The sequence below is a fragment of the Aquarana catesbeiana genome, linkage group LG01 (genome assembly GCF_042186555.1).
Source record: "Aquarana catesbeiana isolate 2022-GZ linkage group LG01, ASM4218655v1, whole genome shotgun sequence".
Taxonomy (NCBI): domain Eukaryota; kingdom Metazoa; phylum Chordata; class Amphibia; order Anura; family Ranidae; genus Aquarana; species Aquarana catesbeiana.
In genome coordinates this window covers 532525656-532669834 of record NC_133324.1, presented here as the reverse complement: position 1 = coordinate 532669834, position 144179 = coordinate 532525656, and positions in this window count along the sequence as shown.

Below are 144179 nucleotides of genomic sequence, written 5' to 3'. Positions count from 1 at the left end.
TAAATATACATAGGAACCTATTTAACCCATTTCTGATAAGAACATGCATATAATTATTTTTCTATCTGGGGTTATGGGTGTAATATTGTTTATAAATATAAATAGGAACCTAATTAAAGCATTTCTGATAAGACTATGCATATAGTTATTTTTCTACATGGGGATTATTGGTGGAATATTGTTTATAAATATACATAGGACCCTATTTAACCCATTTCTGATAAGAATATGCATATAATTATTTATTTATCAGGGGTTATGGGTGGAATATTGGTTATAAATATACATAGGAACCTAATTAAAGCATTTCTGATAAGAATCTGCATATAATTATTTTTCTACATGGGGATTATAGTGGAAAATTGTTTATAAATATACCTAGTAACATATTTAACCCATTTCTGATAAGAATATGCATAAAATTATTTTTCAAAATGGGGATTATAGGTGGAATATTGTTTGAAAATATACATAGTAACCTATTTAACCCATTTCTGATAAGAATATGCATAAAATTATTTTTCAAAATGGGGATTATAGGTGGAATATTGTTTATAAATATACATAGGAACCTATATAACCCATTTCTGATAAGAAAATACATATAATTATTTTTCTACATGGGCATTATGAATGGAATATTGTTTATAAATTTACATAGCAACATATTAAACTTATTTCTGACATGAATATGTATATAATTGTATTGCTATATGGGGATTATGGGTTGAATATTGTTTATAAATTGACATAGAAACATATAAAACCTATTTCTGATATGAATATGCATAAAATTATTTTCTTACATGGGGATTATGGGTGGAATATTGTTTGTAAATATAAATAGTAACCTATTTAACCCATTTCTGATAAGAATTTGCATAAAATTAGTTTTCAATATGGGGATTATAGGTGGAATATTGTTTATAAATATACATAGCAACATATGTAACCCATTTCTGATAAGAATATGCATATAATTATTTTTCTACATAGGAATTATGGGTGGAATATTGTTTATAAATATACCTATTTAACCCATTTCTGATAAGAATATGCATATGATTATTTTTCTACGTAGTGATTATGGGTAGAATATTGTTTTTAAATATACATAGTAACCTATTTAACCCATTAAATATACATAGGAAACTAATTAACCCATTTCTCATAAAAATATGCATATAATTATTTTTCTACATGGGGATTATTGGTGGAATATTGTTTATAAATATACATAGGAACCTATTTAACCAATTTCTGATAAGAATATGCATATAATTATTTTTCTACATGGGGATTATGGTGGAAAATTGTTTATAAATATACATAGGAACCTATTTAACCCATTTCTGATAAGAACATGCATATAATTATTTTTCTATCTGGGGTTATGGGTGTAATATTGTTTATAAATATAAATAGGAACCTAATTAAAGCATTTCTGATAAGACTATGCATATAGTTATTTTTCTACATGGGGATTATTGGTGGAATATTGTTTATAAATATACATAGGACCCTATTTAACCCATTTCTGATAAGAATATGCATATAATTATTTATTTATCAGGGGTTATGGGTGGAATATTGGTTATAAATATACATAGGAACCTAATTAAAGCATTTCTGATAAGAATCTGCATATAATTATTTTTCTACATGGGGATTATAGTGGAAAATTGTTTATAAATATACCTAGTAACATATTTAACCCATTTCTGATAAGAATATGCATAAAATTATTTTTCAAAATGGGGATTATAGGTGGAATATTGTTTGAAAATATACATAGTAACCTATTTAACCCATTTCTGATAAGAATATGCATAAAATTATTTTTCAAAATGGGGATTATAGGTGGAATATTGTTTATAAATATACATAGGAACCTATATAACCCATTTCTGATAAGAAAATACATATAATTATTTTTCTACATGGGCATTATGAATGGAATATTGTTTATAAATTTACATAGCAACATATTAAACTTATTTCTGACATGAATATGTATATAATTGTATTGCTATATGGGGATTATGGGTTGAATATTGTTTATAAATTGACATAGAAACATATAAAACCTATTTCTGATATGAATATGCATAAAATGATTTTCTTACATGGGGATTATGGGTGGAATATTGTTTGTAAATATAAATAGTAACCTATTTAACCCATTTCTGATAAGAATTTGCATAAAATTAGTTTTCAATATGGGGATTATAGGTGGAATATTGTTTATAAATATACATAGCAACATATGTAACCCATTTCTGATAAGAATATGCATATAATTATTTTTCTACATAGGAATTATGGGTGGAATATTGTTTATAAATATACCTATTTAACCCATTTCTGATAAGAATATGCATATGATTATTTTTCTACGTAGTGATTATGGGTAGAATACTGTTTTTAAATATACATAGTAACCTATTTAACCCATTAAATATACATAGGAAACTAATTAACCCATTTCTCATAAAAATATGCATATAATTATTTTTCTACATGGGGATTATTGGTGGAATATTGTTTATAAATATACATAGGAACCTATTTAACCAATTTCTGATAAGAATATGCATATAATTATTTTTCTACATGGGGATTATGGTGGAAAATTGTTTATAAATATACATAGGAACCTATTTAACCCATTTCTGATTAGAATAAGAATATTATTATTTGTCTTTATGGGGATTATGGGTGGAATATTGTTTATAAATATACATAGGAACCTATTTAACCCATTTCTGTTACGAATATGCATATACTTATTTTTCTATCTGGGGTTATGGGTGTAATATTGTTTATAAATATAAATAGGAACCTAATTAAAGCATTTCTGATAAGACTATGCATATAATTATTTTTCTACATGGGGATTATTGGTGGAATATTGTTTATAAATATACATAGGACCCTATTTCACCCATTTCTGATAAGAATATGCATATAAATATTTTTCTATCTGGGGTTATAGGTGTAATATTGTTTATAAATATAAATAGGAACCTAATTAAAGCATTTCTGATAAGACTATGCATATAGTTATTTTTCTACATGGGGATTATTGGTGGAATATTGTTTATAAATATACATAGGACCCTATTTAACCCATTTCTGATAAGAATATGCATATAATTATTTATTTATCAGGGGTTATGGGTGGAATATTGGTTATAAATATACATAGGAACCTAATTAAAGCATTTCTGATAAGAATCTGCATATAATTATTTTTCTACATGGGGATTATAGTGGAAAATTGTTTATAAATATACCTAGTAACATATTTAACCCATTTCTGATAAGAATATGCATAAAATTATTTTTCAAAATGAGGATTATAGGTGGAATATTGTTTATAAATATACATAGGAACATATGTAACCCATTTCTGATAAGAATATGCATATAATTATTTTTCTACATAGGGTTTATGGGTGGAATATTGTTTATAAATATACATAGGAACCTATATAACCCATTTCTGATAAGAAAATACATATAATTATTTTTCTACATGGGCATTATGAATGGAATATTGTTTATAAATTTACATAGCAACATATTAAACCTATTTCTGACATGAATATGTATATAATTGTATTGCTATATGGGGATTATGGGTTGAATATTGTTTATAAATTGACATAGAAACATATAAAACCTATTTCTGATATGAATATGCATAAAATTATTTTCTTACATGGGGATTATGGGTGGAATATTGTTTGTAAATATAAATAGTAACCTATTTAACCCATTTCTGATAAGAATTTGCATAAAATTAGTTTTCAATATGGGGATTATAGGTGGAATATTGTTTATAAATATACATAGCAACATATGTAACCCATTTCTGATAAGAATATGCATATAATTATTTTTCTACATAGGAATTATGGGTGGAATATTGTTTATAAATATACCTATTTAACCCATTTCTGATAAGAATATGCATATGATTATTTTTCTACGTAGTGATTATGGGTAGAATACTGTTTTTAAATATACATAGTAACCTATTTAACCCATTAAATATACATAGGAAACTAATTAACCCATTTCTCATAAAAATATGCATATAATTATTTTTCGACATGGGGATTATTGGTGGAATATTGTTTATAAATATACATAGGAACCTATTTAACCAATTTCTGATAAGAATATGCATATAATTATTTTTCTACATGGGGATTATGGTGGAAAATTGTTTATAAATATACATAGGAACCTATTTAACCCATTTCTGATTAGAATAAGAATATTATTATTTGTCTTTATGGGGATTATGGGTGGAATATTGTTTATAAATATACATAGGAACCTATTTAACCCATTTCTGTTACGAATATGCATATACTTATTTTTCTATCTGGAGTTATGGGTGTAATATTGTTTATAAATATAAATAGGAACCTAATTAAAGCATTTCTGATAAGACTATGCATATAATTATTTTTCTACATGGGGATTATTGGTGGAATATTGTTTATAAATATACATAGGACCCTATTTAACCCATTTCCGATAAGAATATGCATATAATTATTTTTCTATGAGGGGTTATGGGTGGAATGTTGGTTATAAATATACATAGGAACCTAATTAAAGCATTTCTGATAAGAATATGCATATAATTATTTTTCTACATGGGGAATATAGTGGGAAATTATTTATAAATATACATAGGAACCGATTTAACCTATTACTGATAACAATATGCATATAATTATTTTTCTACATAGGGATTATGAATGGAATATTCTAGTTAAACATACAAACCCATTTCTGATAAGAATATAAATATAATTTTTTTTTCTACATAGGGATTGTGGGTGGAATATTGTTTACAAACATACATAGGAACATAGTTAACCCATTTCTGATAAGAATATGTACATAAGTATTTTTCTAGGGATTATGGGTAAAATACTGTTTATTAATTTACATATGAACATATTAAACCTATTTCTGATATGAATATGCATACAATTATTTTTCTACATGGGGATTATGGGTGGAATATTTTTTTAAATATACATAGTAACCTATTCAACCCATTTCTGATAAGAATATGAATATTATTATTTGTCTATATGGGGATTATGGGTGGAATATTGTTTATAAATATACATAGGAACCTATTTCACCCATTTCTGATAAGAATATGCATATAAATATTTTTCTATCTGGGGTTATGGGTGTAATATTGTTTATAAATATTAACAGGAACCTAATTAAAGCATTTCTGATAAGACTATGCATATAATTGTATTTCTACATGGGGATTATTGGTGGAATATTGTTTATAAATATACATAGGACCCTATTTAATCCATTTCTGATAAGAATCTGCATATAATTATTTTTCTACATGGGGATTATAGTTGAAAAGTGTTTATAAATATACATAGGAACGTATTTAACCTATTTCTGATAAGAATATGCATATGATTTTTTTTCTACTTGGGGATTATGGGTGGAATATTGTTTATAAATTTACATAGGAACATATTAAACCTATTTCTGATAGGAATATGCATAAAATTATTTTTGTACATGGGGATTATGGGTGGAATATTGTTTATAAATATACATAGTAACCTATTTAACCCATTTCTGAAAAGAATGTTCATATAATTATTTTTCAATATGGGGATTATAGGTGGAATATTGTTTATAAATATACATAGGAACCTGTTTAACCCATTTCTGATAAGAATATGCATATATTTTTTTTTCTACATAGGGATTATGGGTGCAATACTGATTTTGAATATACATGGTAACCTATTTAATCCATTTCTCATAAGAATATGCATATAATTATTTTTCTACATGGGGATTATGGGTGGAATATTGTTTATAAATTGACATAGAAACATATTAAACCTATTTCTGATATGAATATGCATAAAAATATTTTTCTACATGGGGATTATGGGTGAAATATTGTTTATAAATATACCTAGTAACCTATTTAACCCATTTCTGATAAGAATATGCATAAAATTATTTTTCAATATGGGGATTATAGGTGGAATATTGTTTATAAATATACATAGGAACCTATTTCACCCATTTCTGATAAGAATATGCATATAAATATTTTTCTATCTGGGGTTATGGGTGTAATATTGTTTATAAATATAAATAGGAACCTAATTAAAGCATTTCTGATAAGACTATGCATATAATTATTTTTCTACATGGGGATTATTGGTGGAATATTGTTTATAAATATACATAGGACCCTATTTAACCCATTTCTGATAAGAATATGCATATAATTATTTTTTTATCAGGGGTTATGGGTGGAATATTGGTTATAAATATACATAGGAACCAAATTAAAGCATTTCTGATAAGATACTGCATATAATTATTTTTCTACATGGGGATTATAGTGGAATATTGTTTAAAAATATACATAGGAACGTATTTAACATTTTTCTGATAAGAATATGCATATAATTATTTTTCTAAATGGGGATTATGGGTGGAATATTGTTTATAAATTTACATAGAAACATATTAAACCAATTTCTGATATGAATATGCATAAAAATATTTTTCTACATGGGGATTATGGGTGAAATATTGTTTATAAATATACCTAGTAACCTATTTAACCCATTTCTGATAAGAATATGCATAAAATTATTTTTCAATATGGGGATTATAGGTGGAATATTGTTTATAAATATACATAGGAACATATGTAACCCATTTCTGATAAGAATATGCATAAAATCATTTTTTTATATGGGGATTATGTGTGGAATATTGTTTATGAATATAAATAGGAACCTATTTAACCCATTTCTGATAAGAATATGCATATAATTATTTTTCTATCTGTGGTTATGGGTGTAATATTGTTTATAAATATAAACAGGAACCTAATTAAAGCATTTCTGATAAGACTATGCATATAATTATTTTTCTACATGGGGATTATTGGTGGGATATTGTTTATAAATATACATTGGACCCTATTTAACCCATTTCCGATAAGAATATGCATATAATTATTTTTCTATGAGGGGTTATGGGTGGAATCAGTTATACATAGGAACCTAATTAGAGCATTTCTGATAAGAATATGCATATAATTATTTTTCTACATGGGAATATAGTGGAAATTTGTTTATAAATATACATAGGAACCTATATAACCCATTTCTGATAAGAAAATACATATAATTATTTTTCTACATGGGCATTATGAATGGAATATTGTTTATAAATTTACATAGCAACATATTAAACCTATTTCTGACATGAATATGCATATAATTGTATTGCTATATGGGGATTATGGGTTGAATATTGTTTATAAATTGACATAGAAACATATTAAACCTATTTCTGATATGAATATGCATAACATTATTTTCTTACATGGGGATTATGGGTAGAATATTGTTTGTAAATATACATAGTAACCTATTTAACCCATTTCTGATAAGAATATGCATAAAATTCGTTTTCAATATGGGGATTATAGGTGGAATATTGTTTATAAATATACATAGGAACATATGTAACCCATTTCTGATAAGAATATGCCTATAATTATTTTTTTACGTAGAGATTATGGGTGGAATATTGTTTATAAATATACATAGGAACCTATTTAACCCGTTTCTGATAAGAATATGCATATGATTATTTTTCTACGTACTGATTATGGGTAGAATACTGTTTTTAAATATACATAGGAACCTATTTAACCAATTTCTAATAAAAATATGCAAATAATTATTTTTCTATATGTGGATTATGGTGGAATATTGTTTATAAATATACATAGGAACCTATTTAACCCATTTCTGATTAGAATATGAATATTATTATTTGTTTTTAGGGGGATTATGGGTGGAATATTGTTTATAAATATACATAGGAACCTATTTATTCCATTTCTGACAAGAATATGCATATAATTATTTTTCTATCTGAGGTTATGGGTGTAATATTGTTTATAAATATAAATAGGAACCTAATTAAAGCATTTTTGATAAGACTATGCATATCATTATTTTTCTACATGGGGATTATGGGTGGAATATTGTTTATAAATATACATAGGAACGTATTTAAACCATTTCTGATAAGATTGTGCATATAATTATTTTTCTATATGGGGTTATGGGTGGAATATTGGTTATAAATATACATAGGAACCTAATTAAAGCATTTCTGATAAGAAAATGCATATAATTTTTTTTCTACATGGGAATTATTGGTGGAATATTGATTATATACATACATAGGACCCTATTATCCCATTTCTGTTAAGAATATGCATATAATTATTTTTTTACATGGTAATTATGGATGGAATATTGTTTATAAATTTACATAGCAACATGTTAAACCTATTTCTGATATGAATATGCATATAATTATATTGCTATATGGGGATTATGGGTTGAATATTGTTTATAAATTTACATAGGAACATATTAAACCTAATTCTGATATGAATATGCATAACATTATTTTTCTACATGGGGATTATATGTGGAATATTGTTTATAAATATACATAGTAAACTATTTAACCCATGTCTGATAAGAATATGCATATAATTATTTTCTACATAGGGATTATTAGTGGAATACTGTTTTTAAATATACATAGTAACCTATTTAACCCATTTCTCATAAGAATATGCATATAATTATTTTTCTACATGGGGATTATGGATGGAATATTGTTGTTAAACATACATAGGAATATATTTATCCAATTTCTTAAAAAAATACGCATATAATTATTTTTCTACATATGGATTATGGGTGGAATATTGTTTATAAATATACATAGGAACGTATTTAAACCATTTCTGATAAGATTGTGCATATAATTATTTTTCTATATGGGGTTATGGGTGGAATATTGTTTATAAATATACATAGGAACCTAATTAAAGCATTTCTGATAAGAATATGCATATAATTTTTTTTCTAAATGGGGATTATTGGTGGAATATTGTTTATATACATACATAGGACCCTATTTAACCAGTTTCTGATAAGAATATGCATATAAGTCTTTTTCTACGTAGGGATTATGGGTGAAATATTGTTTATAAATATACATAGGAACCTAATTAAAGCATTTCTGATAAGAATATGCATATAATATTTTTTCTATATGGGATTATAGTATAAAATTGTTTATAAATATACATAGGAACCTATTTAACCTATTTCTGATAAGAATCTGCATATAATTATTTTTCTACATAGGGATTATGAATAGAATATTCTAGTTAAACATACAAAGGAATATATTTAACCCATTTCTGATAAGAAAATGAATATAATTATTTTTCTACATGGGGATTATGGGTGGAATATTGTTTACAAATATACATAGGAACATAGTTAACCCATTTCTTATAAGAATATGTACATAAATATTTTTCTAGGGATTATGGGTGAAATAGTGTTTATTAATTTATCTGCATATAATTATTTTTCTACATGGGAATTATTGTTGGAATATTGTTTATAAATATACATGGGAACCTATTTAACCAATTTCTGATAAGAATATGCATATAATTATTTTTCTATATGGGGATTATGGTGGAAAATTGTTTACAAATATACATAGGAACCTATTTAATCCATTTCTGATAAGAATATGAATATTATTATTTGTCTATATCGGGATTATGGGTGGAATATTGTTTATAAATATACATAGGAACCTATTTAACCCATTTCTGATAAGAACCTGCATATAATTATTTTTCTATCTGGGGTTATGGGTGTAATATTGTTTATAAATATAAATAGGAACCTAATTAAAGCATTTCTGATAAGACTATGCATATAGTTATTTTTCTACATCTGGATTATTGGTGGAATATTGTTTATAAATATACATAGGACCCTATTTAACCCATTTCTGATAAGAATATGCATATAATTATTTATTTATCAGGGGTTATGGGTGGAATATTGGTTATAAATATACATAGGAACCTAATTAAAGCATTTCTGATAAGAATCTGCATATAATTATTTTTCTACATGGGGATTATAGTGGAAAATTGTTTATAAATATACCTAGTAACATATTTAACTCATTTCTGATAAGAATATGCATAAAATTATTTTTCAAAATGGGGATTATAGGTGGAATATTGTTTGAAAATATACATAGTAACCTATTTAACCCATTTCTGATAAGAATATGCATAAAATTATTTTTCAAAATGGGGATTATAGGTGGAATATTGTTTATAAATATACATAGGAACCTATATAACCCATTTCTGATAAGAAAATACATATAATTATTTTTCTACATGGGCATTATGAATGGAATATTGTTTATAAATTTACATAGCAACATATTAAACCTATTTCTGACATGAATATGTATATAATTGTATTGCTATATGGGGATTATGGGTTGAATATTGTTTATAAATTGACATAGAAACATATAAAACCTATTTCTGATATGAATATGCATAAAATTATTTTCTTACATGGGGATTATGGGTGGAATATTGTTTGTAAATATAAATAGTAACCTATTTAACCCATTTCTGATAAGAATTTGCATAAAATTAGTTTTCAATATGGGGATTATAGGTGGAATATTGTTTATAAATATACATAGCAACATATGTAACCCATTTCTGATAAGAATATGCATATAATTATTTTTCTACATAGGAATTATGGGTGGAATATTGTTTATAAATATACCTATTTAACCCATTTCTGATAAGAATATGCATATGATTATTTTTCTACGTAGTGATTATGGGTAGAATACTGTTTTTAAATATACATAGTAACCTATTTAACCCATTAAATATACATAGGAAACTAATTAACCCATTTCTCATAAAAATATGCATATAATTATTTTTCTACATGGGGATTATTGGTGGAATATTGTTTATAAATATACATAGGAACCTATTTAACCAATTTCTGATAAGAATATGCATATAATTATTTTTCTACATGGGGATTATGGTGGAAAAATGTTTATAAATATACATAAGGAACCTATTTAACCCATTTCTGATTAGAATAAGAATATTATTATTTGTCTTTATGGGTATTATGGGTGGAATATTGGTTATAAATATACATAGGAACCTATTTAACCCATTTCTGTTACGAATATGCATATACTTATTTTTCTATCTGGGGTTATGGGTGTAATATTGTTTATAAATATAAATAGGAACCTAATTAAAGCATTTCTGATAAGACTATGCATATAAATATTTTTCTACATGGGGATTATTGGTGGAATATTGTTTATAAATATACATAGGACCCTATTTAACCCATTTCCAATAAGAATATGCATATAATTATTTTTCTATGAGGGGTTATGGGTGGAATATTGGTTATAAATATACATAGGAACCTATTTAACCCATTTCTCATAAGAATATGCATATAATTATTTTTCTACATGGGGATTATGGATGGAATATTGTTGTTAAACATACATAGGAATATATTTATCCAATTTCTTAAAAAAATACGCATATAATTATTTTTCTACATATGGATTATGGGTGGAATATTGTTTATAAATATACATAGGAACGTATTTAAACCATTTCTGATAAGATTGTGCATATAATTATTTTTCTATATGGGGTTATGGGTGGAATATTGTTTATAAATATACATAGGAACCTAATTAAAGCATTTCTGATAAGAATATGCATATAATTTTTTTTCTAAATGGGGATTATTGGTGGAATATTGTTTATATACATACATAGGACCCTATTTAACCAGTTTCTGATAAGAATATGCATATAAGTCTTTTTCTACGTAGGGATTATGGGTGAAATATTGTTTATAAATATACATAGGAACCTAATTAAAGCATTTCTGATAAGAATATGCATATAATATTTTTTCTATATGGGATTATAGTATAAAATTGTTTATAAATATACATAGGAACCTATTTAACCTATTTCTGATAAGAATCTGCATATAATTATTTTTCTACATAGGGATTATGAATAGAATATTCTAGTTAAACATACAAAGGAATATATTTAACCCATTTCTGATAAGAAAATGAATATAATTATTTTTCTACATGGGGATTATGGGTGGAATATTGTTTACAAATATACATAGGAACATAGTTAACCCATTTCTTATAAGAATATGTACATAAATATTTTTCTAGGGATTATGGGTGAAATAGTGTTTATTAATTTATCTGCATATAATTATTTTTCTACATGGGAATTATTGTTGGAATATTGTTTATAAATATACATGGGAACCTATTTAACCAATTTCTGATAAGAATATGCATATAATTATTTTTCTATATGGGGATTATGGTGGAAAATTGTTTACAAATATACATAGGAACCTATTTAATCCATTTCTGATAAGAATATGAATATTATTATTTGTCTATATCGGGATTATGGGTGGAATATTGTTTATAAATATACATAGGAACCTATTTAACCCATTTCTGATAAGAACCTGCATATAATTATTTTTCTATCTGGGGTTATGGGTGTAATATTGTTTATAAATATAAATAGGAACCTAATTAAAGCATTTCTGATAAGACTATGCATATAGTTATTTTTCTACATCTGGATTATTGGTGGAATATTGTTTATAAATATACATAGGACCCTATTTAACCCATTTCTGATAAGAATATGCATATAATTATTTATTTATCAGGGGTTATGGGTGGAATATTGGTTATAAATATACATAGGAACCTAATTAAAGCATTTCTGATAAGAATCTGCATATAATTATTTTTCTACATGGGGATTATAGTGGAAAATTGTTTATAAATATACCTAGTAACATATTTAACTCATTTCTGATAAGAATATGCATAAAATTATTTTTCAAAATGGGGATTATAGGTGGAATATTGTTTGAAAATATACATAGTAACCTATTTAACCCATTTCTGATAAGAATATGCATAAAATTATTTTTCAAAATGGGGATTATAGGTGGAATATTGTTTATAAATATACATAGGAACCTATATAACCCATTTCTGATAAGAAAATACATATAATTATTTTTCTACATGGGCATTATGAATGGAATATTGTTTATAAATTTACATAGCAACATATTAAACCTATTTCTGACATGAATATGTATATAATTGTATTGCTATATGGGGATTATGGGTTGAATATTGTTTATAAATTGACATAGAAACATATAAAACCTATTTCTGATATGAATATGCATAAAATTATTTTCTTACATGGGGATTATGGGTGGAATATTGTTTGTAAATATAAATAGTAACCTATTTAACCCATTTCTGATAAGAATTTGCATAAAATTAGTTTTCAATATGGGGATTATAGGTGGAATATTGTTTATAAATATACATAGCAACATATGTAACCCATTTCTGATAAGAATATGCATATAATTATTTTTCTACATAGGAATTATGGGTGGAATATTGTTTATAAATATACCTATTTAACCCATTTCTGATAAGAATATGCATATGATTATTTTTCTACGTAGTGATTATGGGTAGAATACTGTTTTTAAATATACATAGTAACCTATTTAACCCATTAAATATACATAGGAAACTAATTAACCCATTTCTCATAAAAATATGCATATAATTATTTTTCTACATGGGGATTATTGGTGGAATATTGTTTATAAATATACATAGGAACCTATTTAACCAATTTCTGATAAGAATATGCATATAATTATTTTTCTACATGGGGATTATGGTGGAAAAATGTTTATAAATATACATAAGGAACCTATTTAACCCATTTCTGATTAGAATAAGAATATTATTATTTGTCTTTATGGGGATTATGGGTGGAATATTGTTTATAAATATACATAGGAACCTATTTAACCCATTTCTGTTACGAATATGCATATACTTATTTTTCTATCTGGGGTTATGGGTGTAATATTGTTTATAAATATAAATAGGAACCTAATTAAAGCATTTCTGATAAGACTATGCATATAAATATTTTTCTACATGGGGATTATTGGTGGAATATTGTTTATAAATATACATAGGACCCTATTTAACCCATTTCCAATAAGAATATGCATATAATTATTTTTCTATGAGGGGTTATGGGTGGAATATTGGTTATAAATATACATAGGAACCTAATTAAAGCATTTCTGATAAGAATATGCATATAATTATTTTTCTACATGGGGAATATAGTGGGAAATTATTTATAAATATACATAGGAACCTATTTAACCTATTTCTGATAACAATATGCATATAATTATTTTTCTACATAGGGATTATGAATGGAATATTCTAGTTAAACATACAAACCCATTTCTGATAAGAATATAAATATAATTTTTTTTTCTACATAGGGATTGTGGGTGGAATATTGTTTACAAACATACATAGGAACATAGTTAACCCATTTCTGATAAGAATATGTACATAAGTATTTTTCTAGGGATTATGGGTGAAATACTGTTTATTAATTTACATAGGAACATATTAAACCTATTTCTGATATGAATATGCATACAATTATTTTTCTACATGGGGATTATGGGTGGAATATTTTTTTTAAATATACATAGTAACCTATTCAACCCATTTCTGATAAGAATATGAATATTATTATTTGTCTATATGGGGATTATGGGTGGAATATTGTTTATAAATATACATAGGAACCTATTTCACCCATTTCTGATAAGAATATGCATATAAATATTTTTCTATCTGGGGTTATGGGTGTAATATTGTTTATAAATATTAACAGGAACCTAATTAAAGCATTTCTGATAAGACTATGCATATAATTGTATTTCTACATGGGGATTATTGGTGGAATATTGTTTATAAATATACATAGGACCCTATTTAATCCATTTCTGATAAGAATCTGCATATAATTATTTTTCTACATGGGGATTATAGTGGAAAAGTGTTTATAAATATACATAGGAACGTATTTAACCTATTTCTGATAAGAATATGCATATAATTTTTTTTCTACTTGGGGATTATGGGTGGAATATTGTTTATAAATTTACATAGGAACATATTAAACCTATTTCTGATATGAATATGCATAAAATTATTTTTGTACATGGGGATTATGGGTGGAATATTGTTTATAAATATACATAGTAACCTATTTAACCCATTTCTGAAAAGAATGTTCATATAATTATTTTTCAATATGGGGATTATAGGTGGAATATTGTTTATAAATATACATAGGAACCTGTTTAACCCATTTCTGATAAGAATATGCATATAATTTTTTTTCTACATAGGGATTATGGGTGCAATACTGATTTTGAATATACATGGTAACCTATTTAATCCATTTCTCATAAGAATATGCATATAATTATTTTTCTACATGGGGATTATGGGTGGAATATTGTTGATAAATTTACATCGAAACATATTAAACCTATTTCTGATATGAATATGCATAAAAATATTTTTCTACATGGGGATTATGGGTGAAATATTGTTTATAAATATACCTAGTAACCTATTTAACCCATTTCTGATAAGAATATGCATAAAATTATTTTTCAATATGGGGATTATAGGTGGAATATTGTTTATAAATATACATAGGAACCTATTTCACCCATTTCTGATAAGAATATGCATATAAATGTTTTTCTATCCGGGGTTATGGGTGTAATATTGTTTATAAATATAAATAGGAACCTAATTAAAGCATTTCTGATAAGACTATGCATATAATTATTTTTCTACATGGGGATTATTGGTGGAATATTGTTTATAAATATACATAGGACCCTATTTAACCCATTTCTGATAAGAATATGCATATAATTATTTTTTTATCAGGGGTTATGGGTGGAATATTGGTTATAAATATACATAGGAACCAAATTAAAGCATTTCTGATAAGATACTGCATATAATTATTTTTCTACATGGGGATTATAGTGGAATATTGTTTAAAAATATACATAGGAACGTATTTAACCTTTTTCTGATATGAATATGCATATAATTATTTTTCTAAATGGGGATTATGGGTGGAATATTGTTTATAAATTTACATAGAAACATATTAAACCAATTTCTGATATGAATATGCATAAAAATATTTTTCTACATGGGGATTATGGGTGAAATATTGTTTATAAATATACCTAGTAACCTATTTAACCCATTTCTGATAAGAATATGCATAAAATTATTTTTCAATATGGGGATTATAGGTGGAATATTGTTTATAAATATACATAGGAACATATGTAACCCATTTCTGATAAGAATATGCATATAATTATTTTTCTATCTGTGGTTATGGGTGTAATATTGTTTATAAATATAAACAGGAACCTAATTAAAGCATTTCTGATAAGACTATGCATATAATTATTTTTCTACATGGGGATTATTGGTGGGATATTGTTTATAAATATACATTGGACCCTATTTAACCCATTTCCGATAAGAATATGCATATAATTATTTTTCTATGAGGGGTTATGGGTGGAATCAGTTATACATAGGAACCTAATTAGAGCATTTCTGATAAGAATATGCATATAATTATTTTTCTACATGGGGAATATAGTGGAAATTTGTTTATAAATATACATAGGAACCTATATAACCCATTTCTGATAAGAAAATACATATAATTATTTTTCTACATGGGCATTATGAATGGAATATTGTTTATAAATTTACATAGCAACATATTAAACCTATTTCTGACATGAATATGCATATAATTGTATTGCTATATGGGGATTATGGGTTGAATATTGTTTATAAATTGACATAGAAACATATTAAACCTATTTCTGATATGAATATGCATAACATTATTTTCTTACATGGGGATTATGGGTGGAATATTGTTTGTAAATATACATAGTAACCTATTTAACCCATTTCTGATAAGAATATGCATAAAATTCGTTTTCAATATGGGGATTATAGGTGGAATATTGTTTATAAGTATACATAGGAACATATGTAACCTATTTCTGATAAGAATATGCCTATAATTATTTTTTTACATAGAGATTATGGGTGGAATATTGTTTATAAATATACATAGGAACATAGGAGATTATGGGTGGAATATTGTTTATAAATATACATAGGAACCTATTTAACCCGTTTCTGATAAGAATATGCATATGATTATTTTTCTACGTAGTGATTATGGGTAGAATACCGTTTTTAAATATACATAGGAACCTATTTAACCAATTTCTAATAAAAATATGCATATAATTATTTTTCTATATGGGGATTATGGTGGAAAATTGTTTATAAATATACATAGGAACCTATTTAACCCATTTCTGATTAGAATATGAATATTATTATTTGTTTTTAGGGGGATTATGGGTGGAATATTGTTTATAAATATACATAGGAACCTATTTATTCCATTTCTGACAAGAATATGCATATAATTATTTTTCTATCTGAGGTTATGGGTGTAATATTGTTTATAAATATAAATAGGAACCTAATTAAAGCATTTTTGATAAGACTATGCATATCATTATTTTTCTACATGGGGATTATGGGTGGAATATTGTTTATAAATATACATAGGAACGTATTTAAACCATTTCTGATAAAATTGTGCATATAATTATTTTTCTATATGGGGTTATGGGTGGAATATTGGTTATAAATATACATAGGAACCTAATTAAAGCATTTCTGATAAGAAAATGCATATAATTTTTTTTCTACATGGGAATTATTGGTGGAATATTGATTATATACATACATAGGACTCTATTATCCCATTTCTGTTAAGAATATGCATATAATTATTTTTTTACATGGTAATTATGGATGGAATATTGTTTATAAATTTACATAGCAACATATTAAACCTATTTCTGATATGAATATGCATATAATTATATTGCTATATGGGGATTATGGGTTGAATATTGTTTATAAATTTACATAGGAACATATTAAAACTAATTCTGATATGAATATGCATAACATTATTTTTCTACATGGGGATTATATGTGGAATATTGTTTATAAATATACATAGTAACCTATTTAACCCATGTCAGATAAGAATATGCATATAATTATTTTCTACATAGGGATTATTAGTGGAATACTGTTTTTAAATATACATAGGAACGTATTTAAACCATTTCTGATAAGATTGTGCATATAATTATTTTTCTATATGGGGTTATGGGTGGAATATTGTTTATAAATATACATAGGAACCTAATTAAACCATTTCTGATAAGAATTAATGGTGGAATATTGTTTATATACATACATAGGACCCTATTTAACCAGTTTCTGATAAGAATATGCATATAAGTATTTTTCTACGTAGGGATTATGGGTGAAATATTGTTTATAAATATACATAGGAACCTAACTAAAGCATTTCTGATAAGAATATGCATATAATATTTTTTCTATATGGGATTATAGTATAAAATTGTTTATAAATATACATAGGAACCTATTTAACCTATTTCTGATAAGAATCTGCATATAATTATTTTTCTACAAGGGGATTATTGGTGGAATATTGTTTATAAATATACATAGGACCCTATTTAACCCATTTCTGATAAGAATATGCATATAATTATTTTTTTATCAGGGGTTATGGGTGGAATATTGGTTATAAATATACATAGGAACCTATTTAACCAATTTCAGATAAGAATATGCATAAAATTATTTTTTTATATGGGGATTATGGTGGAAAATTGTTCATAAATATACATAGGAACCTATTTAACCCATTTCTGATAAGAATATGAATATTATTATTTGTCTATATGGGGATTATGGGTGGAATATTGTTTATAAATATAGATAGGAACCTATTTAACCCATTTCTGATAAGAATATGCATATAATTATTTTTTTATATGGGGATTATGGGTGGAATATTGTTTATAAATATACATAGGACCCATTTCCGATAAGAATATGCATATAATTATTTTTCTATGAGGGGTTATGGGTGGAATATTGGCTATAAATATACATGGGAACCTAATTAGAGCATTTCTGATAAGATAATGCATATAATTATTTTTCTACATGGGGATTATAGTGGAATGTTGTTTAAAAATATACATAGGAACGTATTTAACCTATTTCTGATAAGAATATGCATATAATTATTTTTCTACATGGGGATTATGGGTGGAATATTGTTTATAAATTTACATAGAAACATATTAAACCTATTTCTGATATGAATATGCATAAAAATATTTTTCTACATGGGGATTATGGGTGAAATATTGTTTATAAATATACCTAGTAACCTATTTAACCCATTTCTGATAAGAATATGCATAAAATTATTTTTCAATATGGGGATTATAGGTGGAATATTGTTTATAAATATACATAGGAACATATGTAACCCATTTCTGATAAGAATATGCATATGATTATTTTTCTATGTAGGGATTATGGGTAGAATACTGTTTTTAAATACACATAGTAACCTATTTAACCCATTAAATATACATAGGAAACTAATTAACCCATTTCTGATAAGAATATGCATATAATTATTTTTCTATGAGGGGTTATGGGTGGAATATTGGTTATAAATATACATAGGAACCTAATTAGAGCATTTCTGATAAGAATATGCATATAATTATTTTTCTACATGGGGAATATAGTGGGAAATTGTTTATAAATATACATAGGAACCTATATAACCCACTTCTGATAAGAAAATACATATATTTATTTTTCTACATGGGCATTATGAATGGAATATTGTTTATAAATTTACATAGCAACATATTAATCCTATTTCTGACATGAATATGCATATAATTGTATTGCTATATGGGGATTATGGGTTGAATATTGTTTATAAATTGACATAGAAACATATTAAACCTATTTCTGATATGAATATGCATAAAATTATTTTCTTACATGGGGATTATGAGTGGAATATTGTTTGTAAATATACATAGTAACCTATTTATCCCATTTCTGATAAGAATATGCATATAATTATTTTTCTATCGGGGTCATGGGTGTAATGTTGTTTATAAATATAAATTGGAACCTATTTAACCCATTTCTGATAAGAATATGCATATAAGTATTTTTCTACATGGGTATTATGGGTGGAATATTGTTTATATATATATACATAGGAACCTATTTAACCAACTTTTGATAAGAATATGCATATAATTATTTTTCTACATAGGAATTATGAATGGAATATTCTAGTTAAACATACATAGGAATATATTAAACCCATTTCTGATAAGAATATATATACAAGTATTTTTCTAGGAATTATGGGTGAAATATTGTTTATAAATATACATACGAACCTATTTAACCCATTTCTGATAAGAATATGCATATAATTATTTTTCTATATGGGGCTATTGATGGAATTTTGTTTATAAATATACATACGAACCTATTTACCCATTTCTGATACCAATGATCGTTCATTATTCATCCCACTGACACCAAAAATGTGGTTTCTTTCTCACACTGACACCAATGATGGGTCACTATTTCTTCAACTGACATCAATGATGGGTCCCTGTTCTTCCCACTGACACCAATGATTATTTCTCCATTGAGAACCAACAACGCTTGATGAGTCATTATTCCTTCCACAAATGATGATTTAAATAGTCCTTCCACTGACACGAACAACACACCACCAATCACACTGACACCTTTAGTTCCTTTACGAATGATGTCCTCCCCCCACTTACACCAACAATTGTGTACTATTTATCTCACTGGTCCTGATAAAAATGTGTAAAGATTGAGGTTTACATCGGTTAAGGAATAGTCGCATTAACGTAATTGCATACAACATAACGTAAAGTCAGGATAGCATTGAGCCAATATATATTCTTTGCGATAAAGTTAAAAGGCTCACGGTTTATACTGTTGGAGGCATAGTTGCCAATACTTAAAATTAGGACAGAATGTCGGAATTGCAAAGAGAAATAGAAAAACACAAATAGATAAAACACAATATCGGCATAAGCTTGAATCGGTTTCTATTCGTTTTTAATATCGTTACTCAGCCATTAAAATATGGCCCAATATTGATATTGGTATTTTGAACATAATTCAATTATATTAATTAAGCTATGAAAACTCTTAAGTAAGCTATGAAAATACTTAAAGTCTTCTATCTTCAAAGTAAGTAAAAAAATCGAATCCAATTCAAACCGTCTGACATACTATGTGGGGCTTGTCTCACTGCTGTTTTACTATGTGGGGCTTGTCTCACTGCTGTTTTTATTTAGGAATTACTCGAAACCAAATCAAACTGTCTGACAAAGCTATGCTATGCTTAAACTCCACAATGTCTAAGCTAAACCGTATTTCTGTTTTTTTTTACTCTTTTACTCTTTTTACCAAGATAGCTGATATAAATTGAGTGACTATTGCAATAAAATGCAATAGTCACTCAATTTATACGAGCTAACTCAGTGCTAATCCTGATCATGATTTCGATAGTGCAATATAACCTGAAATGACCGTGCAACAGCTATCTTCTCGTCTTTCTATATTTAGCATAAATGCAACCTTATCATATATTTAATGTAAGATATACTGAAAATTTGCTTAAAACAAAACCGACTCACGGTGTGCTAAAGTTTTCTCTATTTTTTGTTATGCAGGAATCATCTCATCACATTACCTTCTTTCTGTTGTAATAGTTTCTGAATTTATTTTGACAAATAACAACAGCGCAACTAACAACTTTGCGCTTAAACCTGTCTATCGGCAAGTGTTAATCCGTTTTACTGCTATAACTTGATATGTTTTATGCATCTATTTAACATCTACTTCAAATAATTCTAATGCCTACCGTCTCAACCTCCTTGACATGTCTCGCAAACCGCTCACTATTATAAAGACTTTTTCGCTATATATTTGTTTCTGATATTTTTGCTGATATAGCAAAACCAGGGAAAAGGGATAGTGTAATGCAAATTCACATTTAGGTGATATCAGTGCTATCTTGAGTAATGTTAAATTTACAGTATTTCAGCACTTCAGCACTTCCCCAGTCTTCGTTAACTGTCCAATTATACTCTGCTGCTTGCTTGAGTCTTACTGATAATGCACACAATTTGATCTCATTGCTATTCTTAAATCTATTTCTATAAGCTATCTCTCAAAAATATAAAAATGTGCACTGGTTTCTAAAGCCCTGCTAAATATTGTGTGACTTTATCATCACTATTTCTCCAAATGACACCAATGTTTGTTTACTGTGCCTTCCACTGACACCAATGATGTGTACTATTTTGCTCACTGGCTGAGAATTTGTTGCATTACTCTAAATCTGGCACATCTCCGGATACATCTTCTCCTTCTCTTATTACTAAAGTAATTAAGATTATTCTTATTAAATAAGATTATTCTTATTACTTTAATAAGATTAAGGAAGCATCCTTAATCTTATTAAAGTAATTCTAAATGCATTATTCATAAGTAAAGTCAGGATAACATCGAGCATTGAGATAAATTTTATATTGTAGGACAAATAGTTACCAATACCTTAATTAGGACGAAATGCTCACTCTGATAGTTGCAATTACAATACCATGTTCAACAGCTTAGCTTCTCTTATTGCTAAATTTAGCGTAAATGCAACATATCTTACATCTAAAAACAAATGCTTGTGAAATACAGATTGTAACGATCTCTATAAACCGACTCACGGCTTTGATTACAATTGATTACTATTTTGTGTTTAGCTTTATCTCAACAAATATCAATGTCTTTGTATATATCTACTCTAATGCAACTATCTCCAAAATACTGCCTATTAATTTGGTTAAAGATACCGATTTAAATTGTCAATGTGTTGTCTCACTGCCATATTTGATATGTTTAAAAGAAAATGCATCCTAATGTATATAATGTGATAACACTCTTAACATGTCTCGCTACCAACTCATTATCAGGGCTTTTATATATCTATAGTGTAATCTGACGTTTTTCTCAACCATGTAAAACGTCTCACTGATACGGATCGTGTAATACAAATTCACATTTAGATGATAGGAACTATCTTTACAAATGTTACATTTACAGTATTTAAGCAATTTCCCAGTCTTCAAACAGTTGTCCGAAAAAGGTGATGCATCAATTATCAAACCATCTGATCTTATGGTTATTACCAACATGCTACCTTAATTGCAATTACAACTATCTCTCAAAAATATAAACATGCGCACTGGTTTTCTACAGCTCGGCTAAATATTGTGTTACTTTATCTGACACCAAGCTCATACTATTAATTCATTCATCACTATTGCTCCAACTGACATTCATTATGTTTCAACTGTTCCTTCCACACATAGGCTCAGAATTTTTTGCATTAATCTAAATCTAGTAATTAATTAAGTGATCATTGCCAATAAAAGAGTAACAAAAAACAGAATATAATCAAATAACGGATTATTTTAGATGTCAGATACGGTGGAGTTCACATCTGTCAGACGGTTTGACTTGGATTCGAAATAGTTGAATAAATTTTACATAAGCACAGCAGTGATCGTTAGAATGCAAAATATCAGTATAGCCTTATTATTTACTTTTCCACTAACTGGCTCTTAGCCAGTGTAATCCATGCATCTAACAAATCCTAATGTTTACCGTGTCACACTCAACGTCTCATCTTAACGTCTCGTTGGTAAACTCACTATTTTAAGGGCTTTTTCCGCTACTCAAACCGTATTCCTCCCACTGACATAATGATGGCTCACTATGTCTCCCATTAATACACCAACGATATCCTTCCCACCGAAAACGAAGAAGGCAGTACTATTTTTCGAACTCATCCCAACAATGATCCTTATTTTTTCCACTGACACGTGGGTCACGATTTCTCCCACTAAAACCAATCATGGGTTACTATTCCTCCCACTGACACTAATGATGGGTCACTATTCTTCTTACTGACACCAAAAATGGGGTATTATTTCTCACACTGACACCAATGAAAGGTCAAAATTCATTAAAATTACACCAATAATGTGACTGACCAATAACGTGGCAGTATTTTCTCATACTGACACCAGTGATGTTCCTTCCACTGACACCATTGATTCCTCCCACCGATACCAAATGATAGGTGACTATTCCTCCCAATGATGGCTCACTATTCTTCCCACTGACACCAATAATGCAATACGATTTCTCCCAGTGACACCAATGATGGGACACTATTCTGTCCACTGACACAAATCATGGGTGACTATTTCTCCCACTAACACCAATAATATGGTACTATTTCTTCCACTTACACCAATGATGGGTCACTATTCTTTCAACTGACAACAATGTTGGGTCACTATTTCTCCAACGGATACCCATTTTTGGTAAAAATATGAATTAAATTAATTTTCTACATGGCCATTAAGGATGGATATTGTAGTTAAACATACATAGGAATATATTTAACCCATTTCTCATAAGAATATGCATATAATTATTTTTCTACATGGGGATTATGGCTGGAATAGTGTAATTAAACATACATAATAATATATTTAACCTCTTTCTGATAAGAATATGCATATCATTATTTTTCTACATGGGGATTATGGGGAAAATAATGTTTATAAATATACATAGGAACGTATTTAAACCATTTCTGATAAGATTGTGCATATAATTATTTTTCTATATGGGTTATGGGTGGAATATTGTTTATAAATATACATAGGAACCTAATTAAAGCATTTCTGATAAGAAAATGCATATAATTTTTTTTCCACATGGGAATTAGAGGTGGAATATTGTTTATATACATATATAGGACCCTATTTAACCCATTTCTGTTAAGAATATGCATATAATTATTTTTTTACATGGTAATTATGGATGGAATATTGTTTATAAATTTACATAGCAACATATTAAACCTATTTCTGATATGAATATGCATATAATTATATTGCTATATGGGGATTATGGGTTGAATATTGTTTATAAATTTACATAGGAACATATTAAACCTAATTCTGATATGAATATGCATAACATTATTTTTCTACATGGGGATTATATGTGGAATATTGTTTATAAATATACATAGTAACCTATTTAACCCATGTCTGATAAGAATATGCATATAAATTTTTTTTATATAATTATATAAAATTATATAAAATTATAAAAAATAATCATATAATTATATAATTATTTTCTACATAGGGATTATTAGTGGAATACTTTTTTTAAATATACATAGTAACCTATTTAACCCATTTCTCATAAGAATATGCATATAATTATTTTTCTACATGGGGATTATGGATGGAATATTGTTGTTAAACATACATATCCAATTTCTTAAAAAAAATGCATATAATTATTTTTCTACATATGGATTATGAGTGGAATATTGTTTATAAATATACATAGAAACGTATTTAAACCATTTCTGATAAGACTGTGCATATAATTATTTTTCTATATGGGGTTATGGGTGGAATATTGTTTATAAATATACATAGTAACCTAATTAAAGCATTTCTGATAAGAATATGTATATAATTATTTTTTCTAAATGGGGATTATTGGTGGAATATTGTTTATATACATACATAGGACCCTATTTAACCAATATCTGATAAGAATATGCACATAAGTCTTTTTCTACGTAGGGATTATGGGTGAAATATTGTTTATAAATATACATAGGAACCTAATTAAAGCATTTCTGATAAGAATATGCATATAATTATTTTTTTATCAGGGGTTATGGGTGGAATATTGGTTATAAATATACATAGGAACCAAATTAAAGCATTTCTGATAAGAATATGCATATAATTATTTTTCTACATGGGGATTATAGTGGAATATTGTTTAAAAATATACATAGGAACGTATTTAACCTATTTCTGATAAGAATATGCATATAATTATTTTTCTAAATGAGGATTATGGGTGGAATATTGTTTATAAATATACATATTAACCTAATTAAAGCATTTCTGATAAGAATATGCATATAACATTTTTTCTATATGGGGATTATAGTAGGAAATTGTTTATAAATATACATAGGAACCTATTTAACCTATTTCTGATAAGAATATGCATATAATTATTTTTCTACGTAGGGATTATGAATGGAATATTCTAGTTAAACATACAAAGGAATATATTTAACCCATTTCTGATAAGAAAATGAATATAATTATTTTTCTACATGGGGATTATGGGTGGAATATTGTTTACAAATATACATAGGACCATAGTTAACCCATTTCTGATAAGAATATGTACATAAGTATTTTTCTAGGGATTATGGGTGAAATAGTGTTTATTAATTTATCTGCATGTAATTATTTTCTACATGGGGATTATTGTTGGAATATTGTTTATTAACATACATGGGAACCTATTTAACCAATTTCTGATAAGAATATACATATAATTATTTTTCTATATGGGGATTAAGGTGGAAAATTGTTTACAAATATACATAGGAACCTATTTAACACATTTCTGATAAGAATATGAATATTATTATATGTCTATATCTGGATTATGGGTGGAATATTGTTTATAAATATACATAGGAACCTATTTAACCCATTTCTGATAAGAATATGCATATAATTATTTTACTATCTGGGGTCATGGGTGTAATATTGTTTATAAATATAAATAGAAACCTAATTAAAGCATTTCTGATAAGAATCTGCATATAATTATTTTTCTACATGGGGATTATTGGTGGAATATTGTTTATAAATATACATAGGACCCTATTTAACCCATTTCTGATAAGAATATGCATATAATTATTTTTTTATCAGGGGTTATGGGTGGAATATTGGTTATAAATATACATAGGAACCAAATTAAAGCATTTCTGACAAGAATCTGCATATAATTATTTTTCTACATGGGGATTATAGTGGAATATTGTTTAAAAATATACATAGGAACGTATTTAACCTTTTTCTGACATGAATATGCATATAATTGTATTGCTATATGGGGATTATGGGTTGAATATTGTTTATAAATTTACATAGAAACATATTAAACCAATATCTGATATGAATATGCATAAAAATATTTTCTTACATGGGGATTATGGGTGGAAAATTGTTTGTAAATATACATAGTAACCTATTTAACCCATTTCTGATAAGAATATGCATAAAATTCGTTTTCAATATGGGGATTATAAGTGGAATATTGTTTATAAATATACATAGGAACATATGTAACCCATTTCTGATAAGAATATGCCTATAATTATTTTTTTACATAGAGATTATGGGTGGAATATTGTTTATAAATATACATAGGAACCTATTTAACCCGTTTCTGATAATAATATGCATATGATTATTTTTCTACGTAGTGATTATGGGTAGAATACTGTTTTTAAATATACATAGGAACCTATTTAACCAATTTCTAATAAAAATATGCATATAATTTTCTATGTGGGGATTATGGTGGAAAATTGTTTATAAATATACATAGGAACCATTTAACCCATTTCTGATTAGAATATGAATATTATTATTTGTTTTTAGGGGGATTATGGGTGGAATATTGTTTATAAATATACATAGGAACCCATTTATTCCATTTCTGACAAGAATATGCATATAATTATTTTTCTATCTGAGGTTATGGGTGTAATATTGTTTATAAATATAAATAGGAACCTAATTAAAGCATTTTTGATAAGACTATGCATATCATTTTTTTTCTACATGGGGATTATGGGTGGAATATTGTTTATAAATATACATAGGAACGTATTTAAACCATTTCCGATAAGATTGTGCATATAATTATTTTTCTATATGGGGTTATGGGTGGAATATTGGTTATAAATATACATAGGAACCTAATTAAAGCATTTCTGATAAGAAAATGCATATAATTTTTTTCTACATGGGAATTATTGGTGGAATATTGATTATATACATACATAGGACCCTATTATCCCATTTCTGTTAAGAATATGCATATAATTATTTTTTTACATGGTAATTATGGATGGAATATTGTTTATAAATTTACATAGCAACATATTAAACCTATTTCTGATATGAATATGCATATAATTATATTGCTATATGGGGATTATGGGTTGAATATTGTTTATAAATTTACATAGGAACATATTAAACCTAATTCTGATATGAATATGCATAACATTATTTTTCTACATGGGGATTATATGTTGAATATTGTTTATAAATATACATAGTAACCTATTTAACCCATGTCTGATAAGAATATGCATATAATTATTTTCTACATAGGGATTATTAGTGGAATACTGTTTTTAAATATACATAGGAACGTATTTAAACCATTTCTGATAAGATTGTGCATATACTTATTTTTCTATCTGGGGTTATGGGTGGAATATTGTTTATAAATATACATAGGAACCTAATTAAAGCATTTCTGATAAGAATTAATGGTGGAATATTGTTTATATACATACATAGGACCCTATTTAACCAGTTTCTGATAAGAATATACATATAAGTCTTTTTCTACGTAGGGATTATGGGTGAAATATTGTTTATAAATATACATAGGAACCTAATTAAAGCATTTCTGATAAGAATATGCATATAATATTTTTTCTATATGGGATTATAGTATAAAATTGTTTATAAATATACATAGGAACCTATTTAACCTATTTCTGATAAGAATCTGCATATAATTATTTTTCTACAAGGGGATTATTGGTGGAATATTGTTTATAAATATACATAGGACCCTATTTAACCAATTTCTGATAAGAATATGCATATAATTATTTTTTTATCAGGGGTTATGGGTGGAATATTGGTTATAAATATACATAGGAACCTATTTAACCAATTTCTGATAAGAATATGCATATAATTATTTTTTTCTATGGGGATTATGGTGGAAAATTGTTTATAAATATACATAGGAACTTATTTAACCCATTTCTGATAAGAATATGAATATTATTATTTGTCTATATGGGGATTATGGGTGGAATATTGTTTATAAATATAGATAGGAACCTATTTAACCCATTTCTGATAAGAATATGCATATAATTATTTTTTTATATGGGGATTATGGGTGGAATATTGTTTATAAATATACATAGGACCCATTTCCGATAAGAATATGCATATAATTATTTTTCTATGAGGGGTTATGGGTGGAATATTGGTTATAAATATACATGGGAACCTAATTAGAGCATTTCTGATAAGAATATGCATATCATTATTTTTCTACATGGGGATTATGGGTGGAATATTGTTTATAAATTTACATAGAAACATATTAAACCTATTTCTGATATGAATATGCATAAAAATATTTTTCTACATGGGGATTATGGGTGAAATATTGTTTATAAATATACCTAGTAACCTATTTAACCCATTTCTGATAAGAATATGCATATAATTATTTTTTTATCAGGGGTTATGGGTGGAATATTGGTTATAAATATACATAGGAACCTATTTAACCAATTTCTGATAAGAATATGCATATAATTATTTTTTTATATGGGGATTATGGTGGAAAATTGTTTATAAATATATATAGGAACCTATTTAACCCATTTCTGATAAGAATATGAATATTATTATTTGTCTATATGGGGATTATGGGTGGAATATTGTTTATAAATATAGATAGGAACCTATTTAACCCATTTCTGATAAGAATATGCATATAATTATTTTTTTATATGGGGATTATGGGTGGAATATTGTTTATAAATATACATAGGACCCATTTCCGATAAGAATATGCATATAATTATTTTTCTATGAGGGGTTATGGGTGGAATATTGGCTATAAATATACATGGGAACCTAATTAGAGCATTTCTGATAAGAATATGCATATAATTATTTTTCTACATGGGGATTATAGTGGAATGTTGTTTAAAAATATACATAGGAACGTATTTAACCTATTTCTGATAAGAATATGCATATAATTATTTTTCTACATGGGGATTATGGGTGGAATATTGTTTATAAATTTACATAGAAACATATTAAACCTATTTCTGATATGAATATGCATTAAAATATTTTTCTACATGGGGATTATGGGTGAAATATTGTTTATAAATATACCTAGTAACCTATTTAACCCATTTCTGATAAGAATATGCATAAAATTATTTTTCAATATGGGGATTATAGGTGGAATATTGTTTATAAATATACATAGGAACATATGTAACCCATTTCTGATAAGAATATGCATATAATTATTTTTCTACATAGGGATTATGGGTGGAATATTGTTTATAAATATACATAGTAACCTATTTAACCCATTTCTGATAAGAATATGCATATGATTATTTTTCTATGTAGGGATTATGGGTAGAATACTGTTTTTAAATACACATAGTAACCTATTTAACCCATTAAATATACATAGGAAACTAATTAACCCATTTCTGATAAGAATATGCATATAATTATTTTTCTATGAGGGGTTATGGGTGGAATATTGGTTATAAATATACATAGGAACCTAATTAGAGCATTTCTGATAAGAATATGCATATAATTATTTTTCTACATGGGGAATATAGTGGGAAATTGTTTATAAATATACATAGGAACCTATATAACCCACTTCTGATAAGAAAATACATATATTTATTTTTCTACATGGGCATTATGAATGGAATATTGTTTATAAATTTACATAGCAACATATTAATCCTATTTCTGACATGAATATGCATATAATTGTATTGCTATATGGATATATATGGGGATTATGGGTTGAATATTGTTTATAAATTGACATAGAAACATATTAAACCTATTTCTGATATGAATATGCATAAAATTATTTTCTTACATGGGGATTATGAGTGGAATATTGTTTGTAAATATACATAGTAACCTATTTATCCCATTTCTGATAAGAATATGCATAAAATTCGTTTTCAATATGGGGATTATAGGTGGAATATTGTTTATAAATATACATAGTAACCTATTTAACCCATTTCTGATAAGAATATGCATACAATTCGTTTTCAATATGGGGATTATAGGTGGAATATTGTTTATAAATATACATAGGAACCTATTTAACCAATTTCTGATAAGAATATGCATATAATTATTTTTCTACATGGGGATTATGGTGGAAAATTGTTTATAAATATACATAGGAACCTATTCAACCCTTTTCTGATTAGAATATGAATATTATTATTTGTTTTTAGGGTGATTATGGGTGGAATATTGTTAATAAATATACATAGGAACCTATTTAACCCATTTCTGATAAGAATATGCATATCATTATTTTTCTATCTGGGGTTATGGGTGTAATATTGTTTATAAATATAAACAGGAACCTAAATTAAAGCATTTCTGATAAGACTATTCATATAATTATTTTTCTACATGGAGATTATTGGTGGGATATTGTTTATAAATATAAATAGGACCCTATTTAACCAATTTCTGATAAGAATATGCATATAATTATTTTTCTATAAGGGGTTATGGGTGAAATATTGGTTATAAATATACATAGGAACCTAATTATCCCATTAAATATTAACCCATTTCCGATAAAAATATGCATATAATTATTTTTCTACGTGGGGATTATTGTTGGAATATTGTTTATAAATATACATGGGACCCTATTTAACCAATTTCTGATAAGAATATACATATAATTATTTTTCTATATGGGGATTATGGTGGAAAATTGTTTATAAATATACATAGGAACCTATTTAACCCATTTTTGATTAGAATATGAATATTATTATTTGTCTTTATGGGGATTATGGGTGGAATATTGTTTATAAATATACATAGGAACCTATTTAACCCATTTCTGATAAGAATATGAATATTATTATTTGTCTATATGGGGATTATGGGGATTATATGGGGGATTATTGTTTATAAATATACATAGGAACCTATTTAACCCATTTTTGATAAGAATATGCATATTATTATTTTTCTATCGGGGTCATGGGTGTAATATTGTTTATAAATATAAATAGGAACCTAATTATCCCATTTCTGATAAGAATATGCATATAAGTATTTTTCTACATGGTTATTATGGGTGGAATATTGTTTATATATATACATAGGAACCTATTTAACCAACTTTTGATAAGAATATGCATATAATTATTTTTCTACATAGGAATTATGAATGGAATATTCTAGTTAAACATACATAGGAATATATTTAACCCATTTCTGATAAGAATATATATACAAGTATTTTTCTAGGAATTATGGGTGAAATATTGTTTATAAATATACATAGGATGCTATTTAACCCATTTCTGATAAGAATATGCATATAATTATTTTTCTATATGGGGCTATTGGTGGAATTTTGTTTATAAGTATACATACGAACCTATTTAACCCATTTCTGATACCAATGATCGTTCATTATTCATCCCACTGACACCAAAAATGTGGTTTCTTTCTCCAACTGACACCAATGATGGGTCCCTGTTCCTCCCATTGACACCAATGATTATTTCTTCATTGAGAACCAACAACGCTTGATGAGTCATTATTCCTTCCACAAATGATGATTTAAATAGTCCTTCCACTGACACGAACAACACACCACCAATCACACTGACACCTTTAGTTCCTTTACCAATGATGTCCTCCCCCCACTTACACCAACAATTGGGTACTATTTATCTCACTGGTCCTGATAAAAATGTGTAAAGATTGAGGTTTACATCGGTTATGGAATAGTCGCATTAACGTAATTGCATACAACATAACGTAAAGTCAGGATAGCATTGAGCCAGTATATATTCTTTGCGATAAAGTTACAGGGCTCACGGTTTATACTGTTGGAGGCATAGTTGCCAATACTTAAAATTAGGACAGAATGTCGGAATTGCAAAGAGAAATAGAAAAACACAAATAGAGCACAATATCGGCATAGGCTTGAGTCGGTTTCTATTCGTTTTTAATATTGTTACTCAGCCATTAAAATATGGCCCAATATTGATATTGGTATTTTGAACATAATTCAATTATATTAATTAAGCTATGAAAACTCTCAAGTAAGCTATGAAAATACTTAAAGTCTTCTATCTTCAAAGTAAGTAAAAAAATCGAATCCAATTCAAACCGTCTGACATACTATGTGGGGCTTGTCTCACTGCTGTTTTTATTTAGGAATTACTCGAAACCAAGTCAAACTGTCTGACAAAGCTATGCTATGCTTAAACTCCACAATGTCTAAGCTAAACCGTATTTCTGTTTTTTTTTACTCTTTTTACCAAGATAGCTGATATAAATTGAGTGACTATTGCAATGAAATGCAATAGTCACTCAATTTATACGAGCTATCTCAGTGCTAATCCTGATCATGATTTCGATAGTGCAATATAACCTGAAATTGCCGTGCAACAGCTATCTTCTCGTCTTTCTATATTTAGCATAAATGCAACCTTATCATATATTTAATGTAAGATATACTGAAAATTTGCTTAAAACAAGATCGACTCACGGTGTGCTAAAGTTTGCTCTATTTTTTGTTATGCAGGAATCATCTCATCACATTAGCGACTTTCTGTTGTAATAGTTTCTGAATTTATTTTGACAAATAACAACAGCGCAACTAACAACTTTGCGCTTAAACCTGTCTATCGGCAAGTGTTAATCCGTTTTACTGCTATAACTTGATATGTTTTATGCATCTATTTAACATCTACATCAAATAATCATAATGCCTACCGTCACAACCTCCTTGACATGTCTCGCAAACCGCTCACTATTATAAAGACTTTTTCGCTATATATTTGTTTCTGATATTTTTGCTGATATAGCAAAACCAGTGAAAAGGGACTGTCCAATTATACTCTGCTGCTTGCTTGAGTCTTACTGATAATGCACACAATTTGATCTCATTGCTATTCTTAAATCTATTTCTATAAGCTATCTCTCAAAAATATAAAAATGTGCACTGGTTTCTAAAGCCCTGCTAAATATTGTGTGACTTTATCATCACTATTTCTCCAAATGACACCAATGTTTGTTTACTGTGCCTTCCACTGACACCAATGATGTGTACTATTTTGCTCACTGGCTGAGAATTTGTTGCATTACTCTAAATCTGGCACATCTCCGGATACATCTTCTCCTTCTCTGATTACTTTAATAAGATTATTCTTATTAAATTAGATTATTCTTATTACTTTAATAAGATAAAGGAAGCATCCTTAATCTTAATAGGAACATATGTAACCCATTTCTGATAAGAATATGCCTATAATTATTTTTTTACGTAGATATTATGGGTGGAATATTGTTTATAAATATACATTGGAACCTATTTAACCCGTTTCTGATAAGAATATGCATATGATTATTTTTCTACGTACTGATTATGGGTAGAATACTGTTTTTAAATATACATAGGAACCTATTTAACCAATTTCTAATAAAAATATGCAAATAATTATTTTTCTATATGGGGATTATGGTGGAATATTGTTTATAAATATACATAGGAACCTATTTAACCCATTTCTGATTAGAATATGAATATTATTATTTGTTTTTAGGGGGATTATGGGTGGAATATTGTTTATAAATATACATAGGAACCTATTTATTCCATTTCTGACAAGAATATGCATTTAATTATTTTTCTATCTGAGGTTATGGGTGTAATATTGTTTATAAATATAAATAGGAACCTAATTAAAGCATTTTTGATAAGACTATGCATATCATTATTTTTCTACATGGGGATTATGGGTGGAATATTGTTTATAAATATACATAGGAACGTATTTAAACCATTTCTGATAAGATTGTGCATATAATTATTTTTCTATCTGGGGTTATGGGTGTAATATTGTTTTTAAATATAAATAGGAACCTAATTAAAGCATTTCTGATAAGACTATGCATATAGTTATTTTTCTACATGGGGATTATTGGTGGAATATTGTTTATAAATATACATAGGACCCTATTTAACCCATTTCTGATAAGAATATGCATATAATTATTTATTTATCAGGGGTTATGGGTGGAATATTGGTTATAAATATACATAGGAACCTAATTAAAGCATTTCTGATAAGAATCTGCATATAATTATTTTTCTACATGGGGATTATAGTGGAAAATTGTTTATAAATATACCTAGTAACATATTTAACCCATTTCTGATAAGAATATGCATAAAATTATTTTTCAAAATGGGGATTATAGGTGGAATATTGTTTGAAAATATACATAGTAACCTATTTAACCCATTTCTGATAAGAATATGCATAAAATTATTTTTCAAAATGGGGATTATAGGTGGAATATTGTTTATAAATATACATAGGAACCTATATAACCCATTTCTGATAAGAAAATACATATAATTATTTTTCTACATGGGCATTATGAATGGAATATTGTTTATAAATTTACATAGCAACATATTAAACCTATTTCTGACATGAATATGTATATAATTGTATTGCTATATGGGGATTATGGGTTGAATATTGTTTATAAATTGACATAGAAACATATAAAACCTATTTCTGATATGAATATGCATAAAATTATTTTCTTACATGGGGATTATGGGTGGAATATTGTTTGTAAATATAAATAGTAACCTATTTAACCCATTTCTGATAAGAATTTGCTTATATTTAGTTTTCAGTATGGGGATTATAGGTGGAATATTGTTTATAAATATACATAGCAACATATGTAACCCATTTCTGATAAGAATATGCATATAATTATTTTTCTACATAGGAATTATGGGTGGAATATTGTTTATAAATATACCTATTTAACCCATTTCTGATAAGAATATGCATATGATTATTTTTCTACGTAGTGATTATGGGTAGAATACTGTTTTTAAATATACATAGTAACCTATTTAACCCATTAAATATACATAGGAAACTAATTAACCCATTTCTCATAAAAATATGCATATAATTATTTTTCTACATGGGGATTATTGGTGGAATATTGTTTATAAATATACATAGGAACCTATTTAACCAATTTCTGATAAGAATATGCATATAATTATTTTTCTACATGGGGATTATGGTGGAAAATTGTTTATAAATATACATAGGAACCTATTTAACCCATTTCTGATTAGAATAAGAATATTATTATTTGTCTTTATGGGGATTATGGGTGGAATATTGTTTATAAATATACATAGGAACCTATTTAACCCATTTCTGTTACGAATATGCATATACTTATTTTTCTATCTGGGGTTATGGGTGTAATATTGTTTATAAATATAAATAGGAACCTAATTAAAGCATTTCTGATAAGACTATGCATATAATTATTTTTCTACATGGGGATTATTGTTGGAATATTGTTTATAAATATACATGGGAACCTATTTAACCAATTTCTGATAAGAATATGCATATAATTATTTTTCTATATGGGGATTATGGTGGAAAATTGTTTACAAATATACATAGGAACCTATTTAATCCATTTCTGATAAGAATATGAATATTATTATTTGTCTATATCGGGATTATGGGTGGAATATTGTTTATAAATATACATAGGAACCTATTTAACCCATTTCTGATAAGAACATGCATATAATTATTTTTCTATCTGGGGTTATGGGTGTAATATTGTTTATAAATATAAATAGGAACCTAATTAAAGCATTTCTGATAAGACTATGCATATAGTTATTTTTCTACATATGGATTATTGGTGGAATATTGTTTATAAATATACATAGGACCCTATTTAACCCATTTCTGATAAGAATATGCATATAATTATTTATTTATCAGGGGTTATGGGTGGAATATTGGTTATAAATATACATAGGAACCTAATTAAAGCATTTCTGATAAGAATCTGCATATAATTATTTTTCTACATGGGGATTATAGTGGAAAATTGTTTATAAATATACCTAGTAACATATTTAACCCATTTCTGATAAGAATATGCATAAAATTATTTTTCAAAATGGGGATTATAGGTGGAATATTGTTTGAAAATATACATAGTAACCTATTTAACCCATTTCTGATAAGAATATGCATAAAATTATTTTTCAAAATGGGGATTATAGGTGGAATGTTGTTTATAAATATACATAGGAACCTATATAACCCATTTCTGATAAGAAAATACATATATTTATTTTTCTACATGGGCATTATGAATGGAATATTGTTTATAAATTTACATAGCAACATATTAAACCTATTTCTGACATGAATATGTATATAATTGTATTGCTATATGGGGATTATGGGTTGAATATTGTTTATAAATTGACATAGAAACATATAAAACCTATTTCTGATATATATGCATAAAATTATTTTCTTACATGGGGATTATGGGTGGAATATTGTTTGTAAATATAAATAGTAACCTATTTAACCCATTTCTGATAAGAATTTGCATAAAATTAGTTTTCAATATGGGGATTATAGGTGGAATATTGTTTATAAATATACATAGCAACATATGTAACCGATTTCTGATAAGAATATGCATATAATTATTTTTCTACATAGGAATTATGGGTGGAATATTGTTTATAAATATACCTATTTAACCCATTTCTGATAAGAATATGCATATGATTATTTTTCTACGTAGTGATTATGGGTAGAATACTGTTTTTAAATATACATAGTAACCTATTTAACCCATTAAATATACATAGGAAACTAATTAACCCATTTCTCATAAAAATATGCATATAATTATTTTTCTACATGGGGATTATTGGTGGAATATTGTTTATAAATATACATAGGAACCTATTTAACCAATTTCTGATAAGAATATGCATATAATTATTTTTCTACATGGGGATTATGGTGGAAAATTGTTTATAAATATACATAGGAACCTATTTAACCCATTTCTGTTTAGAATAAGAATATTATTATTTGTCTTTATGGGGATTATGGGTGGAATATTGTTTATAAATATACATAGGAACCTATTTAACCCATTTCTGTTACGAATATGCATATACTTATTTTTCTATCTGGGGTTATGGGTGTAATATTGTTTTTAAATATAAATAGGAACCTAATTAAAGCATTTCTGATAAGACTATGCATATAATTATTTTTCTACATGGGGATTATTGTTGGAATATTGTTTATAAATATACATGGGAACCTATTTAACCAATTTCTGATAAGAATATGCATATAATTATTTTTCTATATGGGGATTATGGTGGAAAATTGTTTACAAATATACATAGGAACCTATTTAATCCATTTCTGATAAGAATATGAATATTATTATTTGTCTATATCGGGATTATGGGTGGAATATTGTTTATAAATATACATAGGAACCTATTTAACCCATTTCTGATAAGAACATGCATATAATTATTTTTCTATCTGGGGTTATGGGTGTAATATTGTTTTTAAATATAAATAGGAACCTAATTAAAGCATTTCTGATAAGACTATGCATATAGTTATTTTTCTACATGGGGATTATTGGTGGAATATTGTTTATAAATATACATAGGACCCTATTTAACCCATTTCTGATAAGAATATGCATATAATTATTTATTTATCAGGGGTTATGGGTGGAATATTGGTTATAAATATACATAGGAACCTAATTAAAGCATTTCTGATAAGAATCTGCATATAATTATTTTTCTACATGGGGATTATAGTGGAAAATTGTTTATAAATATACCTAGTAACATATTTAACCCATTTCTGATAAGAATATGCATAAAATTATTTTTCAAAATGGGGATTATAGGTGGAATATTGTTTGAAAATATACATAGTAACCTATTTAACCCATTTCTGATAAGAATATGCATAAAATTATTTTTCAAAATGGGGATTATAGGTGGAATATTGTTTATAAATATACATAGGAACCTATATAACCCATTTCTGATAAGAAAATACATATAATTATTTTTCTACATGGGCATTATGAATGGAATATTGTTTATAAATTTACATAGCAACATATTAAACCTATTTCTGACATGAATATGTATATAATTGTATTGCTATATGGGGATTATGGGTTGAATATTGTTTATAAATTGACATAGAAACATATAAAACCTATTTCTGATATATATGCATAAAATTATTTTCTTACATGGGGATTATGGGTGGAATATTGTTTGTAAATATAAATAGTAACCTATTTAACCCATTTCTGATAAGAATTTGCTTATATTTAGTTTTCAGTATGGGGATTATAGGTGGAATATTGTTTATAAATATACATAGCAACATATGTAACCCATTTCTGATAAGAATATGCATATAATTATTTTTCTACATAGGAATTATGGGTGGAATATTGTTTATAAATATACCTATTTAACCCATTTCTGATAAGAATATGCATATGATTATTTTTCTACGTAGTGATTATGGGTAGAATACTGTTTTTAAATATACATAGTAACCTATTTAACCCATTAAATATACATAGGAAACTAATTAACCCATTTCTCATAAAAATATGCATATAATTATTTTTCTACATGGGGATTATTGGTGGAATATTGTTTATAAATATACATAGGAACCTATTTAACCAATTTCTGATAAGAATATGCATATAATTATTTTTCTACATGGGGATTATGGTGGAAAATTGTTTATAAATATACATAGGAACCTATTTAACCCATTTCTGATTAGAATAAGAATATTATTATTTGTCTTTATGGGGATTATGGGTGGAATATTGTTTATAAATATACATAGGAACCTATTTAACCCATTTCTGTTACGAATATGCATATACTTATTTTTCTATCTGGGGTTATGGGTGTAATATTGTTTATAAATATAAATAGGAACCTAATTAAAGCATTTCTGATAAGACTATGCATATAATTATTTTTCTACATGGGGATTATTGTTGGAATATTGTTTATAAATATACATGGGAACCTATTTAACCAATTTCTGATAAGAATATGCATATAATTATTTTTCTATATGGGGATTATGGTGGAAAATTGTTTACAAATATACATAGGAACCTATTTAATCCATTTCTGATAAGAATATGAATATTATTACTTGTCTATATCGGGATTATGGGTGGAATATTGTTTATAAATATACATAGGAACCTATTTAACCCATTTCTGATAAGAACATGCATATAATTATTTTTCTATCTGGGGTTATGGGTGTAATATTGTTTATAAATATAAATAGGAACCTAATTAAAGCATTTCTGATAAGACTATGCATATAGTTATTTTTCTACATGGGGATTATTGGTGGAATATTGTTTATAAATATACATAGGACCCTATTTAACCCATTTCTGATAAGAATATGCATATAATTATTTATTTATCAGGGGTTATGGGTGGAATATTGGTTATAAATATACATAGGAACCAAATTAAAGCATTTCTGATAAGAATCTGCATATAATTATTTTTCTACATGGGGATTATAGTGGAATATTGTTTAAAAATATACATAGGAACGTATTTAACCTATTTCTGATAAGAATATGCATATAATTATTTTTCTACATGGGGATTATGGTGGAAAATTGTTTATAAATATACATAAAAACCTATTTAACCCTTTTCTGATTAGAATATGAATATTATTATTTGTTTTTAGGGTGATTATGGGTGGAATATTGTTAATAAATATACATAGGAACCTATTTAACCCATTTCTGATAAGAATATGCATATAATATTTTTTCTATATGGGATTATAGTATAAAATTGTTTATAAATATACATAGGAACCTATTTAACCTATTTCTGATAAGAATCTGCATATAATAATTTTTCTACAAGGGGATTATTGGTGGAATATTGTTTATAAATATACATAGGACCCTATTTAACCCATTTCTGATAAGAATATGCATATAATTATTTTTTTATCAGGGGTTATGGGTGGAATATTGGTTATAAATATACATAGGAACCTATTTAACCAATTTCTGATAAGAATATGCATATAATTATTTTTTTATATGGGGATTATGGTGGAAAATTGTTTATAAATATACATAGGAACCTATTTAACCCATTTCTGATAAGAATATGAATATTATTATTTGTCTATATGGGGATTATGGGTGGAATATTGTTTATAAATATAGATAGGAACCTATTTAACCCATTTCTGATAAGAATATGCATATAATTATTTTTTTATATGGGGATTATGGGTGGAATATTGTTTATAAATATACATAGGACCCATTTCCGATAAGAATATGCATATAATTATTTTTCTATGAGGGGTTATGGGTGGAATATTGGCTATAAATATACATGGGAACCTAATTAGAGCATTTCTGATAAGAATATGCATATAATTATTTTTCTACATGGGGATTATAGTGGAATGTTGTTTAAAAATATACATAGGAACGTATTTAACCTATTTCTGATAAGAATATGCATATAATTATTTTTCTACATGGGGATTATGGGTGGAATATTGTTTATAAATTTACATAGAAACATATTAAACCTATTTCTGATATGAATATGCATAAAAATATTTTTCTACATGGGGATTATGGGTGAAATATTGTTTATAAATATACCTAGTAACCTATTTAACCCATTTCTGATAAGAATATGCATAAAATTATTTTTCAATATGGGGATTATAGGTGGAATATTGTTTATAAATATACATAGGAACATATGTAACCCATTTCTGTTAAGAATATGCATATAATTATTTTTCTACATAGGGATTATGGGTGGAATATTGTTTATAAATATACATAGTAACCTATTTAACCCATTTCTGATAAGAATATGCATATGATTATTTTTCTATGTAGGGATTATGGGTAGAATACTGTTTTTAAATATACATAGTAACCTATTTAACCCATTAAATATACATAGGAAACTAATTAACCCATTTCTGATAAAAATATGCATATAACTATTTTTCTACATGGGGATTACTGGTGGAATATTGTTTATAAATATACATAGAAACCTATTGAACCTATTTCTGATAAGAATATGTATATAATTTTTTTTTTTATAATGGGATTATGGTGGAAAATTGTTTATAAATATACATAGGAACCTATTTAACCCATTTCTGATAAGAATATGAATATTATTATTTGTCTATATGGGGATTATGGGTGGAATATTGTTTATAAATATAGATAGGAACCTATTTAACCCATTTCTGATAAGAATATGCATATAATTATTTTTCAATCTGTGGTAATGGGTGTTATATTCTTTATAAATATAAACAGGAACCTAATTAAAGCATTTCTGATAAGACTTTGCATATAATTATTTTTCTACATGGGGATTATTGGTGGGATATTGTTTATAAATATACATAGGACCCTATTTAACCCATTTCTGATAAGAATATGCATATAATTATTTTTCTATGAGGAGTTATGGGTAGAATATTGGTTATAAATATACATAGGAACCTAATTAGAGCATTTCTGATAAGAATATGCATATAATTATTTTTCTACATGGGGAATATAGTGGGAAATTGTTTATAAATATACATAGGAACCTATATAACCCATTTCTGATAAGAAAATACATATAATTATTTTTCTACATGGGCATTATGAATGGAATATTGTTTATAAATTTACATAGCAACATATTAAACCTATTTCTGACTTTAATATGCATATAATTGTATTGCTATATGGGGATTATGGGTTGAATATTGTTTATAAATTGACATAGAAACATATTAAACCTATTTCTGATATAAATATGCATAAAATTATTTTCTTACATGGGGATTATGGGTGGAATATTGTTTGTAAATATACATAGTAACCTATATAACCCATTTCTGATAAGAATATATGCATAAAATTCGTTTTCAATATGGGGATTATAGGTTGAATATTGTTTATAAATATACACAGGAACCTATTTAACCCATTTCTGATTAGAATATGAATATTATTATTTGTTTTTAGGGGGATTATGGGTGGAATATTGTTTATAAATATACATAGGAACCTATTTAACCCATTTCTGATAAGAATATGCATATAATTATTTTTCTATGAGGGGTTATGGGTGGAATATTGGTTATAAATATACATAGGAACCTAATTAAAGCATTTCTGATAAGAATATGCATATAATTATTTTTCTACATGGGGAAAATAGTGGGAAATTGTTTATAAATATACATAGGAACCTATTTAACCTATTTCTGATAACAATATGCATATAATTATTTTTGTACATGGGGATTATTGTTGGAATATTGTTCATAAATATACATGGGAACCTATTTAACCAATTTCTGATAAGAATATGCATATAATTATTTTTCTATATGGGGATTATGGTGTAAATTGTTTATAAATATACATAGGAACCTATTTAACCCATTTCTGATAAGAATATGAAAATTATTATTTGTCTATATGGGGATTATGGGTGGAATACTGTTTATAAATATACAAAGGAACCTATTTAACCCATTTATGATAAGAATATGCATATAATTATTTTTTTATCTGGGGTTATGGGTGTAATATTGTTTATAAATATAAATAGGAACCTAATTAAAGCATTTCTGATAAGACTATGCATATAATTATTTTTCTACATGGGATTATTGGTGGAATATAGTTTATAAATATACATAGGATCCTATTTAACCCATTTCTGATAAGAATATGCATATAATTATTTTTTTATCAGGGGTTAAGGGTGGAATATTGGTTATAAATATACATAGGAACCTAATTAAAGAATTTCTGATAAGAATCTGCATATAATTATTTTTCTACATGGGGATTATAGTGGACAATTGTTTATAAATATACATAGGAACGTATTTAACCTATTTCTGATAAGAATATGCATATAATTATTTTTCTACATTGATATTATGAATGGAATATTGTTTATAAATTTACATAGCAACATATTAAACCTATTTCTGACATGAATATGCATATAATTGTATTGCTATATGGGGATTATGGTTTGAATATTGTTTATAAATTGACATAGAAACATATTAAACCTATTTCTGATATGAATATGCATAAAATTATTTTATTACATGGGGATTATGGGTGGAATATTGTTTGTAAATATACCTATTTAACCCATTTCTGATAAGAATATGCATACGATTATTTTTCTACGTAGTGATTATGGGTAGAATACTGTTTTTAAATATACATAGTAACCTATTTAACCCATTAAATATACATAGGAAACTAATTAACCCATTTCTGATAAAAATATGCATATAATTATTTTTCTACATGTGGATTATTGGTGGAATATTGTTTATAAATATACATAGGAACCTATTTAACCCATTTCTGATTAGAATATGAATATTATTATTTGTCTTTATGGAGATTATGGGTGGAATATTGTTTATAAATATACATAGGAATGTATTTAACCCATTTCTGATAAGAATATGCATATAATTATTTTTTCTATCAGGGGTTATGGGTGGAATATTGTTTATAAATATACATAGGAACCTATTTAACCCATTTCTGATAAGAATATGCATATATTTATTTTTCTATCTGGGGTTATGGGTGTAATATTGTTTATAAATATAAATAGGAACCTAATTAAAGCATTTCTGATAAGAATCTGCATATAATTATTTTTCTACATAGGGATTATAGTGGAATATTGTTTAAAAATATACATAGGAATGTATTTAACCTATTTCTGATAAGAATATGCATATAATTATTTTTCTAAATGGGGATTATGGGTGGAATATTGTTTATAAATTTACATAGAAACAAATTAAACCTATTTCTGATATGAATATGCATAAAAATATTTTTCTACATGGGGATTATGGGTGAAATATTGTTTATAAATATACCTAGTAACCTATTTAACCCATTTCTGATAAGAATATGCATAAAATTATTTTTCAATATGGGGATTATAGGTGGAATATTGTTTGTAAATATACATAGTAACCTATATAACCCATTTCTGATAAGAATATATGCATACAATTCGTTTTCAATATGGGGATTATAGGTTGAATATTGTTTATAAATATACATAGGAACCTATTTAACCAATTTCTGATAAGAATATGCATATAATTATTTTTCTAAATGGGGATTATGGTGGAAAATTGTTTATAAATATACATAGGAACCTATTTAACCCATTTCTGATTAGAATATGAATATTATTATTTGTTTTTAGGGGGATTATGGGTGGAATATTGTTTATAAATATACATAGGAACCTATTTAACCCATTTCTGATAAGAATATGCATATAATTATTTTTCTATCTGGGGTTATGGGTGTAATATTGTTTATAAATATAAATAGGAACCTAATTAAAGCATTTCTGATAAGACTATGCATATAATTATTGGGGATTATGGACGGAATATTGTTTATAAATTTACATAGCAACATATTAAACCTATTTCTGATATGAATATGCATATAATTATATTGCTATATGGGGATTATGGGTTGAATATTGTTTATAAACATACATAGGAACGTATTAAACCTAATTCTGATATGAATATGCATAACATTATTTTTCTACATGGGGATTATGGGTGGAATATTGTTTATAAATATACATAGTAACCTATTTAACCCATTTCTGATAAGAATATGCATATAATTATTTTTCTACATGGGGATTATGGGTGGAATATTGTTTATAAATATTCATAGTAACCTATTTCAGCCATTTCTGGTAAGAATATGCATATAATTATTTTTCTGTATGGGGATTATGGGTGAAATACTGTTTTAAAATATACATAGTAACCTATTTAACCCATTTCTCACAAGAATATGCATACAATTATTTTTCTAAATGGGGATTATGGATGAAATATGGAAGTTAAACATACATAGGAAACTAATTAACCCATTTCTGATAAAAATATGCAGATAACTATTTTTCTACATGGGGATTACTGGTGGAATATTGTTTATAAATATACATAGGAACCTATTTAACCAATTTCTGATAAGAATATGCATATAATTTTTTTTTTATATGGGGATTATGGTGGAAAATTGTTTATAAATATACATAGGAACCTATTTACCCATTTCTGATAAGAATATGCATATAATTATTTTTCTATCTGTGGTTATGGGTGTAATATTCTTTATAAATATAAACAGGAACCTAATTAAAGCATTTCTGATAAGACTATGCATATAATCATTTTTCTACTTGGGGATTATGGGTGGAATATTGTTTATAAATATAGATAGGAACCTATTTAACCCATTTCTGCTAAGAATATGCATATAATTATTTTTCTATCTGTGGTTATGGGTGTAATATTGTTTATAAATTGACATAGAAACATATTAAACCTATTTCTGATATGAATATGCATAAAATTATTTTCTTACATGGGGATTAAAGCATTTCTGATAAGACTATGCATATAATTATTTTTCTACATGGGGATTATTTGTGGGATATTGTTTATAAATATACATAGGACCATATTTAACCCATTTCCTATAAGAATATGCATATAATTATTTTTCTATGAGGGGTTATGGGTGGAATATTGGTTATAAATATACATAGGAACCTAATTAGAGCATTTCTGATAAGAATATGCATATAATTATTTTTCTACATGGGGAATATAGTGGGAAATTGTTTATAAATATACATAGGAATATACGTAAACCATTTCTGATAAGAATATGCATATAATTATTTTGCTACATAGGGATTATGGGAGGAATATTGTTTATAAATATACATAGTAACCTATTTAACCCATTTCTGATAAGAATATGCATATGATTATTTTTCTACGTAGGGATTATGGGTAGAATACTGTTTTTGTATATACATAGTAACCTATTTAACCCATTAAATATACATAGGAAACTAATTAACCCATTTCTGATAAAAATATGCATATAACTATTTTTCTTCATGGGGATTACTGGTGGAATATTGTTTATAAATATACATAGGAACCTATTTAACCAATTTCTGATAAGAATATGTATATAATTATTTTTTATATGGGGATTATGGTGGAAAATTGTTTATAAATATACATAGGAACCTATTTAACCCATTTCTGATATGAATATGAATATTATTATTTGTCTATATGGGGATTATGGGTGAAATATTGTTTATAAATATAGATAGGAACCTATTAACCCATTTCTGATAAGAATATGCATATAATTATTTTTCTATCTGTGGTTATGGGTGTAATATTCTTTATAAATATAAACAGGAACCTAATTAAAGCATTTCTGATAAGACTATGCATATAATTATTTTTCTACATGGGGATTATTGGTGGGATATTGTTTATAAATATACATAGGACCCGATTTAACCCATTTCCGATAAGAATATGCATATAATTATTTTTCTATGAGGAGTTATGGGTGGAATATTGGTTATAAATATACATAGGAACCTAATTAGAGCATTTCTGATAAGAATATGCATATAATTATTTTTCTACATGGGGAATATAGTGGGAAATTGTTTATAAATATACATAGGTACCTATATAACCCATTTTTGATAAGAAAATACATATAATTATTTTTCTACATGGGCATTATGAATGGAATATTGTTTATAAATTTACATAGCAACATATTAAACCTATTTCTGACAAGAATATGCATATAATTGTATTGCTATATGGGGATTATGGGTTGAATATTGTTTATAAATTGACATAGAAACATATTAAACCTATTTCTGATATGAATATGCATAAAATTATTTTCTTACATGGGGATTATGGGTGGAATATTGTTTGTAAATATACATAGTAACCTATTTAACCCATTTCTGATAAGAATATATGCATAAAATTCGTTTTCAATATGGGGATTATAGGTTGAATATTGTTTATAAATATACATAGGAACCTATTTAACCAATTTCTGATAAGAATATGCATATAATTATTTTTCTACATGGGGATTATGGTGGAAAATTGTTTATAAATATACATAGGAACCTATTTAACCCATTTCTGATTAGAATATGAATATTATTATTTGTTGTTAGGGGGATTATGGGTGGAATATTGTTTGTAAATATACATAATAACCTATTTAACCCATTTCTGATAACAATATATGCATAAAATTCGTTTTCAATATGGGGATTATAGGTTGAATATTGTTTATAAATATACATAGGAACCTATTTAACCCATTTCTGATAAAAATATGCATATAAATATTTTTCTATCTCGGGTTATGGGTGTAATATTGTTTATAAATATAAACAGGAACCTAATTAAAGCATTTCTGATAAGACTATGCATATAATTAGTTTTCTACATGGGGATTATATTGGAAAATTGTTTATAAATATACATAGGAAAGTATTTAACCTAATTCTGATAAGAATATGCATATAATCATTTTTCTACTTGGGGATTATGGGTGGAATATTGTTTATAAATATAGATAGGAACCTATTTAACCCATTTCTGCTAAGAATATGCATATAATTATTTTTCTATCTGTGGTTATGGGTGTAATATTGTTTATAAATTGACATAGAAACATATTAAACCTATTTCTGATATGAATATGCATAAAATAATTTTCTTACATGGGGATTAAAGCATTTCTGATAAGACTATGCATATAATTATTTTTCTACATGGGGATTATTTGTGGGATATTGTTTATAAATATACATAGGACCATATTTAACCCATTTCCTATAAGAATATGCATATAATTATTTTTCTATGAGGGGTTATGGGTGGAATATTGGTTATAAATATACATAGGAACCTAATTAGAGCATTTCTGATAAGAATATGCATATAATTATTTTTCTACATGGGGAATATAGTGGGAAATTGTTTATAAATATACATAGGAATATATGTAAACCATTTCTGATAAGAATATGCATATAATTATTTTGCTACATAGGGATTATGGGAGGAATATTGTTTATAAATATACATAGTAACCTATTTAACCCATTTCTGATAAGAATATGCATATGATTATTTTTCTACGTAGGGATTATGGGTAGAATACTGTTTTTATATATACATAGTAACCTATTTAACCCATTAAATATACATAGGAAACTAATTAACCCATTTCTGATAAAAATATGCATATAACTATTTTTCTACATGGGGATTACTGGTGGAATATTGTTTATAAATATACATAGAAACCTATTGAACCTATTTCTGATAAGAATATGTATATAATTTTTTTTTTTATAATGGGATTATGGTGGAAAATTGTTTATAAATATACATAGGAACCTATTTAACCCATTTCTGATATGAATATGAATATTATTATTTGTCTATATGGGGATTATGGGTGAAATATTGTTTATAAATATAGATAGGAACCTATTAACCCATTTCTGATAAGAATATGCATATAATTATTTTTCAATCTGTGGTAATGGGTGTTATATTCTTTATAAATATAAACAGGAACCTAATTAAAGCATTTCTGATAAGACTATGCATATAATTATTTTTCTACATGGGGATTATTGGTGGGATATTGTTTATAAATATACATAGGACCCTATTTAACCCATTTCCGATACGAATATGCATATAATTATTTTTCTATGAGGAGTTATGGGTAGAATATTGGTTATAAATATACATAGGAACCTAATTAGAGCATTTCTGATAAGAATATGCATATAATTATTTTTCTACATGGGGAATATAGTGGGAAATTGTTTATAAATATACATAGGAACCTATATAACCCATTTCTGATAAGAAAATACATATAATTATTTTTCTACATGGGCATTATGAATGGAATATTGTTTAGAAATTTACATAGCAACATATTAAACCTATTTCTGACTTTAATATGCATATAATTGTATTGCTATATGGGGATTATGGGTTGAATATTGTTTATAAATTGACATAGAAACATATTAAACCTATTTCTGATATGAATATGCATAAAATTATTTTCTTACATGGGGATTATGGGTGGAATATTGTTTGTAAATATACATAGTAACCTATTTAACCCATTTCTGATAAGAATATATGCATAAAATTCGTTTTCAATATGGGGATTATAGGTTGAATATTGTTTATAAGTATACATAGGAACCTATTTAACCCATTTCTGATAAGAATATGCATATAATTATTTTTCTACATGGGGATTATGAATGGAATATTGTTTATAAATTTACATAGCAACATATTAAACCTATTTCTGATATGAATATGCATAAAATTATTTTCTTACATGGGGATTATGGGTGGAATATTGTTTGTAAATATACATAGTAACCTATTTAACCCATTTCTGATAAGAATATATGCATAAAATTCGTTTTCAATATGGGGATTATAGGTTGAATATTGTTTATAAATATACATAGGAACCTATTTAACCAATTTCTGATAAGAATATGCATATAATTATTTTTCTACATGGGGATTATGGTGGAAAATTGTTTATAAATATACATAGGAACCTATTTAACCCATTTCTGATTAGAATATGAATATTATTATTTGTTGTTAGGGGGATTATGGGTGGAATATTGTTTGTAAATATACATAATAACCTATTTAACCCATTTCTGATAACAATATATGCATAAAATTCATTTCAATATGGGGATTATAGGTTGAATATTGTTTATAAATATACATAGGAACCTATTTAACCCATTTCTGATAAAAATATGCATATAAATATTTTTCTATCTCGGGTTATGGGTGTAATATTCTTTATAAATATAAACAGGAACCTAATTAAAGCATTTCTGATAAGACTATGCATATAATTAGTTTTCTACATGGGGATTATATTAGAAAATTGTTTATAAATATAGATAGGAACCTATTTAACCCATTTCTGCTAAGAATATGCATATAATTATTTTTCTATCTGTGGTTATGGGTGTAATATTGTTTATAAATTGACATAGAAACATATTAAACCTATTTCTGATATGAATATGCATAAAATTATTTTCTTACATGGGGATTAAAGCATTTCTGATAAGACTATGCATATAATTATTTTTCTACATGGGGATTATTTGTGGGATATTGTTTATAAATATACATAGGACCATATTTAACCCATTTCCTATAAGAATATGCATATAATTATTTTTCTATGAGGGGTTATGGGTGGAATATTGGTTATAAATATACATAGGAACCTAATTAGAGCATTTCTGATAAGAATATGCATATAATTATTTTTCTACATGGGGAATATAGTGGGAAATTGTTTATAAATATACATAGGAATATATGTAACCCATTTCTGATAAGAATATGCATATAATTATTTTGCTACATAGGGATTATGGGAGGAATATTGTTTATAAATATACATAGTAACCTATTTAACCCATTTCTGATAAGAATATGCATATGATTATTTTTCTACGTAGGGATTATGGGTAGAATACTGTTTTTATATATACATAGTAACCTATTTAACCCATTAAATATACATAGGAAACTAATTAACCCATTTCTGATAAAAAATATGCATATAACTATTTTTCTACATGGGGATTACTGGTGGAATATTGTTTATAAATATACATAGGAACCTATTTAACCCATTTCTGATAAGAATATGAATATTATTATTTGTCTATACGGGGATTATGGGTGGAATATTGTTTTTAAATATACATAGTAACCTATTTAAACCATTAAATATACATAGGAAACTAATTAACCCATCTCTGATAAAAATATGCATATAATTAGTTTTCTACATGGGGATTATATTGGAAAATTGTTTATAAATATACATAGGAAAGTATTTAACCCATTTCTGATAAGAATATGCATATAATTATTTTTCAATCTGTGGTAATGGGTGTTATATTCTTTATAAATATAAACAGGAACCTAATTAAAGCATTTCTGATAAGACTATGCATATAATTATTTTTCTACATGGGGATTATTGGTGGGATATTGTTTATAAATATACATAGGACCCTATTTAACCCATTTCCGATAAGATTATGCATATAATTATTTTTCTATGAGGAGTTATGGGTAGAATATTGGTTATAAATATACATAGGAACCTAATTAGAGCATTTCTGATAAGAATATGCATATAATTATTTTTCTACATGGGGAATATAGTGGGAAATTGTTTATAAATATACATAGGAACCTATATAACCCATTTCTGATAAGAAAATACATATAATTATTTTTCTACATGGGCATTATGAATGGAATATTGTTTATAAATTTACATAGCAACATATTAAACCTATTTCTGACATTAATATGCATATAATTGTATTGCTATATGGGGATTATGGGTTGAATATTGTTTATAAATTGACATAGAAACATATTAAACCTATTTCTGATATGAATATGCATAAAATTATTTTCTTACATGGGGATTATGGGTGGAATATTGTTTGTAAATATACATAGTAACCTATATAACCCATTTCTGATAAGAATATATGCATAAAATTTGTTTTCAATATGGGGATTATAGGTTGAATATTGTTTATAAATATACATAGGAACCTATTTAACCAATTTCTGATAAGAATATGCATATAATTATTTTTCTACATGGGGATTATGGTGGAAAATTGTTTATAAATATACATAGGAACCTATTTAACCCATTTCTGATTAGAATATGAATATTATTATTTGTTTTTAGGGGGATTATGGGTGGAATATTGTTTATAAATATACATAGGAACCTATTAACCCATTTGTGATAAGAATATGCATATAATTATTTTTCTATCTGGGGTTATGGGTGTAATATTGTTTATAAATATAAATAGGAACCTAATTAAAGCATTTCTGATAAGACTATGCATATAATTATTTTTCTACATGGGGATTATTGGTGAAATATTGTTTATAAATATACATAGGACCCTATTTAACCCATTTCCGATAAGAATATGCATATAATTATTTTTCTATGAGGGGTTATGGGTGGAATATTGGTTATAAATATACATAGGAACCTAATTAAAGCATTTCTGATAAGAATATGCATATAATTATTTTTCTACATGGGGAATATAGTGGGAAATTGTTTATAAATATACATAGGAACCTATTTAACCTACTTCTGATAACAATATGCATATAATTATTTTTCTACATAGGGATTATAAATGGAATATTCTAGTTAAACATACAAAGGAATATATTTAACCCATTTCTGATAAGAATATGCATAAAATTTGTTTTCAATATGGGGATTATAGGTGGAATATTGTTTATAAATATACATAGGAACATATGTAACCCATTTCTGATAACAATATGCATATAATTATTTTTCTACATAGGGATTATGGGTGGAATATTGTTTATAAATATACATAGTAACCTATTTATCCCGTTTCTGATAAGAATATGCATATGATTATTTTTCTACGTAGTGATTATTGGTAGAATACTGTTTTTAAATATATATAGTAACCTATTTAACCCATTAAATATACATAGGAAACTAAATAACCTATTTCTGATAAAAATATGCATATAATTATTTTTCTACATGCGGATTATTGGTGGAATATTGTTTATAAATATACATATTAACCTATTTAACCAATTTCTGATAAGAATATGCATATAATTATTTTTCTACATGGGGATTATGGTGGAAAATTGTTTATAAATATACATAGGAACCTATTTAACCCATTTCTGATTAGAATATGAATATTATTATTTGTCTTTATGGGGATTATGGGTGGAATATTGTTTATAAATATACATAGGAACCTATCTAACCCATTTCTGATAAGAATATGCATATAATTATTTTTCTATCTGGCGTTATGGGTGTAATATTGTTTATAAATATAAATAGGAACCTAATTAAAGCATTTCTGATAAGACTATGCATATAATTATTTTTCTACATGGGGATTATTGGTGGAATAGGAATAGGAATAGATTATTGGTGGAATAGGTTAAATAGGACCCTATTTAACCTATTTCTGATAAAAATATGCATATAATTATTTTTTCTTTGAGGGGTTATGGGTGGAATATTGGTTATAAATATACATAGGAACCAAATTAAAGCATTTCTGATAAGAATCCGCATATAATTATTTTTCTACATGGGGATTATAGTGGAATATTGTTTAAAAATATACATAGGAACGTATTTAACCTATTTCTGATAAGAATATGCATATAATTATTTTTCTACATTTGGATTATGGATGGAATATTATAGTTGAACATACATAGGAATATATTTAACCCATTTCTGATAAGAATATGCATATAATTACATATTAAAGCTATTTCTGATATGAATATGCATATCATTATTTTGCTATATAGGGATTTTTGGTTGAATATTGTTTATAAATATACATAGGAACCTATTTAACCCATTTTTGATAAGAATATGCATATACATTGTAACCTATTTAACCCATTTCTTTTAAGAATATGCATATAATTATTTTTTTACATGGGGATTATGGACGGAATATTGTTTATAAATTTACATAGCAACATATTAAACCTATTTCTGATATGAATATGCATATAATTATATTGCTATATGGGGATTATGGGTTGAATATTGTTTATAAACATACATAGGAACGTATTAAACCTAATTCTGATATGAATATGCATAACATTATTTTTCTACATGGGGATTATGGGTGGAATATTGTTTATAAATATACATAGTAACCTATTTAACCCATTTCTGATAAGAATATGCATATAATTATTTTTCTACATGGGGATTATGGGTGGAATATTGTTTATAAATATTCATAGTAACCTATTTCAGCCATTTCTGGTAAGAATATGCATATAATTATTTTTCTGTATGGGGATTATGGGTGAAATACTGTTTTAAAATATACATAGTAACCTATTTAACCCATTTCTCACAAGAATATGCATATAATTATTTTTCTAAATGGGGATTATGGATGAAATATGGAAGTTAAACATACATAGGAAACTAATTAACCCATTTCTGATAAAAATATGCAGATAACTATTTTTCTACATGGGGATTATTGGTGGAATATTGTTTATAAATATACATAGGAACCTATTTAACCAATTTCTGATAAGAATATGCATATAATTTTTTTTTATATGGGGATTATGGTGGAAAATTGTTTATAAATATACATAGGAACCTATTTAACCCATTTCTGATAAGAATATGAATATTATTATTTGTCTATATTGGGATTATGGGTGGAATATTGTTTATAAATATAGATAGGAACCTATTTAACCCATTTCTGATAAGAATATGCATATAATTATTTTTCAATCTGTGGTAATGGGTGTTATATTCTTTATAAATATAAACAGGAACCTAATTAAAGCATTTCTGATAAGACTATGCATATAATTATTTTTCTACATGGGGATTATTGGTGCGATATTGTTTATAAATATACATAGGACCCTATTTAACCCATTTCCGATAAGAATATGCATATAATTATTTTTCTATGAGGAGTTATGGGTAGAATATTGGTTATAAATATACATAGGAACCTAATTAGAGCATTTCTGATAAGAATATGCATATAATTATTTTTCTACATGGGGAATATAGTGGGAAATTGTTTATAAATATATATAGGAACCTATATAACCCATTTCTGATAAGAAAATACATATAATTATTTTTCTACATGGGCATTGTGAATGGAATATTGTTTATAAATTTACATAGCAACATATTAAACCTATTTCTGACATGAATATGCATATAATTGTATTGCTATATGGGGATTATGGGTTGAATATTGTTTATAAATTGACATAGAAACATATTAAAGCTATTTCTGATATGAATATGCATAAAATTATTTTCTTACATGGGGATTATGGGTGGAATATTGTTTGTAAATATACATAGTAACCTATTTAACCCGTTTCTGATAAGAATATGCATATGATTATTTTTCTACGTAGCGATTATGGGTAGAATACTGTTTTTAAATATACATAGTAACCTATTTAACCCATTTCTGATAAGAATATGCATAAAATTCGTTTTCAATATGGGGATTATAGGTTGAATATTGTTTATAAATATACATAGGAACCTATTTAACCAATTTCTGATAAGAATATGCATATAATTATTTTTCTACATGGGGATTATTGTGGAAAATTGTTTATAAATATACATAGGAACCTATTTAACCCATTTCTGATTAGAATATGAATATTATTATTTGTTTTTAGGGGGATTATGGGTGGAATATTGTTTATAAATATACATAGGAACCTATTTAACCCATTTTTGATAAGAATATGCATATAATTATTTTTCTATCTGGGGTTATGAGTGTAATATTGTTTATAAATATAAATAGGAACCTAATTGAAGCATTTCTGATAAGACTATGCATATAATTATTTTTCTACATGGGGATTATTGGTGGAATATTGTTTATAAATATATATAGGACCCTATTTAACCCATTTCAGATAAGAATATGCATATAATTATTTTTCTATAAGGGGTTATGGGTGGAATATAGGTTATAATTATACATAGGAACCTAATTAAAGCATTTCTGATAAGAATATGCATATAATTATTTTTCTACATGGGGATTATAGTGGAAAATTGTTTATAAATATACATAGGAACTTTTTAACCCATTTATGATTAGAATATGAATATTATTATTTGTTTTTAGGGGGATTATGGGTGAAATATTGTTTATAAATATAGATAGGAACCTATTTAACCCATTTCTGCTAAGAATATGCATATAATTAATTTTCTATCTGTGGTTATGGGTGTAATATTGTTTATAAATTGACATAGAAACATATTAAACCTATTTCTGATAAGAATATGCATATAATTATTTTTCTACATGGGGATTATGGGTGGAATATTGTTTATAAATTTACATAGGAACATATTAAACCTATTTCTGATAAGAATATGCATATCATTTTTTTCTACATAGAGATAATGGGGAATATTGTTTATAAATATACATAGGAACGTATTTAACCCATTTCTGGTAAGCATATGCATATAATTATTTTCTACATAGGGATTATTAGTGGAATACTGTTTTTAAATATACATGGTAAACTATTTAACCCATTTCTCATAAGAATATGCATATAGTTTTTTTCTATATGGGGATTATGGGTTGAATATTGTTCGTAAATATACATAGGAACGTATTTAACCTATTTCTGATAAGAATATGCATATCATTATTTTTCTACATGGGGATTATGGGTGGAATATTGTTTCTGAATTTACATAGGAACATATTGAACCTATTTCTGATATGAATATGCATAAAATTATTTTTCTACATGGGGATTAGGGGTGGAATATTGTTTATAAATATACATAGTAACCTATTTAACCCATTTTTGAAAAGAATGTTCATATAATTATTTTTCAATATGGGGATTATAGGTGGAATATTGTTTATAAATATACATAGGAACCTGTTTAACCCATTTCTGATAAGAATATGCATATAATTTTTTTCTACATAGGGATTATGGGTGGAATACTGTTTTTAAATATACATGGTAACCTATTTAACCCATTTCTCATAAGAATATGCATATAATTATTTTTCTACATTTGGATTATGGATGTAATATTATAGTTGAACATACATAGGAATATATTTAACCCATTTCTGATAAGAATATGCATATAATTACATATTAAAGCTATTTGTGTTATGAATATGCATATAATTATTTTGCTATATGGGGATTATTGGTTGAATATTATAAATATAAATAGGAACCTATTAAACCCATGTTTGATAAGAATATGCATATACATTGTAACCTATTTAACCCATTTCTTTTAAGAATATGCATATAATTATTTTTTTACATGGGGATTATGGACGGAGTATTGTTTATAAATTTACATAGCAACATATTAAACCTATTTCTGATATGAATATGCATATAATTATATTGCTATATAGGGATTATGGGTTGAATATTGTTTATAAATATACATAGGAACGTATTAAACCTAATTCTGATATGAATATGCATAATATTATTTTTCTACATGGGATTATGGGTGGAATATTGTTTATAAATATTCATAGTAACCTATTTAACCCATTTCTGATAAGAATATGCATATGATTATTTTTCTACGTAGGGATTATGAGTAGAATACTGTTTTTATAAATACATAGTAACCTATTTAACCCATTAGATATACATAGGAAACTAATTAACCCATTTCTGATAAAAATATGCATATAACTATTTTTCTACATGGGGATTACTGGTGGAATATTGTGTATAAATATACATAGGAACCTATTTAACCCATTTCTGATAAGAATATGAATATTATTATTTGTCTATACGGGGATTATGGGTGGAATATTGTTTTTAAATATACAGAGTAACCTATTTAACCCATTAAATATACATAGGAAACTAATTAACCCATCTCTGATAAAAATATGCATATAACTATTTTTCTACATGGGGATTACTGGTGGAACATTGTTTATAAATATACATAGGAACCTATTTAACCAATTTCTGATAAGAATATGTATATAATTATTTTTTTATATGGGGATTATGGTGGAAAATTGTTTATAAATATACATAGGAACCTATTTAACCCATTTCTGATATGAATAGGAATATTATTATTTGTCTATATGGGGATTATGGGTGGAATATTGTTTATAAATATAGATAGGAACCTATTTAACCCATTTCTGATAAGAATATGCATATAATTATTTTTCTATCTGTGGTTATGGGTGTAATATTCTTTATAAATATAAACAGGAACCTAATTAAAGCATTTCTGATAAGACTATGCATTTAATTATTTTTCTACATGGGGATTATTGGTGGGATATTGTTTATACATATACATAGGACCCTATTTAACCCATTTCCGATAAGAATATGCATATAATTATTTTTCTATGAGGAGTTATGGGTGGAATATTGGTTATAAATATACATAGGAACCTAATTAGAGCATTTCTGATAAGAATATGCATATAATTATTTTTCTACATGGGGAATATAGTGGGAAATTGTTTATAAATATACATAGGTACCTATATAACCCATTTCTGATAAGAAAATACATATAATTATTTTTCTACATGGGCATTATGAATGGAATATTGTTTATAAATTTACATAGCAACATATTAAACCTATTTCTGACATGAATATGCATATAATTGTATTGCTATATGGGGATTATGGGTTGAATATTGTTTATAAATTGACAAAGAAACATATTAAACCTATTTCTGATATGAATATGCATAAAATTATTTTCTTATATGGGGATTATGGGTGGAATATTGTTTGTAAATATACATAATAACCTATTTAACCCATTTCTGATAAGAATATATGCATAAAATTCGTTTTCAATATGGGGATTATAGGTTGAATATTGTTTATAAATATACATAGGAACATATGTAACCCATTTCTGATAAGAATATGCATAAAAAATATTTTTCTACATGGGGATTATGGGTGAAATATTGTTTATAAATATACCTAGTAACCTATTTAACCCATTTCTGATAAGAATATGCATAAAATTATTTTTCAGTATGGGGATTATAGGTGGAATATTGTTTATAAATATAAATAGGAACATATATAACCCATTTCTGATAAGAATATGCATTTGATTATTTTTCTCCGTAGGGATTATGGGTAGAATACTGTTTTTAAATATACATAGTTACCTATTTAACCCATTAAATATACATAGGAAACTAATTAACCCATTTCTGATAAAAATATGCATATAACTACATGGGGATTACTGGTGGAATATTGTTTATAAATATACACAGGAACCTATTTAACCAATTTCTGATAAGAATGTGCATATAATTACTTTTTTATATGGGGATTATAGTGGAAAATTGTTTATAAATATACATAGGAACCTATTTAACCCTTTTCTGATAAGAATATGAATATTATTATTTGTCTATATGGGGATTATGGGTGGAATATTGTTTATAAATATACCTAGTAACCTATTTAACCCATTTCTGATAAGAATATGCATAAAATTATTTTTCAATATGGGGATTATAGGTGGAATATTGTTTATAAATATACATAAGAACATATGTAACCCATTTCTGATAAGAATATGCATATAATTATTTTGCTACATAGAGATTATGGGTGGAATATTGTTTATAAATATACATAGTAACCAACCTATTTAACCCATTTCTGATAAGAATATGCATATGATTATTTTTCTACGTAGGAATTATGGGTAGAATACTGTTTTTAAATATACATAGGAAACTAATTAACCCATTTCTGATAAAAATATTCATATAACTATTTTTCTACATGGGGATTACTGGTGCAATATTGTTTATAAATATACATAGGAACCTATTAAACAAATTTCTGATAAGAATATGCATATAATTACTTTTTTATATGGGGATTATGGTGGAAAATTGTTTATAAATATATATAGGAACCTATTTAACCCATTTCTGATAAGAATATGAATATTATTATTTCTCTATACGGGGATTATGGGTTGAATATTGTTTATAAATATAGATAGGTAGTTAAACATACATAGGAATATATTTAACCCATTTCTGATAAGAATATGCATATAATTATTTTTCTATCTGTGGTTATGGGTGTAATATTGTTTATAAATATAAACAGGAACCTAATTAAAGCATTTCTGATAAGACTATTCATATAATTATTTTTCTACATGGGGATTATTGGTGGGATATTGTTTATAAATATACATAGGACCCTATTTAACCCATTTCTGATAAGAATATGCATATAATTATTTTTTTATCAGTGGTTATGGGTGGAATATTGGTTATAAATATACATAGGAACCAAATTAAAGCATTTCTGATAAGAATCTGCATATAATTATTTTTCTACATGGGGATTATGGGTGGAATATTGTTTATAAATTTACATAGAAACATATTAAACCTATTTCTGATATGAATATGCATAAAAAATGTTTTCTACATGGGGATTATAGGTGGAATATTGTTTATAAATATACATAGGAACATATGTAACCCATTTCTGATAAGAATATGCATATAATTATTTTGCTACATAGGGATTATGGCAGGAATATTGTTTATAAATATACATAGTAACCTATTTAACCCATTTCTGATAAGAATATGCATATGATTATTTTTCTACGTAGGGATTATGGGTAGAATACTGTTTTTATAAATACATAGTAACCTATTTAACCCATTAAATATACATAGGAAACTAATTAACCCATTTCTGATAAAAATATGCATATAACTATTTTTCTACATGGGGATTACTGGTGGAAAATTGTTTATAAATATACATAGGAACCTATCTAACCAATTTCTGATAAGAATATGCATATAATTATTTTTCAATATGGGGATTATAGGTGGAATATTGTTTATAAATATACATAGGAACCTGTTGAACCCATTTCTGATAAGAATATGCATATAATTTTTTTTCTACATAGGGATTATGGGTGGAATACTGTTTTTAAATATACATGGTAACCTATTTAACCCATTTCTCATAAGAATATGCATATAATCATTTTTTTACATTTGGATTATGGATGGAATATTATAGTTGAAAATACATAGGAATATATTTAACCCATTTCTGATAAGAATATGCATATAATTACATATTAAAGCTATTTCTGATATGAATATGCATATAATTATTTTGCTATATGGGGATTATTGGTTGAATATTGTTTATAAATATACATAGGAACCTATTTAACCCATTTTTGATAAGAATATGCATATACATTGTAACCTATTTAACCCATTTCTTTTAAGAATATGCATATAATTATTTTTTTACATGGGGATTATGGACGGAATTTTGTTTATAAATTTACATAGCAACATATTAAACCTATTTCTGGTATGAATATGCATATAATTTTATTGCTGTATGGGGATTATGGGTTGAATATTGTTTATAAATATACATAGGAACGTATTAAACCTAATTCTGATATGAATATGCATAATATTATTTTTCTACATGGGATTATGGGTGGAATATTGTTTATAAATATTCATAGTAACCTTTTTAACCCATTTCTGGTAAGAATATGCATATAATTAATTTTCTGTATGGGGATTATGGGTAAAATATACATAGTAACCTATTAAAACCATTTCTCATAAGAATATGCATATAATTAATTTTCTACATGGGGATTATGGATGGAATATGGTAGTTAAACATACATAGGAATATATTTAACCAATTTCTGATAAGAATATGCATATCATTATTTTTCTACATGGGGATTATGGATGGAATATGGTAGTTAAACATACTTAGGAACCTATTTAACCCATTTCTGATAAGAATATGCATATAAGTATTTTTCTACATGGGGATTATGGGTGGAATATTGTTTATACATTTACATAGGAACATATTAAACTTAATTCTGATATGAATATGCATAACATTATTTTTCTACATGGGGATTATGGGTGGAATATTGTTTATAAATATACATAGTAACCTATTTAACCCATTTCTGATAAGAATAAGCATATAATTATTTTTCAGTATGGGGATTATAGGTGGAATATTGTTTATAAATATACATAGGAATTTATTTAACCCATTTTGGTAAGCATATGCATATAATTATTTTCTACATAGGGATTATTAGTGGAATACTGTTTTTAAATATACATAGTAACCTATTTAACCCATTTCTCATAAGATTATGCATATAATTATTTTTTCTACATGGGAATTATGGATGTAATATTGTTGTTAAACATAAATAGGAATATATTTATCCCATTTCTTATAAAACTACGCATATAATTATTTTTCGACATCTGTATTATGGGTGGAATATTGTTTATAAATATACATAGGGACGTATTTAAGCCATTTCTGATAAGATTGTGCATATAATTATTTTTCTACATGGGGATTATAGTGGAAAATTGATTATAAATATACCTAGTAACATATTTAACCCATTTCTGATAAGAATATGCATAAAATTATTTTTCAAAATGGGGATTATAGGTGGAATATTGTTTGAAAATATACATAGTAACCTATTTAACCAATTTCTGATAAGAATATGCATAAAATTATTTTTCAAAATGGGGATTATAGGTGGAATATTGTTTATAAATATACATAGGAACCTATATAACCCATTTCTGATAAGAAAATACATATAATTATTTTTCTACATGGGCATTATGAATGGAATATTGTTTATAAATTTACATAGCAACATATTAAACCTATTTCTGACATGAATTTGTATATAATTGTATTGCTATATGGGGATTATGGGTTGAATATTGTTTATAAATTGACATAGAAACATATAAAACCTATTTCTGATATGAATATGCATAAAATTATTTTCTTACATGGGGATTATGGGTGGAATATTGTTTGTAAATATAAATAGTAACCTATTTAACCCATTTCTGATAAGAATTTGCTTATATTTAGTTTTCAGTATGGGGATTATAGGTGGAATATTGTTTATAAATATACATAGCAACATATGTAACCCATTTCTGATAAGAATATGCATATAATTATTTTTCTACATAGGAATTATGGGTGGAATATTGTTTATAAATATACCTATTTAACCCATTTCTGATAAGAATATGCATATGATTATTTTTCTACGTAGTGATTATGGGTAGAATACTGTTTTTAAATATACATAGTAACCTATTTAACCCATTAAATATACATAGGAAACTAATTAACCCATTTCTCATAAAAATATGCATATAATTATTTTTCTACATGGGGATTATTGGTGGAATATTGTTTATAAATATACATAGGAACCTATTTAACCAATTTCTGATAAGAATATGCATATAATTATTTTTCTACATGGGGATTATGGTGGAAAATTGTTTATAAATATACATAGGAACCTATTTAACCCATTTCTGTTTAGAATAAGAATATTATTATTTGTCTTTATGGGGATTATGGGTGGAATATTGTTTATAAATATACATAGGAACCTATTTAACCCATTTCTGTTACGAATATGCATATACTTATTTTTCTATCTGGGGTTATGGGTGTAATATTGTTTTTAAATATAAATAGGAACCTAATTAAAGCATTTCTGATAAGACTATGCATATAATTATTTTTCTACATGGGGATTATTGTTGGAATATTGTTTATAAATATACATGGGAACCTATTTAACCAATTTCTGATAAGAATATGCATATAATTATTTTTCTATATGGGGATTATGGTGGAAAATTGTTTACAAATATACATAGGAACCTATTTAATCCATTTCTGATAAGAATATGAATATTATTATTTGTCTATATCGGGATTATGGGTGGAATATTGTTTATAAATATACATAGGAACCTATTTAACCCATTTCTGATAAGAACATGCATATAATTATTTTTCTATCTGGGGTTATGGGTGTAATATTGTTTATAAATATAAATAGGAACCTAATTAAAGCATTTCTGATAAGACTATGCATATAGTTATTTTTCTACATGGGGATTATTGGTGGAATATTGTTTATAAATATACATAGGACCCTATTTAACCCATTTCTGATAAGAATATGCATATAATTATTTATTTATCAGGGGTTATGGGTGGAATATTGGTTATAAATATACATAGGAACCTAATTAAAGCATTTCTGATAAGAATCTGCATATAATTATTTTTCTACATGGGGATTATAGTGGAAAATTGATTATAAATATACCTAGTAACATATTTAACCCATTTCTGATAAGAATATGCATAAAATTATTTTTCAAAATGGGGATTATAGGTGGAATATTGTTTGAAAATATACATAGTAACCTATTTAACCCATTTCTGATAAGAATATGCATAAAATTATTTTTCAAAATGGGGATTATAGGTGGAATATTGTTTATAAATATACATAGGAACCTATATAACCCATTTCTGATAAGAAAATACATATAATTATTTTTCTACATGGGCATTATGAATGGAATATTGTTTATAAATTTACATAGCAACATATTAAACCTATTTCTGACATGAATTTGTATATAATTGTATTGCTATATGGGGATTATGGGTTGAATATTGTTTATAAATTGACATAGAAACATATAAAACCTATTTCTGATATGAATATGCATAAAATTATTTTCTTACATGGGGATTATGGGTGGAATATTGTTTGTAAATATAAATAGTAACCTATTTAACCCATTTCTGATAAGAATTTGCTTATATTTAGTTTTCAGTATGGGGATTATAGGTGGAATATTGTTTATAAATATACATAGCAACATATGTAACCCATTTCTGATAAGAATATGCATATAATTATTTTTCTACATAGGAATTATGGGTGGAATATTGTTTATAAATATACCTATTTAACCCATTTCTGATAAGAATATGCATATGATTATTTTTCTACGTAGTGATTATGGGTAGAATACTGTTTTTAAATATACATAGTAACCTATTTAACCCATTAAATATACATAGGAAACTAATTAACCCATTTCTCATAAAAATATGCATATAATTATTTTTCTACATGGGGATTATTGGTGGAATATTGTTTATAAATATACATAGGAACCTATTTAACCAATTTCTGATAAGAATATGCATATAATTATTTTTCTACATGGGGATTATGGTGGAAAATTGTTTATAAATATACATAGGAACCTATTTAACCCATTTCTGTTTAGAATAAGAATATTATTATTTGTCTTTATGGGGATTATGGGTGGAATATTGTTTATAAATATACATAGGAACCTATTTAACCCATTTCTGTTACGAATATGCATATACTTATTTTTCTATCTGGGGTTATGGGTGTAATATTGTTTTTAAATATAAATAGGAACCTAATTAAAGCATTTCTGATAAGACTATGCATATAATTATTTTTCTACATGGGGATTATTGTTGGAATATTGTTTATAAATATACATGGGAACCTATTTAACCAATTTCTGATAAGAATATGCATATAATTATTTTTCTATATGGGGATTATGGTGGAAAATTGTTTACAAATATACATAGGAACCTATTTAATCCATTTCTGATAAGAATATGAATATTATTATTTGTCTATATCGGGATTATGGGTGGAATATTGTTTATAAATATACATAGGAACCTATTTAACCCATTTCTGATAAGAACATGCATATAATTATTTTTCTATCTGGGGTTATGGGTGTAATATTGTTTATAAATATAAATAGGAACCTAATTAAAGCATTTCTGATAAGACTATGCATATAGTTATTTTTCTACATGGGGATTATTGGTGGAATATTGTTTATAAATATACATAGGACCCTATTTAACCCATTTCTGATAAGAATATGCATATAATTATTTATTTATCAGGGGTTATGGGTGGAATATTGGTTATAAATATACATAGGAACCTAATTAAAGCATTTCTGATAAGAATCTGCATATAATTATTTTTCTACATGGGGATTATAGTGGAAAATTGTTTATAAATATACCTAGTAACATATTTAACCCATTTCTGATAAGAATAAGCATAAAATTATTTTTCAAAATGGGGATTATAGGTGGAATATTGTTTGAAAATATACATAGTAACCTATTTAACCCATTTCTGATAAGAATATGCATAAAATTATTTTTCAAAATGGGGATTATAGGTGGAATATTGTTTATAAATATACATAGGAACCTATATAACCCATTTCTGATAAGAAAATACATATAATTATTTTTCTACATGGGCATTATGAATGGAATATTGTTTATAAATTTACATAGCAACATATTAAACCTATTTCTGACATGAATATGTATATAATTGTATTGCTATATGGGGATTATGGGTTGAATATTGTTTATAAATTGACATAGAAACATATAAAACCTATTTCTGATATGAATATGCATAAAATTATTTTCTTACATGGGGATTATGGGTGGAATATTGTTTGTAAATATAAATAGTAACCTATTTAACCCATTTCTGATAAGAATTTGCTTATATTTAGTTTTCAGTATGGGGATTATAGGTGGAATATTGTTTATAAATATACATAGCAACATATGTAACCCATTTCTGATAAGAATATGCATATAATTATTTTTCTACATAGGAATTATGGGTGGAATATTGTTTATAAATATACCTATTTAACCCATTTCTGATAAGAATATGCATATGATTATTTTTCTACGTAGTGATTATGGGTAGAATACTGTTTTTAAATATACATAGTAACCTATTTAACCCATTAAATATACATAGGAAACTAATTAACCCATTTCTCATAAAAATATGCATATAATTATTTTTCTACATGGGGATTATTGGTGGAATATTGTTTATAAATATACATAGGAACCTATTTAACCAATTTCTGATAAGAATATGCATATAATTATTTTTCTACATGGGGATTATGGTGGAAAATTGTTTATAAATATACATAGGAACCTATTTAACCCATTTCTGTTTAGAATAAGAATATTATTATTTGTCTTTATGGGGATTATGGGTGGAATATTGTTTATAAATATACATAGGAACCTATTTAACCCATTTCTGTTACGAATATGCATATACTTATTTTTCTATCTGGGGTTATGGGTGTAATATTGTTTTTAAATATAAATAGGAACCTAATTAAAGCATTTCTGATAAGACTATGCATATAATTATTTTTCTACATGGGGATTATTGTTGGAATATTGTTTATAAATATACATGGGAACCTATTTAACCAATTTCTGATAAGAATATGCATATAATTATTTTTCTATATGGGGATTATGGTGGAAAATTGTTTACAAATATACATAGGAACCTATTTAATCCATTTCTGATAAGAATATGAATATTATTATTTGTCTATATCGGGATTATGGGTGGAATATTGTTTATAAATATACATAGGAACCTATTTAACCCATTTCTGATAAGAACATGCATATAATTATTTTTCTATCTGGGGTTATGGGTGTAATATTGTTTATAAATATAAATAGGAACCTAATTAAAGCATTTCTGATAAGACTATGCATATAGTTATTTTTCTACATGGGGATTATTGGTGGAATATTGTTTATAAATATACATAGGACCCTATTTAACCCATTTCTGATAAGAATATGCATATAATTATTTATTTATCAGGGGTTATGGGTGGAATATTGGTTATAAATATACATAGGAACCTAATTAAAGCATTTCTGATAAGAATCTGCATATAATTATTTTTCTACATGGGGATTATAGTGGAAAATTGTTTATAAATATACCTAGTAACATATTTAACCCATTTCTGATAAGAATAAGCATAAAATTATTTTTCAAAATGGGGATTATAGGTGGAATATTGTTTGAAAATATACATAGTAACCTATTTAACCCATTTCTGATAAGAATATGCATAAAATTATTTTTCAAAATGGGGATTATAGGTGGAATATTGTTTATAAATATACATAGGAACCTATATAACCCATTTCTGATAAGAAAATACATATAATTATTTTTCTACATGGGCATTATGAATGGAATATTGTTTATAAATTTACATAGCAACATATTAAACCTATTTCTGACATGAATATGTATATAATTGTATTGCTATATGGGGATTATGGGTTGAATATTGTTTATAAATTGACATAGAAACATATAAAACCTATTTCTGATATGAATATGCATAAAATTATTTTCTTACATGGGGATTATGGGTGGAATATTGTTTGTAAATATAAATAGTAACCTATTTAACCCATTTCTGATAAGAATTTGCTTATATTTAGTTTTCAGTATGGGGATTATAGGTGGAATATTGTTTATAAATATACATAGCAACATATGTAACCCATTTCTGATAAGAATATGCATATAATTATTTTTCTACATAGGAATTATGGGTGGAATATTGTTTATAAATATACCTATTTAACCCATTTCTGATAAGAATATGCATATGATTATTTTTCTACGTAGTGATTATGGGTAGAATACTGTTTTTAAATATACATAGTAACCTATTTAACCCATTAAATATACATAGGAAACTAATTAACCCATTTCTCATAAAAATATGCATATAATTATTTTTCTACATGGGGATTATTGGTGGAATATTGTTTATAAATATACATAGGAACCTATTTAACCAATTTCTGATAAGAATATGCATATAATTATTTTTCTACATGGGGATTATGGTGGAAAATTGTTTATAAATATACATAGGAACCTATTTAACCCATTTCTGATTAGAATAAGAATATTATTATTTGTCTTTATGGGGATTATGGGTGGAATATTGTTTATAAATATACATAGGAACCTATTTAACCCATTTCTGTTACGAATATGCATATACTTATTTTTCTATCTGGGGTTATGGGTGTAATATTGTTTATAAATATAAATAGGAACCTAATTAAAGCATTTCTGATAAGACTATGCATATAATTATTTTTCTACATGGGGATTATTGTTGGAATATTGTTTATAAATATACATGGGAACCTATTTAACCAATTTCTGATAAGAATATGCATATAATTATTTTTCTATATGGGGATTATGGTGGAAAATTGTTTACAAATATACATAGGAACCTATTTAATCCATTTCTGATAAGAATATGAATATTATTATTTGTCTATATCGGGATTATGGGTGGAATATTGTTTATAAATATACATAGGAACCTATTTAACCCATTTCTGATAAGAACATGCATATAATTATTTTTCTATCTGGGGTTATGGGTGTAATATTGTTTATAAATATAAATAGGAACCTAATTAAAGCATTTCTGATAAGACTATGCATATAGTTATTTTTCTACATATGGATTATTGGTGGAATATTGTTTATAAATATACATAGGACCCTATTTAACCCATTTCTGATAAGAATATGCATATAATTATTTATTTATCAGGGGTTATGGGTGGAATATTGGTTATAAATATACATAGGAACCTAATTAAAGCATTTCTGATAAGAATCTGCATATAATTATTTTTCTACATGGGGATTATAGTGGAAAATTGTTTATAAATATACCTAGTAACATATTTAACCCATTTCTGATAAGAATATGCATAAAATTATTTTTCAAAATGGGGATTATAGGTGGAATATTGTTTGAAAATATACATAGTAACCTATTTAACCCATTTCTGATAAGAATATGCATAAAATTATTTTTCAAAATGGGGATTATAGGTGGAATGTTGTTTATAAATATACATAGGAACCTATATAACCCATTTCTGATAAGAAAATACATATAATTATTTTTCTACATGGGCATTATGAATGGAATATTGTTTATAAATTTACATAGCAACATATTAAACCTATTTCTGACATGAATATGTATATAATTGTATTGCTATATGGGGATTATGGGTTGAATATTGTTTATAAATTGACATAGAAACATATAAAACCTATTTCTGATATATATGCATAAAATTATTTTCTTACATGGGGATTATGGGTGGAATTTTGTTTGTAAATATAAATAGTAACCTATTTAACCCATTTCTGATAAGAATTTGCGTAAAATTAGTTTTCAATATGGGGATTATAGGTGGAATATTGTTTATAAATATACATAGCAACATATGTAACCCATTTCTGATAAGAATATGCATATAATTATTTTTCTACATAGGAATTATGGGTGGAATATTGTTTATAAATATACCTATTTAACCCATTTCTGATAAGAATATGCATATGATTATTTTTCTACGTAGTGATTATGGGTAGAATACTCTTTTTAAATATACATAGTAACCTATTTAACCCATTAAATATACATAGGAAACTAATTAACCCATTTCTCATAAAAATATGCATATAATTATTTTTCTACATGGGGATTATTGGTGGAATATTGTTTATAAATATACATAGGAACCTATTTAACCCATTTCTGATTAGAATAAGAATATTATTATTTGTCTTTATGGGGATTATGGGTGGAATATTGTTTATAAATATACATAGGAACCTATTTAACCCATTTCTGTTACGAATATGCATATACTTATTTTTCTATCTGGGGTTATGGGTGTAATATTGTTTTTAAATATAAATAGGAACCTAATTAAAGCATTTCTGATAAGACTATGCATATAATTATTTTTCTACATGGGGATTATTGTTGGAATATTGTTTATAAATATACATGGGAACCTATTTAACCAATTTCTGATAAGAATATGCATATAATTATTTTTCTATATGGGGATTATGGTGGAAAATTGTTTACAAATATACATAGGAACCTATTTAATCCATTTCTGATAAGAATATGAATATTATTATTTGTCTATATCGGGATTATGGGTGGAATATTGTTTATAAATATACATAGGAACCTATTTAACCCATTTCTGATAAGAACATGCATATAATTATTTTTCTATCTGGGGTTATGGGTGTAATATTGTTTATAAATATAAATAGGAACCTAATTAAAGCATTTCTGATAAGACTATGCATATAGTTATTTTTCTACATGGGGATTATTGGTGGAATATTGTTTATAAATATACATAGGACCCTATTTAACCCATTTCTGATAAGAATATGCATATAATTATTTATTTATCAGGGGTTATGGGTGGAATATTGGTTATAAATATACATAGGAACCTAATTAAAGCATTTCTGATAAGAATCTGCATATAATTATTTTTCTACATGGGGATTATAGTGGAAAATTGATTATAAATATACCTAGTAACATATTTAACCCATTTCTGATAAGAATATGCATAAAATTATTTTTCAAAATGGGGATTATAGGTGGAATATTGTTTGAAAATATACATAGTAACCTATTTAACCCATTTCTGATAAGAATATGCATAAAATTATTTTTCAAAATGGGGATTATAGGTGGAATATTGTTTATAAATATACATAGGAACCTATATAACCCATTTCTGATAAGAAAATACATATAATTATTTTTCTACATGGGCATTATGAATGGAATATTGTTTATAAATTTACATAGCAACATATTAAACCTATTTCTGACATGAATTTGTATATAATTGTATTGCTATATGGGGATTATGGGTTGAATATTGTTTATAAATTGACATAGAAACATATAAAACCTATTTCTGATATGAATATGCATAAAATTATTTTCTTACATGGGGATTATGGGTGGAATATTGTTTGTAAATATAAATAGTAACCTATTTAACCCATTTCTGATAAGAATTTGCTTATATTTAGTTTTCAGTATGGGGATTATAGGTGGAATATTGTTTATAAATATACATAGCAACATATGTAACCCATTTCTGATAAGAATATGCATATAATTATTTTTCTACATAGGAATTATGGGTGGAATATTGTTTATAAATATACCTATTTAACCCATTTCTGATAAGAATATGCATATGATTATTTTTCTACGTAGTGATTATGGGTAGAATACTGTTTTTAAATATACATAGTAACCTATTTAACCCATTAAATATACATAGGAAACTAATTAACCCATTTCTCATAAAAATATGCATATAATTATTTTTCTACATGGGGATTATTGGTGGAATATTGTTTATAAATATACATAGGAACCTATTTAACCAATTTCTGATAAGAATATGCATATAATTATTTTTCTACATGGGGATTATGGTGGAAAATTGTTTATAAATATACATAGGAACCTATTTAACCCATTTCTGTTTAGAATAAGAATATTATTATTTGTCTTTATGGGGATTATGGGTGGAATATTGTTTATAAATATACATAGGAACCTATTTAACCCATTTCTGTTACGAATATGCATATACTTATTTTTCTATCTGGGGTTATGGGTGTAATATTGTTTTTAAATATAAATAGGAACCTAATTAAAGCATTTCTGATAAGACTATGCATATAATTATTTTTCTACATGGGGATTATTGTTGGAATATTGTTTATAAATATACATGGGAACCTATTTAACCAATTTCTGATAAGAATATGCATATAATTATTTTTCTATATGGGGATTATGGTGGAAAATTGTTTACAAATATACATAGGAACCTATTTAATCCATTTCTGATAAGAATATGAATATTATTATTTGTCTATATCGGGATTATGGGTGGAATATTGTTTATAAATATACATAGGAACCTATTTAACCCATTTCTGATAAGAACATGCATATAATTATTTTTCTATCTGGGGTTATGGGTGTAATATTGTTTATAAATATAAATAGGAACCTAATTAAAGCATTTCTGATAAGACTATGCATATAGTTATTTTTCTACATGGGGATTATTGGTGGAATATTGTTTATAAATATACATAGGACCCTATTTAACCCATTTCTGATAAGAATATGCATATAATTATTTATTTATCAGGGGTTATGGGTGGAATATTGGTTATAAATATACATAGGAACCTAATTAAAGCATTTCTGATAAGAATCTGCATATAATTATTTTTCTACATGGGGATTATAGTGGAAAATTGTTTATAAATATACCTAGTAACATATTTAACCCATTTCTGATAAGAATAAGCATAAAATTATTTTTCAAAATGGGGATTATAGGTGGAATATTGTTTGAAAATATACATAGTAACCTATTTAACCCATTTCTGATAAGAATATGCATAAAATTATTTTTCAAAATGGGGATTATAGGTGGAATATTGTTTATAAATATACATAGGAACCTATATAACCCATTTCTGATAAGAAAATACATATAATTATTTTTCTACATGGGCATTATGAATGGAATATTGTTTATAAATTTACATAGCAACATATTAAACCTATTTCTGACATGAATATGTATATAATTGTATTGCTATATGGGGATTATGGGTTGAATATTGTTTATAAATTGACATAGAAACATATAAAACCTATTTCTGATATGAATATGCATAAAATTATTTTCTTACATGGGGATTATGGGTGGAATATTGTTTGTAAATATAAATAGTAACCTATTTAACCCATTTCTGATAAGAATTTGCTTATATTTAGTTTTCAGTATGGGGATTATAGGTGGAATATTGTTTATAAATATACATAGCAACATATGTAACCCATTTCTGATAAGAATATGCATATAATTATTTTTCTACATAGGAATTATGGGTGGAATATTGTTTATAAATATACCTATTTAACCCATTTCTGATAAGAATATGCATATGATTATTTTTCTACGTAGTGATTATGGGTAGAATACTGTTTTTAAATATACATAGTAACCTATTTAACCCATTAAATATACATAGGAAACTAATTAACCCATTTCTCATAAAAATATGCATATAATTATTTTTCTACATGGGGATTATTGGTGGAATATTGTTTATAAATATACATAGGAACCTATTTAACCAATTTCTGATAAGAATATGCATATAATTATTTTTCTACATGGGGATTATGGTGGAAAATTGTTTATAAATATACATAGGAACCTATTTAACCCATTTCTGTTTAGAATAAGAATATTATTATTTGTCTTTATGGGGATTATGGGTGGAATATTGTTTATAAATATACATAGGAACCTATTTAACCCATTTCTGTTACGAATATGCATATACTTATTTTTCTATCTGGGGTTATGGGTGTAATATTGTTTTTAAATATAAATAGGAACCTAATTAAAGCATTTCTGATAAGACTATGCATATAATTATTTTTCTACATGGGGATTATTGTTGGAATATTGTTTATAAATATACATGGGAACCTATTTAACCAATTTCTGATAAGAATATGCATATAATTATTTTTCTATATGGGGATTATGGTGGAAAATTGTTTACAAATATACATAGGAACCTATTTAATCCATTTCTGATAAGAATATGAATATTATTATTTGTCTATATCGGGATTATGGGTGGAATATTGTTTATAAATATACATAGGAACCTATTTAACCCATTTCTGATAAGAACATGCATATAATTATTTTTCTATCTGGGGTTATGGGTGTAATATTGTTTATAAATATAAATAGGAACCTAATTAAAGCATTTCTGATAAGACTATGCATATAGTTATTTTTCTACATGGGGATTATTGGTGGAATATTGTTTATAAATATACATAGGACCCTATTTAACCCATTTCTGATAAGAATATGCATATAATTATTTATTTATCAGGGGTTATGGGTGGAATATTGGTTATAAATATACATAGGAACCTAATTAAAGCATTTCTGATAAGAATCTGCATATAATTATTTTTCTACATGGGGATTATAGTGGAAAATTGTTTATAAATATACCTAGTAACATATTTAACCCATTTCTGATAAGAATAAGCATAAAATTATTTTTCAAAATGGGGATTATAGGTGGAATATTGTTTGAAAATATACATAGTAACCTATTTAACCCATTTCTGATAAGAATATGCATAAAATTATTTTTCAAAATGGGGATTATAGGTGGAATATTGTTTATAAATATACATAGGAACCTATATAACCCATTTCTGATAAGAAAATACATATAATTATTTTTCTACATGGGCATTATGAATGGAATATTGTTTATAAATTTACATAGCAACATATTAAACCTATTTCTGACATGAATATGTATATAATTGTATTGCTATATGGGGATTATGGGTTGAATATTGTTTATAAATTGACATAGAAACATATAAAACCTATTTCTGATATGAATATGCATAAAATTATTTTCTTACATGGGGATTATGGGTGGAATATTGTTTGTAAATATAAATAGTAACCTATTTAACCCATTTCTGATAAGAATTTGCTTATATTTAGTTTTCAGTATGGGGATTATAGGTGGAATATTGTTTATAAATATACATAGCAACATATGTAACCCATTTCTGATAAGAATATGCATATAATTATTTTTCTACATAGGAATTATGGGTGGAATATTGTTTATAAATATACCTATTTAACCCATTTCTGATAAGAATATGCATATGATTATTTTTCTACGTAGTGATTATGGGTAGAATACTGTTTTTAAATATACATAGTAACCTATTTAACCCATTAAATATACATAGGAAACTAATTAACCCATTTCTCATAAAAATATGCATATAATTATTTTTCTACATGGGGATTATTGGTGGAATATTGTTTATAAATATACATAGGAACCTATTTAACCAATTTCTGATAAGAATATGCATATAATTATTTTTCTACATGGGGATTATGGTGGAAAATTGTTTATAAATATACATAGGAACCTATTTAACCCATTTCTGATTAGAATAAGAATATTATTATTTGTCTTTATGGGGATTATGGGTGGAATATTGTTTATAAATATACATAGGAACCTATTTAACCCATTTCTGTTACGAATATGCATATACTTATTTTTCTATCTGGGGTTATGGGTGTAATATTGTTTATAAATATAAATAGGAACCTAATTAAAGCATTTCTGATAAGACTATGCATATAATTATTTTTCTACATGGGGATTATTGTTGGAATATTGTTTATAAATATACATGGGAACCTATTTAACCAATTTCTGATAAGAATATGCATATAATTATTTTTCTATATGGGGATTATGGTGGAAAATTGTTTACAAATATACATAGGAACCTATTTAATCCATTTCTGATAAGAATATGAATATTATTATTTGTCTATATCGGGATTATGGGTGGAATATTGTTTATAAATATACATAGGAACCTATTTAACCCATTTCTGATAAGAACATGCATATAATTATTTTTCTATCTGGGGTTATGGGTGTAATATTGTTTATAAATATAAATAGGAACCTAATTAAAGCATTTCTGATAAGACTATGCATATAGTTATTTTTCTACATATGGATTATTGGTGGAATATTGTTTATAAATATACATAGGACCCTATTTAACCCATTTCTGATAAGAATATGCATATAATTATTTATTTATCAGGGGTTATGGGTGGAATATTGGTTATAAATATACATAGGAACCTAATTAAAGCATTTCTGATAAGAATCTGCATATAATTATTTTTCTACATGGGGATTATAGTGGAAAATTGTTTATAAATATACCTAGTAACATATTTAACCCATTTCTGATAAGAATATGCATAAAATTATTTTTCAAAATGGGGATTATAGGTGGAATATTGTTTGAAAATATACATAGTAACCTATTTAACCCATTTCTGATAAGAATATGCATAAAATTATTTTTCAAAATGGGGATTATAGGTGGAATGTTGTTTATAAATATACATAGGAACCTATATAACCCATTTCTGATAAGAAAATACATATAATTATTTTTCTACATGGGCATTATGAATGGAATATTGTTTATAAATTTACATAGCAACATATTAAACCTATTTCTGACATGAATATGTATATAATTGTATTGCTATATGGGGATTATGGGTTGAATATTGTTTATAAATTGACATAGAAACATATAAAACCTATTTCTGATATATATGCATAAAATTATTTTCTTACATGGGGATTATGGGTGGAATTTTGTTTGTAAATATAAATAGTAACCTATTTAACCCATTTCTGATAAGAATTTGCGTAAAATTAGTTTTCAATATGGGGATTATAGGTGGAATATTGTTTATAAATATACATAGCAACATATGTAACCCATTTCTGATAAGAATATGCATATAATTATTTTTCTACATAGGAATTATGGGTGGAATATTGTTTATAAATATACCTATTTAACCCATTTCTGATAAGAATATGCATATGATTATTTTTCTACGTAGTGATTATGGGTAGAATACTCTTTTTAAATATACATAGTAACCTATTTAACCCATTAAATATACATAGGAAACTAATTAACCCATTTCTCATAAAAATATGCATATAATTATTTTTCTACATGGGGATTATTGGTGGAATATTGTTTATAAATATACATAGGAACCTATTTAACCCATTTCTGATTAGAATAAGAATATTATTATTTGTCTTTATGGGGATTATGGGTGGAATATTGTTTATAAATATACATAGGAACCTATTTAACCCATTTCTGTTACGAATATGCATATACTTATTTTTCTATCTGGGGTTATGGGTGTAATATTGTTTATAAATATAAATAGGAACCTAATTAAAGCATTTCTGATAAGACTATGCATATAATTATTTTTCTACATGGGGATTATTGTTGGAATATTGTTTATAAATATACATGGGAACCTATTTAACCAATTTCTGATAAGAATATGCATATAATTATTTTTCTATATGGGGATTATGGTGGAAAATTGTTTACAAATATACATAGGAACCTATTTAATCCATTTCTGATAAGAATATGAATATTATTATTTGTCTATATCGGGATTATGGGTGGAATATTGTTTATAAATATACATAGTAACCTATTTAACCCATTTCTGATAAGAACATGCATATAATTATTTTTCTATCTGGGGTTATGGGTGTAATATTGTTTATAAATATAAATAGGAACCTAATTAAAGCATTTCTGATAAGACTATGCATATAGTTATTTTTCTACATGGGGATTATTGGTGGAATATTGTTTATAAATATACATAGGACCCTATTTAACCCATTTCTGATAAGAATATGCATATAATTATTTATTTATCAGGGGTTATGGGTGGAATATTGGTTATAAATATACATAGGAACCTAATTAAAGCATTTCTGATAAGAATCTGCATATAATTATTTTTCTACATGGGGATTATAGTGGAAAATTGTTTATAAATATACCTAGTAACATATTTAACCCATTTCTGATAAGAATATGCATAAAATTATTTTTCAAAATGGGGATTATAGGTGGAATATTGTTTGAAAATATACATAGTAACCTATTTAACCCATTTCTGATAAGAATATGCATAAAATTATTTTTCAAAATGGGGATTATAGGTGGAATATTGTTTATAAATATACATAGGAACCTATATAACCCATTTCTGATAAGAAAATACATATAATTATTTTTCTACATGGGCATTATGAATGGAATATTGTTTATAAATTTACATAGCAACATATTAAACCTATTTCTGACATGAATTTGTATATAATTGTATTGCTATATGGGGATTATGGGTTGAATATTGTTTATAAATTGACATAGAAACATATAAAACCTATTTCTGATATGAATATGCATAAAATTATTTTCTTACATGGGGATTATGGGTGGAATATTGTTTGTAAATATAAATAGTAACCTATTTAACCCATTTCTGATAAGAATTTGCTTATATTTAGTTTTCAGTATGGGGATTATAGGTGGAATATTGTTTATAAATATACATAGCAACATATGTAACCCATTTCTGATAAGAATATGCATATAATTATTTTTCTACATGGGAATTATGGGTGGAATATTGTTTATAAATATACCTATTTAACCCATTTCTGATAAGAATATGCATATGATTATTTTTCTACGTAGTGATTATGGGTAGAATACTGTTTTTAAATATACATAGTAACCTATTTAACCCATTAAATATACATAGGAAACTAATTAACCCATTTCTCATAAAAATATGCATATAATTATTTTTCTACATGGGGATTATTGGTGGAATATTGTTTATAAATATACATAGGAACCTATTTAACCAATTTCTGATAAGAATATGCATATAATTATTTTTCTACATGGGGATTATGGTGGAAAATTGTTTATAAATATACATAGGAACCTATTTAACCCATTTCTGTTTAGAATAAGAATATTATTATTTGTCTTTATGGGGATTATGGGTGGAATATTGTTTATAAATATACATAGGAACCTATTTAACCCATTTCTGTTACGAATATGCATATACTTATTTTTCTATCTGGGGTTATGGGTGTAATATTGTTTTTAAATATAAATAGGAACCTAATTAAAGCATTTCTGATAAGACTATGCATATAATTATTTTTCTACATGGGGATTATTGTTGGAATATTGTTTATAAATATACATGGGAACCTATTTAACCAATTTCTGATAAGAATATGCATATAATTATTTTTCTATATGGGGATTATGGTGGAAAATTGTTTACAAATATACATAGGAACCTATTTAATCCATTTCTGATAAGAATATGAATATTATTATTTGTCTATATCGGGATTATGGGTGGAATATTGTTTATAAATATACATAGGAACCTATTTAACCCATTTCTGATAAGAACATGCATATAATTATTTTTCTATCTGGGGTTATGGGTGTAATATTGTTTTTAAATATAAATAGGAACCTAATTAAAGCATTTCTGATAAGACTATGCATATAGTTATTTTTCTACATGGGGATTATTGGTGGAATATTGTTTATAAATATACATAGGACCCTATTTAACCCATTTCTGATAAGAATATGCATATAATTATTTATTTATCAGGGGTTATGGGTGGAATATTGGTTATAAATATACATAGGAACCTAATTAAAGCATTTCTGATAAGAATCTGCATATAATTATTTTTCTACATGGGGATTATAGTGGAAAATTGTTTATAAATATACCTAGTAACATATTTAACCCATTTCTGATAAGAATATGCATAAAATTATTTTTCAAAATGGGGATTATAGGTGGAATATTGTTTGAAAATATACATAGTAACCTATTTAACCCATTTCTGATAAGAATATGCATAAAATTATTTTTCAAAATGGGGATTATAGGTGGAATATTGTTTATAAATATACATAGGAACCTATATAACCCATTTCTGATAAGAAAATACATATAATTATTTTTCTACATGGGCATTATGAATGGAATATTGTTTATAAATTTACATAGCAACATATTAAACCTATTTCTGACATGAATATGTATATAATTGTATTGCTATATGGGGATTATGGGTTGAATATTGTTTATAAATTGACATAGAAACATATAAAACCTATTTCTGATATGAATATGCATAAAATTATTTTCTTACATGGGGATTATGGGTGGAATATTGTTTGTAAATATAAATAGTAACCTATTTAACCCATTTCTGATAAGAATTTGCTTATATTTAGTTTTCAGTATGGGGATTATAGGTGGAATATTGTTTATAAATATACATAGCAACATATGTAACCCATTTCTGATAAGAATATGCATATAATTATTTTTCTACATAGGAATTATGGGTGGAATATTGTTTATAAATATACCTATTTAACCCATTTCTGATAAGAATATGCATATGATTATTTTTCTACGTAGTGATTATGGGTAGAATACTGTTTTTAAATATACATAGTAACCTATTTAACCCATTAAATATACATAGGAAACTAATTAACCCATTTCTCATAAAAATATGCATATAATTATTTTTCTACATGGGGATTATTGGTGGAATATTGTTTATAAATATACATAGGAACCTATTTAACCAATTTCTGATAAGAATATGCATATAATTATTTTTCTACATGGGGATTATGGTGGAAAATTGTTTATAAATATACATAGGAACCTATTTAACCCATTTCTGATTAGAATAAGAATATTATTATTTGTCTTTATGGGGATTATGGGTGGAATATTGTTTATAAATATACATAGGAACCTATTTAACCCATTTCTGTTACGAATATGCATATACTTATTTTTCTATCTGGGGTTATGGGTGTAATATTGTTTATAAATATAAATAGGAACCTAATTAAAGCATTTCTGATAAGACTATGCATATAATTATTTTTCTACATGGGGATTATTGTTGGAATATTGTTTATAAATATACATGGGAACCTATTTAACCAATTTCTGATAAGAATATGCATATAATTATTTTTCTATATGGGGATTATGGTGGAAAATTGTTTACAAATATACATAGGAACCTATTTAATCCATTTCTGATAAGAATATGAATATTATTATTTGTCTATATCGGGATTATGGGTGGAATATTGTTTATAAATATACATAGGAACCTATTTAACCCATTTCTGATAAGAACATGCATATAATTATTTTTCTATCTGGGGTTATGGGTGTAATATTGTTTATAAATATAAATAGGAACCTAATTAAAGCATTTCTGATAAGACTATGCATATAGTTATTTTTCTACATATGGATTATTGGTGGAATATTGTTTATAAATATACATAGGACCCTATTTAACCCATTTCTGATAAGAATATGCATATAATTATTTATTTATCAGGGGTTATGGGTGGAATATTGGTTATAAATATACATAGGAACCTAATTAAAGCATTTCTGATAAGAATCTGCATATAATTATTTTTCTACATGGGGATTATAGTGGAAAATTGTTTATAAATATACCTAGTAACATATTTAACCCATTTCTGATAAGAATATGCATAAAATTATTTTTCAAAATGGGGATTATAGGTGGAATATTGTTTGAAAATATACATAGTAACCTATTTAACCCATTTCTGATAAGAATATGCATAAAATTATTTTTCAAAATGGGGATTATAGGTGGAATGTTGTTTATAAATATACATAGGAACCTATATAACCCATTTCTGATAAGAAAATACATATAATTAATTTTCTACATGGGCATTATGAATGGAATATTGTTTATAAATTTACATAGCAACATATTAAACCTATTTCTGACATGAATATGTATATAATTGTATTGCTATATGGGGATTATGGGTTGAATATTGTTTATAAATTGACATAGAAACATATAAAACCTATTTCTGATATATATGCATAAAATTATTTTCTTACATGGGGATTATGGGTGGAATTTTGTTTGTAAATATAAATAGTAACCTATTTAACCCATTTCTGATAAGAATTTGCGTAAAATTAGTTTTCAATATGGGGATTATAGGTGGAATATTGTTTATAAATATACATAGCAACATATGTAACCCATTTCTGATAAGAATATGCATATAATTATTTTTCTACATAGGAATTATGGGTGGAATATTGTTTATAAATATACCTATTTAACCCATTTCTGATAAGAATATGCATATGATTATTTTTCTACGTAGTGATTATGGGTAGAATACTCTTTTTAAATATACATAGTAACCTATTTAACCCATTAAATATACATAGGAAACTAATTAACCCATTTCTCATAAAAATATGCATATAATTATTTTTCTACATGGGGATTATTGGTGGAATATTGTTTATAAATATACATAGGAACCTATTTAACCCATTTCTGATTAGAATAAGAATATTATTATTTGTCTTTATGGGGATTATGGGTGGAATATTGTTTATAAATATACATAGGAACCTATTTAACCCATTTCTGTTACGAATATGCATATACTTATTTTTCTATCTGGGGTTATGGGTGTAATATTGTTTATAAATATAAATAGGAACCTAATTAAAGCATTTCTGATAAGACTATGCATATAATTATTTTTCTACATGGGGATTATTGTTGGAATATTGTTTATAAATATACATGGGAACCTATTTAACCAATTTCTGATAAGAATATGCATATAATTATTTTTCTATATGGGGATTATGGTGGAAAATTGTTTACAAATATACATAGGAACCTATTTAATCCATTTCTGATAAGAATATGAATATTATTATTTGTCTATATCGGGATTATGGGTGGAATATTGTTTATAAATATACATAGGAACCTATTTAACCCATTTCTGATAAGAACATGCATATAATTATTTTTCTATCTGGGGTTATGGGTGTAATATTGTTTATAAATATAAATAGGAACCTAATTAAAGCATTTCTGATAAGACTATGCATATAGTTATTTTTCTACATATGGATTATTGGTGGAATATTGTTTATAAATATACATAGGACCCTATTTAACCCATTTCTGATAAGAATATGCATATAATTATTTATTTATCAGGGGTTATGGGTGGAATATTGGTTATAAATATACATAGGAACCTAATTAAAGCATTTCTGATAAGAATCTGCATATAATTATTTTTCTACATGGGGATTATAGTGGAAAATTGTTTATAAATATACCTAGTAACATATTTAACCCATTTCTGATAAGAATATGCATAAAATTATTTTTCAAAATGGGGATTATAGGTGGAATATTGTTTGAAAATATACATAGTAACCTATTTAACCCATTTCTGATAAGAATATGCATAAAATTATTTTTCAAAATGGGGATTATAGGTGGAATGTTGTTTATAAATATACATAGGAACCTATATAACCCATTTCTGATAAGAAAATACATATAATTAATTTTCTACATGGGCATTATGAATGGAATATTGTTTATAAATTTACATAGCAACATATTAAACCTATTTCTGACATGAATATGTATATAATTGTATTGCTATATGGGGATTATGGGTTGAATATTGTTTATAAATTGACATAGAAACATATAAAACCTATTTCTGATATATATGCATAAAATTATTTTCTTACATGGGGATTATGGGTGGAATTTTGTTTGTAAATATAAATAGTAACCTATTTAACCCATTTCTGATAAGAATTTGCGTAAAATTAGTTTTCAATATGGGGATTATAGGTGGAATATTGTTTATAAATATACATAGCAACATATGTAACCCATTTCTGATAAGAATATGCATATAATTATTTTTCTACATAGGAATTATGGGTGGAATATTGTTTATAAATATACCTATTTAACCCATTTCTGATAAGAATATGCATATGATTATTTTTCTACGTAGTGATTATGGGTAGAATACTCTTTTTAAATATACATAGTAACCTATTTAACCCATTAAATATACATAGGAAACTAATTAACCCATTTCTCATAAAAATATGCATATAATTATTTTTCTACATGGGGATTATTGGTGGAATATTGTTTATAAATATACATAGGAACCTATTTAACCCATTTCTGATTAGAATAAGAATATTATTATTTGTCTTTATGGGGATTATGGGTGGAATATTGTTTATAAATATACATAGGAACCTATTTAACCCATTTCTGTTACGAATATGCATATACTTATTTTTCTATCTGGGGTTATGGGTGTAATATTGTTTATAAATATAAATAGGAACCTAATTAAAGCATTTCTGATAAGACTATGCATATAATTATTTTTCTACATGGGGATTATTGTTGGAATATTGTTTATAAATATACATGGGAACCTATTTAACCAATTTCTGATAAGAATATGCATATAATTATTTTTCTATATGGGGATTATGGTGGAAAATTGTTTACAAATATACATAGGAACCTATTTAATCCATTTCTGATAAGAATATGAATATTATTATTTGTCTATATCGGGATTATGGGTGGAATATTGTTTATAAATATACATAGTAACCTATTTAACCCATTTCTGATAAGAACATGCATATAATTATTTTTCTATCTGGGGTTATGGGTGTAATATTGTTTATAAATATAAATAGGAACCTAATTAAAGCATTTCTGATAAGACTATGCATATAGTTATTTTTCTACATGGGGATTATTGGTGGAATATTGTTTATAAATATACATAGGACCCTATTTAACCCATTTCTGATAAGAATATGCATATAATTATTTATTTATCAGGGGTTATGGGTGGAATATTGGTTATAAATATACATAGGAACCTAATTAAAGCATTTCTGATAAGAATCTGCATATAATTATTTTTCTACATGGGGATTATAGTGGAAAATTGTTTATAAATATACCTAGTAACATATTTAACCCATTTCTGATAAGAATATGCATAAAATTATTTTTCAAAATGGGGATTATAGGTGGAATATTGTTTGAAAATATACATAGTAACCTATTTAACCCATTTCTGATAAGAATATGCATAAAATTATTTTTCAAAATGGGGATTATAGGTGGAATATTGTTTATAAATATACATAGGAACCTATATAACCCATTTCTGATAAGAAAATACATATAATTATTTTTCTACATGGGCATTATGAATGGAATATTGTTTATAAATTTACATAGCAACATATTAAACTTATTTCTGACATGAATATGTATATAATTGTATTGCTATATGGGGATTATGGGTTGAATATTGTTTATAAATTGACATAGAAACATATAAAACCTATTTCTGATATGAATATGCATAAAATGATTTTCTTACATGGGGATTATGGGTGGAATATTGTTTGTAAATATAAATAGTAACCTATTTAACCCATTTCTGATAAGAATTTGCATAAAATTAGTTTTCAATATGGGGATTATAGGTGGAATATTGTTTATAAATATACATAGCAACATATGTAACCCATTTCTGATAAGAATATGCATATAATTATTTTTCTACATAGGAATTATGGGTGGAATATTGTTTATAAATATACCTATTTAACCCATTTCTGATAAGAATATGCATATGATTATTTTTCTACGTAGTGATTATGGGTAGAATACTGTTTTTAAATATACATAGTAACCTATTTAACCCATTAAATATACATAGGAAACTAATTAACCCATTTCTCATAAAAATATGCATATAATTATTTTTCTACATGGGGATTATTGGTGGAATATTGTTTATAAATATACATAGGAACCTATTTAACCAATTTCTGATAAGAATATGCATATAATTATTTTTCTACATGGGGATTATGGTGGAAAATTGTTTATAAATATACATAGGAACCTATTTAACCCATTTCTGATTAGAATAAGAATATTATTATTTGTCTTTATGGGGATTATGGGTGGAATATTGTTTATAAATATACATAGGAACCTATTTAACCCATTTCTGTTACGAATATGCATATACTTATTTTTCTATCTGGGGTTATGGGTGTAATATTGTTTATAAATATAAATAGGAACCTAATTAAAGCATTTCTGATAAGACTATGCATATAATTATTTTTCTACATGGGGATTATTGTTGGAATATTGTTTATAAATATACATGGGAACCTATTTAACCAATTTCTGATAAGAATATGCATATAATTATTTTTCTATATGGGGATTATGGTGGAAAATTGTTTACAAATATACATAGGAACCTATTTAATCCATTTCTGATAAGAATATGAATATTATTATTTGTCTATATCGGGATTATGGGTGGAATATTGTTTATAAATATACATAGGAACCTATTTAACCCATTTCTGATAAGAACATGCATATAATTATTTTTCTATCTGGGGTTATGGGTGTAATATTGTTTATAAATATAAATAGGAACCTAATTAAAGCATTTCTGATAAGACTATGCATATAGTTATTTTTCTACATGGGGATTATTGGTGGAATATTGTTTATAAATATACATAGGACCCTATTTAACCCATTTCTGATAAGAATATGCATATAATTATTTATTTATCAGGGGTTATGGGTGGAATATTGGTTATAAATATACATAGGAACCTAATTAAAGCATTTCTGATAAGAATCTGCATATAATTATTTTTCTACATGGGGATTATAGTGGAAAATTGTTTATAAATATACCTAGTAACATATTTAACCCATTTCTGATAAGAATATGCATAAAATTATTTTTCAAAATGGGGATTATAGGTGGAATATTGTTTGAAAATATACATAGTAACCTATTTAACCCATTTCTGATAAGAATATGCATAAAATTATTTTTCAAAATGGGGATTATAGGTGGAATATTGTTTATAAATATACATAGGAACCTATATAACCCATTTCTGATAAGAAAATACATATAATTATTTTTCTACATGGGCATTATGAATGGAATATTGTTTATAAATTTACATAGCAACATATTAAACCTATTTCTGACATGAATATGTATATAATTGTATTGCTATATGGGGATTATGGGTTGAATATTGTTTATAAATTGACATAGAAACATATAAAACCTATTTCTGATATATATGCATAAAATGATTTTCTTACATGGGGATTATGGGTGGAATATTGTTTGTAAATATAAATAGTAACCTATTTAACCCATTTCTGATAAGAATTTGCATAAAATTAGTTTTCAATATGGGGATTATAGGTGGAATATTGTTTATAAATATACATAGCAACATATGTAACCCATTTCTGATAAGAATATGCATATAATTATTTTTCTACATAGGAATTATGGGTGGAATATTGTTTATAAATATACCTATTTAACCCATTTCTGATAAGAATATGCATATGATTATTTTTCTACGTAGTGATTATGGGTAGAATACTGTTTTTAAATATACATAACCTATTTAACCCATTAAATATACATAGGAAACTAATTAACCCATTTCTCATAAAAATATGCATATAATTATTTTTCTACATGGGGATTATTGGTGGAATATTGTTTATAAATATACATAGGAACCTATTTAACCAATTTCTGATAAGAATATGCATATAATTATTTTTCTACATGGGGATTATGGTGGAAAATTGTTTATAAATATACATAGGAACCTATTTAACCCATTTCTGATTAGAATAAGAATATTATTATTTGTCTTTATGGGGATTATGGGTGGAATATTGTTTATAAATATACATAGGAACCTATTTAACCCATTTCTGTTACGAATATGCATATACTTATTTTTCTATCTGGGGTTATGGGTGTAATATTGTTTATAAATATAAATAGGAACCTAATTAAAGCATTTCTGATAAGACTATGCATATAATTATTTTTCTACATGGGGATTATTGGTGGAATATTGTTTATAAATATACATAGGACCCTATTTAACCCATTTCCGATAAGAATGTGCATATAATTATTTTTCTATGAGGGGTTATGGGTGGAATGTTGGTTATAAATATACATAGGAACCTAATTAAAGCATTTCTGATAAGAATATGCATATAATTATTTTTCTACATGGGGAATATAGTGGGAAATTATTTATAAATATACATAGGAACCTATTTAACCTATTTCTGATAACAATATGCATATAATTATTTTTCTACATAGGGATTATGAATGGAATATTCTAGTTAAACATACAAACCCATTTCTGATAAGAATATAAATATAATTTTTTTTTCTACATAGGGATTGTGGGTGGAATATTGTTTACAAACATACATAGGAACATAGTTAACCAATTTCTGATAAGAATATGTACATAAGTATTTTTCTAGGGATTATGGGTAAAATACTGTTTATTAATTTACATAGGAACATATTAAACCTATTTCTGATATGAATATGCATATAATTATTTTTCTACATGGGGATTATGGGTGGAATATTTTTTTTAAATATACATAGTAACCTATTCAACCCATTTCTGATAAGAATATGAATATTATTATTTGTCTATATGGGGATTATGGGTGGAATATTGTTTATAAATATACATAGGAACCTATTTCACCCATTTCTGATAAGAATATGCATATAAATATTTTTCTATCTGGGGTTATGGGTGTAATATTGTTTATAAATATTAACAGGAACCTAATTAAAGCATTTCTGATAAGACTATGCATATAATTGTATTTCTACATGGGGATTATTGGTGGAATATTGTTTATAAATATACATAGGACCCTATTTAATCCATTTCTGATAAGAATCTGCATATAATTATTTTTCTACATGGGGATTATAGTGGAAAAGTGTTTATAAATATACATAGGAACATATTAAACCTATTTCTGATATGAATATGCATAAAATTATTTTTGTACATGGGGATTATGGGTGGAATATTGTTTATAAATATACGTAGTAACCTATTTAACCCATTTCTGAAAAGAATGTTCATATAATTATTTTTCAGTATGGGGATTATAGGTGGAATATTGTTTATAAATATACATGGTAACCTATTTAATCCATTTCTCATAAGAATATGCATATAAATATTTTTCTACATGGGGATTATGGGTGGAATATTGTTTATAAATTTACATAGAAACATATTAAACCTATTTCTGATATGAATATGCATAAAAATATTTTTCTACATGGGGATTATGGGTGAAATATTGTTTATAAATATACCTAGTAACCTATTTAACCCATTTCTGATAAGAATATGCATAAAATTATTTTTCAATATGGGGATTATAGGTGGAATATTGTTTATAAATATACATAGGAACCTATTTCACCCATTTCTGATAAGAATATGCATATAAATATTTTTCTATCTGGGGTTATAGGTGTAATATTGTTTATAAATATAAATAGGAACCTAATTAAAGCATTTCTGATAAGACTATGCATATAGTTATTTTTCTACATGGGGATTATTGGTGGAATATTGTTTATAAATATACATAGGACCCTATTTAACCCATTTCTGATAAGAATATGCATATAATTATTTATTTATCAGGGGTTATGGGTGGAATATTGGTTATAAATATACATAGGAACCTAATTAAAGCATTTCTGATAAGAATCTGCATATAATTATTTTTCTACATGGGGATTATAGTGGAAAATTGTTTATAAATATACCTAGTAACATATTTAACCCATTTCTGATAAGAATATGCATAAAATTATTTTTCAAAATGAGGATTATAGGTGGAATATTGTTTATAAATATACATAGGAACATATGTAACCCATTTCTGATAAGAATATGCATATAATTATTTTTCTACATAGGGTTTATGGGTGGAATATTGTTTATAAATATACATAGGAACCTATATAACCCATTTCTGATAAGAAAATACATATAATTATTTTTCTACATGGGCATTATGAATGGAATATTGTTTATAAATTTACATAGCAACATATTAAACCTATTTCTGACATGAATATGTATATAATTGTATTGCTATATGGGGATTATGGGTTGAATATTGTTTATAAATTGACATAGAAACATATAAAACCTATTTCTGATATGAATATGCATAAAATTATTTTCTTACATGGGGATTATGGGTGGAATATTGTTTGTAAATATAAATAGTAACCTATTTAACCCATTTCTGATAAGAATTTGTATAAAATTAGTTTTCAATATGGGGATTATAGGTGGAATATTGTTTATAAATATACATAGCAACATATGTAACCCATTTCTGATAAGAATATGCATATAATTATTTTTCTACATAGGAATTATGGGTGGAATATTGTTTATAAATATACCTATTTAACCCATTTCTGATAAGAATATGCATATGATTATTTTTCTACGTAGTGATTATGGGTAGAATACTGTTTTTAAATATACATAGTAACCTATTTAACCCATTAAATATACATAGGAAACTAATTAACCCATTTCTCATAAAAATATGCATATAATTATTTTTCGACATGGGGATTATTGGTGGAATATTGTTTATAAATATACATAGGAACCTATTTAACCAATTTCTGATAAGAATATGCATATAATTATTTTTCTACATGGGGATTATGGTGGAAAATTGTTTATAAATATACATAGGAACCTATTTAACCCATTTCTGATTAGAATAAGAATATTATTATTTGTCTTTATGGGGATTATGGGTGGAATATTGTTTATAAATATACATAGGAACCTATTTAACCCATTTCTGTTACGAATATGCATATACTTATTTTTCTATCTGGAGTTATGGGTGTAATATTGTTTATAAATATAAATAGGAACCTAATTAAAGCATTTCTGATAAGACTATGCATATAATTATTTTTCTACATGGGGATTATTGGTGGAATATTGTTTATAAATATACATAGGACCCTATTTAACCCATTTCCGATAAGAATATGCATATAATTATTTTTCTATGAGGGGTTATGGGTGGAATGTTGGTTATAAATATACATAGGAACCTAATTAAAGCATTTCTGATAAGAATATGCATATAATTATTTTTCTACATGGGGAATATAGTGGGAAATTATTTATAAATATACATAGGAACCGATTTAACCTATTACTGATAACAATATGCATATAATTATTTTTCTACATAGGGATTATGAATGGAATATTCTAGTTAAACATACAAACCCATTTCTGATAAGAATATAAATATAATTTTTTTTTCTACATAGGGATTGTGGGTGGAATATTGTTTACAAACATACATAGGAACATAGTTAACCCATTTCTGATAAGAATATGTACATAAGTATTTTTCTAGGGATTATGGGTAAAATACTGTTTATTAATTTACATATGAACATATTAAACCTATTTCTGATATGAATATGCATACAATTATTTTTCTACATGGGGATTATGGGTGGAATATTTTTTTAAATATACATAGTAACCTATTCAACCCATTTCTGATAAGAATATGAATATTATTATTTGTCTATATGGGGATTATGGGTGGAATATTGTTTATAAATATACATAGGAACCTATTTCACCCATTTCTGATAAGAATATGCATATAAATATTTTTCTATCTGGGGTTATGGGTGTAATATTGTTTATAAATATTAACAGGAACCTAATTAAAGCATTTCTGATAAGACTATGCATATAATTGTATTTCTACATGGGGATTATTGGTGGAATATTGTTTATAAATATACATAGGACCCTATTTAATCCATTTCTGATAAGAATCTGCATATAATTATTTTTCTACATGGGGATTATAGTTGAAAAGTGTTTATAAATATACATAGGAACGTATTTAACCTATTTCTGATAAGAATATGCATATGATTTTTTTTCTACTTGGGGATTATGGGTGGAATATTGTTTATAAATTTACATAGGAACATATTAAACCTATTTCTGATAGGAATATGCATAAAATTATTTTTGTACATGGGGATTATGGGTGGAATATTGTTTATAAATATACATAGTAACCTATTTAACCCATTTCTGAAAAGAATGTTCATATAATTATTTTTCAATATGGGGATTATAGGTGGAATATTGTTTATAAATATACATAGGAACCTGTTTAACCCATTTCTGATAAGAATATGCATATATTTTTTTTTCTACATAGGGATTATGGGTGCAATACTGATTTTGAATATACATGGTAACCTATTTAATCCATTTCTCATAAGAATATGCATATAATTATTTTTCTACATGGGGATTATGGGTGGAATATTGTTTATAAATTGACATAGAAACATATAAAACCTATTTCTGATATGAATATGCATAAAATTATTTTCTTACATGGGGATTATGGGTGGAATATTGTTTGTAAATATAAATAGTAACCTATTTAACCCATTTCTGATAAGAATTTGCTTATATTTAGTTTTCAGTATGGGGATTATAGGTGGAATATTGTTTATAAATATACATAGCAACATATGTAACCCATTTCTGATAAGAATATGCATATAATTATTTTTCTACATAGGAATTATGGGTGGAATATTGTTTATAAATATACCTATTTAACCCATTTCTGATAAGAATATGCATATGATTATTTTTCTACGTAGTGATTATGGGTAGAATACTGTTTTTAAATATACATAGTAACCTATTTAACCCATTAAATATACATAGGAAACTAATTAACCCATTTCTCATAAAAATATGCATATAATTATTTTTCTACATGGGGATTATTGGTGGAATATTGTTTATAAATATACATAGGAACCTATTTAACCAATTTCTGATAAGAATATGCATATAATTATTTTTCTACATGGGGATTATGGTGGAAAATTGTTTATAAATATACATAGGAACCTATTTAACCCATTTCTGATTAGAATAAGAATATTATTATTTGTCTTTATGGGGATTATGGGTGGAATATTGTTTATAAATATACATAGGAACCTATTTAACCCATTTCTGTTACGAATATGCATATACTTATTTTTCTATCTGGGGTTATGGGTGTAATATTGTTTATAAATATAAATAGGAACCTAATTAAAGCATTTCTGATAAGACTATGCATATAATTATTTTTCTACATGGGGATTATTGTTGGAATATTGTTTATAAATATACATGGGAACCTATTTAACCAATTTCTGATAAGAATATGCATATAATTATTTTTCTATATGGGGATTATGGTGGAAAATTGTTTACAAATATACATAGGAACCTATTTAATCCATTTCTGATAAGAATATGAATATTATTATTTGTCTATATCGGGATTATGGGTGGAATATTGTTTATAAATATACATAGGAACCTATTTAACCCATTTCTGATAAGAACATGCATATAATTATTTTTCTATCTGGGGTTATGGGTGTAATATTGTTTATAAATATAAATAGGAACCTAATTAAAGCATTTCTGATAAGACTATGCATATAGTTATTTTTCTACATATGGATTATTGGTGGAATATTGTTTATAAATATACATAGGACCCTATTTAACCCATTTCTGATAAGAATATGCATATAATTATTTATTTATCAGGGGTTATGGGTGGAATATTGGTTATAAATATACATAGGAACCTAATTAAAGCATTTCTGATAAGAATCTGCATATAATTATTTTTCTACATGGGGATTATAGTGGAAAATTGTTTATAAATATACCTAGTAACATATTTAACCCATTTCTGATAAGAATATGCATAAAATTATTTTTCAAAATGGGGATTATAGGTGGAATATTGTTTGAAAATATACATAGTAACCTATTTAACCCATTTCTGATAAGAATATGCATAAAATTATTTTTCAAAATGGGGATTATAGGTGGAATGTTGTTTATAAATATACATAGGAACCTATATAACCCATTTCTGATAAGAAAATACATATAATTATTTTTCTACATGGGCATTATGAATGGAATATTGTTTATAAATTTACATAGCAACATATTAAACCTATTTCTGACATGAATATGTATATAATTGTATTGCTATATGGGGATTATGGGTTGAATATTGTTTATAAATTGACATAGAAACATATAAAACCTATTTCTGATATATATGCATAAAATTATTTTCTTACATGGGGATTATGGGTGGAATTTTGTTTGTAAATATAAATAGTAACCTATTTAACCCATTTCTGATAAGAATTTGCGTAAAATTAGTTTTCAATATGGGGATTATAGGTGGAATATTGTTTATAAATATACATAGCTACATATGTAACCCATTTCTGATAAGAATATGCATATAATTATTTTTCTACATAGGAATTATGGGTGGAATATTGTTTATAAATATACCTATTTAACCCATTTCTGATAAGAATATGCATATGATTATTTTTCTACGTAGTGATTATGGGTAGAATACTCTTTTTAAATATACATAGTAACCTATTTAACCCATTAAATATACATAGGAAACTAATTAACCCATTTCTCATAAAAATATGCATATAATTATTTTTCTACATGGGGATTATTGGTGGAATATTGTTTATAAATATACATAGGAACCTATTTAACCCATTTCTGATTAGAATAAGAATATTATTATTTGTCTTTATGGGGATTATGGGTGGAATATTGTTTATAAATATACATAGGAACCTATTTAACCCATTTCTGTTACGAATATGCATATACTTATTTTTCTATCTGGGGTTATGGGTGTAATATTGTTTATAAATATAAATAGGAACCTAATTAAAGCATTTCTGATAAGACTATGCATATAATTATTTTTCTACATGGGGATTATTGTTGGAATATTGTTTATAAATATACATGGGAACCTATTTAACCAATTTCTGATAAGAATATGCATATAATTATTTTTCTATATGGGGATTATGGTGGAAAATTGTTTACAAATATACATAGGAACCTATTTAATCCATTTCTGATAAGAATATGAATATTATTATTTGTCTATATCGGGATTATGGGTGGAATATTGTTTATAAATATACATAGTAACCTATTTAACCCATTTCTGATAAGAACATGCATATAATTATTTTTCTATCTGGGGTTATGGGTGTAATATTGTTTATAAATATAAATAGGAACCTAATTAAAGCATTTCTGATAAGACTATGCATATAGTTATTTTTCTACATGGGGATTATTGGTGGAATATTGTTTATAAATATACATAGGACCCTATTTAACCCATTTCTGATAAGAATATGCATATAATTATTTATTTATCAGGGGTTATGGGTGGAATATTGGTTATAAATATACATAGGAACCTAATTAAAGCATTTCTGATAAGAATCTGCATATAATTATTTTTCTACATGGGGATTATAGTGGAAAATTGTTTATAAATATACCTAGTAACATATTTAACCCATTTCTGATAAGAATATGCATAAAATTATTTTTCAAAATGGGGATTATAGGTGGAATATTGTTTGAAAATATACATAGTAACCTATTTAACCCATTTCTGATAAGAATATGCATAAAATTATTTTTCAAAATGGGGATTATAGGTGGAATATTGTTTATAAATATACATAGGAACCTATATAACCCATTTCTGATAAGAAAATACATATAATTATTTTTCTACATGGGCATTATGAATGGAATATTGTTTATAAATTTACATAGCAACATATTAAACCTATTTCTGACATGAATTTGTATATAATTGTATTGCTATATGGGGATTATGGGTTGAATATTGTTTATAAATTGACATAGAAACATATAAAACCTATTTCTGATATGAATATGCATAAAATTATTTTCTTACATGGGGATTATGGGTGGAATATTGTTTGTAAATATAAATAGTAACCTATTTAACCCATTTCTGATAAGAATTTGCTTATATTTAGTTTTCAGTATGGGGATTATAGGTGGAATATTGTTTATAAATATACATAGCAACATATGTAACCCATTTCTGATAAGAATATGCATATAATTATTTTTCTACATGGGAATTATGGGTGGAATATTGTTTATAAATATACCTATTTAACCCATTTCTGATAAGAATATGCATATGATTATTTTTCTACGTAGTGATTATGGGTAGAATACTGTTTTTAAATATACATAGTAACCTATTTAACCCATTAAATATACATAGGAAACTAATTAACCCATTTCTCATAAAAATATGCATATAATTATTTTTCTACATGGGGATTATTGGTGGAATATTGTTTATAAATATACATAGGAACCTATTTAACCAATTTCTGATAAGAATATGCATATAATTATTTTTCTACATGGGGATTATGGTGGAAAATTGTTTATAAATATACATAGGAACCTATTTAACCCATTTCTGTTTAGAATAAGAATATTATTATTTGTCTTTATGGGGATTATGGGTGGAATATTGTTTATAAATATACATAGGAACCTATTTAACCCATTTCTGTTACGAATATGCATATACTTATTTTTCTATCTGGGGTTATGGGTGTAATATTGTTTTTAAATATAAATAGGAACCTAATTAAAGCATTTCTGATAAGACTATGCATATAATTATTTTTCTACATGGGGATTATTGTTGGAATATTGTTTATAAATATACATGGGAACCTATTTAACCAATTTCTGATAAGAATATGCATATAATTATTTTTCTATATGGGGATTATGGTGGAAAATTGTTTACAAATATACATAGGAACCTATTTAATCCATTTCTGATAAGAATATGAATATTATTATTTGTCTATATCGGGATTATGGGTGGAATATTGTTTATAAATATACATAGGAACCTATTTAACCCATTTCTGATAAGAACATGCATATAATTATTTTTCTATCTGGGGTTATGGGTGTAATATTGTTTTTAAATATAAATAGGAACCTAATTAAAGCATTTCTGATAAGACTATGCATATAGTTATTTTTCTACATGGGGATTATTGGTGGAATATTGTTTATAAATATACATAGGACCCTATTTAACCCATTTCTGATAAGAATATGCATATAATTATTTATTTATCAGGGGTTATGGGTGGAATATTGGTTATAAATATACATAGGAACCTAATTAAAGCATTTCTGATAAGAATCTGCATATAATTATTTTTCTACATGGGGATTATAGTGGAAAATTGTTTATAAATATACCTAGTAACATATTTAACCCATTTCTGATAAGAATATGCATAAAATTATTTTTCAAAATGGGGATTATAGGTGGAATATTGTTTGAAAATATACATAGTAACCTATTTAACCCATTTCTGATAAGAATATGCATAAAATTATTTTTCAAAATGGGGATTATAGGTGGAATATTGTTTATAAATATACATAGGAACCTATATAACCCATTTCTGATAAGAAAATACATATAATTATTTTTCTACATGGGCATTATGAATGGAATATTGTTTATAAATTTACATAGCAACATATTAAACCTATTTCTGACATGAATATGTATATAATTGTATTGCTATATGGGGATTATGGGTTGAATATTGTTTATAAATTGACATAGAAACATATAAAACCTATTTCTGATATGAATATGCATAAAATTATTTTCTTACATGGGGATTATGGGTGGAATATTGTTTGTAAATATAAATAGTAACCTATTTAACCCATTTCTGATAAGAATTTGCTTATATTTAGTTTTCAGTATGGGGATTATAGGTGGAATATTGTTTATAAATATACATAGCAACATATGTAACCCATTTCTGATAAGAATATGCATATAATTATTTTTCTACATAGGAATTATGGGTGGAATATTGTTTATAAATATACCTATTTAACCCATTTCTGATAAGAATATGCATATGATTATTTTTCTACGTAGTGATTATGGGTAGAATACTGTTTTTAAATATACATAGTAACCTATTTAACCCATTAAATATACATAGGAAACTAATTAACCCATTTCTCATAAAAATATGCATATAATTATTTTTCTACATGGGGATTATTGGTGGAATATTGTTTATAAATATACATAGGAACCTATTTAACCAATTTCTGATAAGAATATGCATATAATTATTTTTCTACATGGGGATTATGGTGGAAAATTGTTTATAAATATACATAGGAACCTATTTAACCCATTTCTGATTAGAATAAGAATATTATTATTTGTCTTTATGGGGATTATGGGTGGAATATTGTTTATAAATATACATAGGAACCTATTTAACCCATTTCTGTTACGAATATGCATATACTTATTTTTCTATCTGGGGTTATGGGTGTAATATTGTTTATAAATATAAATAGGAACCTAATTAAAGCATTTCTGATAAGACTATGCATATAATTATTTTTCTACATGGGGATTATTGTTGGAATATTGTTTATAAATATACATGGGAACCTATTTAACCAATTTCTGATAAGAATATGCATATAATTATTTTTCTATATGGGGATTATGGTGGAAAATTGTTTACAAATATACATAGGAACCTATTTAATCCATTTCTGATAAGAATATGAATATTATTACTTGTCTATATCGGGATTATGGGTGGAATATTGTTTATAAATATACATAGGAACCTATTTAACCCATTTCTGATAAGAACATGCATATAATTATTTTTCTATCTGGGGTTATGGGTGTAATATTGTTTATAAATATAAATAGGAACCTAATTAAAGCATTTCTGATAAGACTATGCATATAGTTATTTTTCTACATGGGGATTATTGGTGGAATATTGTTTATAAATATACATAGGACCCTATTTAACCCATTTCTGATAAGAATATGCATATAATTATTTATTTATCAGGGGTTATGGGTGGAATATTGGTTATAAATATACATAGGAACCTAATTAAAGCATTTCTGATAAGAATCTGCATATAATTATTTTTCTACATGGGGATTATAGTGGAAAATTGTTTATAAATATACCTAGTAACATATTTAACCCATTTCTGATAAGAATATGCATAAAATTATTTTTCAAAATGGGGATTATAGGTGGAATATTGTTTGAAAATATACATAGTAACCTATTTAACCCATTTCTGATAAGAATATGCATAAAATTATTTTTCAAAATGGGGATTATAGGTGGAATATTGTTTATAAATATACATAGGAACCTATATAACCCATTTCTGATAAGAAAATACATATAATTATTTTTCTACATGGGCATTATGAATGGAATATTGTTTATAAATTTACATAGCAACATATTAAACTTATTTCTGACATGAATATGTATATAATTGTATTGCTATATGGGGATTATGGGTTGAATATTGTTTATAAATTGACATAGAAACATATAAAACCTATTTCTGATATGAATATGCATAAAATGATTTTCTTACATGGGGATTATGGGTGGAATATTGTTTGTAAATATAAATAGTAACCTATTTAACCCATTTCTGATAAGAATTTGCATAAAATTAGTTTTCAATATGGGGATTATAGGTGGAATATTGTTTATAAATATACATAGCAACATATGTAACCCATTTCTGATAAGAATATGCATATAATTATTTTTCTACATAGGAATTATGGGTGGAATATTGTTTATAAATATACCTATTTAACCCATTTCTGATAAGAATATGCATATGATTATTTTTCTACGTAGTGATTATGGGTAGAATATTGTTTTTAAATATACATAGTAACCTATTTAACCCATTAAATATACATAGGAAACTAATTAACCCATTTCTCATAAAAATATGCATATAATTATTTTTCTACATGGGGATTATTGGTGGAATATTGTTTATAAATATACATAGGAACCTATTTAACCAATTTCTGATAAGAATATGCATATAATTATTTTTCTACATGGGGATTATGGTGGAAAATTGTTTATAAATATACATAGGAACCTATTTAACCCATTTCTGATAAGAACATGCATATAATTATTTTTCTATCTGGGGTTATGGGTGTAATATTGTTTATAAATATAAATAGGAACCTAATTAAAGCATTTCTGATAAGACTATGCATATAGTTATTTTTCTACATGGGGATTATTGGTGGAATATTGTTTATAAATATACATAGGACCCTATTTAACCCATTTCTGATAAGAATATGCATATAATTATTTATTTATCAGGGGTTATGGGTGGAATATTGGTTATAAATATACATAGGAACCTAATTAAAGCATTTCTGATAAGAATCTGCATATAATTATTTTTCTACATGGGGATTATAGTGGAAAATTGTTTATAAATATACCTAGTAACATATTTAACCCATTTCTGATAAGAATATGCATAAAATTATTTTTCAAAATGGGGATTATAGGTGGAATATTGTTTGAAAATATACATAGTAACCTATTTAACCCATTTCTGATAAGAATATGCATAAAATTATTTTTCAAAATGGGGATTATAGGTGGAATATTGTTTATAAATATACATAGGAACCTATATAACCCATTTCTGATAAGAAAATACATATAATTATTTTTCTACATGGGCATTATGAATGGAATATTGTTTATAAATTTACATAGCAACATATTAAACTTATTTCTGACATGAATATGTATATAATTGTATTGCTATATGGGGATTATGGGTTGAATATTGTTTATAAATTGACATAGAAACATATAAAACCTATTTCTGATATGAATATGCATAAAATGATTTTCTTACATGGGGATTATGGGTGGAATATTGTTTGTAAATATAAATAGTAACCTATTTAACCCATTTCTGATAAGAATTTGCATAAAATTAGTTTTCAATATGGGGATTATAGGTGGAATATTGTTTATAAATATACATAGCAACATATGTAACCCATTTCTGATAAGAATATGCATATAATTATTTTTCTACATAGGAATTATGGGTGGAATATTGTTTATAAATATACCTATTTAACCCATTTCTGATAAGAATATGCATATGATTATTTTTCTACGTAGTGATTATGGGTAGAATACTGTTTTTAAATATACATAGTAACCTATTTAACCCATTAAATATACATAGGAAACTAATTAACCCATTTCTCATAAAAATATGCATATAATTATTTTTCTACATGGGGATTATTGGTGGAATATTGTTTATAAATATACATAGGAACCTATTTAACCAATTTCTGATAAGAATATGCATATAATTATTTTTCTACATGGGGATTATGGTGGAAAATTGTTTATAAATATACATAGGAACCTATTTAACCCATTTCTGATTAGAATAAGAATATTATTATTTGTCTTTATGGGGATTATGGGTGGAATATTGTTTATAAATATACATAGGAACCTATTTAACCCATTTCTGTTACGAATATGCATATACTTATTTTTCTATCTGGGGTTATGGGTGTAATATTGTTTATAAATATAAATAGGAACCTAATTAAAGCATTTCTGATAAGACTATGCATATAATTATTTTTCTACATGGGGATTATTGTTGGAATATTGTTTATAAATATACATGGGAACCTATTTAACCAATTTCTGATAAGAATATGCATATAATTATTTTTCTATATGGGGATTATGGTGGAAAATTGTTTACAAATATACATAGGAACCTATTTAATCCATTTCTGATAAGAATATGAATATTATTATTTGTCTATATCGGGATTATGGGTGGAATATTGTTTATAAATATACATAGGAACCTATTTAACCCATTTCTGATAAGAACATGCATATAATTATTTTTCTATCTGGGGTTATGGGTGTAATATTGTTTATAAATATAAATAGGAACCTAATTAAAGCATTTCTGATAAGACTATGCATATAGTTATTTTTCTACATGGGGATTATTGGTGGAATATTGTTTATAAATATACATAGGACCCTATTTAACCCATTTCTGATAAGAATATGCATATAATTATTTATTTATCAGGGGTTATGGGTGGAATATTGGTTATAAATATACATAGGAACCTAATTAAAGCATTTCTGATAAGAATCTGCATATAATTATTTTTCTACATGGGGATTATAGTGGAAAATTGTTTATAAATATACCTAGTAACATATTTAACCCATTTCTGATAAGAATATGCATAAAATTATTTTTCAAAATGGGGATTATAGGTGGAATATTGTTTGAAAATATACATAGTAACCTATTTAACCCATTTCTGATAAGAATATGCATAAAATTATTTTTCAAAATGGGGATTATAGGTGGAATATTGTTTATAAATATACATAGGAACCTATATAACCCATTTCTGATAAGAAAATACATATAATTATTTTTCTACATGGGCATTATGAATGGAATATTGTTTATAAATTTACATAGCAACATATTAAACCTATTTCTGACATGAATATGTATATAATTGTATTGCTATATGGGGATTATGGGTTGAATATTGTTTATAAATTGACATAGAAACATATAAAACCTATTTCTGATATATATGCATAAAATGATTTTCTTACATGGGGATTATGGGTGGAATATTGTTTGTAAATATAAATAGTAACCTATTTAACCCATTTCTGATAAGAATTTGCATAAAATTAGTTTTCAATATGGGGATTATAGGTGGAATATTGTTTATAAATATACATAGCAACATATGTAACCCATTTCTGATAAGAATATGCATATAATTATTTTTCTACATAGGAATTATGGGTGGAATATTGTTTATAAATATACCTATTTAACCCATTTCTGATAAGAATATGCATATGATTATTTTTCTACGTAGTGATTATGGGTAGAATACTGTTTTTAAATATACATAGTAACCTATTTAACCCATTAAATATACATAGGAAACTAATTAACCCATTTCTCATAAAAATATGCATATAATTATTTTTCTACATGGGGATTATTGGTGGAATATTGTTTATAAATATACATAGGAACCTATTTAACCAATTTCTGATAAGAATATGCATATAATTATTTTTCTACATGGGGATTATGGTGGAAAATTGTTTATAAATATACATAGGAACCTATTTAACCCATTTCTGATTAGAATAAGAATATTATTATTTGTCTTTATGGGGATTATGGGTGGAATATTGTTTATAAATATACATAGGAACCTATTTAACCCATTTCTGTTACGAATATGCATATACTTATTTTTCTATCTGGGGTTATGGGTGTAATATTGTTTATAAATATAAATAGGAACCTAATTAAAGCATTTCTGATAAGACTATGCATATAATTATTTTTCTACATGGGGATTATTGGTGGAATATTGTTTATAAATATACATAGGACCCTATTTAACCCATTTCCGATAAGAATGTGCATATAATTATTTTTCTATGAGGGGTTATGGGTGGAATGTTGGTTATAAATATACATAGGAACCTAATTAAAGCATTTCTGATAAGAATATGCATATAATTATTTTTCTACATGGGGAATATAGTGGGAAATTATTTATAAATATACATAGGAACCTATTTAACCTATTTCTGATAACAATATGCATATAATTATTTTTCTACATAGGGATTATGAATGGAATATTCTAGTTAAACATACAAACCCATTTCTGATAAGAATATAAATATAATTTTTTTTTCTACATAGGGATTGTGGGTGGAATATTGTTTACAAACATACATAGGAACATAGTTAACCAATTTCTGATAAGAATATGTACATAAGTATTTTTCTAGGGATTATGGGTAAAATACTGTTTATTAATTTACATAGGAACATATTAAACCTATTTCTGATATGAATATGCATATAATTATTTTTCTACATGGGGATTATGGGTGGAATATTTTTTTTAAATATACATAGTAACCTATTCAACCCATTTCTGATAAGAATATGAATATTATTATTTGTCTATATGGGGATTATGGGTGGAATATTGTTTATAAATATACATAGGAACCTATTTCACCCATTTCTGATAAGAATATGCATATAAATATTTTTCTATCTGGGGTTATGGGTGTAATATTGTTTATAAATATTAACAGGAACCTAATTAAAGCATTTCTGATAAGACTATGCATATAATTGTATTTCTACATGGGGATTATTGGTGGAATATTGTTTATAAATATACATAGGACCCTATTTAATCCATTTCTGATAAGAATCTGCATATAATTATTTTTCTACATGGGGATTATAGTGGAAAAGTGTTTATAAATATACATAGGAACGTATTTAACCTATTTCTGATAAGAATATGCATATAATTTTTTTTCTACTTGGGGATTATGGGTGGAATATTGTTTATAAATTTACATAGGAACATATTAAACCTATTTCTGATATGAATATGCATAAAATTATTTTTGTACATGGGGATTATGGGTGGAATATTGTTTATAAATATACGTAGTAACCTATTTAACCCATTTCTGAAAAGAATGTTCATATAATTATTTTTCAGTATGGGGATTATAGGTGGAATATTGTTTATAAATATACATGGTAACCTATTTAATCCAATTCTCATAAGAATATGCATATAAATATTTTTCTACATGGGGATTATGGGTGGAATATTGTTTATAAATTTACATAGAAACATATTAAACCTATTTCTGATATGAATATGCATAAAAATATTTTTCTACATGGGGATTATGGGTGAAATATTGTTTATAAATATACCTAGTAACCTATTTAACCCATTTCTGATAAGAATATGCATAAAATTATTTTTCAATATGGGGATTATAGGTGGAATATTGTTTATAAATATACATAGGAACCTATTTCACCCATTTCTGATAAGAATATGCATATAAATATTTTTCTATCTGGGGTTATAGGTGTAATATTGTTTATAAATATAAATAGGAACCTAATTAAAGCATTTCTGATAAGACTATGCATATAGTTATTTTTCTACATGGGGATTATTGGTGGAATATTGTTTATAAATATACATAGGACCCTATTTAACCCATTTCTGATAAGAATATGCATATAATTATTTATTTATCAGGGGTTATGGGTGGAATATTGGTTATAAATATACATAGGAACCTAATTAAAGCATTTCTGATAAGAATCTGCATATAATTATTTTTCTACATGGGGATTATAGTGGAAAATTGTTTATAAATATACCTAGTAACATATTTAACCCATTTCTGATAAGAATATGCATAAAATTATTTTTCAAAATGAGGATTATAGGTGGAATATTGTTTATAAATATACATAGGAACATATGTAACCCATTTCTGATAAGAATATGCATATAATTATTTTTCTACATAGGGTTTATGGGTGGAATATTGTTTATAAATATACATAGGAACCTATATAACCCATTTCTGATAAGAAAATACATATAATTATTTTTCTACATGGGCATTATGAATGGAATATTGTTTATAAATTTACATAGCAACATATTAAACCTATTTCTGACATGAATATGTATATAATTGTATTGCTATATGGGGATTATGGGTTGAATATTGTTTATAAATTGACATAGAAACATATAAAACCTATTTCTGATATGAATATGCATAAAATTATTTTCTTACATGGGGATTATGGGTGGAATATTGTTTGTAAATATAAATAGTAACCTATTTAACCCATTTCTGATAAGAATTTGCATAAAATTAGTTTTCAATATGGGGATTATAGGTGGAATATTGTTTATAAATATACATAGCAACATATGTAACCCATTTCTGATAAGAATATGCATATAATTATTTTTCTACATAGGAATTATGGGTGGAATATTGTTTATAAATATACCTATTTAACCCATTTCTGATAAGAATATGCATATGATTATTTTTCTACGTAGTGATTATGGGTAGAATACTGTTTTTAAATATACATAGTAACCTATTTAACCCATTAAATATACATAGGAAACTAATTAACCCATTTCTCATAAAAATATGCATATAATTATTTTTCGACATGGGGATTATTGGTGGAATATTGTTTATAAATATACATAGGAACCTATTTAACCAATTTCTGATAAGAATATGCATATAATTATTTTTCTACATGGGGATTATGGTGGAAAATTGTTTATAAATATACATAGGAACCTATTTAACCCATTTCTGATTAGAATAAGAATATTATTATTTGTCTTTATGGGGATTATGGGTGGAATATTGTTTATAAATATACATAGGAACCTATTTAACCCATTTCTGTTACGAATATGCATATACTTATTTTTCTATCTGGAGTTATGGGTGTAATATTGTTTATAAATATAAATAGGAACCTAATTAAAGCATTTCTGATAAGACTATGCATATAATTATTTTTCTACATGGGGATTATTGGTGGAATATTGTTTATAAATATACATAGGACCCTATTTAACCCATTTCCGATAAGAATATGCATATAATTATTTTTCTATGAGGGGTTATGGGTGGAATGTTGGTTATAAATATACATAGGAACCTAATTAAAGCATTTCTGATAAGAATATGCATATAATTATTTTTCTACATGGGGAATATAGTGGGAAATTATTTATAAATATACATAGGAACCGATTTAACCTATTACTGATAACAATATGCATATAATTATTTTTCTACATAGGGATTATGAATGGAATATTCTAGTTAAACATACAAACCCATTTCTGATAAGAATATAAATATAATTTTTTTTTCTACATAGGGATTGTGGGTGGAATATTGTTTACAAACATACATAGGAACATAGTTAACCCATTTCTGATAAGAATATGTACATAAGTATTTTTCTAGGGATTATGGGTAAAATACTGTTTATTAATTTACATATGAACATATTAAACCTATTTCTGATATGAATATGCATACAATTATTTTTCTACATGGGGATTATGGGTGGAATATTTTTTTAAATATACATAGTAACCTATTCAACCCATTTCTGATAAGAATATGAATATTATTATTTGTCTATATGGGGATTATGGGTGGAATATTGTTTATAAATATACATAGGAACCTATTTCACCCATTTCTGATAAGAATATGCATATAAATATTTTTCTATCTGGGGTTATGGGTGTAATATTGTTTATAAATATTAACAGGAACCTAATTAAAGCATTTCTGATAAGACTATGCATATAATTGTATTTCTACATGGGGATTATTGGTGGAATATTGTTTATAAATATACATAGGACCCTATTTAATCCATTTCTGATAAGAATCTGCATATAATTATTTTTCTACATGGGGATTATAGTTGAAAAGTGTTTATAAATATACATAGGAACGTATTTAACCTATTTCTGATAAGAATATGCATATGATTTTTTTTCTACTTGGGGATTATGGGTGGAATATTGTTTATAAATTTACATAGGAACATATTAAACCTATTTCTGATAGGAATATGCATAAAATTATTTTTGTACATGGGGATTATGGGTGGAATATTGTTTATAAATATACATAGTAACCTATTTAACCCATTTCTGAAAAGAATGTTCATATAATTATTTTTCAATATGGGGATTATAGGTGGAATATTGTTTATAAATATACATAGGAACCTGTTTAACCCATTTCTGATAAGAATATGCATATATTTTTTTTTCTACATAGGGATTATGGGTGCAATACTGATTTTGAATATACATGGTAACCTATTTAATCCATTTCTCATAAGAATATGCATATAATTATTTTTCTACATGGGGATTATGGGTGGAATATTGTTTATAAATTGACATAGAAACATATTAAACCTATTTCTGATATGAATATGCATAAAAATATTTTTCTACATGGGGATTATGGGTGAAATATTGTTTATAAATATACCTAGTAACCTATTTAACCCATTTCTGATAAGAATATGCATAAAATTATTTTTCAATATGGGGATTATAGGTGGAATATTGTTTATAAATATACATAGGAACCTATTTCACCCATTTCTGATAAGAATATGCATATAAATATTTTTCTATCTGGGGTTATGGGTGTAATATTGTTTATAAATATAAATAGGAACCTAATTAAAGCATTTCTGATAAGACTATGCATATAATTATTTTTCTACATGGGGATTATTGGTGGAATATTGTTTATAAATATACATAGGACCCTATTTAACCCATTTCTGATAAGAATATGCATATAATTATTTTTTTATCAGGGGTTATGGGTGGAATATTGGTTATAAATATACATAGGAACCAAATTAAAGCATTTCTGATAAGATACTGCATATAATTATTTTTCTACATGGGGATTATAGTGGAATATTGTTTAAAAATATACATAGGAACGTATTTAACATTTTTCTGATAAGAATATGCATATAATTATTTTTCTAAATGGGGATTATGGGTGGAATATTGTTTATAAATTTACATAGAAACATATTAAACCAATTTCTGATATGAATATGCATAAAAATATTTTTCTACATGGGGATTATGGGTGAAATATTGTTTATAAATATACCTAGTAACCTATTTAACCCATTTCTGATAAGAATATGCATAAAATTATTTTTCAATATGGGGATTATAGGTGGAATATTGTTTATAAATATACATAGGAACATATGTAACCCATTTCTGATAAGAATATGCATAAAATCATTTTTTTATATGGGGATTATGTGTGGAATATTGTTTATGAATATAAATAGGAACCTATTTAACCCATTTCTGATAAGAATATGCATATAATTATTTTTCTATCTGTGGTTATGGGTGTAATATTGTTTATAAATATAAACAGGAACCTAATTAAAGCATTTCTGATAAGACTATGCATATAATTATTTTTCTACATGGGGATTATTGGTGGGATATTGTTTATAAATATACATTGGACCCTATTTAACCCATTTCCGATAAGAATATGCGTATAATTATTTTTCTATGAGGGGTTATGGGTGGAATCAGTTATACATAGGAACCTAATTAGAGCATTTCTGATAAGAATATGCATATAATTATTTTTCTACATGGGAATATAGTGGAAATTTGTTTATAAATATACATAGGAACCTATATAACCCATTTCTGATAAGAAAATACATATAATTATTTTTCTACATGGGCATTATGAATGGAATATTGTTTATAAATTTACATAGCAACATATTAAACCTATTTCTGACATGAATATGCATATAATTGTATTGCTATATGGGGATTATGGGTTGAATATTGTTTATAAATTGACATAGAAACATATTAAACCTATTTCTGATATGAATATGCATAACATTATTTTCTTACATGGGGATTATGGGTAGAATATTGTTTGTAAATATACATAGTAACCTATTTAACCCATTTCTGATAAGAATATGCATAAAATTCGTTTTCAATATGGGGATTATAGGTGGAATATTGTTTATAAATATACATAGGAACATATGTAACCCATTTCTGATAAGAATATGCCTATAATTATTTTTTTACGTAGAGATTATGGGTGGTATATTGTTTATAAATATACATAGGAACCTATTTAACCCGTTTCTGATAAGAATATGCATATGATTATTTTTCTACGTACTGATTATGGGTAGAATACTGTTTTTAAATATACATAGGAACCTATTTAACCAATTTCTAATAAAAATATGCAAATAATTATTTTTCTATATGTGGATTATGGTGGAATATTGTTTATAAATATACATAGGAACCTATTTAACCCATTTCTGATTAGAATATGAATATTATTATTTGTTTTTAGGGGGATTATGGGTGGAATATTGTTTATAAATATACATAGGAACCTATTTATTCCATTTCTGACAAGAATATGCATATAATTATTTTTCTATCTGAGGTTATGGGTGTAATATTGTTTATAAATATAAATAGGAACCTAATTAAAGCATTTTTGATAAGACTATGCATATCATTATTTTTCTACATGGGGATTATGGGTGGAATATTGTTTATAAATATACATAGGAACGTATTTAAACCATTTCTGATAAGATTGTGCATATAATTATTTTTCTATATGGGGTTATGGGTGGAATATTGGTTATAAATATACATAGGAACCTAATTAAAGCATTTCTGATAAGAAAATGCATATAATTTTTTTTCTACATGGGAATTATTGGTGGAATATTGATTATATACATACATAGGACCCTATTATCCCATTTCTGTTAAGAATATGCATATAATTATTTTTTTACATGGTAATTATGGATGGAATATTGTTTATAAATTTACATAGCAACATGTTAAACCTATTTCTGATATGAATATGCATATAATTATATTGCTATATGGGGATTATGGGTTGAATATTGTTTATAAATTTACATAGGAACATATTAAACCTAATTCTGATATGAATATGCATAACATTATTTTTCTACATGGGGATTATATGTGGAATATTGTTTATAAATATACATAGTAAACTATTTAACCCATGTCTGATAAGAATATGCATATAATTATTTTCTACATAGGGATTATTAGTGGAATACTGTTTTTAAATATACATAGTAACCTATTTAACCCATTTCTCATAAGAATATGCATATAATTATTTTTCTACATGGGGATTATGGATGGAATATTGTTGTTAAACATACATAGGAATATATTTATCCAATTTCTTAAAAAAATACGCATATAATTATTTTTCTACATATGGATTATGGGTGGAATATTGTTTATAAATATACATAGGAACGTATTTAAACCATTTCTGATAAGATTGTGCATATAATTATTTTTCTATATGGGGTTATGGGTGGAATATTGTTTATAAATATACATAGGAACCTAATTAAAGCATTTCTGATAAGAATATGCATATAATTTTTTTTCTAAATGGGGATTATTGGTGGAATATTGTTTATATACATACATAGGACCCTATTTAACCAGTTTCTGATAAGAATATGCATATAAGTCTTTTTCTACGTAGGGATTATGGGTGAAATATTGTTTATAAATATACATAGGAACCTAATTAAAGCATTTCTGATAAGAATATGCATATAATATTTTTTCTATATGGGATTATAGTATAAAATTGTTTATAAATATACATAGGAACCTATTTAACCTATTTCTGATAAGAATCTGCATATAATTATTTTTCTACATAGGGATTATGAATAGAATATTCTAGTTAAACATACAAAGGAATATATTTAACCCATTTCTGATAAGAAAATGAATATAATTATTTTTCTACATGGGGATTATGGGTGGAATATTGTTTACAAATATACATAGGAACATAGTTAACCCATTTCTTATAAGAATATGTACATAAATATTTTTCTAGGGATTATGGGTGAAATAGTGTTTATTAATTTATCTGCATATAATTATTTTTCTACATGGGAATTATTGTTGGAATATTGTTTATAAATATACATGGGAACCTATTTAACCAATTTCTGATAAGAATATGCATATAATTATTTTTCTATATGGGGATTATGGTGGAAAATTGTTTACAAATATACATAGGAACCTATTTAATCCATTTCTGATAAGAATATGAATATTATTATTTGTCTATATCGGGATTATGGGTGGAATATTGTTTATAAATATACATAGGAACCTATTTAACCCATTTCTGATAAGAACCTGCATATAATTATTTTTCTATCTGGGGTTATGGGTGTAATATTGTTTATAAATATAAATAGGAACCTAATTAAAGCATTTCTGATAAGACTATGCATATAGTTATTTTTCTACATCTGGATTATTGGTGGAATATTGTTTATAAATATACATAGGACCCTATTTAACCCATTTCTGATAAGAATATGCATATAATTATTTATTTATCAGGGGTTATGGGTGGAATATTGGTTATAAATATACATAGGAACCTAATTAAAGCATTTCTGATAAGAATCTGCATATAATTATTTTTCTACATGGGGATTATAGTGGAAAATTGTTTATAAATATACCTAGTAACATATTTAACTCATTTCTGATAAGAATATGCATAAAATTATTTTTCAAAATGGGGATTATAGGTGGAATATTGTTTGAAAATATACATAGTAACCTATTTAACCCATTTCTGATAAGAATATGCATAAAATTATTTTTCAAAATGGGGATTATAGGTGGAATATTGTTTATAAATATACATAGGAACCTATATAACCCATTTCTGATAAGAAAATACATATAATTATTTTTCTACATGGGCATTATGAATGGAATATTGTTTATAAATTTACATAGCAACATATTAAACCTATTTCTGACATGAATATGTATATAATTGTATTGCTATATGGGGATTATGGGTTGAATATTGTTTATAAATTGACATAGAAACATATAAAACCTATTTCTGATATGAATATGCATAAAATTATTTTCTTACATGGGGATTATGGGTGGAATATTGTTTGTAAATATAAATAGTAACCTATTTAACCCATTTCTGATAAGAATTTGCATAAAATTAGTTTTCAATATGGGGATTATAGGTGGAATATTGTTTATAAATATACATAGCAACATATGTAACCCATTTCTGATAAGAATATGCATATAATTATTTTTCTACATAGGAATTATGGGTGGAATATTGTTTATAAATATACCTATTTAACCCATTTCTGATAAGAATATGCATATGATTATTTTTCTACGTAGTGATTATGGGTAGAATACTGTTTTTAAATATACATAGTAACCTATTTAACCCATTAAATATACATAGGAAACTAATTAACCCATTTCTCATAAAAATATGCATATAATTATTTTTCTACATGGGGATTATTGGTGGAATATTGTTTATAAATATACATAGGAACCTATTTAACCAATTTCTGATAAGAATATGCATATAATTATTTTTCTACATGGGGATTATGGTGGAAAAATGTTTATAAATATACATAAGGAACCTATTTAACCCATTTCTGATTAGAATAAGAATATTATTATTTGTCTTTATGGGTATTATGGGTGGAATATTGGTTATAAATATACATAGGAACCTATTTAACCCATTTCTGTTACGAATATGCATATACTTATTTTTCTATCTGGGGTTATGGGTGTAATATTGTTTATAAATATAAATAGGAACCTAATTAAAGCATTTCTGATAAGACTATGCATATAAATATTTTTCTACATGGGGATTATTGGTGGAATATTGTTTATAAATATACATAGGACCCTATTTAACCCATTTCCAATAAGAATATGCATATAATTATTTTTCTATGAGGGGTTATGGGTGGAATATTGGTTATAAATATACATAGGAACCTATTTAACCCATTTCTCATAAGAATATGCATATAATTATTTTTCTACATGGGGATTATGGATGGAATATTGTTGTTAAACATACATAGGAATATATTTATCCAATTTCTTAAAAAAATACGCATATAATTATTTTTCTACATATGGATTATGGGTGGAATATTGTTTATAAATATACATAGGAACGTATTTAAACCATTTCTGATAAGATTGTGCATATAATTATTTTTCTATATGGGGTTATGGGTGGAATATTGTTTATAAATATACATAGGAACCTAATTAAAGCATTTCTGATAAGAATATGCATATAATTTTTTTTCTAAATGGGGATTATTGGTGGAATATTGTTTATATACATACATAGGACCCTATTTAACCAGTTTCTGATAAGAATATGCATATAAGTCTTTTTCTACGTAGGGATTATGGGTGAAATATTGTTTATAAATATACATAGGAACCTAATTAAAGCATTTCTGATAAGAATATGCATATAATATTTTTTCTATATGGGATTATAGTATAAAATTGTTTATAAATATACATAGGAACCTATTTAACCTATTTCTGATAAGAATCTGCATATAATTATTTTTCTACATAGGGATTATGAATAGAATATTCTAGTTAAACATACAAAGGAATATATTTAACCCATTTCTGATAAGAAAATGAATATAATTATTTTTCTACATGGGGATTATGGGTGGAATATTGTTTACAAATATACATAGGAACATAGTTAACCCATTTCTTATAAGAATATGTACATAAATATTTTTCTAGGGATTATGGGTGAAATAGTGTTTATTAATTTATCTGCATATAATTATTTTTCTACATGGGAATTATTGTTGGAATATTGTTTATAAATATACATGGGAACCTATTTAACCAATTTCTGATAAGAATATGCATATAATTATTTTTCTATATGGGGATTATGGTGGAAAATTGTTTACAAATATACATAGGAACCTATTTAATCCATTTCTGATAAGAATATGAATATTATTATTTGTCTATATCGGGATTATGGGTGGAATATTGTTTATAAATATACATAGGAACCTATTTAACCCATTTCTGATAAGAACCTGCATATAATTATTTTTCTATCTGGGGTTATGGGTGTAATATTGTTTATAAATATAAATAGGAACCTAATTAAAGCATTTCTGATAAGACTATGCATATAGTTATTTTTCTACATCTGGATTATTGGTGGAATATTGTTTATAAATATACATAGGACCCTATTTAACCCATTTCTGATAAGAATATGCATATAATTATTTATTTATCAGGGGTTATGGGTGGAATATTGGTTATAAATATACATAGGAACCTAATTAAAGCATTTCTGATAAGAATCTGCATATAATTATTTTTCTACATGGGGATTATAGTGGAAAATTGTTTATAAATATACCTAGTAACATATTTAACTCATTTCTGATAAGAATATGCATAAAATTATTTTTCAAAATGGGGATTATAGGTGGAATATTGTTTGAAAATATACATAGTAACCTATTTAACCCATTTCTGATAAGAATATGCATAAAATTATTTTTCAAAATGGGGATTATAGGTGGAATATTGTTTATAAATATACATAGGAACCTATATAACCCATTTCTGATAAGAAAATACATATAATTATTTTTCTACATGGGCATTATGAATGGAATATTGTTTATAAATTTACATAGCAACATATTAAACCTATTTCTGACATGAATATGTATATAATTGTATTGCTATATGGGGATTATGGGTTGAATATTGTTTATAAATTGACATAGAAACATATAAAACCTATTTCTGATATGAATATGCATAAAATTATTTTCTTACATGGGGATTATGGGTGGAATATTGTTTGTAAATATAAATAGTAACCTATTTAACCCATTTCTGATAAGAATTTGCATAAAATTAGTTTTCAATATGGGGATTATAGGTGGAATATTGTTTATAAATATACATAGCAACATATGTAACCCATTTCTGATAAGAATATGCATATAATTATTTTTCTACATAGGAATTATGGGTGGAATATTGTTTATAAATATACCTATTTAACCCATTTCTGATAAGAATATGCATATGATTATTTTTCTACGTAGTGATTATGGGTAGAATACTGTTTTTAAATATACATAGTAACCTATTTAACCCATTAAATATACATAGGAAACTAATTAACCCATTTCTCATAAAAATATGCATATAATTATTTTTCTACATGGGGATTATTGGTGGAATATTGTTTATAAATATACATAGGAACCTATTTAACCAATTTCTGATAAGAATATGCATATAATTATTTTTCTACATGGGGATTATGGTGGAAAAATGTTTATAAATATACATAAGGAACCTATTTAACCCATTTCTGATTAGAATAAGAATATTATTATTTGTCTTTATGGGTATTATGGGTGGAATATTGGTTATAAATATACATAGGAACCTATTTAACCCATTTCTGTTACGAATATGCATATACTTATTTTTCTATCTGGGGTTATGGGTGTAATATTGTTTATAAATATAAATAGGAACCTAATTAAAGCATTTCTGATAAGACTATGCATATAAATATTTTTCTACATGGGGATTATTGGTGGAATATTGTTTATAAATATACATAGGACCCTATTTAACCCATTTCCAATAAGAATATGCATATAATTATTTTTCTATGAGGGGTTATGGGTGGAATATTGGTTATAAATATACATAGGAACCTATTTAACCCATTTCTCATAAGAATATGCATATAATTATTTTTCTACATGGGGATTATGGATGGAATATTGTTGTTAAACATACATAGGAATATATTTATCCAATTTCTTAAAAAAATACGCATATAATTATTTTTCTACATATGGATTATGGGTGGAATATTGTTTATAAATATACATAGGAACGTATTTAAACCATTTCTGATAAGATTGTGCATATAATTATTTTTCTATATGGGGTTATGGGTGGAATATTGTTTATAAATATACATAGGAACCTAATTAAAGCATTTCTGATAAGAATATGCATATAATTTTTTTTCTAAATGGGGATTATTGGTGGAATATTGTTTATATACATACATAGGACCCTATTTAACCAGTTTCTGATAAGAATATGCATATAAGTCTTTTTCTACGTAGGGATTATGGGTGAAATATTGTTTATAAATATACATAGGAACCTAATTAAAGCATTTCTGATAAGAATATGCATATAATATTTTTTCTATATGGGATTATAGTATAAAATTGTTTATAAATATACATAGGAACCTATTTAACCTATTTCTGATAAGAATCTGCATATAATTATTTTTCTACATAGGGATTATGAATAGAATATTCTAGTTAAACATACAAAGGAATATATTTAACCCATTTCTGATAAGAAAATGAATATAATTATTTTTCTACATGGGGATTATGGGTGGAATATTGTTTACAAATATACATAGGAACATAGTTAACCCATTTCTTATAAGAATATGTACATAAATATTTTTCTAGGGATTATGGGTGAAATAGTGTTTATTAATTTATCTGCATATAATTATTTTTCTACATGGGAATTATTGTTGGAATATTGTTTATAAATATACATGGGAACCTATTTAACCAATTTCTGATAAGAATATGCATATAATTATTTTTCTATATGGGGATTATGGTGGAAAATTGTTTACAAATATACATAGGAACCTATTTAATCCATTTCTGATAAGAATATGAATATTATTATTTGTCTATATCGGGATTATGGGTGGAATATTGTTTATAAATATACATAGGAACCTATTTAACCCATTTCTGATAAGAACCTGCATATAATTATTTTTCTATCTGGGGTTATGGGTGTAATATTGTTTATAAATATAAATAGGAACCTAATTAAAGCATTTCTGATAAGACTATGCATATAGTTATTTTTCTACATCTGGATTATTGGTGGAATATTGTTTATAAATATACATAGGACCCTATTTAACCCATTTCTGATAAGAATATGCATATAATTATTTATTTATCAGGGGTTATGGGTGGAATATTGGTTATAAATATACATAGGAACCTAATTAAAGCATTTCTGATAAGAATCTGCATATAATTATTTTTCTACATGGGGATTATAGTGGAAAATTGTTTATAAATATACCTAGTAACATATTTAACTCATTTCTGATAAGAATATGCATAAAATTATTTTTCAAAATGGGGATTATAGGTGGAATATTGTTTGAAAATATACATAGTAACCTATTTAACCCATTTCTGATAAGAATATGCATAAAATTATTTTTCAAAATGGGGATTATAGGTGGAATATTGTTTATAAATATACATAGGAACCTATATAACCCATTTCTGATAAGAAAATACATATAATTATTTTTCTACATGGGCATTATGAATGGAATATTGTTTATAAATTTACATAGCAACATATTAAACCTATTTCTGACATGAATATGTATATAATTGTATTGCTATATGGGGATTATGGGTTGAATATTGTTTATAAATTGACATAGAAACATATAAAACCTATTTCTGATATGAATATGCATAAAATTATTTTCTTACATGGGGATTATGGGTGGAATATTGTTTGTAAATATAAATAGTAACCTATTTAACCCATTTCTGATAAGAATTTGCATAAAATTAGTTTTCAATATGGGGATTATAGGTGGAATATTGTTTATAAATATACATAGCAACATATGTAACCCATTTCTGATAAGAATATGCATATAATTATTTTTCTACATAGGAATTATGGGTGGAATATTGTTTATAAATATACCTATTTAACCCATTTCTGATAAGAATATGCATATGATTATTTTTCTACGTAGTGATTATGGGTAGAATACTGTTTTTAAATATACATAGTAACCTATTTAACCCATTAAATATACATAGGAAACTAATTAACCCATTTCTCATAAAAATATGCATATAATTATTTTTCTACATGGGGATTATTGGTGGAATATTGTTTATAAATATACATAGGAACCTATTTAACCAATTTCTGATAAGAATATGCATATAATTATTTTTCTACATGGGGATTATGGTGGAAAAATGTTTATAAATATACATAAGGAACCTATTTAACCCATTTCTGATTAGAATAAGAATATTATTATTTGTCTTTATGGGGATTATGGGTGGAATATTGTTTATAAATATACATAGGAACCTATTTAACCCATTTCTGTTACGAATATGCATATACTTATTTTTCTATCTGGGGTTATGGGTGTAATATTGTTTATAAATATAAATAGGAACCTAATTAAAGCATTTCTGATAAGACTATGCATATAAATATTTTTCTACATGGGGATTATTGGTGGAATATTGTTTATAAATATACATAGGACCCTATTTAACCCATTTCCAATAAGAATATGCATATAATTATTTTTCTATGAGGGGTTATGGGTGGAATATTGGTTATAAATATACATAGGAACCTAATTAAAGCATTTCTGATAAGAATATGCATATAATTATTTTTCTACATGGGGAATATAGTGGGAAATTATTTATAAATATACATAGGAACCTATTTAACCTATTTCTGATAACAATATGCATATAATTATTTTTCTACATAGGGATTATGAATGGAATATTCTAGTTAAACATACAAACCCATTTCTGATAAGAATATAAATATAATTTTTTTTTCTACATAGGGATTGTGGGTGGAATATTGTTTACAAACATACATAGGAACATAGTTAACCCATTTCTGATAAGAATATGTACATAAGTATTTTTCTAGGGATTATGGGTGAAATACTGTTTATTAATTTACATAGGAACATATTAAACCTATTTCTGATATGAATATGCATACAATTATTTTTCTACATGGGGATTATGGGTGGAATATTTTTTTTAAATATACATAGTAACCTATTCAACCCATTTCTGATAAGAATATGAATATTATTATTTGTCTATATGGGGATTATGGGTGGAATATTGTTTATAAATATACATAGGAACCTATTTCACCCATTTCTGATAAGAATATGCATATAAATATTTTTCTATCTGGGGTTATGGGTGTAATATTGTTTATAAATATTAACAGGAACCTAATTAAAGCATTTCTGATAAGACTATGCATATAATTGTATTTCTACATGGGGATTATTGGTGGAATATTGTTTATAAATATACATAGGACCCTATTTAATCCATTTCTGATAAGAATCTGCATATAATTATTTTTCTACATGGGGATTATAGTGGAAAAGTGTTTATAAATATACATAGGAACGTATTTAACCTATTTCTGATAAGAATATGCATATAATTTTTTTTCTACTTGGGGATTATGGGTGGAATATTGTTTATAAATTTACATAGGAACATATTAAACCTATTTCTGATATGAATATGCATAAAATTATTTTTGTACATGGGGATTATGGGTGGAATATTGTTTATAAATATACATAGTAACCTATTTAACCCATTTCTGAAAAGAATGTTCATATAATTATTTTTCAATATGGGGATTATAGGTGGAATATTGTTTATAAATATACATAGGAACCTGTTTAACCCATTTCTGATAAGAATATGCATATAATTTTTTTTCTACATAGGGATTATGGGTGCAATACTGATTTTGAATATACATGGTAACCTATTTAATCCATTTCTCATAAGAATATGCATATAATTATTTTTCTACATGGGGATTATGGGTGGAATATTGTTTATAAATTTACATAGAAACATATTAAACCTATTTCTGATATGAATATGCATAAAAATATTTTTCTACATGGGGATTATGGGTGAAATATTGTTTATAAATATACCTAGTAACCTATTTAACCCATTTCTGATAAGAATATGCATAAAATTATTTTTCAATATGGGGATTATAGGTGGAATATTGTTTATAAATATACATAGGAACCTATTTCACCCATTTCTGATAAGAATATGCATATAAATATTTTTCTATCTGGGGTTATGGGTGTAATATTGTTTATAAATATAAATAGGAACCTAATTAAAGCATTTCTGATAAGACTATGCATATAATTATTTTTCTACATGGGGATTATTGGTGGAATATTGTTTATAAATATACATAGGACCCTATTTAACCCATTTCTGATAAGAATATGCATATAATTATTTTTTTATCAGGGGTTATGGGTGGAATATTGGTTATAAATATACATAGGAACCAAATTAAAGCATTTCTGATAAGATACTGCATATAATTATTTTTCTACATGGGGATTATAGTGGAATATTGTTTAAAAATATACATAGGAACGTATTTAACATTTTTCTGATAAGAATATGCATATAATTATTTTTCTAAATGGGGATTATGGGTGGAATATTGTTTATAAATTTACATAGAAACATATTAAACCAATTTCTGATATGAATATGCATAAAAATATTTTTCTACATGGGGATTATGGGTGAAATATTGTTTATAAATATACCTAGTAACCTATTTAACCCATTTCTGATAAGAATATGCATAAAATTATTTTTCAATATGGGGATTATAGGTGGAATATTGTTTATAAATATACATAGGAACATATGTAACCCATTTCTGATAAGAATATGCATAAAATCATTTTTTTATATGGGGATTATGTGTGGAATATTGTTTATGAATATAAATAGGAACCTATTTAACCCATTTCTGATAAGAATATGCATATAATTATTTTTCTATCTGTGGTTATGGGTGTAATATTGTTTATAAATATAAACAGGAACCTAATTAAAGCATTTCTGATAAGACTATGCATATAATTATTTTTCTACATGGGGATTATTGGTGGGATATTGTTTATAAATATACATTGGACCCTATTTAACCCATTTCCGATAAGAATATGCGTATAATTATTTTTCTATGAGGGGTTATGGGTGGAATCAGTTATACATAGGAACCTAATTAGAGCATTTCTGATAAGAATATGCATATAATTATTTTTCTACATGGGAATATAGTGGAAATTTGTTTATAAATATACATAGGAACCTATATAACCCATTTCTGATAAGAAAATACATATAATTATTTTTCTACATGGGCATTATGAATGGAATATTGTTTATAAATTTACATAGCAACATATTAAACCTATTTCTGACATGAATATGCATATAATTGTATTGCTATATGGGGATTATGGGTTGAATATTGTTTATAAATTGACATAGAAACATATTAAACCTATTTCTGATATGAATATGCATAACATTATTTTCTTACATGGGGATTATGGGTAGAATATTGTTTGTAAATATACATAGTAACCTATTTAACCCATTTCTGATAAGAATATGCATAAAATTCGTTTTCAATATGGGGATTATAGGTGGAATATTGTTTATAAATATACATAGGAACATATGTAACCCATTTCTGATAAGAATATGCCTATAATTATTTTTTTACGTAGAGATTATGGGTGGAATATTGTTTATAAATATACATAGGAACCTATTTAACCCGTTTCTGATAAGAATATGCATATGATTATTTTTCTACGTACTGATTATGGGTAGAATACTGTTTTTAAATATACATAGGAACCTATTTAACCAATTTCTAATAAAAATATGCAAATAATTATTTTTCTATATGTGGATTATGGTGGAATATTGTTTATAAATATACATAGGAACCTATTTAACCCATTTCTGATTAGAATATGAATATTATTATTTGTTTTTAGGGGGATTATGGGTGGAATATTGTTTATAAATATACATAGGAACCTATTTATTCCATTTCTGACAAGAATATGCATATAATTATTTTTCTATCTGAGGTTATGGGTGTAATATTGTTTATAAATATAAATAGGAACCTAATTAAAGCATTTTTGATAAGACTATGCATATCATTATTTTTCTACATGGGGATTATGGGTGGAATATTGTTTATAAATATACATAGGAACGTATTTAAACCATTTCTGATAAGATTGTGCATATAATTATTTTTCTATATGGGGTTATGGGTGGAATATTGGTTATAAATATACATAGGAACCTAATTAAAGCATTTCTGATAAGAAAATGCATATAATTTTTTTTCTACATGGGAATTATTGGTGGAATATTGATTATATACATACATAGGACCCTATTATCCCATTTCTGTTAAGAATATGCATATAATTATTTTTTTACATGGTAATTATGGATGGAATATTGTTTATAAATTTACATAGCAACATGTTAAACCTATTTCTGATATGAATATGCATATAATTATATTGCTATATGGGGATTATGGGTTGAATATTGTTTATAAATTTACATAGGAACATATTAAACCTAATTCTGATATGAATATGCATAACATTATTTTTCTACATGGGGATTATATGTGGAATATTGTTTATAAATATACATAGTAAACTATTTAACCCATGTCTGATAAGAATATGCATATAATTATTTTCTACATAGGGATTATTAGTGGAATACTGTTTTTAAATATACATAGTAACCTATTTAACCCATTTCTCATAAGAATATGCATATAATTATTTTTCTACATGGGGATTATGGATGGAATATTGTTGTTAAACATACATAGGAATATATTTATCCAATTTCTTTAAAAAATACGCATATAATTATTTTTCTACATATGGATTATGGGTGGAATATTGTTTATAAATATACATAGGAACGTATTTAAACCATTTCTGATAAGATTGTGCATATAATTATTTTTCTATATGGGGTTATGGGTGGAATATTGTTTATAAATATACATAGGAACCTAATTAAAGCATTTCTGATAAGAATATGCATATAATTTTTTTTCTAAATGGGGATTATTGGTGGAATATTGTTTATATACATACATAGGACCCTATTTAACCAGTTTCTGATAAGAATATGCATATAAGTCTTTTTCTACGTAGGGATTATGGGTGAAATATTGTTTATAAATATACATAGGAGCCTAATTAAAGCATTTCTGATAAGAATATGCATATAATATTTTTTCTATATGGGATTATAGTATAAAATTGTTTATAAATATACATAGGAACCTATTTAACCTATTTCTGATAAGAATCTGCATATAATTATTTTTCTACATAGGGATTATGAATAGAATATTCTAGTTAAACATACAAAGGAATATATTTAACCCATTTCTGATAAGAAAATGAATATAATTATTTTTCTACATGGGGATTATGGGTGGAATATTGTTTACAAATATACATAGGAACATAGTTAACCCATTTCTTATAAGAATATGTACATAAATATTTTTCTAGGGATTATGGGTGAAATAGTGTTTATTAATTTATCTGCATATAATTATTTTTCTACATGGGAATTATTGTTGGAATATTGTTTATAAATATACATGGGAACCTATTTAACCAATTTCTGATAAGAATATGCATATAATTATTTTTCTATATGGGGATTATGGTGGAAAATTGTTTACAAATATACATAGGAACCTATTTAATCCATTTCTGATAAGAATATGAATATTATTATTTGTCTATATCGGGATTATGGGTGGAATATTGTTTATAAATATACATAGGAACCTATTTAACCCATTTCTGATAAGAACCTGCATATAATTATTTTTCTATCTGGGGTTATGGGTGTAATATTGTTTATAAATATAAATAGGAACCTAATTAAAGCATTTCTGATAAGACTATGCATATAGTTATTTTTCTACATGGGGATTATTGGTGGAATATTGTTTATAAATATACATAGGACCCTATTTAACCCATTTCTGATAAGAATATGCATATAATTATTTATTTATCAGGGGTTATGGGTGGAATATTGGTTATAAATATACATAGGAACCTAATTAAAGCATTTCTGATAAGAATCTGCATATAATTATTTTTCTACATGGGGATTATAGTGGAAAATTGTTTATAAATATACCTAGTAACATATTTAACCCATTTCTGATAAGAATATGCATAAAATTATTTTTCAAAATGGGGATTATAGGTGGAATATTGTTTGAAAATATACATAGTAACCTATTTAACCCATTTCTGATAAGAATATGCATAAAATTATTTTTCAAAATGGGGATTATAGGTGGAATATTGTTTATAAATATACATAGGAACCTATATAACCCATTTCTGATAAGAAAATACATATAATTATTTTTCTACATGGGCATTATGAATGGAATATTGTTTATAAATTTACATAGCAACATATTAAACCTATTTCTGACATGAATATGTATATAATTGTATTGCTATATGGGGATTATGGGTTGAATATTGTTTATAAATTGACATAGAAACATATAAAACCTATTTCTGATATGAATATGCATAAAATTATTTTCTTACATGGGGATTATGGGTGGAATATTGTTTGTAAATATAAATAGTAACCTATTTAACCCATTTCTGATAAGAATATGCATAAAATTCGTTTTCAATATGGGGATTATAGGTGGAATATTGTTTATAAATATACATAGCAACATATGTAACCCATTTCTGATAAGAATATGCATATAATTATTTTTCTACATAGGAATTATGGGTGGAATATTGTTTATAAATATACCTATTTAACCCATTTCTGATAAGAATATGCATATGATTATTTTTCTACGTAGTGATTATGGGTAGAATACTGTTTTTAAATATACATAGTAACCTATTTAACCCATTAAATATACATAGGAAACTAATTAACCCATTTCTCATAAAAATATGCATATAATTATTTTTCTACATGGGGATTATTGGTGGAATATTGTTTATAAATATACATAGGAACCTATTTAACCAATTTCTGATAAGAATATGCATATAATTATTTTTCTACATGGGGATTATGGTGGAAAAATGTTTATAAATATACATAAGGAACCTATTTAACCCATTTCTGATTAGAATAAGAATATTATTATTTGTCTTTATGGGGATTATGGGTGGAATATTGTTTATAAATATACATAGGAACCTATTTAACCCATTTCTGTTACGAATATGCATATACTTATTTTTCTATCTGGGGTTATGGGTGTAATATTGTTTATAAATATAAATAGGAACCTAATTAAAGCATTTCTGATAAGACTATGCATATAAATATTTTTCTACATGGGGATTATTGGTGGAATATTGTTTATAAATATACATAGGACCCTATTTAACCCATTTCCAATAAGAATATGCATATAATTATTTTTCTATGAGGGGTTATGGGTGGAATATTGGTTATAAATATACATAGGAACCTAATTAAAGCATTTCTGATAAGAATATGCATATAATTATTTTTCTACATGGGGAATATAGTGGGAAATTATTTATAAATATACATAGGAACCTATTTAACCTATTTCTGATAACAATATGCATATAATTATTTTTCTACATAGGGATTATGAATGGAATATTCTAGTTAAACATACAAACCCATTTCTGATAAGAATATAAATATAATTTTTTTTTCTACATAGGGATTGTGGGTGGAATATTGTTTACAAACATACATAGGAACATAGTTAACCCATTTCTGATAAGAATATGTACATAAGTATTTTTCTAGGGATTATGGGTGAAATACTGTTTATTAATTTACATAGGAACATATTAAACCTATTTCTGATATGAATATGCATACAATTATTTTTCTACATGGGGATTATGGGTGGAATATTTTTTTTAAATATACATAGTAACCTATTCAACCCATTTCTGATAAGAATATGAATATTATTATTTGTCTATATGGGGATTATGGGTGGAATATTGTTTATAAATATACATAGGAACCTATTTCACCCATTTCTGATAAGAATATGCATATAAATATTTTTCTATCTGGGGTTATGGGTGTAATATTGTTTATAAATATTAACAGGAACCTAATTAAAGCATTTCTGATAAGACTATGCATATAATTGTATTTCTACATGGGGATTATTGGTGGAATATTGTTTATAAATATACATAGGACCCTATTTAATCCATTTCTGATAAGAATCTGCATATAATTATTTTTCTACATGGGGATTATAGTGGAAAAGTGTTTATAAATATACATAGGAACGTATTTAACCTATTTCTGATAAGAATATGCATATAATTTTTTTTCTACTTGGGGATTATGGGTGGAATATTGTTTATAAATTTACATAGGAACATATTAAACCTATTTCTGATATGAATATGCATAAAATTATTTTTGTACATGGGGATTATGGGTGGAATATTGTTTATAAATATACATAGTAACCTATTTAACCCATTTCTGAAAAGAATGTTCATATAATTATTTTTCAATATGGGGATTATAGGTGGAATATTGTTTATAAATATACATAGGAACCTGTTTAACCCATTTCTGATAAGAATATGCATATAATTTTTTTTCTACATAGGGATTATGGGTGCAATACTGATTTTGAATATACATGGTAACCTATTTAATCCATTTCTCATAAGAATATGCATATAATTATTTTTCTACATGGGGATTATGGGTGGAATATTGTTTATAAATTTACATCGAAACATATTAAACCTATTTCTGATATGAATATGCATAAAAATATTTTTCTACATGGGGATTATGGGTGAAATATTGCTTATAAATATACCTAGGAACCTATTTAACCCATTTCTGATAAGAATATGCATAAAATTATTTTTCAATATGGGGATTATAGGTGGAATATTGTTTATAAATATACATAGGAACCTATTTCACCCATTTCTGATAAGAATATGCATATAAATGTTTTTCTATCCGGGGTTATGGGTGTAATATTGTTTATAAATATAAATAGGAACCTAATTAAAGCATTTCTGATAAGACTATGCATATAATTATTTTTCTACATGGGGATTATTGGTGGAATATTGTTTATACATATACATAGGACCCTATTTAACCCATTTCTGATAAGAATATGCATATAATTATTTTTTTATGAGGGGTTATGGGTGGAATATTGGTTATAAATATACATAGGAACCAAATTAAAGCATTTCTGATAAGATACTGCATATAATTATTTTTCTACATGGGGATTATAGTGGAATATTGTTTAAAAATATACATAGGAACGTATTTAACCTTTTTCTGATAAGAATATGCATATAATTATTTTTCTAAATGGGGATTATGGGTGGAATATTGTTTATAAATTTACATAGAAACATATTAAACCAATTTCTGATATGAATATGCATAAAAATATTTTTCTACATGGGGATTATGGGTGAAATATTGTTTATAAATATACCTAGTAACCTATTTAACCCATTTCTGATAAGAATATGCATAAAATTATTTTTCAATATGGGGATTATAGGTGGAATATTGTTTATAAATATACATAGGAACATATGTAACCCATTTCTGATAAGAATATGCATAAAATTATTTTTTTATATGGGGATTATGGGTGGAATATTGTTTATAAATATAAATAGGAACCTATTTAACCCATTTCTGATAAGAATATGCATATAATTATTTTTCTATCTGTGGTTATGGGTGTAATATTGTTTATAAATATAAACAGGAACCTAATTAAAGCATTTCTGATAAGACTATGCATATAATTATTTTTCTACATGGGGATTATTGGTGGGATATTGTTTATAAATATACATTGGACCCTATTTAACCCATTTCCGATAAGAATATGCATATAATTATTTTTCTATGAGGGGTTATGGGTGGAATCAGTTATACATAGGAACCTAATTAGAGCATTTCTGATAAGAATATGCATATAATTATTTTTCTACATGGGGAATATAGTGGAAATTTGTTTATAAATATACATAGGAACCTATATAACCCATTTCTGATAAGAAAATACATATAATTATTTTTCTACATGGGCATTATGAATGGAATATTGTTTATAAATTTACATAGCAACATATTAAACCTTTTTCTGACATGAATATGCATATAATTGTATTGCTATATGGGGATTATGGGTTGAATATTGTTTATAAATTGACATAGAAACATATTAAACCTATTTCTGATATGAATATGCATAACATTATTTTCTTACATGGGGATTATGGGTGGAATATTGTTTGTAAATATACATAGGAACGTATTTAAACCATTTCTGATAAAATTGTGCATATAATTATTTTTCTATATGGGGTTATGGGTGGAATATTGGTTATAAATATACATAGGAACCTATTTAACCCATTTCTGATAAGAATATGCATAAAATTCGTTTTCAATATGGGGATTATAGGTGGAATATTGTTTATAAGTATACATAGGAACATATGTAACCCATTTCTGATAAGAATATGCCTATAATTATTTTTTTACATAGAGATTATGGGTGGAATATTGTTTATAAATATACATAGGAACCTATTTAACCCGTTTCTGATAAGAATATGCATATGATTATTTTTCTACGTAGTGATTATGGGTAGAATACCGTTTTTAAATATACATAGGAACCTATTTAACCAATTTCTAATAAAAATATGCATATAATTATTTTTCTATATGGGGATTATGGTGGAAAATTGTTTATAAATATACATAGGAACCTATTTAACCCATTTCTGATTAGAATATGAATATTATTATTTGTTTTTAGGGGGATTATGGGTGGAATATTGTTTATAAATATACATAGGAACCTATTTATTCCATTTCTGACAAGAATATGCATATAATTATTTTTCTATCTGAGGTTATGGGTGTAATATTGTTTATAAATATAAATAGGAACCTAATTAAAGCATTTTTGATAAGACTATGCATATCATTATTTTTCTACATGGGGATTATGGGTGGAATATTGTTTATAAATATACATAGGAACGTATTTAAACCATTTCTGATAAAATTGTGCATATAATTATTTTTCTATATGGGGTTATGGGTGGAATATTGGTTATAAATATACATAGGAACCTAATTAAAGCATTTCTGATAAGAAAATGCATATAATTTTTTTTCTACATGGGAATTATTGGTGGAATATTGATTATATACATACATAGGACTCTATTATCCCATTTCTGTTAAGAATATGCATATAATTATTTTTTTACATGGTAATTATGGATGGAATATTGTTTATAAATTTACATAGCAACATATTAAACCTATTTCTGATATGAATATGCATATAATTATATTGCTATATGGGGATTATGGGTTGAATATTGTTTATAAATTTACATAGGAACATATTAAAACTAATTCTGATATGAATATGCATAACATTATTTTTCTACATGGGGATTATATGTGGAATATTGTTTATAAATATACATAGTAACCTATTTAACCCATGTCAGATAAGAATATGCATATAATTATTTTCTACATAGGGATTATTAGTGGAATACTGTTTTTAAATATACATAGGAACGTATTTAAACCATTTCTGATAAGATTGTGCATATAATTATTTTTCTATATGGGGTTATGGGTGGAATATTGTTTATAAATATACATAGGAACCTAATTAAACCATTTCTGATAAGAATTAATGGTGGAATATTGTTTATATACATACATAGGACCCTATTTAACCAGTTTCTGATAAGAATATGCATATAAGTATTTTTCTACGTAGGGATTATGGGTGAAATATTGTTTATAAATATACATAGGAACCTAACTAAAGCATTTCTGATAAGAATATGCATATAATATTTTTTCTATATGGGATTATAGTATAAAATTGTTTATAAATATACATAGGAACCTATTTAACCTATTTCTGATAAGAATCTGCATATAATTATTTTTCTACAAGGGGATTATTGGTGGAATATTGTTTATAAATATACATAGGACCCTATTTAACCCATTTCTGATAAGAATATGCATATAATTATTTTTTTATCAGGGGTTATGGGTGGAATATTGGTTATAAATATACATAGGAACCTATTTAACCAATTTCAGATAAGAATATGCATAAAATTATTTTTTTATATGGGGATTATGGTGGAAAATTGTTCATAAATATACATAGGAACCTATTTAACCCATTTCTGATAAGAATATGAATATTATTATTTGTCTATATGGGGATTATGGGTGGAATATTGTTTATAAATATAGATAGGAACCTATTTAACCCATTTCTGATAAGAATATGCATATAATTATTTTTTTATATGGGGATTATGGGTGGAATATTGTTTATAAATATACATAGGACCCATTTCCGATAAGAATATGCATATAATTATTTTTCTATGAGGGGTTATGGGTGGAATATTGGCTATAAATATACATGGGAACCTAATTAGAGCATTTCTGATAAGAATATGCATATAATTATTTTTCTACATGGGGATTATAGTGGAATGTTGTTTAAAAATATACATAGGAACGTATTTAACCTATTTCTGATAAGAATATGCATATAATTATTTTTCTACATGGGGATTATGGGTGGAATATTGTTTATAAATTTACATAGAAACATATTAAACCTATTTCTGATATGAATATGCATAAAAATATTTTTCTACATGGGGATTATGGGTGAAATATTGTTTATAAATATACCTAGTAACCTATTTAACCCATTTCTGATAAGAATATGCATAAAATTATTTTTCAATATGGGGATTATAGGTGGAATATTGTTTATAAATATACATAGGAACATATGTAACCCATTTCTGATAAGAATATGCATATGATTATTTTTCTATGTAGGGATTATAGGTAGAATACTGTTTTTAAATACACATAGTAACCTATTTAACCCATTAAATATACATAGGAAACTAATTAACCCATTTCTGATAAGAATATGCATATAATTATTTTTCTATGAGGGGTTATGGGTGGAATATTGGTTATAAATATACATAGGAACCTAATTAGAGCATTTCTGATAAGAATATGCATATAATTATTTTTCTACATGGGGAATATAGTGGGAAATTGTTTATAAATATACATAGGAACCTATATAACCCACTTCTGATAAGAAAATACATATATTTATTTTTCTACATGGGCATTATGAATGGAATATTGTTTATAAATTTACATAGCAACATATTAATCCTATTTCTGACATGAATATGCATATAATTGTATTGCTATATGGGGATTATGGGTTGAATATTGTTTATAAATTGACATAGAAACATATTAAACCTATTTCTGATATGAATATGCATAAAATTATTTTCTTACATGGGGATTATGAGTGGAATATTGTTTGTAAATATACATAGTAACCTATTTATCCCATTTCTGATAAGAATATGCATATAATTATTTTTCTATCGGGGTCATGGGTGTAATATTGTTTATAAATATAAATAGGAACCTATTTAACCCATTTCTGATAAGAATATGCATATAAGTATTTTTCTACATGGGTATTATGGGTGGAATATTGTTTATATATATATACATAGGAACCTATTTAACCAACTTTTGATAAGAATATGCATATAATTATTTTTCTACATAGGAATTATGAATGGAATATTCTAGTTAAACATACATAGGAATATATTAAACCCATTTCTGATAAGAATATATATACAAGTATTTTTCTAGGAATTATGGGTGAAATATTGTTTATAAATATACATACGAACCTATTTAACCCATTTCTGATAAGAATATGCATATAATTATTTTTCTATATGGGGCTATTGATGGAATTTTGTTTATAAATATACATACGAACCTATTTAACCCATTTCTGATACCAATGATCGTTCATTATTCATCCCACTGACACCAAAAATGTGGTTTCTTTCTCACACTGACACCAATGATGGGTCACTATTTCTTCAACTGACATCAATGATGGGTCCCTGTTCTTCCCACTGACACCAATGATTATTTCTCCATTGAGAACCAACAACGCTTGATGAGTCATTATTCCTTCCACAAATGATGATTTAAATAGTCCTTCCACTGACACGAACAACACACCACCAATCACACTGACACCTTTAGTTCCTTTACGAATGATGTCCTCCCCCCACTTTCACCAACAATTGGGTACTATTTATCTCACTGGTCCTGATAAAAATGTGTAAAGATTGAGGTTTACATCGGTTAAGGAATAGTCGCATTAACGTAATTGCATACAACATAACGTAAAGTCAGGATAGCATTGAGCCAGTATATATTCTTTGCGATAAAGTTACAAGGCTCACGGTTTATACTGTTGGAGGCATAGTTGCCAATACTTAAAATTAGGACAGAATGTCGGAATTGCAAAGAGAAATAGAAAAACACAAATAGATAAAACACAATATCGGCATAAGCTTGAATCGGTTTCTATTCGTTTTTAATATCGTTACTCAGCCATTAAAATATGGCCCAATATTGATATTGGTATTTTGAACATAATTCAATTATATTAATTAAGCTATGAAAACTCTCAAGTAAGCTATGAAAATACTTAAAGTCTTCTATCTTCAAAGTAAGTAAAAAAATCGAATCCAATTCAAACCGTCTGACATACTATGTGGGGCTTGTCTCACTGCTGTTTTTATTTAGGAATTACTCGAAACCAAATCAAACTGTCTGACAAAGCTATGCTATGCTTAAACTCCACAATGTCTAAGCTAAACCGTATTTCTGTTTTTTTTTACTCTTTTAATAAAATGCAATAAAATGCAATAGTCACTCAATTTATACGAGCTATCTCAGTGCTAATCCTGATCATGATTTCGATAGTGCAATATAACCTGAAATGACCGTGCAACAGCTATCTTCTCGTCTTTCTATATTTAGCATAAATGCAACCTTATCATATATTTAATGTAAGATATACTGAAAATTTGCTTAAAACAAAACCGACTCACGGTGTGCTAAAGTTTTCTCTATTTTTTGTTATGCAGGAATCATCTCATCACATTACCTTCTTTCTGTTGTAATAGTTTCTGAATTTATTTTGACAAATAACAACAGCGCAACTAACAACTTTGCGCTTAAACCTGTCTATCCGGCAAGTGTTAATCCGTTTTACTGCTATAACTTGATATGTTTTATGCATCTATTTAACATCTACTTCAAATAATTCTAATGCCTACCGTCTCAACCTCCTTGACATGTCTCGCAAACCGCTCACTATTATAAAGACTTTTTCGCTATATATTTGTTTCTGATATTTTTGCTGATATAGCAAAACCAGGGAAAAGGGATAGTGTAATGCAAATTCACATTTAAGTGATATCAGTGCTATCTTGAGTAATGTTAAATTTACAGTATTTCAGCACTTCAGCACTTCCCCAGTCTTCGTTAACTGTCCAATTATACTCTGCTGCTTGCTTGAGTCTTACTGATAATGCACACAATTTGATCTCATTGCTATTCTTAAATCTATTTCTATAAGCTATCTCTTAAAAATATAAAAATGTGCACTGGTTTCTAAAGCCCTGCTAAATATTGTGTGACTTTATCATCACTATTTCTCCAAATGACACCAATGTTTGTTTACTGTGCCTTCCACTGACACCAATGATGTGTACTATTTTGCTCACTGGCTGAGAATTTGTTGCATTACTCTAAATCTGGCACATCTCCGGATACATCTTCTCCTTCTCTTATTACTAAAGTAATTAAGATTATTCTTATTAAATAAGATTATTCTTATTACTTTAATAAGATTAAGGAAGCATCCTTAATCTTATTAAAGTAATTCTAAATGCATTATTCATAAGTAAAGTCAGGATAACATCGAGCATTGAGATAAATTTTATATTGTAGGACAAATAGTTACCAATACCTTAATTAGGACGAAATGCTCACTCTGATAGTTGCAATTACAATACCATGTTCAACAGCTTAGCTTCTCTTATTGCTAAATTTAGCGTAAATGCAACATATCTTACATCTAAAAACAAATGCTTGTGAAATACAGATTGTAACGATCTCTATAAACCGACTCACGGCTTTGATTACAATTGATTACTATTTTGTGTTTAGCTTTATCTCAACAAATATCAATGTCTTTGTATATATCTACTCTAATGCAACTATCTCCAAAATACTGCCTATTAATTTGGTTAAAGATACCGATTTAAATTGTCAATGTGTTGTCTCACTGCCATATTTGATATGTTTAAAAGAAAATGCATCCTAATGTATATAATGTGATAACACTCTTAACATGTCTCGCTACCAACTCATTATCAGGGCTTTTATATATCTATAGTGTAATCTGACGTTTTTCTCAACCATGTAAAACGTCTCACTGATACGGATCGTGTAATACAAATTCACATTTAGATGATAGGAACTATCTTTACAAATGTTACATTTACAGTATTTAAGCAATTTCCCAGTCTTCAAACAGTTGTCCGAAAAAGGTGATGCATCAATTATCAAACCATCTGATCTTATGGTTATTACCAACATGCTACCTTAATTGCAATTACAACTATCTCTCAAAAATATAAACATGCGCACTGGTTTTCTACAGCTCGGCTAAATATTGTGTTACTTTATCTGACACCAAGCTCATACTATTAATTCATTCATCACTATTGCTCCAACTGACATTCATTATGTTTCAACTGTTCCTTCCACACATAGGCTCAGAATTTTTTGCATTAATCTAAATCTAGTAATTAATTAAGTGATCATTGCCAATAAAAGAGTAACAAAAAACAGAATATAATCAAATAACGGATTATTTTAGATGTCAGATACGGTGGAGTTCACATCTGTCAGACGGTTTGACTTGGATTCGAAATAGTTGAATAAATTTTACATAAGCACAGCAGTGATCGTTAGAATGCAAAATATCAGTATAGCCTTATTATTTACTTTTCCACTAACTGGCTCTTAGCCAGTGTAATCCATGCATCTAACAAATCCTAATGTTTACCGTGTCACACTCAACGTCTCATCTTAACGTCTCGTTGGTAAACTCACTATTTTAAGGGCTTTTTCCGCTACTCAAACCGTATTCCTCCCACTGACATAATGATGGCTCACTATGTCTCCCATTAATACACCAACGATATCCTTCCCACCGAAAACGAAGAAGGCAGTACTATTTTTCGAACTCATCCCAACAATGATCCTTATTTTTTCCACTGACACGTGGGTCACGATTTCTCCCACTAAAACCAATCATGGGTTACTATTCCTCCCACTGACACTAATGATGGGTCACTATTCTTCTTACTGACACCAAAAATGGGGTATTATTTCTCACACTGACACCAATGAAAGGTCAAAATTCATTAAAATTACACCAATAATGTGACTGACCAATAACGTGGCAGTATTTTCTCATACTGACACCAGTGATGTTCCTTCCACTGACACCATTGATTCCTCCCACCGATACCAAATGATAGGTGACTATTCCTCCTAATGATGGCTCACTATTCTTCCCACTGACACCAATAATGCAATACGATTTCTCCCAGTGACACCAATGATGGGACACTATTCTGTCCACTGACACAAATCATGGGTGACTATTTCTCCCACTAACACCAATAATATGGTACTATTTCTTCCACTTACACCAATGATGGGTCACTATTCTTTCAACTGACAACAATGTTGGGTCACTATTTCTCCAACGGATACCCATTTTTGGTAAAAATATGAATTAAATTAATTTTCTACATGGCAATTAAGGATGGATATTGTAGTTAAACATACATAGGAATATATTTAACCCATTTCTCATAAGAATATGCATATAATTATTTTTCTACATGGGGATTATGGCTGGAATAGTGTAATTAAACATACATAATAATATATTTAACCTCTTTCTGATAAGAATATGCATATCATTATTTTTCTACATGGGGATTATGGGGAAAATAATGTTTATAAATATACATAGGAACGTATTTAAACCATTTCTGATAAGATTGTGCATATAATTATTTTTCTATATGGGTTATGGGTGGAATATTGTTTATAAATATACATAGGAACCTAATTAAAGCATTTCTGATAAGAAAATGCATATAATTTTTTTTCCACATGGGAATTAGAGGTGGAATATTGTTTATATACATATATAGGACCCTATTTAACCCATTTCTGTTAAGAATATGCATATAATTATTTTTTTACATGGTAATTATGGATGGAATATTGTTTATAAATTTACATAGCAACATATTAAACCTATTTCTGATATGAATATGCATATAATTATATTGCTATATGGGGATTATGGGTTGAATATTGTTTATAAATTTACATAGGAACATATTAAACCTAATTCTGATATGAATATGCATAACATTATTTTTCTACATGGGGATTATATGTGGAATATTGTTTATAAATATACATAGTAACCTATTTAACCCATGTCTGATAAGAATATGCATATAAATTTTTTTTATATAATTATATAAAATTATATAAAATTATAAAAAATAATCATATAATTATATAATTATTTTCTACATAGGGATTATTAGTGGAATACTTTTTTTAAATATACATAGTAACCTATTTAACCCATTTCTCATAAGAATATGCATATAATTATTTTTCTACATGGGGATTATGGATGGAATATTGTTGTTAAACATACATATCCAATTTCTTAAAAAAAATGCATATAATTATTTTTCTACATATGGATTATGAGTGGAATATTGTTTATAAATATACATAGAAACGTATTTAAACCATTTCTGATAAGACTGTGCATATAATTATTTTTCTATATGGGGTTATGGGTGGAATATTGTTTATAAATATACATAGTAACCTAATTAAAGCATTTCTGATAAGAATATGTATATAATTATTTTTTCTAAATGGGGATTATTGGTGGAATATTGTTTATATACATACATAGGACCCTATTTAACCAATATCTGATAAGAATATGCACATAAGTCTTTTTCTACGTAGGGATTATGGGTGAAATATTGTTTATAAATATACATAGGAACCTAATTAAAGCATTTCTGATAAGAATATGCATATAATTATTTTTTTATCAGGGGTTATGGGTGGAATATTGGTTATAAATATACATAGGAACCAAATTAAAGCATTTCTGATAAGAATATGCATATAATTATTTTTCTACATGGGGATTATAGTGGAATATTGTTTAAAAATATACATAGGAACGTATTTAACCTATTTCTGATAAGAATATGCATATAATTATTTTTCTAAATGAGGATTATGGGTGGAATATTGTTTATAAATATACATATTAACCTAATTAAAGCATTTCTGATAAGAATATGCATATAACATTTTTTCTATATGGGGATTATAGTAGGAAATTGTTTATAAATATACATAGGAACCTATTTAACCTATTTCTGATAAGAATATGCATATAATTATTTTTCTACGTAGGGATTATGAATGGAATATTCTAGTTAAACATACAAAGGAATATATTTAACCCATTTCTGATAAGAAAATGAATATAATTATTTTTCTACATGGGGATTATGGGTGGAATATTGTTTACAAATATACATAGGACCATAGTTAACCCATTTCTGATAAGAATATGTACATAAGTATTTTTCTAGGGATTATGGGTGAAATAGTGTTTATTAATTTATCTGCATGTAATTATTTTCTACATGGGGATTATTGTTGGAATATTGTTTATTAACATACATGGGAACCTATTTAACCAATTTCTGATAAGAATATACATATAATTATTTTTCTATATGGGGATTAAGGTGGAAAATTGTTTACAAATATACATAGGAACCTATTTAACACATTTCTGATAAGAATATGAATATTATTATATGTCTATATCTGGATTATGGGTGGAATATTGTTTATAAATATACATAGGAACCTATTTAACCCATTTCTGATAAGAATATGCATATAATTATTTTACTATCTGGGGTCATGGGTGTAATATTGTTTATAAATATAAATAGAAACCTAATTAAAGCATTTCTGATAAGAATCTGCATATAATTATTTTTCTACATGGGGATTATTGGTGGAATATTGTTTATAAATATACATAGGACCCTATTTAACCCATTTCTGATAAGAATATGCATATAATTATTTTTTTATCAGGGGTTATGGGTGGAATATTGGTTATAAATATACATAGGAACCAAATTAAAGCATTTCTGACAAGAATCTGCATATAATTATTTTTCTACATGGGGATTATAGTGGAATATTGTTTAAAAATATACATAGGAACGTATTTAACCTTTTTCTGACATGAATATGCATATAATTGTATTGCTATATGGGGATTATGGGTTGAATATTGTTTATAAATTTACATAGAAACATATTAAACCAATATCTGATATGAATATGCATAAAAATATTTTCTTACATGGGGATTATGGGTGGAATATTGTTTGTAAATATACATAGTAACCTATTTAACCCATTTCTGATAAGAATATGCATAAAATTCGTTTTCAATATGGGGATTATAAGTGGAATATTGTTTATAAATATACATAGGAACATATGTAACCCATTTCTGATAAGAATATGCCTATAATTATTTTTTTACATAGAGATTATGGGTGGAATATTGTTTATAAATATACATAGGAACCTATTTAACCCGTTTCTGATAATAATATGCATATGATTATTTTTCTACGTAGTGATTATGGGTAGAATACTGTTTTTAAATATACATAGGAACCTATTTAACCAATTTCTAATAAAAATATGCATATAATTTTCTATGTGGGGATTATGGTGGAAAATTGTTTATAAATATACATAGGAACCATTTAACCCATTTCTGATTAGAATATGAATATTATTATTTGTTTTTAGGGGGATTATGGGTGGAATATTGTTTATAAATATACATAGGAACCTATTTATTCCATTTCTGACAAGAATATGCATATAATTATTTTTCTATCTGAGGTTATGGGTGTAATATTGTTTATAAATATAAATAGGAACCTAATTAAAGCATTTTTGATAAGACTATGCATATCATTTTTTTTCTACATGGGGATTATGGGTGGAATATTGTTTATAAATATACATAGGAACGTATTTAAACCATTTCCGATAAGATTGTGCATATAATTATTTTTCTATATGGGGTTATGGGTGGAATATTGGTTATAAATATACATAGGAACCTAATTAAAGCATTTCTGATAAGAAAATGCATATAATTTTTTTCTACATGGGAATTATTGGTGGAATATTGATTATATACATACATAGGACCCTATTATCCCATTTCTGTTAAGAATATGCATATAATTATTTTTTTACATGGTAATTATGGATGGAATATTGTTTATAAATTTACATAGCAACATATTAAACCTATTTCTGATATGAATATGCATATAATTATATTGCTATATGGGGATTATGGGTTGAATATTGTTTATAAATTTACATAGGAACATATTAAACCTAATTCTGATATGAATATGCATAACATTATTTTTCTACATGGGGATTATATGTTGAATATTGTTTATAAATATACATAGTAACCTATTTAACCCATGTCTGATAAGAATATGCATATAATTATTTTCTACATAGGGATTATTAGTGGAATACTGTTTTTAAATATACATAGGAACGTATTTAAACCATTTCTGATAAGATTGTGCATATACTTATTTTTCTATCTGGGGTTATGGGTGGAATATTGTTTATAAATATACATAGGAACCTAATTAAAGCATTTCTGATAAGAATTAATGGTGGAATATTGTTTATATACATACATAGGACCCTATTTAACCAGTTTCTGATAAGAATATACATATAAGTCTTTTTCTACGTAGGGATTATGGGTGAAATATTGTTTATAAATATACATAGGAACCTAATTAAAGCATTTCTGATAAGAATATGCATATAATATTTTTTCTATATGGGATTATAGTATAAAATTGTTTATAAATATACATAGGAACCTATTTAACCTATTTCTGATAAGAATCTGCATATAATTATTTTTCTACAAGGGGATTATTGGTGGAATATTGTTTATAAATATACATAGGACCCTATTTAACCAATTTCTGATAAGAATATGCATATAATTATTTTTTTATCAGGGGTTATGGGTGGAATATTGGTTATAAATATACATAGGAACCTATTTAACCAATTTCTGATAAGAATATGCATATAATTATTTTTTTCTATGGGGATTATGGTGGAAAATTGTTTATAAATATACATAGGAACCTATTTAACCCATTTCTGATAAGAATATGAATATTATTATTTGTCTATATGGGGATTATGGGTGGAATATTGTTTATAAATATAGATAGGAACCTATTTAACCCATTTCTGATAAGAATATGCATATAATTATTTTTTTATATGGGGATTATGGGTGGAATATTGTTTATAAATATACATAGGACCCATTTCCGATAAGAATATGCATATAATTATTTTTCTATGAGGGGTTATGGGTGGAATATTGGTTATAAATATACATGGGAACCTAATTAGAGCATTTCTGATAAGAATATGCATATCATTATTTTTCTACATGGGGATTATGGGTGGAATATTGTTTATAAATTTACATAGAAACATATTAAACCTATTTCTGATATGAATATGCATAAAAATATTTTTCTACATGGGGATTATGGGTGAAATATTGTTTATAAATATACCTAGTAACCTATTTAACCCATTTCTGATAAGAATATGCATATAATTATTTTTTTATCAGGGGTTATGGGTGGAATATTGGTTATAAATATACATAGGAACCTATTTAACCAATTTCTGATAAGAATATGCATATAATTATTTTTTTATATGGGGATTATGGTGGAAAATTGTTTATAAATATATATAGGAACCTATTTAACCCATTTCTGATAAGAATATGAATATTATTATTTGTCTATATGGGGATTATGGGTGGAATATTGTTTATAAATATAGATAGGAACCTATTTAACCCATTTCTGATAAGAATATGCATATAATTATTTTTTTATATGGGGATTATGGGTGGAATATTGTTTATAAATATACATAGGACCCATTTCCGATAAGAATATGCATATAATTATTTTTCTATGAGGGGTTATGGGTGGAATATTGGCTATAAATATACATGGGAACCTAATTAGAGCATTTCTGATAAGAATATGCATATAATTATTTTTCTACATGGGGATTATAGTGGAATGTTGTTTAAAAATATACATAGGAACGTATTTAACCTATTTCTGATAAGAATATGCATATAATTATTTTTCTACATGGGGATTATGGGTGGAATATTGTTTATAAATTTACATAGAAACATATTAAACCTATTTCTGATATGAATATGCATTAAAATATTTTTCTACATGGGGATTATGGGTGAAATATTGTTTATAAATATACCTAGTAACCTATTTAACCCATTTCTGATAAGAATATGCATAAAATTATTTTTCAATATGGGGATTATAGGTGGAATATTGTTTATAAATATACATAGGAACATATGTAACCCATTTCTGATAAGAATATGCATATAATTATTTTTCTACATAGGGATTATGGGTGGAATATTGTTTATAAATATACATAGTAACCTATTTAACCCATTTCTGATAAGAATATGCATATGATTATTTTTCTATGTAGGGATTATGGGTAGAATACTGTTTTTAAATACACATAGTAACCTATTTAACCCATTAAATATACATAGGAAACTAATTAACCCATTTCTGATAAGAATATGCATATAATTATTTTTCTATGAGGGGTTATGGGTGGAATATTGGTTATAAATATACATAGGAACCTAATTAGAGCATTTCTGATAAGAATATGCATATAATTATTTTTCTACATGGGGAATATAGTGGGAAATTGTTTATAAATATACATAGGAACCTATATAACCCACTTCTGATAAGAAAATACATATATTTATTTTTCTACATGGGCATTATGAATGGAATATTGTTTATAAATTTACATAGCAACATATTAATCCTATTTCTGACATGAATATGCATATAATTGTATTGCTATATGGATATATATGGGGATTATGGGTTGAATATTGTTTATAAATTGACATAGAAACATATTAAACCTATTTCTGATATGAATATGCATAAAATTATTTTCTTACATGGGGATTATGAGTGGAATATTGTTTGTAAATATACATAGTAACCTATTTATCCCATTTCTGATAAGAATATGCATAAAATTCGTTTTCAATATGGGGATTATAGGTGGAATATTGTTTATAAATATACATAGTAACCTATTTAACCCATTTCTGATAAGAATATGCATACAATTCGTTTTCAATATGGGGATTATAGGTGGAATATTGTTTATAAATATACATAGGAACCTATTTAACCAATTTCTGATAAGAATATGCATATAATTATTTTTCTACATGGGGATTATGGTGGAAAATTGTTTATAAATATACATAGGAACCTATTCAACCCTTTTCTGATTAGAATATGAATATTATTATTTGTTTTTAGGGTGATTATGGGTGGAATATTGTTAATAAATATACATAGGAACCTATTTAACCCATTTCTGATAAGAATATGCATATCATTATTTTTCTATCTGGGGTTATGGGTGTAATATTGTTTATAAATATAAACAGGAACCTAAATTAAAGCATTTCTGATAAGACTATTCATATAATTATTTTTCTACATGGAGATTATTGGTGGGATATTGTTTATAAATATAAATAGGACCCTATTTAACCAATTTCTGATAAGAA